This window comes from Epinephelus lanceolatus, chromosome 12 (assembly GCF_041903045.1).
Source record: "Epinephelus lanceolatus isolate andai-2023 chromosome 12, ASM4190304v1, whole genome shotgun sequence".
Lineage (NCBI taxonomy): Eukaryota > Metazoa > Chordata > Actinopteri > Perciformes > Serranidae > Epinephelus > Epinephelus lanceolatus.
The window spans coordinates 14100370-14244548 of record NC_135745.1 but is presented as its reverse complement, the minus strand read 5'-3'; the positions used below and the strand labels follow the sequence as shown (position 1 = coordinate 14244548).

The 144179-nt window shown below is 40.3% G+C and overlaps 4 protein-coding genes across 9 annotated transcripts; 1 reads left to right on the top strand and 3 right to left on the bottom strand.

Moving 5' to 3' along the window:
- Nucleotides 1-6454: 6454 nt before the first annotated feature.
- LOC117272507 (uncharacterized) lies at nt 6455-33581 on the bottom strand. Of its 2 annotated transcripts, none has more exons than XM_033651473.2 (14): nt 33341-33581; nt 31699-31754; nt 28736-28902; nt 28433-28614; nt 24403-24615; nt 20800-20890; nt 16809-16867; nt 16560-16656; nt 12857-13567; nt 12407-12572; nt 10535-10914; nt 10103-10179; nt 9832-9876; nt 6455-7247 (listed from the first exon to the last, which is right to left on the bottom strand). In XM_033651473.2, the coding sequence occupies exons 1-13, from the start codon at nt 33443-33445 to the stop codon at nt 9838-9840; spliced, it is 2343 nt and encodes a 780-aa protein (XP_033507364.2). In that variant the 5' UTR covers nt 33446-33581; the 3' UTR covers nt 6455-7247; nt 9832-9837. The 2 variants fall into 2 exon arrangements, with proteins under 2 accessions (XP_033507364.2, XP_033507363.2); XM_033651472.2 differs by having other exon boundaries at nt 16560-16659; nt 33341-33580.
- A 7109-nt stretch (nt 33582-40690) lies between these two features.
- Nucleotides 40691-59439, top strand: LOC117271660 (arylsulfatase I-like). Of its 2 annotated transcripts, none has more exons than XM_078172986.1 (11): nt 40691-40890; nt 43290-43473; nt 44455-44594; nt 45280-45429; nt 47340-47414; nt 47530-47704; nt 48450-48686; nt 53250-53396; nt 54265-54412; nt 55136-55740; nt 55841-59439. In XM_078172986.1, the coding sequence occupies exons 2-11, from the start codon at nt 43306-43308 to the stop codon at nt 56261-56263; spliced, it is 2268 nt and encodes a 755-aa protein (XP_078029112.1). In that variant the 5' UTR covers nt 40691-40890; nt 43290-43305; the 3' UTR covers nt 56264-59439. The 2 variants fall into 2 exon arrangements, with proteins under 2 accessions (XP_078029112.1, XP_033505873.2); XM_033649982.2 differs by having other exon boundaries at nt 55133-55740.
- Nucleotides 59440-74435: 14996 nt separating this feature from the next.
- Nucleotides 74436-107768, bottom strand: LOC117271942 (enhancer of polycomb homolog 1-like). Of its 4 annotated transcripts, none has more exons than XM_033650507.2 (15): nt 107453-107768; nt 102805-102894; nt 91033-91192; nt 87278-87423; nt 86807-87013; nt 85528-85676; nt 85106-85253; nt 84775-84939; nt 84017-84106; nt 83419-83567; nt 82629-83062; nt 79452-79573; nt 79206-79344; nt 77688-78072; nt 74436-76165 (listed from the first exon to the last, which is right to left on the bottom strand). In XM_033650507.2, exons 3-15 carry the CDS (start codon nt 91130-91132, stop codon nt 76093-76095), a joined length of 2307 nt encoding a protein of 768 aa, XP_033506398.2. In that variant the 5' UTR covers nt 91133-91192; nt 102805-102894; nt 107453-107768; the 3' UTR covers nt 74436-76092. The 4 variants fall into 4 exon arrangements, with proteins under 4 accessions (XP_033506398.2, XP_078029110.1, XP_033506397.2 ...); XM_078172984.1 differs by having other exon boundaries at nt 107679-107696; XM_033650506.2 differs by lacking the exons at nt 102805-102894; nt 107453-107768 and adding an exon at nt 100978-101424.
- A 1099-nt stretch (nt 107769-108867) lies between these two features.
- LOC117271807 (integrin beta-1-like) lies at nt 108868-137706 on the bottom strand. Its single transcript, XM_033650232.2, has 16 exons — nt 137566-137706; nt 125480-125546; nt 124918-125003; nt 120388-120613; nt 119832-120002; nt 119489-119727; nt 119198-119353; nt 118847-118942; nt 118651-118740; nt 118203-118343; nt 117589-117791; nt 117025-117263; nt 116715-116937; nt 116065-116297; nt 113644-113810; nt 108868-110223 (listed from the first exon to the last, which is right to left on the bottom strand). Exons 2-16 carry the CDS (start codon nt 125544-125546, stop codon nt 110158-110160), a joined length of 2403 nt encoding a protein of 800 aa, XP_033506123.1. The 5' UTR covers nt 137566-137706; the 3' UTR covers nt 108868-110157.
- Between the last annotated feature and the right edge of the window lie 6473 nt (nt 137707-144179).

The following is a 144179-nucleotide window of genomic DNA, read 5'->3' as shown; positions in this document are numbered from 1 at the left end:
GTATCAGGAAGCCTCAGGACTTCAGTTCATCAATATCTTTATCGACAGAGAACACACTCAGTCTTAAACAGCTGGGGCGTTTCAGTGTTGTCTGGCCTTGTATTCAGAAAGCATGACTTCAGACCTAGGTACCATGCAAAAAGTGCAATCTGTTTAGCTAAACTGTTGAATTAAACATTTAAATAACTTAATAGAGTGTTAACTAAGGCTGCAAGTTATGATTATTTCCATTTCCTGTTAATCTGCCAAGTGTTTGTGTTGAATTAAGTCTATAAGATGTATAGTGTATATCACTATTTCTAAAGCCAAAGGTGATGTCAACAAATTACTTGTTTTGTCAGACCAACACAACACATTTACTACACTCTTTTAATACATTTTTTAGATTGACTAATCTATTATTTAAGCTCTACAATGTATTGATTCTGGTAGGGCTGCCCCCTGAAACTCAGAGATTCAAATCATTAGTCGGAGACCCCCTCAGTCAAGGTATGTCAATTTTATTTATATAGCACATTTCATACAACAGGTGCAAACTCAATGTGCCTAAGCTACATCATACATGACAAACATAAAATATCATATAAGATAATAAAGTATTTCATATATGAAAACAAGCAGGACATGATTAGAAGAAACAAAATGAGGGTAAGAGGGTGCTATTATTTTGATTATTCTTAAAACAGGGGAGATCATAACAATAATAATACTAATTCCCAAAACAAATAAAAATACACTTAAGAAACCTAACTAAAAGCTTGTAAAAAAAATCTATCTATCTATCTATATATATATATATATATATATATATATATATATATATATATATATATATATATATATATATATATATATAGATTTTTTGTTTGCTTTTAAAGTAGAAAACAGTTGTAGCAGACCATTGTTCATGTGGAAGAGAACCTTTATTTGATTATCTAAGGGATCTCTCTGGTGTGTACTCTCTCAGTCGACTGAGATTCCTTCAAGTTGAGTAGTGGGTTTTTTTGGTTTTCTTTTTTGTGCCAGTCAGTGTGCAGTGTACGTCTGGGGCTGTTTTAGTCCAGAGATTTACCTGCATAGTGAGTGCTCCATGCTTTAAAGCAGCTCTTTGGTAAAGACAGCTGCGGACACAGAAGCAGCTGCCTGGGTGAAGAGAGGCTTTGCCCGGTCAGGCTTAGAGATAACATTATCATCTGCCTACAAGTGTTGAATTTCCAACTCGCAGCAACTTAACACAATACAGTCTCTGGCTTTTGTTTGATAACCCACAGAGTTCAATATAAATATCAAGGGTGCTCAAGCACTTTTAAATGCAATAAGCAGTGAGGACAATGAATATAAGATTGGTATTAAAGAAAAAAAACACCACATGGTAACTCAAGGCTGACATCTTTTTAAGAAACTATACAAACAATACAGTCTTAGGTAGAAGAGGAGAACTCAGTAGGTCTCAAAAAAATAAAATGAAACCAGAGAGGTTGCTGAAATGTGATAAACTTTTGTCGGTCATTTCTCCTCGTATGTCAAATTTTCTCTTTTCTCTAAAAAGCTCATCAGGTCTCTCATCAATTGAATTCTGTTGTTCCCACTTCTGCAGAATGAGACGCCTGGCCAATAATGTTGAAAAGTTTTGGGGTGTTGAAGAGCCTCTAGGCACAATACCAAAAAGTGCTACAAAAGGGAATGGGTCATGTATTTATTTGCAACAAAGGGAAAGGTTTTGATGACAAGATTGCCAAAACTGTGTCAAAGAAGGACAGGACTGGAACATATGAATAAGAGTTGCGTTGGCCTGATGACATCTGTCGCAGAGAGGGCTTATGTCAGGTTGTATTTTAACGAGTCTTGTCTTAGTCCAGTAAACTTTGTGAATAAGCTTTAATTGAACAAGACTTTGGTGAGCAAAAATAGAGGAAGTAAGAATTTAATACATGTTTTTTATCTTGCTGAATATCACTTTGCTGGCACTGCAATAACTTCTCTCCACTTGTCTCAAACTGAAAAGAAAGCACCACCCACTGGTTGGAGAAACTTTTTCATTTTAGAGCTAAACTGCACTGAAATATGTGTCTGAAAATATTTTAGGTGAAAAACAGGCAATGTAGTAACAGATTCTCGATCTATATTTGATCAGCGCTGCCTGGTTTGACAGTTTGACTGCAGTTCACTCACAAGCTGTTATTGACACTGACAGCTGCTTTAGAGACTCCTTGGCTCTGATCAGTTCTCTTTTAGCCGCAGTAAAATTGTACCAAATGTCATTAGAAGCGCTGCGAGGAGGCAGAGGAACATGATTTTTGCACAGATTAGTCTTGCTGTTGCTTTAAAAATTGCACTCTTGATCTGATGAATGTTGCCAGCGATTGGTCTGTAATTTGTTACAAATGCCACCTAGTTTGTGTAACATGTAAGGAAAAGGCAGCTTTAACGGTACCAGCTGACGACCACCTTCATGATACAGATGGCAATGATGATTATTGTCTAGAAACACCATTCATATGCTGGCGGAATACTGAAAACAAACTAGGTCGTACAGTATGTTCAAAAAGCCGGCTGAGACAAAATGATCACTTAAATACGAGGATAATATTGCACATATTTGAGGCAGATTGAGTTGAATCATTTAGAGATAAAGACACTAATCAGAGTTTAGTGTTTCTTAGCAACACTTTGACCAAGTAAATTGGCTGCTGAGAGCACCAAACCTGCAGATATTCAGTACGGAAACAGCTTCTGTAGTCCGAAGTGCTGCCTGGAGCTTCTTTACTTTATTTGTCTATATTCGGGTCTTTTTTATCACAAAACAATGTGTGTATGCAGGTTCAAACTTGAATGCACACGATGCAGTGTTTCTGTGAACAAGGCCATCAGCAAATTGGTGTATTATGAATATTCATAATAACTGTAGAAGATCTTCAATTTGCACAATATCCACCCACACAATACGCCTTTATTGTTCTGTAGTTTGCTTTGGTTAAAGGCGGTAATTAAAAGGTTCATTATGAGCCTACATTTTCATTACCTTGACATAACAGTCGTCGCTAAAAAAATCTACCTATGCTCTCTCCACTCACCCAAGGGAATACTCACACAGATGAAAAAATAACTTACAAGCACAATGGTCCTTTGGCACTGTTGTAAGCTGAAAGTGTAGAGATTGTACAGTGTTTAACAGTAAAGCTCTCCCGCTCTCTGATACAACAGTTTTTTTTTTCCCCCTGGAGCTGTTATCTCTGCTGGCTGCCTCTCACTCTCCCACCTCTCTATCTCATCACCAATTTTTCCTGTAATTACACATAATTGGTTTTTCTGCACCAAAAATCATTCATGCCGATAATCTCTCATTTGTCTCGGCGAGAAAAATGAATGTTAGATTACATAGATTTACGCTTTAATGGAGCTTGGCGTACTCCACAGCACACCCGTGTTGCATTCAGGCTGCTGTGTGCACGTCTGCAAAGTGGTTTAGTGTTTTCAAATGACTCAAAACTAATTACATTTTCGATAAATCACAATATGAAGCAACTAGAATGATAACATCAAGTGAGGAGTATTTTGTAGTTATGTGGTAAATATGAGAGAAATTCCAAACAGTTTGCAGGGATCCAGGTTTACACGTGAAACACTTCATACTGTGAAAAATATTTTCCAAACCACTGTGTAATAATGAATATATAAGTGACCGTAGAATAATTTGACAGTGTAACATCTGTGACCAAACTTAGGCCAATTATCACATGTGGTTAGTGTAGAAAACACACTGTTCCATTGGCAATAAGTGAAAAGAGATGCTTCTGTAAGCTATGTATGTATATTTAAATCAGGCACACTAATATGTATACACAGTATGTGTAGCATTGAACCCACTGGGAGCTGTGTCTTGCTTTGGTTTGACTGGACTGTGATTTGACGGGAGGCCTAATGCAAGCAGAAAGCTTTATCTCTTAGCTGAGTCTTTAAATGTGTTGAGATAGCTCCCTTATGAAAAGCAGAAAGCAAAAGCTGAGTGTTTGTGGAAGGGTTTATAAAAATGATTTAAATGTACATTAACATTCTTTTCTCTTTTTTTGCCATTTTCTGTCCCGTTAATGGAAACTTTGACAGCTCTAACATGATTTTAAAAATGAAATGAAGCCACAGTTTACAGCAGTTATTGAAGCATGGTTAAATGGTGCTGATGAGGCAAATGTACTGTTTCCAAATCCGGACTCTTTCAAATATGCAGGATTAGATGTGCAACTTCTGAAAGACTCAGAGGTCACGTGGTGCTGGTGGGCTACCATTTTCATGTTTTACCCTGAGATCTAAACTGTGGAAAAACTCAAATGCAGTTTTATGATGCCCTTGCAAATGACTTGGAGTTCTGACTGAATTTGATTTTGTGCTTATTTCCTCTAAAACACATTATGTGCATGTACTTTGAGATACATTTGTGAACTTTGATGTGACTGGTGTTGTCAGCGAGGTTTACACATTCACTTTTCAGTTTGTAATGCTGATTCATGTTTTTAACCACGGATCATCACATCTTCCAAAAGCCCAACACAGTATCTTCAAATGTCTTGTTGGGTCTGATCTACAGTCCAAAATCCAAAGTTATTCAGATTACTTTAAGAGAAGGCTACGAAAACCACCAGATTTTTACATAGGAGAGCCTTGAACCAGCGGGGAGTATTGCTACTCTGAAATGTGTTAGCTTGGTGAAGCTTACGTTTGGGAGTATTGCTACTCTGAAATGTGTAGTATAGCACAGCTCTGCTATATTTTGGCAAGACTTGATCCCATTTTGTTCATAGGGTGAGAGGAAAATCTAAAAACTCTTCACAGAAAGAAAGAGAATAAGCATGTTAACCAAAATGTTGAACTCCAAATTTCTACGGTAGCTTATTTAAATTTGTATGGATTATCACATTTGATTTACTTGACAGTGGGTAGATGATTTTGGTGCTCTCTAAACTCAGCTCAAGACATTTGCATAATGTTTTGTCAGATTTTGGACACAAGTTTTACATTAGAATTTGTCAAAACACACATCTCATTGGGGACCCACTCAAATGACCAACTGTGGATCCCAGGGACTCACTTCTTTACACACATTGAAAACCTATCAACATCACTGCTCTTTTCTGGGCTCAGCTTTTGGGTTTGGAGGGCTTTGGGAAATTCTGCATGCAAAGATTCTGTTGGATGTTCGTCCCAGTGGATATGGTTTTGATGTCTGAGTGGACCCCATGCAGCACAATGGGCTGAATGACACTTTAAAATATTTTTAATCAGATTTTAATTTTAATTTGTCCATGATAAAATTTTCTCTTAATTGCATTTAGAACTGAGCTTTTTCTTCTTTTGTATTCACTGTTGAAACTCTCCAATGCTGTTATGGTTATACTTAGGTAGGCAGAGACCGAATCCCCATGACGTCACACTAACAACAACAACAGTTAGTTCTGGGTAGACAACTGGAGGTGCTGACTCTCATCCCGACCGCTTCACACTTGGCTGCAAACCGCTCCAGTGCATGCTGGAGGTCACGGTGTGATGAAGCCAACAGAACTACATTATCTGCGAAAAGCAGAGATGCAATTCTGAGTTCCCCAAACTGGACCCCTTCCTTCCCCCAGCTGCGCCTCGGGATCGGATTACTGGGCTCGCTGCTACGAGCCACCTGGTTTGGTGTGTACACCAAAGTGTACGCATACTCGGTGTAAAGTCAAACACGTTCTCAGTGTTGGCAGTCAGTGTAAATCTCTATTCCAAATTAGCTGTATATACAGGTCATGGAAACCTGGTTGGAGCAAGAGCTTGTGGCCTATAATATCTCTAGTTAGAAGTGTAAAAGTGTAGCCTCGTTTATGCCCACTGTGTTGTTGCTGGCACACTGTACAAGGCATTGTCGCTAGCGCACCTAAACGCTTTTCTATGCTCAGTCCCACATTACAGCAGCTGTTAACCCATTTCCCCCTTTACTCTTCTCTGTCTATTCCCAAACTGAAGTGGATGTTACATCAGCAGCTCAACCAGCAGTGCTACAAAAAGTATTTTTCAGTGACCCATTATCTTTTTTTTCCCCCTAAATGTGCATAGATGGGTTTCCCTGCTTAGTAATAATCCAGGGTGTGTGCACAGCTGGGGGATAGAAAACACATTACCACAATATTTTATGGACAACTGACTGATAAGTCCCCTCCCTCCATCTTATTAACTGTTACTAAATCGGACAAGCTGGACAAAAAGAAAGATGGTGAGATCAGTTCTGTTTAGCCGATGCTGCGGTGTTTTAGTTTTAGTTTCTGAGCATCTGGAACACTTTAGAATAACCATCATGAATGGTTGAATGAATCATGCAACAGTATAGTTTTTAAACAGTGTATTATAATAATAATAATGGTATTACATTTATCTTCAGGGTCATAAACAGCACAAACTCTGAAAATCACTGCTTCTGAAAAATCCGAGCTGTTTCAGAGTTTTATTTCCTCTCACACATGTTGGTCCTCAGGAACAGCAAAGAAATACCCAAACAGTGAATGAGATGCATAGTTAACAGTTCATGGGATTAAAAAGACAAACAGTGTGTAAACAACAGAACTCTGTAAACAAATAAAAACAGAATTTCACAGCTTTATGACTGACAGAAAAAAATCTTATGTAACATGAGTCTCAAACTAAACAGACTAAAACTAGTTTTTCTACCTTGAACACAGAATGTTTCAGATCGTTAACTCTAAACTGACTGAAGCCTCTTAACTTATTTCTGTAATATAACATGTTTTGAAATGTTTCCGTTACACAGCTTGTTCCCTTAAAGATCATCACTAACCAAAGTTTGATATGTGAAGTTCCCAACATCATGTACCAGCAGTACCAAGCTCATTGGTAAACCAACAGAGTGCAAGTTACTGACATGCTGACAAAGGACACCTGCAATGGTACTACAATGTTTAGTACTGCTGAATTATATTTCCAAAAAGACAAATGGGTCTGATTGTTAAAGCTCATGCCTTAAAAATAAAATTCCAATCTGCTGAGGGTTTGTTAGTTATATTGTTTTCACAGTTTTTTAAAGAAAGAAGACGGTAAATCATGACTGAAAACACTGATGTCCCTCAGAGATCTCTGTTTCTGGGAGCAGATATCACTTTATCTCAGACAGAGAAATCTTGAGTAAAGGCACTAACATTATCCAGATTGTCCGGTTACTTTTTTGGACGTTGGTTGTTCTCCACCGTGTCTGATCAGAGAATACACTGGGGAAAAGAAACAGAACATCCTCATTAGTCATCAATAAAGCAAAATATATTTCTATGCTTACACTGAAATGAGAAAGGCATACCATGAGGGGCTTACTCTTTACAGAAACTTTGATTCTTGTTTTTTAAATTGTGTTTAGTGTTTTGTTCCCTGAGGGTACAGTAAGGTTTGAACTGGACTAAAAGTGTCCATCTCAGCAGATGTTTTTTAATCACAGATGAGCTGATCCATGATTATCTGTTTTGCCTTAATAGCTACAAAGCCCATTTACAATAGATTTAAAATGTAACAGGGGTGTAAATCACTTGTTTCATCACAATATGATATTGTTTTGTTTCTTTGGACAACAATACAATACATGCTGATATCACAAAGTTTGCCATGATAAGATTTCAACTCGATGTAATTCAGGGTCCTGCGATTGATACACAATCTATTACAGGAGAAGCGACAGCCACAAAATTTAAATAATTATAGCTATTTAAGTGCAATAAAGTTTACTTTAGATCAATTCCACTAACACATATAAAACGGCACAAGTTAGCCTTCAGGGCTTTCTGTCAGAAAGACCTTTCTGGATGACTTTTTTATGCCTCTGCAGCGATAGCCAAAGCTAAAGGCACATGTTTTCTGATTGTCTATTCATCCAATTATCATGAAAGTGGGAATTTGGTAGTCAAAGGTCAAGTATATTGTAAAAATGTTGAAAATATGTATGTAAAATGTGTATGTAAAATATGTCATAATATAGTATGTCGCAAAAAATGTTGCAAAATATGTCATAGTATAGTATGTCGTAAAAATGTTGCAAAATATGTCACAGTATAGTATGTTGTAAAAATGTTGCAATATATGTCAGTATAGTATGTCGCAAAAATGTTGTAAAATATGCCATAGTATAGTATGTCGTAAAAATGTTGCAAAATATGTCACAAAATGTCATGTCATAAAAATGTTGCAATATATGCCATAGTATAGTATGTCGTAAAAATGTTGCAAAATATGTCACAGTATAGTATGTCATAAAAATGTTGCAATATATGTCATAGTATAGTATGTCGTAAAAATGTTGCTATATATGTCATAGTATAGTATGTTGTAAAAATGTTGAAATATGTCAGTATAGTATGTCGCAAAAATGTTGTAAAATATGCCATAGTATAGTATGTCGTAAAAAGTTGAAATATATGTCAGTATAGTATGTCTTAAAAATGTTGCAAAATATGCCATAATATAGTATGTCATAAAAATGTTGCAATATATGTCATAGTATAGTATGTTGTAAAAATGTTGCTATATATGTCATAGTATAGTATGTTGTAAAAATGTTGAAATGTCAGTATAGCATGTCGCAAAAAATGTTGTAAAATATGCCATAGTATAGTATGTTGTAAAAATGTTGCAAAATATGTCACAGTATAGTATGTCGTAAAAAGGTTGCAACATATGCCATAGTATAGTATGTCGTAAAAATGTTGCAATAGATGCCATAGTATAGTATGTCGTAAAAATGTTGCAAAATATGTCGTAGTATGTCGTAAAAATGTTGCAATATATGCCATAGTATAGTATGTCGTAAAAATGTTGCAATAGATGCCATAGTATAGTATGTCGTAAAAATGTTGCAAAATATGTCATAGTATAGTATGTTGTAAAAATTATGCTGAATATATCAAAGTATAGTATGTCGTAAAAATGTTGTAAAATATGCCATAGTGTAGTATGTCGTAAAAATGTTGCAATATATGTCATAGTATAGTATGTCGTAAAAATGTTGTAATATATGTCATAGTAGTATGTCGTAAAAATGTTGCAATATATGTCAGTATAGTATGTTGTAAAAATGTTGTAAAATATGTCATAGTGTAGTATGTTGTAAAAATGTTGCAATATATGTCATAGTGTAGTATGTCGTAAAAATGTTGCAAAATATGTCATAGTGTAGTATGTCATAAAATATGTCGTAGTATAGTATGTCCTAAATATACAGTAATAACTGTCAGTGTTCAGAAACAAAACTTCTCTACTCTACTCATAGCTTAACAAATTACATGCAGTATCTACACTTTTTCTTTTATACTGTTGGTTTAAGTCACTGTATCTTGTGACAGAAGAGCACGGTTGAATTTCAGCCTGCAGGCACATTTTTTTCAGTCGGTCATTGTTGAAACAGAGCAGCCAATGTTATTGGAGTGAGAAGTTAGCAGAGTGAGATGCCTGGCCCGACAGGTCTGTTCTGTTTTGTTTTTTTTTATTTTATCTCATAACAGTGTTGTTTACACACGGCATGTACTTTGTCTGTTGACCCGTACTTTCTCCGAAATCGAAAAATTTCCATTCTGTTGATTTATTTCCGATAAAGCTATCCTCATAGTCTTTTTTTGGCTGATTTTTTCACTTTGCTTCGATAATATTGGATCGTTAAATTTAAATAAAAATTGATATATCTATCCTGATGGACGGATTGTTACATCCCTAGAACGTCATGGAACTAAAACATAATAACACAGAACCATTTATGAGACCAGCGTTTCTCTCACTTCATACCTCATAAATGTGAAGTTAAAACATTGAACTTACCCAGATTTATCCTGACATGATTGGTCTTTTGAGGGATTTCTTTTTCTGGAAATATGAAGAGAAAAGTTATGTTTAAATAAAACAAAATGCTTTCACCAAATATGCTCTGAAATTACTGTGGCAAAATGTTTTGTGTCTTGTAAATCTGACACTACTTTTTTTCGGAATAATAACCCCTTACAGTCAACATGCATGTGGAAATTAAACTTCTAATTTAAGTATTGTTATTTAAAGTCAGATTTGTTTCTGTTCTGTTTCAGATGTTTCTTACCTTAGAAGAAGCAGGAGGAGTTTGTTCGTCAGCAGCAGGGTCCGTCTCTTCCAGTTTCTCCTTTAATCTGTTTTTCTCTGCAAACATCAGTCAGCACAAAACATGAAAATCAGAATATCATGAAGTTATGTAAATTAATTTAAATAATAAAAAATGTATATATCGAAAAATCACTAATTTGCTGAGGCTTATATTTTGCTACTTATTCATGTTAAATTTTGCAGTTGAAAAACAAACTTGTCAGTGCTTTCTGTCTTAATTGGTACGAAACAAAATTGTGAAGATCACACTTGGCTCTGGGAAACTGTGATAACCTTTTGTCTTTAAATTATTTTACTGGCAAAACATTTTATCTGTAATGAAAACAATAATTAGCTGCAGCTATGTGAAAAATTCATTCAAAAATTTTATATAACCAACAATGTCTCTTACTCTTTTTCTTTGCAGGTACATCTTGGCTCACAGTGATGGGAGTTGAGCTCTCTGTTGTCCCCTCGCCTTCTCCAGCCTTCATCTTCTTCTTTTTCTTCTTCTTGCTTTCCTTTGAAAGTGGAGACGAGTCAACTTCAGGAGGCTCAGCAGTCACTGCGCCGCTTTCATCCTCCTCCCTCAACAATCCCTTCTTTTTCTTCTTCTCTTTCTTCGTCTTTGGCGGCTGGTTTTCCTTTGAGGAGTTCTCTTCTTGCTCCGTGTTCGTTTTCATCTTTTTCTTCTTCTTTGGCGTGTTGTCGTCGTCATCCTGGGCAGGTTGAGGTCTTTTGGCTGGCTTTGGTTGAGGCGTCTCTTCTGCTGCATCTTGGATCTGTTTTTGTCTGGAAAATAGTAAATGTTATATTATTATCCTTGTGAGATGCACATCATACATGTTTACTATTATTCCATAACTGTTAAGGCCCAAACGCTCTGAAAGCGACAACTGCGGTGCCTCAGTCAATTGATGCTCCTGTGGCACACTGCAGGCCTCAGATTTAAACTTAACACCACAGAAACAGCGTTTTTATGTGAAAAAGTAACATAAAGCACAGCTGTACTAATATGTTTATTATAGCTGTTGCATTTGTGTAGCAAATTAAGTTTATGACCAGTAGATGTCAATAAACGATGATGATGATGTGGAGTGGGTCTGTCATGGTAACATCACAATCAAGGTCACTATCTAAGCTTTTATTTTTCTTCTTTTTAGTATCTGATATGTGACAACATAACTAGTGGTAAAGCTGTTGGCAGTGGTAGTTGTTTTTAATTTAGCATTGCAGAATTACAATTGTATTGTTTATTAAGTTTTAAGCTAAGCTAGCGGAGCAAATGTCAGCTTTTGTGGCACGTCTTCTTCTCCGTCTGTCCTCTCTGCGTCATCAGCCCCTTTCACGTTGCGTCTTCACGGTGGGAATTTCACGCCGTTCTGTATAAAGGGTACAATCGCAGTAGTCTCGCCGTTACGGGACAGCTGGCACGACGGGATCATGGGCAGCACAAATGTTGCATCGTGACAACATGTTATGGAATTCTGCAAAGCTGGCATGTTGTCCATAATCACACAATGCGGTGGCATGATGCGGCCATAGTTTATCGCTATGTAAAAATGCAAAAGCGGCATAAAGAAGGGACTTCATAGCGGCCTTATAGCGCTATCTCTGTGTAAAAAGGGCAACTAACTTTGGCCGCTGGGTCCTCTTTGTTGCTCCAAAAGGGAAACAAGGGCAACGAAGGGGTGTCAAAGCAGTTTGACGCCCCTTATAACACCTGTGGTGCATGTTTGGTTATTTAAACACTAGGTCTTCTTAAAAATGTGAGCATCAGATGCTTTGCATATGTTTGGGCCTTTATACATTGTCTAAATATATACTTTTCTTTAAATTTACCCTTGGACACTGTAAACTTTTGCAAAAATACACAGTTATTATTATTTTCATATAGCAAATAAATGATTCAATCTTCCTCTTTTCTTCATATAACCAAAAAGGCATTTGGACATTACTATGGTAAAGATATTACACTGTTTACTGTATGACTAATAATACTTTTGACACTTGAAGCTTCAGCCTACATCTCTGGTTATGCTAGAATATGTTGTTACTTTTGTTGGAAGTTTTTGCCTGTCTAATGTTTTGTCCTTTTTTGTTTATGTAACTGTAAATACTAAATTAAATCTACAATTCCCCCCAAAAATCTGTTATTATTGCTGTTTCATTAACTTTTAATCCTACGTCTGCACACTTACAATTACGACATTGTAATGATAACAGCGTAAATGATGTTAAGTTTTAAACAGTGAGACTCTCATAAAATAAAAACTCCACTGACTTCTTTTTGCCTTTGTGCGTCTTGCTTTCTCCTGAACTGCTGCTGCTGCTCTTCTTCCCCCTCTTCCTTTCCTCCTGCCTGTGGAGCCTCAGTCTCTTCACCAGGCTGAGTTTCCTCCTGGGACGGTGTTTCTTTTTGGCTGAAGAGAGCTGAGAAGAGTTTCCATCTAAAGATGTCAGGAAAGGAAGAAGTATTCAGATCTTTTACTAAAGTAAAAGTAGCAACATCACACTGTAAAAATACAGTTAGAAGGATAATGTCATGTAAAGGTCCAGTGTGTGGGATTTAGGAGGATATATGGGCAGCAATGGAATATAGTAAGTGTGTTTTCTTTAGTGTACAAGCACATGAAAATAACATTTACAAAAAATAATGTATTATTTTATACAATATTCAAGATAACTTCCACGTTAAGAAACGAGAGAAGTGAAGTGTATTTTCTGACTCTACCTGTGGCCTCCAGCTCCTTTTCTATGTCTTCGTCGCCCCCTGCTGGTGGTTTATCAGACTGCACCTCCTCCTTCTCTCGTCTACCCTTTTTCCTCTTTTTCTTCTTCTTCTTTTTCTCCTCTGATGTCTCTGCTGGACTCACAAGATTCTTATCCTCCTCCTCCTCCTCATCCACTCCTGCTGCCTCACTCTCCTCCTTTTCTGCCTCTCTTACTTTACTCTTTTTCTTCTTTATTTTATTTTCTGAGGGAGTTACAGGAGTTGCCTCATCTTTCTCTTCCACTTCATCCACCTCCCTCTTCCTTTTCTTAGCTTTCTTAGTCTTCCCTGATGAAGTGGTCTCAGACATGTCCTCCTCCTCCTCCTGCTTCTCCTCCTCCTCCTCCTCCTCTTTCACCGGATCCTCCTCTTCCTCTGCCACCTCCTCCGCTCTCTTTTTGCCTCTCTTTTTCTTTTTGGCAGTCTTGGTGGAGAGGGCAGTATCACTTGATGTATCTATGGTGGATGAGTCTGTGCCCGGCGTGTCGGCAGCTGACTTCTCTACATCCTTTTTGCTCTTCTTTTTCTTCTTGGGTGTTTTGGCATCTTTGCAGGACTCCGCAGCCTCATCAGGGAGCAGCTGGCTGGGTTCTTGCTCGGTTGCGTCGCTGTCTTCGGCCTGGATGTTGAGGATGATGGAGGCCTCTGGGTCTGCCGGCTCTTCTGCTTTTTCTACAAAAGAACACAACAACACATTTAAGATTTGCTTTCTTTCAGTTTGTGAAAACACACAGCATGTACAAATCTAAACACAGACTTATAGTGTTATCCCTGCTGTCCCAATAATGCACAAACAGGACATAATAAAGTTGCAATAAAATGGTACAGTTTTTGAAGAAATACAAACATGTGCACAACTCTTTACCATCACATCATGCTTCAATCATCAAATGTTTATGGCTGTCCTGACGTCATCAGTGTCACCTTCATCAGTTAGTATCAGCATTGATCAGTAGGTCACATGACAGAGTTTAAAAAACATCCCCATCATTATTTTACTTATAAAATTACTCCTGTTGGACACAGTGAAGGAGGATCAGGGCCACATTGAAAAAAGATCAGAGAAGAAAAGTTGTAATATTACAACAGTGAAGTTGAATTTTACCAGAAAAAGTCATTTTTATAGTTTAATCAAGAAACATTACGATTTTTTTCCTCTTTTTAAATTTGGCACTAATCCTCCTTTGTAAGATACAAACATTAACAGAAATATAAATTATTATAAATGTTATTATAAATTTCAATTATTATACAAATACAAATATACATATACACACACACATATATATATATATATATATATATATATATATAGTCATATATATATATATATATATATATATATATATATATATATATATATATATGTATATATACATATATATATATATATATATATATATATATATATATATATATATATATATATATATATATATATGTATATATACATATATATATATATATATATATATACGTACAGTACAGGCCAAAAGTTTGGACACACCTTCTCATTCAATGCATTTTCTTTATTTTCATGACTATTTACATTGTAGATTCTCACTGAAGGCATCAAAACTATGAATGAACACATGTGGAGTTATGTACTTAACAAAAAAAGGTGAAATAACTGAAAACATGTTTTATATTCTAGTTTCTTCAAAATAGCCACCCTTTGCTCTGATATCTGCTTTGCACACTCTTGGCATTCTCTCCATGAGCTTCAAGAGGTAGTCACCTGAAATGGTTTCCATTTCACAGGTGTGCCTTATCAGGGTTAATTAGTGGAATTTCTTGCTTTATCAATGGGGTTGGGACCATCAGTTGTGTTGTGCAGAAGTCAGGTTAATACACAGCCGACAGCCCTATTGGACAACTGTTAAAATTCATATTATGGCAAGAACCAATCAGCTAACTAAAGAAAAATGAGTGGCCATCATTACTTTAAGAAATGAAGGTCAGTCAGTCCGGAAAATTGCAAAAACTTTAAATGTGTCCCCAAGTGGAGTCGTAAAAACCATCAAGCGCTACAATGAAACTGGCACACATGAGGACCGACCCAGGAAAGGAAGACCAAGAGTCACCTCTGCTTCTGAGGATAAGTTCATCCGAGTCACCAGCCTCAGAAACGGCAAGTTAACAGCAGCTCAGATCAGAGACCAGATGAATGCCACACAGAGTTCTAGCAGCAGACCCATCTCTAGAACAACTGTTAAGAGGAGACTGCGCGAATCAGGCCTTCATGGTCAAATAGCTGCTAGGAAACCACTGCTAAGGAGAGGCAACAAGCAGAAGAGATTTGTTTGGGCCAAGAAACACAAGGAATGGACATTAGACCAGTGGAAATCTGTGCTTTGGTCTGATGAGTCCAAATTTGAGATCTTTGGTTCCAACCGCCGTGTCTTTGTGAGACGCAGAAAAGGTGAACGGATGGATTCCACATGCCTGGTTCCCACTGTGAAGCATGGAGGAGGAGGTGTGATGGTGTGGGGGTGTTTTGCTGGTGACACTGTTGGGGATTTTTTCAAAATTGAAGGCACACTGAACCAGCATGGCTACCACAGCATCCTGCAGCGACATGCCATCCCATCCGGTTTGCGTTTAGTTGGACGATCATTTATTTTTCAACAGGACAATGACCCCAAACACACCTCCAGGCTGTGTAAGGGCTATTTGACCAAGAAGGAGAGTGATGGAGTGCTGCGGCAGATGACCTGGCCTCCACAGTCACCGGACCTGAACCCAATCGAGATGGTTTGGGGTGAGCTGGACCGCAGAGTGAAGGCAAAGGGGCCAACAAGTGCTAAACACCTCTGGGAACTCCTTCAAGACTGTTGGAAAACCATTTCAGGTGACTACCTCTTGAAGCTCATGGAGAGAATGCCAAGAGTGTGCAAAGCAGTAATCAGAGCAAAGGGTGGCTATTTTGAAGAAACTAGAATATAAAACATGTTTTCAGTTATTTCACCTTTTTTTGTTAAGTACATAACTCCACATGTGTTCATTCATAGTTTTGATGCCTTCAGTGAGAATCTACAATGTAAATAGTCATGAAAATAAAGAAAACGCATTGAATGAGAAGGTGTGTCCAAACTTTTGGCCTGTACTGTACATATATGACCGACTTTTCAGAAATGAATATACCATAATAGGTTATTAGGTAGTATTGGTATGTGAATATTTCATTCACATGAATATTTTATTTTATACACACATTCTTTTGAATGGATGTGTGTATATATGTATGGTACTCAAATTGTGCTAATGTATTTTGGCTGGCTGTGTGTGTGTGTGTGTGTGCGCGTGCAAATTTATACATGTATATGATTGTATGTTTAAGTATTATGATTTACTGTATGTTAATTGTTTTTAATCTTGATGTGGACTCTTGTAAGATTAGCCAATGGCTAAAAGAGATCAAAATAAAATAAAACAATAAACCTGCAAGATCAACTACAGATAAAATTTAAATGAGTCATTGAGAGATTTAAAAATACTGTGTTTAAAAATCATAAGTAAGATTTAAAAGTTTAAGATAAAGATTTATTTGGTAAAAAAAAAAAAACTTTTATAAAGTTGGTTGTGATTTTGTATGTTTTGGGTGTGATCAAAGCATGCTGTACTTGAGAGTAGTTGTGTGCTGTGTTTCCATTTTGGACCATACCTGTGTCACCAGTGTCAGTGATGGGGTCCTCTGGGGTTGTTGCCGTCTTTGTCTGGTCTTCAGGCTCCAGCGAGGATGTGAGGTCACTGCCTTCTGTCTTCTGAGTGAACACACAGACAGGAACTAATTATATCTGTATATGTTCTTATGTTTAGACTCATATTCTCTCCCAGTGAGACTGTATGTTTTTGTTACATTAGCCTACAGCTAGCGCACAACAACAGTCCCTCAATAAAATATTTTGGGTACCTCAGATTTCTCCTCCTCGTTTTCCTCCTCTTCCTCTTTTAGATTTTCAGAATCAGGATCTGGAAAAAAAAAAAAGAAAAGAAAAAAGCGTTATGCCATTATACAATCTAAATGTCATGTATTGCATTAGTGCTCCTGGAAGATCAGACGTATTTGCCAAACATGACATTTAGGTAGAGGCTTAGATTTCGGGGGGGGGTGGGTCGCAGGGGCCACGTCTCCCTTTAATATTTAGAAAATGTGCATTTGTACCTCCTCCAAATAAAATCATAAAAAGTAGTTATTATTGTTGTTATTCTGACAATATTAATGATATTTACGCCATAAACTGGTGCATAAAAAAAATCACCAGAATGCAAGAAATGAAGTGTTAGATGCTCAAAAATTTTCTAATGGAGGCACAGCATCCAGCAGTTGTTATGGTGGCAGAACATGGCTGATAAAAAGCAATTTAAACTTCCTCCAAACTGCTTCTCTTTGAGACTACATGTAGCTAGCCTGACTCTGATCGCCTTGGAGCACCACTGTGCTCTCACGTCTTTATTGTTCTCAAATGAATGCAGCTCATACGCCTTTTTCACAGCAGACATTTTGACCTGTCATGGCAACAAAAGCACAGGTGGAACTAATTAATATTTGCTCCGTTCCAGCAATTACTGACATGTAACGCGGCGATTAGCAATGTTAGTTTCACATGAGTCTGACAAGTCAAAGTGTCTGCTATGAAAAACGTCCATTTGACTTAAGTTTCTACACCAAAGTCATGAATTAATTCAAAGCACTTTGGTAAATGAGGTGATTGTGCTCCAGATGACTGTAATTCTCTGACTAGTCATCGCTCCAGTTTGCTTAACAAGCTCTGACAAGCTTAACAAACCCCTTTGAGAAGTTAAACAAGTGACTGACGTTGTGGAAAACTCGTGTGAACAGAGCTGCCAGAGCTGGTTCTCTGGGCCTTGGCAGCAATCCTTCAAACTCTTTACAAGTGTTGGCTTCCAGTCCAAATGCATCAAGGTAAAATCTTCAACTTTGTGTCCAACTTTTCTTTTCTCTTCGCCTTTAACTTCTTCGAAAATAACATATACATATATATAAAGTTATGCATTTGAAACACAAGAGACACTGTGATGCCAATAAAAAGGAAATACAGTGTGTTTATTTTCCTCCTCAATAAAATGGAAAATGGAAAATGAAATACAGCAACGAGTAGTGCCAAGTAGGAAACTACTTAATTTGTGATTCACTTTTGGAAATGCATTTCACAGGTGTTGGATTTATAAAGTTCTGTTCATCCAAATGACAAAAAAAGCTAACAAATATTTTCTCAGTTATTTTAACACAGCCAAAAGTTTTCAGAAAAAAACATCTTTTCCAATATAAAGTAGTTCCAGTACAAACATGTTCACAGTGAGTTCTGAATTATACAGTAACAACAAGGACACTGAGGAAAGATATGCTGCCATTGATTTTTTTAAATGTTTTAAATGTGAGTAGCACAAATGAAATTTCATTCACATTTATTGTACTAAGGGTAAGGGCAGAAATCTCAGAAACAAATGTGTATTGCGGTTTTGGTGAACAGAAACCTTTAGGTTCTTTAAATCTATGGACTCAAAATTGACTTAAACTCATCATAGTCAAAGTTGTAACAAGACCACATTTTTTTCCTTTTCCTTTAAGATAAAATGAAATCCTTAATTTTAAAACAAATCTTAGAGTTTGCATCTGATGACACAGAGCGGAGACATAATGTTGAAAGCAGTTGCTACTGATAGTAAAATACAGGCTATAATGATAACTATAACTGTTTAGGTAAAAATGCCAGATAGTCCCCCATTCCAGCTTCTTAATTATCATGATTTGACCTTTTACACACTGGGGACATGACAAATAAACTTCAGAAAAATGTGAAATATTTGCATTGAATCTCATAAGTGCTATATTGTAGGCAACTGGACTAGCTTGCATTTCTTGAAGACGTTTTGCCTCTCATCCAAGAAGCTTCTTCAGTTCGGATGAGAGGTGAAACATCTTCAAGAAACGCAAGCTAGTCCAGTTGCCTGCGATACATTCTTGGAACCCATCGGCTGTATTCGGCGTCTGACTTCTGGCAGACGGCGATACAGCCTCTGGGGGCAGACCCCCAATTTTTTGGCACTCTGGTTTGATTTGGGCGGAGGAGGCGAATTTCCGTTTCCGACTTCCGTTTATATATAAGTAAATATGCTGAATCATTGCGATGGATTCAGAGTTTGCAGTGACGCCAATTATGTTCCGCCTCGTTAGTTCACCACATGGGACCGTTTAACCTGGCAACAACTGCAGCCGGCTCAAACATGATTGGTCAATATGTGGACTACAAACAGCCTACAACCGGAAACCAGGGCTCTTCCGCTCTTCTTCCAGAGGCAAGATCTCCGGGGTTTGCCTACAGACTCTTCATGCACTGAATGCATTAAAACTATTCATACCTGCAACAACGCAAATTTGCAACAGTTTTAACACTTGTTCAATAAAAGGTTTGAATAGATTTGCAACAGCTCATTCTTTTGAAAAAAAAAAAAAAAAAATGGCTACAGTTTGAGGTCCTGATGGAAGATCATGCTAGCACCACATCTGAAGAGGCAGAGGTCTAACTGAATCCTACTGACCCAGAGCAGCATCTGGGAGTGTGTAAATTAAGTTGTTTTAGATCCAAAGCTACTGTTAGCTATTTTATTGAGTTTCCTTTTAGCCAGAAGCTCGGTGAATAGGAGTTCCCTTTGGTAAACAGTGGAGTATCTGCCCGGGACTTTTATTGTGAAAGGTAAAAACAGGAGTGGACCTGTTATCAGCTGCCTTCATAAAGGTTGAGAGAGTGATCAAGTTTGCCGTCTTGGTTCAGACTACGACGCCACCAAGTTAATGTTATTCCGTGCAACACGATCAGTTTATACCTCTAATTGTGGTACGAAAGCACCCACATGTTAAGGCCGCTGCCGTGCCCTCCTCATGTGTAACCTTTTTTTCGTGTAGTTTGCTTTATGTCAAGTACAGTGTGCCGTCGCTTGTGGTTGGCTCTATCTGAAGGGAGTGTGGACTACCCCGGCAATCTGCTCAAGCGCTATTCGGCCTGCTGACTGGTGTCATCCTTCGTCAGTCCACCAATCGCTGGGATGCAGCTGGGGCCTAAATTTTATAAGCTCGACAAGTGTGTCAGTCGGGGCACTTGCGGAAAAATTGATGTTGCTTTTTTGCTACGTAATATTTATTGTATATTGTATTGCTATTGTAATGTTTGTGTAAAACTACAAATGACAAAAACAACAGTTAAAAAAAATTACTTGATAATGAAAATAGTTGTTGCAGCCCTAAACCAGTCACTTTAAAGGTACACTACGCAGGAGGTGGCGGTTACCATTTGTAAACACACTAGCCAGAAAGTGAAAACCAAAGCCAGATTCACTCTTGTTCTGGAATGAGCTTCATCCACTTGGCGTCTCGCCTCTTTGCTGCCTGCTGCTTAAGCTCTGGCACGCGGTCATTACCTTTTTATAAAGCCCCGACCTCACCTCACAGAGGGATTACTTCTGTTTGATTCTATATATTGTTTTTTTCTTATTTTAGGTAAATCCTCCCTAGAATACCTTTGAAAAAACGTTACCCAACAGGTCTCATTTCTCTTCAATCCACAACTTAGTGACTTTTATGCAACAATGGTAAACACCATTTTAAAATCTATCATATCTTAAACAAACCTGAATGTCTAATACAGTCTGATTGTGAATGCCCTTCTTTTTCTCTTTTCATAATAAATGTAAAACTATAGCGTGATCTTTCGTCAGCAGCTTTATAATCTGCTGCAGACGATGTCAAAAGAAAAAGCCCTCTGAGCAGTTTCTTCACAACAGCTTGTGATTCCTGTCAGTGCAGTGAGAAACAGACAGAAAAGATGCCATACATAACATGTAAAGAACAACCTGCTAAGCGAGCGCTCACTGGTCGCTCATACCTGCAGGAGGCGGGGCTTCGCTCTCTGCCGGCTGGTCGTTGGTCTCCTGAGCTGTCAGGTCTGATGTGGCAGGTTCGGCCGGGCTGGGCTCCTGCAGGAGGAATCAACAGGTCAACAACTGTCTCTGAGACCAGACAGACAGGGATTCTTTCTTTATTGCTTACGTTCTTTTTCTTTCTCTCTTTATTCATGAAACAGACTGGATCCTTTTTGTCACTGTGAGCAACTAAAAGCTGCACTGAGCTGCAGTTTAGCCCATTCTGATTTAAACAATGTGCACAAGTGAGAAAATAAGAACCAGAGATATGTGACCAACATGCCACGAGTACATGAACTCTTTGAAATCAGAATTTGTTGGCACTGCAACGAAGATACATACATCTTCACTTTCACCTAAGGTTTTTGAGAAAGTCAGGACCAAAAAATTCATCGAGAAACCCCCGCAGTTTCAGCGCTTTCTTCCTCATCTTTAAAGCCTCAGTCTGATGTGTACTGGACTTGATGCATCGTGATTGCAAATGCTACTTCTGTTGGTAATCATGATGCATCAAGTCTAGTAGCTGTCCACTTTAATAAAGCCCAAAGTAACACACCCACTCTCAGATACATCAGCATTAAGCTCATTAAAGGTCCTCGCAGAGAACGAGAGATTGACTGACGATGTTGGTCTTTCTGTACTTAATTAAGATCATCATTATAATACTAACTGAGGTGGATGTGGTTTTGTACTTACTGTGATCTATTTTGTGATCCTTGTTTATCCATGAAATCATTACTGATCATTATGATCTGTATACTGGGTTGACCTTACCTGTATATACACTGATCAGCCAAAACATGAAAGAGGTTAAATGAGCAACATTGATTATCTTGTTACAGTGCAGTGTTCTGCTGGGAAACCTTGGGTCCTGGCATATATGTAGATGCTACTTGAGGCACTCCACTCACCCAAACACCGTTGCAGACCAAGCACACCCCCTTATGACGACAAGTCTCCCAAATGGCAGTGGCCCCCCAAAAAAACAGCTGCATGAACTGCTCAGGAATGGCCAAAGGAACGTGACAAAGAGCTCAAGGCGTCAACCTGGCCTTTCAAATTCCCCAGATCCCCATACAACTGAGCATCTGTGGGACGTGCCAATAGCCCAGACGTACTGCCCATCCACAGTGGGGCCTCAACGAATTGGGCATACTGTAGCTCTGATATGTCAAGGTATGGACACAGGAAGTCTGGGGATGCCCCGTGGTGTCTGGCACCAGGGTCTTCACCACAGATCCTTTGAGTCCTGTGGGTTGCGAGATGACATGCCAGCATGTCCCAAGGATGCTCAATTACACATGGATCGGGGGAATTTGGAGGCCAGGTCAAGGCCTTAAGCTCTTTGTCATGTTCCTCGGGCCATTCCTGAGCAGTTTTTGTGATGTGGCATGAGACATTGTCCTGCTGGGAGGGCCACTGCAATTCACCCTTTGTTGGCCTTCTAATTGGTCTGCTGACCCACCAACCAGAGTGCTCCTCCCCATAGCAACAGTTGCTAACATACTGGGGTTCGCCAAACATCGCCCCAGGCTGTGTTCTCCCAGGCTCGTTGTTAATGGCGTCACGGTGAAACGCAGAGCTTTCTAGCTGGCAAACGCGGATGAATCAGTGATTAATTTAATTTTAACATGGTTAAAAGGTGTCTGCAACAGTGACTCGAGATATCCAGAACGTACTCCCGGAGTAGTTTTTATTCCATTCCCAAAACCTAAGGGAAATCATGAGAAATGTCTCCTTTGGATTCGACTCTGTGAACGATCACACTGGCAGCTCAACACATTGACTATCAATAAGCATACTTACATATGCTCGAAGGTAAGAGAAGCAATGTGGTTTTCATATTTTATAATAGGTGATGTGATCCAACAGTGTTACGCTAGCTACAGACTGTTGTTAGCTCGCTATGCTAACCTGTTGGGCAGGCCTCAGACAGGCCCAGCTTGTATTAAATGTTAACTTGCTGGTGACGTTAACGTTTGTAGAGGACAACATTGCTATTTATGTAACATCAGCTAACTATTACTGTGGTGTTAAACTTGTAAACACTCTCAATATAACGTTAACGTTGGGCGAGAGAGCTAGCAACCGTGAGGGGGGACAGCTCATGTTAGTGGCCATGGCTACCATCAGACATCTGGACAAAAAATCTGCCTGTTCACTCAATGGTAGCCATGTTTGTTCTCTATCACTGACCGCGTTTTGGACAGAATGATCAATTCAATTCGAATTACGAGAAAGTTAAATCTCCCAGTATTTTCCATTGTTTCCTATGGGAATGAACCCCCGCAAGGCTAGTTTTGTCAAACCCAGCAACAGTAACCAAAGAGGGTGGGACCATGGGCGGGTCCTGACAAAGGGTGAATTGGGTGATGTTGTCATGAGAGGGTTTACTTGGTCCGCAGTGGTGTTTGGGTGGGTGGTGCATGTCAGGTGGCATCCATATGAATGTTAGGACCCCAATTTTTCCCAGTAGAACATTGCATTGCAACAAGATGATCAATATTATTTACTTCACTGAGTGGTTTTAATGTTTTGGCTGATTGGTGTATATCATGTGTTGTTTCCCTCCTCTATGAATATTGGTGGTGTGGATATTGGTAAATCCTGTTTGCCATATAATTCCTGGGACATCCTATTTAATGTAGAGGTGCCTCTATGTAGATGTAGCCATTATAGAAGGAATGAGGGCCTCTGGTCTGATGTTGTCTCTTTTCTGTGTTTGTGTGTAGCACACTGTGCACACACTCTTCACATGCATTGACATGCATTTGTATAAAATGTATATAATGTAACTTATCTATAGGGTTTTTTATTTCACCAGCATCACCGTATGAAGTCATGTGAGGGGAGCATATGCATTTAAAGATGGCGTTTTTAAACATATGGCTAAGTCTGAAGAGCATTAGCCTAAAATGTCACTTAAGAGAGCTACAGTGTGTTGACCTTTCTTTATGCTTTTGATGCTATCTTTTATTGGTCCAGCACCTGCCTTGAATGGTTTTTGGATGTGTGCGACAACTATGCTTTTTGTGACATTTAATCCCAAACCTCCATGTGCCAGAGTAATCTTAAAAAAACCTGACGACTCAGCAAAGAAGAAGTGCTCACACTGATTCTTGTTGGAAGCTAAACAGCACAAACAATGCAACTCAGCCAGTCACAATCCTCTGCAAAATCAGTTTCAGATGTGCAGAGGGTGAGCTGAGGGGAACAGAAGCTCGATTGTGCCAGGAATCAACAAAAACTCCTGTTTTTATGAGGCTGTGGTTAAAAGTGATTAACATTTCTCCTCATTTCTGAACCCTTTAGAGCAGTGTGCTGGAGCAGGACGAAAATATACAGTACAGGAAAAAGAGAAAGCAGGCACTGAGAGCAGAGAAAAATCGGATCAAAGGGTTTAAATCCTTGGACAGGTAGGTAGACCTCAGTGAAAATTAGATGCTGCCAAAAAGATGGGAAAATCTTGGCAGCACTTTAAAGTGAAATAGCTGAAGTTTTTCATGTTTGTTGGAGGAGTGATTCTACGCAGCAACACACTGTGGATTCTGCCTCGGGTCACCAACCTGCTGCAGCTCATTGTCGTCTTCTTTATTCTCCTTGCTGCTCTCGCTGTCTAAACTGGAGGTCACAGCTGGGTCAGGGTTCTTGAGCTGCTCCTCAGCCTGATCAGAGGAAGCTTGTCTGGGCTCGACCAAGCCGGGCTCACCCTCTTCCTCAGAGTCTGAAGAAGTTTCTGCCTTGTTAGATGCTTCGGCGGACGCTTCAACAGGAGCTGACTGCAAAATATGTATGAGCAGGCAGTTAGAGCTGCTAACGAGGCTTCTCTGCACCACAATTTCTCTTTTCCCAACAGTCAGAGAATTCAGGGTATCTGGTGGTTTGAAAAGGCCCAATTCAAGACATTTCAGCATCTTTTTATTGCTTACTGCGATGGAATTTAAAAAGGAAAAGGCTGACAATATTCTATGTTTTTCTAATCATCAACAAACTCCAAAAGGCCTTCAGTCTCTCAATACTTCTTCATCCTGTCTGGAGTTTCCTAGTGAAGATTCAAACCTTTGAAACTGGTTATGAATGTATACAGTCATTTATAAAAAGGGCTCACAACAGCTAGTTTCTTAAGGTTTTAGAAAACGTTACTTAAACTACAGTAAAAAGTGCATTGGTTGGGGACTATTTTCAGCTGCAGATTTGGTGCCATAGTTACTTATTTATGGCAGCAGAACAGCGCATGTGGGACTGAGTCAAACTTGATGAGTATCTTGGTTTTTAGACAACAGAGCTCTGTAACACAAAGGAATACGATATATTAGGCTTCAATGTATTCCCAAAGGAACATTGTGAAACTACAATCAAAAGTATGAGAGAAATATCAGAAAAAAACAAACAAAAAAACCTTTTAGACACACGATGTCAGATACGTTTGGCAGAATGAATTAATCTTCTTTTCTGCATGCGGGGCCCGATTTAATCTGACCATCTGGAGAACAAAAGAAACGAAAAACAAAACTGTCTGCTTTCAATTCCGTTCAACAGAAACATCTTTGTTTTGTTAAAAATTAAGTACAGTAGTTTGGTGCTGTGCTCATTTTAGCACAGAGAGAGGAAAATCTGTAAAAACCGCAACTCTGCTGCTGATACAAAGCAATCAGGGTTTTGTAGACAGAAACACAAAGAGCCATTAACACACCGACAGAAACACACACACACACACACACACACACACACACAATATGTCTCAGAAGATTATCATTCTGTCACACACACAGTTTCTGTCCAAACAGCATTATCTGCTGCATCACTGGGCCAATACAAAAGAACAGAGACAAGACACGGACACACACACAGACACACAGACACAGATACACACACTTGAAATAACAAACGAACACAAACTAACAGATACAGACGAGACGAGTAGACATGAAAATGAGTCTGTGTGTATTTCAGAGGCGTATAACAACACTGGAGCTACTGTCCATCTATCATCACATTATAACAGTGACTGGACAACAGCTATGTGGTGTGTGCGTGTGTGTGTGTGTGTGTGTGTGTAGGGTTATTATGAGAGTTGTGATGCAGACTATTTACTTTTTGACACTCCTTTTTTATTGTCTCCATCATCATTTATCATTAATTAGATTATATGGTATATTTTTTCACTCTGTAGCCTCCATTGGTATGGCGTAGGCATGGCGTATATGCGTACCCTTACCCTGTTACACACAGGTATACGGGCTATACCTACCCCTTTTCTGGTTGTTTACAGAATACCACCTATCACCCAGAAAGCCACTGGAATATTTATCGGAGAGTATACCCACTTCCTCCTCAGTAACCTACCCATCCATCTAGTAGTATATCCAACTCCTCAACTTCCACTCTACTACCTCCTACGCTGTAGTGTTTTCTTTTGTCAAATGAAAATCATTTGCAAACCAATTGTGAAGATACCAAGACCCCCTCAAAATAGCATTTGAAATCCTATATGTAGTTCATCCTGGCTTCATATAAGTAGAGGAAAAGTCTGCAAGCTGCCAGGCTAATTTATGCAATGTAAGATACGGGCTTGGGTTGTATCACTGAATTACGCTGTACCGAGTATTCAAAAATCCCGTCTGTATGATTTTCACCACCGGCAAAATACAGGCACTCCTCTTTCTGATCAACTCATTGCATGAAGTGCTCAGCTAGTGCCACCAGAGGTCAGTCTCCAGTCTCTGCTGGTGGAGCAGGCAGCTGGTGATGGTGGGGATAACATTACAGGACTGTAAACAGTCAGCCAGCAACAGCAGAGACAGAGACTGCATATTTTCATATCTAAGTCAGCGATTAAGGGTTTACTACGACCAAACCAGAGCTGGTGATTGTTGGTACATATATATATGTTGGTATTTTTGTATGTTTTTATTGTAAGGTGTCCTTGGGTGCTCAGAAAGGCGCCAACAAATAAAATTTATTATTATTATTATTATTATTATTAATATGCTGCATTTTTTGTGCCCTCAAATTCATTCAAACACCAGTGCGACACCAGAGTGACGCCGTCGCGGCGCGCAAGTGTTCCCTAGCTGCGCTCTGAGATAAAGAGAGCTCAACTTTTGGGGCGTAGCAGCGCACACCGCATGTCATGTGACAAGAACCAACGAATTACAACCGAATGATATTTACAGAAGAAGGGAAAGATATCTGTCTGTGGTAAATATGGAAAAGTTGATCATTTTGGTGCAGGGCTACTAGAGCTTTTCATCTGTCCCACGGACAATATGCCCACACACTTATAAACAGCTCCTGGAAGAGGATCAGCTCTGCACTCAGGATTTCAGGTAAATAGGCTTTAATACGGTGCTTGTTGAGCTCTTGAATGCTGGCTCATAAAAAGGCACAAAAGTAGCTCCCAGTGCCTGACTTTGCATTTTCCAGGTGGTTAAAGACGTGGCCTGTGTGCTGCCCCTAATAACTAAATGACTATTAAGACTAATGAAGATGGTTTTGGTGAGTTTTATTTTGTTTCTGTCGAGTTTGACTAAATTGTGTTTTACCGTAAATTAACAAGGCAGTTGAGCTAGTCATAGTTCAGTGAAAGAGAGAAACCTGAATTCAGAGGGTGTTCAGTTGTATTTCTCTGTTTAATGAGAAAAACGGGTGTGAAAATAGAACTTTCTTGACATTTTCCAAGTTTATATTGTGTATTTATTTAACTGTAAAGGCTGAGAGAGATGACACATCATTTTTTCTTATAAAGTTAATAAGCTTAAATTATAGATATAAGAATTTAAGTTGAACTGATAAAATGTGACACGTGAAATCAGCTAGACTGTTTAATTAGAGGACTGCTCATTAAACAAAATGTCTGCATATGATCAGGGTTGTTTCTGCTGATAGTGATCCATTAACTGAGCCTTAGGGTCAGATCAGGACACACACTCAGAGTGCAGTCTGCACTCTCACGGGAAACTAATTCATTCAGGCACATTGAAATAACATAATTTTTGTCTTTCTTTTACTTTACAGCAAGAAAGCGAGAGAATAAAAGACTGATGTGTAAGTCTGATTTGATGTCACATATTTCTAAGGGTCTACATGAAGGGTGCTTTTTTTTTAAACTTCTGCAGACACAACCACATTGTTCTCTATTCTCTGTTTCCAAATGTCAGTGAGGGTGCCCATCTCATCTCCTGGCAACGATGACGAACAGCTGCACTTTGTTGACCAAAGAACAAGCAGCACATGGATCGTAACAATAATAAAAAAGTGTGAAGTCATACCAGATTAGGGGAGAGGGAAACCATCAAACGCTGATCTAACCACAAGTTTGGCTCCTTTTTCATGGCAGCAGCTGAGGATTTTATGCCTTCAATGGTTCAGGGATTTCATCTCCCACCCACTCCTTGATGTGCTGGTCAGGCACAGGAGTCCATTCAGCTCAAGACTCATTCCTCTGAGATGCACCACGGAGCGCAACAGGAAGTCATTCCTGCCTGTGACCATCAAACTTTTCCTCCCTCAGTGTCAGACACTGGCCCTTTGACTTATTTTACCCACCAGGAGCAGTGCCCATAATTTATTTATCATTTACATTTTCATGCTCACCTCTTGCTCTGGTTTTGTTTCCTCCTCCTCTGTCTTTTCTTCTTCTTCTTCTTCCTCCCTGCCTGAGTTTGTTGCTTTGGTTTCACCTGCAGGATGCAGCAGCTGCTCAGAGACCATCTCAGCTTCTCTCTCCTCGCATGGGAGCTCCGCACTGGATGACTCTACACCATCTGTCGTGGACTCTGAAGCAGGGGGCAGAAAACACATGTGATGGTTTAGGGGTTGTGGTTTAAACTTAAAAATGACATAACTAATACAACATACTGTAAATGAAAAACAAAAAAAGGTAAAAAGAAGATTTACCAGGTGGAGGTTTGGCATCCCCATTACTTTCCTCTGTGATGTTGGAGAGTTTGGTGTCTGCGCCCTCTTCTTCTTCACTGGTGGCAGGTTCTGGTTTGATGCTCTTCTTCTTCAAAGTAGAGGAGTCCTCTGTCTCCTCCTTGGCATGCTGAGCTAGAGAGCACAGCCTGCAAAACACACACACACACACACACACACACACACACACACTTTATTTAACTGGAAAAGCGGTATATTCACTGGTAAAGTGACAAAATAACCAAATGCGGTTTAGTTTTGAGTGTGCTTGATGAGTATAAATGGAGGAGTTGCTCACAGCTGGAAAAAACTTTGATAAAGTGCGGATGCTGTCAAACCAGCTCCAAACGTATCTTTGGAAAATAAAAGTATTTAATCAATCTTGAAACAGACATTCTGTTTTTGTTTTTTTTATGGTTAAGTTTAACTTCCAAAATCACATGCTGTGTCTCAATTTGCACTCTTCTTCTCTTACACTTGTCATAAGGGCATTCACACTCCGTGCAGCTTGAAAAAAAACCCAACAAATTATTGGCATAGTCCGACTGAAACCGGATTTTAAAATCAATGTAAACAGCTTAGTCCGACTGAAATTGGACTATCCGTAGCTCAACTAACACACCTAAACAATTCGATTAAAAATTGAACTACTGTTGCATGTATCCACTTAGTCCTACTGGAGTCAGACTCGGCGTTCTGCGCATGCACCACTTTTTCTTTCGTGGACTTTCACCCGGAAGAAGGAGGAGATGAAGTAGCAGCAGTCTAGTAACTCCCGGAAAAACAAACAAACAAACCAAGAAGCAGAAGACACACTTCTGGACGGACAAAGAAACTACATTCATGCTCTAACAGCTAAAGGAGCTAAACATGGATGGTCGGAAAACGCAAAACGCGGATTTATTTAACTAGTTCAATATGCACTGTACTGAAAAGGACATCGCCGCCTATCGAGGCATACTCTGACATACTTGGTCAGAAATTCGATTTTCTCTTCTGCACGAGAGGTCTGACATGACTGATTAGCCGAGCTATGAGCTTAGCTCGACAACTGCGTGCATGTACATGTACCAACTGACAATCATCGGCAAAATGCAGTGCACTTTGACAACCTGGATGGTGCTCTCGTAATGGTAAAAATGTTCAGTGTTAAGCACTGGACACCTCTCGCTCTCAGTGGTCGCCATCTTGGCTACATATCGGACAGGGAGAAACCACCAAACTTATGGAATTACTTATAATTAATAAATAATAATTATAATTAGTGAACAAGCTGGCAGATATGTTGACAGGCATCAGTTGAGTTAACACTGTCCAGGTGCAATTTGCCAATAAATAGAAGAAAGAGCAGTCAAAAGTTGTGATTGTCATATCCCTTAAGTGTCCGACAGCTGTGTTTGATTTGAGACAACACTACTCTGTCAATTTTCACTCACTACACAAGTAAGATGACAGTGTACTACATGGAAGTGTACTAACAAAAGTATCCAAATTCAGACAACAGCTTTTTGTGTACTTACTGATAAACTTGTGTATTATAACAATTAGTGTGTAGTACATAGCTACTCTACAGAATTAGTGCGCAGTATGGATCTTTTAGAGCTTGTTTGTCCTAAAAGTGTTCATGACCTTTGAGCTTCAGGAGTTTCTGACAGCTCATCTTTCCGAGGAAATAAATTCCTGACGAGTAAAAACGAGTCCAAAGAGTGTCTTGACATCTTTACTGCAGAAAGGTGACTGGGGACCAAATCATGTGTTACGCAGCCAAGACAGACAGATGTCTGTGAATGTTGTGAGGAGGGACTCAAAGAGAATCGACAGAATGATAACTACCAGAATAAGTTATTGTGACAGGAGAATGTGTTTGTGTATGATGGATGAGCAGAAGGAAGGATGAACTCAACAAATACGTAGTTTGAGTTGTCTGCTTTGATGGAAGTGTTTCAGAGTTTCTCAGGGAAACAGGACGAGTCTAATAAAGAGTTTTCCTAAAAACAGCTGTTGTTAATGAGGGACTGTCTATAATCAGGATTATCTTTTATTCAGAACAATATGATATATGTTCACTGATTGACTTTTATTTGGATCATTTGAGTGTAAGACTCACAGTGGGAAATTATAGATGTGAGCTGATGTCATTCATTCAATCATTTATCTGCTGCCCCCGGTTAATCCTTTTCAGGGAAGCAGGGATTTGAAGCCAGTCCCAGAATGCACTGGGCAGAAGGCCAGGCAGTCATTCACTGGGAGACCCCCCCACACACACACACACACACACACACACACACACAGTGACATCCTGTTCATAGAGCCAGTTCGGAGTCTCCAGTCCATCTAAGCTGCATGTTCTTTGGATTGTGTCACCTGCTGAGCTATAGCGATTTCCAAAAAGCACGGTCGTAAAATCCAACAATAAAAGAAAACACAGGCGTGAAAGATGATTGGATCATTGTGCAGGAAATCAAAAGCCAGGAAGAGCTAAGAAAAGTTTACAGCAAATACACTATATATTCTGCAGGTCAACTATCAAGCTTCCCATAAACCTGTGGACGCTGACTCTAACACATGACTGTATCGTAAACAATATTATCTACTTGCACTTTTTATGTACATTGAATTATTGTGCACTATCACTGTATAGCATTAATTCAGAGTAGAGAGCTTATTTAACTCTAGTTTATTGTTTATCGCTTTTGATTGTGTTTTGTGTCTCACCTTCCTCCATGTTTTCATTTATTTTCATGACACGTGACTGCACAAAGATTTACCACTGGGATTAATAAAGTATTCTACATTAATCTATCATAAATGTCTTATGACAGTTGACGCACATTTTTTTTTTAACATATATCATTTCTTACTGGAGCAACAGACAACCATTTTCATTACAAGTGACAAAAAAAAATCCACACTTCCTGCAGTGTGTGTCAACATGTTTGACTTACTTCATCCAGCCCGTGTAGATATCATGGAGGTTGGAGCTCTCCTTTGGCATCTCCACCTACACACACACAAAAACACACACACATACACACACACACACACACACACATAATAAATCCAGTACCCTGAAAAGTACTGTGCATTAAAACTCTCCTAACTTTCTCCACATTTGCACACGTCGGACTGATTCCCTGAATGTTACATTTAAACTCGAGTGGCAGGACAATATTGCTGTAACCCAACTGTGATAATGAAAAGATTAAAGAAAAAAAAGTTGAAAAGGAAATAGCAAATTTCCTGTGGTTCAGGAATGCTCTCTCTTTGATGTCGCACGCTCCCGGAAATGAATCCATGCAGCAACATACAGAACCAACAAAATGAGTGTGTGAAGCATTCAGAGCTCAACCAAGGGGATAATGCTCACCATATTGAAGAATATGGCCTCTGAAAGCGATGGTCGGTTTGAAATTTGAGAATGTTTGGTAAAGACTGCTATTGAGACATTTTTTCTCTATTGTGATCTTCCTAAAAACTCTATCAGCAACTTCTGATGATATTTTTAGCCTGAAACCTGAAACCTGTAATGGACCGAAGCTCAAGTTTCCCCATGGCAGATATAAGAAATACATTTGTAGTCTTTGTGAATGTAAGTGCAAGAACAATACAATAAACGTGACACTAGATATGAAGGGAGAATTTTTGATGCAAAAGATGCAAAAAAAGTGACTTAATTTAAAGGTTTGATCATCTAACCAGCCTGGAGAGTTCATAGTTTGAGTCACCTTTTCATTGAAATCGGGTGGATCTTTTCAATATGCTGAAAAATTAAATAAGATATTAATTAAGCAGTGTGTGGCCTTTGTTACAGACTCTCACTGTGTGTGGTTGCATCATGACAATACATATACACTGGACATTTTAGGGCTGCAACTAACAACTGTAATCATCAATAATTTATTGTGAATTTATCAACCTGATTTCAGAAAACAGTGAAAAAATGCCATCATAATGTTACAGTCTGTTGCACAACCTAAATCCAAAGATATTCAGTTTGCGTTGTTATAAAAACAGAGAAAAGCCACAAATATTCACATTGGAGAAGCTGTAAGAAGCAAATTTTAGGCATTTTGGGTTGAAAAATGAGTGATTAATCGATATCAAAATAGTTGCTGATTGACCTCAAGCTGATCCAGCACTTGATTAGTCGACTAATCATGGCAGCTCCAGGACATTTAAATAAAAATTAACAACTTTAATCACTTAACACGACAAAAATGTGATGAGGTTTTGAATGTGGTGTCAGTGTGGAGCAGTAGGCCTGCAGCAGGGCTGTTTTTACAGCCATGCAGCTGCTGTAACATTATGTTCTTTTCCTCCAGGAGGCCTCAACAAGGACCCATGTGCTGTAACTCACACACGCACATACAGGCTGACCCACTGACTGCAGCACTAAGGCAAAAACACACTGTAATCCCATTTATATTTAATTATATAACCAACAAAACGCGCAGGTCCACTGCAGAAACAGCAATAAAATCACCAGTCTGATCAGAAATAACAAAAACCAGAGAGTACAGTCCGGTGAGGTCGCTCCTGCTGTGAAATCTGTCTTTAAATGTTGAAGAATTAGCCCAAACTTCTTACCTGACTAACGTGTTTTTCCAGCACCTTGGCAGCTTTCTGGTAGCCGTGCACCTTTAGGTGCTGGAAGATTAAATACAGCAGAGCGTCGTCCTCCTCCGAGGCCATGCTGTCCCACTGGACCCACTGACACGACTGGAAAACAGGAGGAAAACTGGAATATTATTGGGGAGTTATTAACAGTTCAGTTCATGCTTGCTATTCAGCGTGCGGCCATGAGCCTGTGACGACGCCCCCCTCGAAATGCAGCATGGGAAGTGGAGTTTTGTTTTTAAGCAAAGCATAGAGAACGAACACGTCTTTATAGAAAGTTAACAGGACAAATAACACATCTCAGAATAACATTAGGCTTATGAAAATATAATAATTACATAATATTGTTACAAAGTAGGAAGAATATCATATTATCACTATTTTTTAAAATAAAGATGCGTGGTACCCAGAGGGCAAATTATTACTATTATTATTTATTTATTTATTTATTTATTTATTTATTTATTTTTGCAGCAGGACAAAATAAGTACAGATAAATACAGAAAGTTAAGTAATAATAAAACAATAATCGCAATAATAATAATAACAAGAGGAATGTGTAACCACTAAAATAAGAATTGAAGTAAAACACAAACTATACCAGAGCACTGACAGACAGAATTACAGGTTAACATGACAGCAGTGTGATTAAAACTACAGTAAAATATAAAGTAGTATAGTGTAAAACATCATACATATATACACTGCTCAGAAATATTAAGGGAACACTTAAATCACACATCAGATCTTGATGAACAAATTATTCCAGGTGAAAATCTTTACTGATGTACATTGTATAATTTGTTAAGAACAAAATGAGGTTACTACGGTCAATGCAAACCAAAATCATCAACCCACTGAGGGCTGGATTCAATATCACACTCAGAATCAAAGTAAAACACTGAAAACACAGTCTAATCCAACTTTCATGAATTTTATCACGGCAACTCATTATCTGATTCAGAAGTGTGTGTGGTCCCGACGTGCCTGTATGCACTCCTGACAACATCTGGGCATGCTCCTGATTATTTGGCTGATGGTGTCCTGGGGGATCTCCTCCCAGATCTGTATCAGGGCATCAGTGAGCTCCTAGACAGTCTGTGGCAGTGCTTGGCGGCGTCGGATGCACCCACACATAATGACCCATAGGTGCTGAGTTGGATTTAGGCCAGGGGAACGAGAGGGCCAGTCAATAACATCAGTGCCTTCATCATCCAGGAACTGCCTATATACTCTGGCCACATGATGCCAGGCATTGTTCTGCATCAGGAAGACCCCAGGGCCCACTGAGGACCTCATCCTGGTATTTAACAGCAGTCAGGGTACCGTTGGTTATGACATGGAGGTCTGTGCGACCCTCCAAGCTTTTGCCACCCCAGACCATCACTGACCCACCACCAAACCGGTCCTGCTGGATGATGTTACAGCATAGCGTTCACCACGGCATCTCCAGACTCTTTCACACCTGTCACGTGCTCAGTGTGAACCTGCTCTCATCTGTGAAGAGAACGGGGTGCCAATGGCACGTCTGTCAATTAAGGTGTTCTCTTGCGACTGCCAATGGATCTGCATGGTGCTGGGCTGTGAGCACAGGTCCCACTAGAGGATGTCAGGCCCTCCTACCACCCTGATAAATGACAGTTTGGTCAGAAACATGCACACAGGTAACCTGCTGGAGGTGATTTTGTAGGGCTCTGGCGAGGAGGAGTCCTGTTCCTGTTCCTGCTGATCCTGCTGCTGGGTTGATGTCCTTCTACGGCCCTGTCCTCCATGCTCTGGAGACTGCGATGGGGGACAGGGAGCTGGACTACCTCTGTAACCTGACTGGGCTGCAGGTACCGCCTCATACTACCAGTAGTGACAAGGACACAAGCAGAACTCACAACTGGGTCATCTTGCTTTTGCACCTGTTGTCACTTTCATTTGCACCAAAGCAGCTGAACTGATTTACAATCAGTCGTGCTTCAATTCAATTCAATTCAATTCAATTCAGCTTTATTTAAAGTGTAAAATCACCATAAACATGGTCTCGAAACACTTTACAGTTCACATAGACAAAATACATTAGAAAAATACAATTTACAGATAAAAAAATACAATTTACAAATAAGCACAATTATTTACAAAAAAAAAAAAAATTAAAAAATACAATAAAAAAAAGTGCTATCAAGTTGTGCCATATGCTTGGGAAAATAAATAGGTTTTTAGTCTTGATTTAAAGATGTCAAAAGATTCAGCATCCCTTAGTGGTTGGGGGAGCCGGTTCCAGAGAAGTGGGGCACGGTGGGAAAATGCTCTACCACCTACTGATTTTTTGTTAACTTTGGGGACTGTGAGGTAGTTACCGTTTTGTGAACGGAGAGCACGTGCTGGAACGTATGGAGTGATTAGTTCGGATAAGTATGGGGGTGCTAGGCCATGAAGAGATTTGTAGGTGAGTAAAAGCAGCTTGAAGTCTGATCTGGACTGGATCGGGAGCCAGTGGAGAGTGATTAAAGCTGGGGTTATGTGCTCATATTTCCTGGTTTTGGTAAGTATCCTGGCTGCTGCATTCTGAACAAGTTGTAATTTGTTTGTGCTGTGCTGCGGTAGGCCAGAGAGGAGGATATTGCAATAATCTAGTCTAGATGAAACAAAGGCGTGAACTAGGATTTCTGCATCTGAGGTATTTAGGAGGGGACGGATCTTTGAGATGTTGCGTAGATGGAAAAATGCTGTCTGAGTGATTTCCCTGATGTGAGCATCGAAGGACAGAGATGAATCAAAAGTCACACCAAGGTTTTTAACTGTTGCTTCCTAAATGGCCTGATCAATATCCCTGAAGTTTAACTGACTTGGTGTTATACTGTGATGATTAAGTGCTCCCTTAGCTTTTTGGAGCCTGGTTAGAATTCTTGCAGTGTTCACTGTTCAGGAGGTTTTTACTGGGAGCTGTCTTCTCCAAAACAAACACACTCTGTGATTTAAGTCAGTAAGTAACTCTGGATAAAAGAAAAAAAAAGAAAGAAAAATCTGTGTTTTTACAATGCTCTCTTTGCAGAGGGGCCGCTAACTATGGTGGCTGACGCAAAAATATGAATAGCCCTATCTAGAGCCAATGTCTGAATTGTGCGTTCTGGGTTGCTGTGGTAAAATGTCAGTGCAACATGGCCTCCATGTGCGAGGACCCGCTCCCTATGAAGATATAAACAGCTCATTCTAAGGTAACGAAGGCACAACAATTCTTATTTTCAGGTGATTATAAACTGAAAACAGACTTATTATTTTAGCTTCCATTTCTGTCAATATATCCCCCTAAATCCTACACACTGGACCTTTAAGTCTAAGCATTAAAAAAATAATTAATATTGGGTTAATAGAGAAAACAAGGATATTTAGGGCAAAAATAGTGTGTTTTTAATAAAACAGTCAAGACTGTTCGAATCTGTCGGAGACAAACTGTTTAAATACTGTGAATAACACAAGTCAGAAGACAGGGTGTGAGAAGAAGTCCTTTCACCAGGACAAAAAAAAATTTCCTTCATACTTTCAGTCTTTCTGCCTAATTTACGTTTAGGTGTTTTAAATAAACACTGTCAGTCATCCATCCCCTCAATTCATCCATCCATTCATCATCCTCGAAAGAGTCAATTATGATTTCACAATCAGGATTTCTGTTCGTAACCTTCAAAATAAAAGCACAAATTTGAGGAGCGAGCTGCAACATGTCTTTGAGTTTTTACAAACAAGTTTGTGCAGCTCAAACCAAGCAGAGAAAATAAATGGTTTTTCCCCTCGAGGCTTTCATAAACATTTATAAAGTTAACACAGGCTACTCAGTTGGATTAACTGATGTTTATACACCTGAAAGAGTTTCACTACCAAGAAGGTTTGCACATATAAGGAATTTGTCTTGGTGTTTTGGTGCTTAACTTTTAACACAGTGCAAAAGTCAAGAGACATAGGCTACACATCTGCACACACACTTCCTGTCCTAATACCTGACTTTCTGTGGACTGACTGATGCCAATTTCAAGTTTCTAATTTGTCTTCATATATTTAAAAATGCTGCATTTACCTCTGCATGCCTATATATTTTCAATATTTTGTTTAAGCTCAGTTGACCATATTGACATCTTTATTCGATTGTAGGCTCTTTAACTAAAATGAATGATGCAGACAATATTTAATTTATTTAAACACTCCTAATTACCATGCTCTTAATGTCTGCTGATTATATTTGTATTAACTTGATCTATTCCTTGTTGCTGCAGCACATCCCACTTCCCATACAGGGATAATTGGAGCTTTTATTTCTTGATAAATCGGATCTATGTCCAGGCTCACCCTGGTTTGTCTCCAGTGACTTGATGCAGTTTCGCATCCGCACAGTTCGTTGCGTAAAGAGAGAAATTCCTGGTTTTGTCCGGAGTGCCAGCTGGCCGCTGTGCCTGGGTAACAGCCTGCAGTCACACCGCTCGGCTGATGTTCTGTCCGGGATCACACAGCCACAGACAGGAAGTCTGTACCGGTGACAATAATCATTATATACAGGAAACATATTAGAGTAAGGATAGCGTAAAGGCGTTAAACGTGTGGTGTTAACGGCTGCGGGACTTTATTACCGTTTTTCCTTGTGTCAGGGTACACAAATAAAGTCTAGACTAGCGGAAGTTAAGCATGTTAGCCTTCAAAATAAAAGTACCATGATAAAAAAAGAAGGCGAAGTGTAGTTATGAACACAGAAAATATATTCTAACATTAACAATTTCATAACTGATTTTAAAATACTACCATTAATGAGGACCATTGCTTATTGCATAGCTATTTTACAAATCTTACAAATATTTTTCTTCTCCTCTCAGACTAAGTTGCTCTGGAGGCAGAAACCGTTTTAAGGGACTGTTCTTTACTTATCAGAGGAGGGGGGTGGCTGAGGTGTACCCAAGCTGCAACCTTTAAGGCTACGAAATTAAGCTGACACAGAAGTGCCAAAAACTGCAGTTCATCAAATGGCCATTTGAGGCTGGCTCCAAAACAGAGTAAATCCCCTTAGACCCCCATGTTAAAATGCCCAACTTTCCAGCAGAAATAAACGTGTTTACAGCCTTGGGAAAAAAAAAAGTGTTTTGGTCTCTATAGCTAATGTAAACATTCCTGACAATTGTGGGGTGGATTTTTTTTCTAACTCACCTGTTTACATTTTATTAAGGCCCAAAGTTATGCATATTTAAGGGTGGGGCCACTTTGAGTAACAGGCTGTCTGTGAGGTGTAGCTACCAGTCACTGCAGTCTGTCAGTCAGATCCGCTCCTTGCTCCTCCCCAGCTCCAGCCTCACGCTCATATTTGGTCACTTCTGGCTCCAAAACACCAGATGGAGATGCCCAAAATGCCATAACTGAGGCTTCAGAACGGCACTCCACTAACCAATGGGTGATGTCACCGTAGCTATGTCCATGCTTTTATTTCTTCACGCCTTGAATATTGTAATAGCTTATATACCTGTCTCAGCCAGAAATTACTTCACCATCTACAGTTAGTACAAAATGCTGCAGCTCAGCTTTTAACTAGGTCTAAAAAATGTGACCACATCACCCCTGTTTTAGCATCCCTGCACTGGCTGCCTGTTCATTTTAGGATTGATTTTAAAATTCTTTTATTTGTTTTTAAGGCCAGACTTGGGCTAGCTCCTGCCTATATTTCAGACCTTTTATCCTCACACAAACCAGCTCGCAGTCTGAGATCCGCTGATAAGGCTCTGCTAGCTGTTCCAAGGTCTAGGCTGAAAACAAAAGGTGACAGGGCCTTTGCAATCAGGGCCCCTAGACTCTGGAACGATTTGCCTGAGGAAATCAGGTTTTCAGAGTCTGTTCCTCGTTTTACATTGCTCCTCAAGACACACTTTTACAGGAAGGCTTTTATGAAGTAATGTTTAAGTTGATGTAATGTTTAATTTGTATGTATTTTATGTTGATATTGAGTGTGCTGATATTTTATGCTGTAAAGCACTTTGTTATTTATATTGAAAAGTGCTATACAAATAAAGTTATTATTATTATTATTATTATTATTATTATTATTGTTATCATTTTTTTTTCTGTTCTGTTTTTTTGACTCTCCCCGAAGCTACAAGTATTCTTCCTTGAGCCTCCCTGGGTGACTTGGGGGAAACGCATGATCTTCCCTCCACCATAAGTTAGTTGTTAGATTATAAAAAACTTAGTCAATGATGTTTGAAAGTTGAATGTTGAAGATGAAATCCTGGAGTTGAATAAAGCCTTGGTTTTTCAATGTTGCTATGGATGCTGGTTAGTTACTGCAAATGGTTTATTTTTGGTAAAAGCTTACATAAGACTTGAAGAATAAAGTGATTTTGATAAATATCACTACATTAAGCTTAGATTTAGTTATGTTTTTTTTCCTGACAGATGCATTTGTCCAACATAATGTGTTCAAGGACTGTTGGAAATCCAGTTATAATTTCTGTTTTCATGGTTTCTGGCTATGATAAATGGTGAAATTTTGGCAAATTTTAGGAAAATATGCCTTCCAAGCCAGCTGGTTTGGAGGGCATGTTTTTTTTTTTTTTTAAATGGTTGTAAAATAAATACAAAACACAGTCATTTAAAATTGTATTCTCCTCCTCTATGGCAAAAAAAAAAAAAGTCCGCTGCCAAAAATTTATTTGACACCCTCTCCCCTCTCATAGATAATGAACAGTCCCTAGTCAGTTTCTCTGTTGACTGATATTGCTGCCAACCTACAGCCAAATGATATGTTAATATCAATTGGGGGGGATAAAAAAATGTCCAGGTTTCTAGCTGACACTAGCTGAGTTTTACGTCAGCCTTTTGGTCGACCGTTAGCCTCCTAGCTAACAAGGTTACTAGCTAACTATAGCCGACCCAGCCACAAATATATCCATATGTCTATTCATTCATATGTTTTTATTATTCATTTATTACTTAACCACAGAAATGGCCATCCACGATAAAGTTTGAAATGTGAAAAATGTTAATTATGATGTTACAGACAGAAACAGGGGCTAGCCAGTGCAGAAGTAGCTAGGTAAGCTAGTTCATTAGCTTGCAAACTAGCTCAGTGATATGTAATAACACCAAAAATAAGATTATGTTACTTTAGGAAAGGATAGGGGCATTCAGCTTTTTTCCATCTGTTACAGGAGAACATTAATGCTTGGCATTTGTATTTCAAAGATTTTTAGCTGTCATTTACAGCCCAATTATTCACATTCAGAGAACAGTTTTATTTTGCGAGGTCAGACCGGAAGTGTGAGCGCGGTGCTGTGGCGGTCTTGACTTTGGTCGTCTTTCATTGGGAGTGTGGACGCTCAGACTGAAGGAAGGGAGGCTTAGTGGAAACTTGAGGACATGCGGCGTCTCCTGCAAACTTTACTCAAACCAAACTTTCTGCGAGCTGAAGACAGACCCGAGGACTGAAGAATGAACTGAAGAGTGGCGGAGAGGAAGAGGAGAGGAGGGGGAGAAGAGCCGTTCACTCCCATTGATCCACTATCGAGGTATTGATTCAGGCCTGGCTTTGAAATAACACGGCTGTTGTGAGGAAGAGATTTACATTCAATTAGAAATGTCCTGACTTTAAACATCACATGGAGCTGTTTGGAGTATTTGCACCTGGGTGAAAGTGTGATGTCAGAGTTAAAATCAAAATTAAAACTGATATTGATAAATGCTGTGATTCTAATGGGGCTCAGCTAATTTGTAACTTGATACAGGCTGCAGACTTCAAAGCAAGTTTAATGCAGGACCAGTCTGTGCTTGCATAGTCTGAACTAACACACTCAGAGCTGTCACAGGAAAGGGGTTCATGTCCAACACACACACACACACACACACACACACACACGCACACACACACACACACTTACACAGAAGTAGAGGGGAAAGGTGTGTGTGTGCTGTTTCCATGAACACCAGTAGCTCACCTAATGGGAACCCAGTTCAGACATCAGTACAGAACTAATGGCCACCAGCTTTATGACCAAGACAGCTGCTTTTACTCCTACACATAAAATCAACATTGCCTGCAGCTCTGGGCTTTGAAGTTTGTAAACATGTCCTAGATGATACAGACACATACAATCTGCTTTCCCCCCTTTCCTTTACAGAATACTAAGCTGCATGTCAAACCTGCACAAAATTAAAGGGTTAAAGACTATGGAAATACCTGTAAAATCTAATGTGAAGCAGTTTAACAGCCCTGAAACACTGACTGAGAGAACTTAAGCTGTGTTTTAGGTATTGATGAACAACCGTTCTTTTCCGACGAGGCTACAACCACGTCTGGCAGCATTCCTTCATGTATTGCTCACGACCAGTGAATCAGGCCTTGATAAATCACACACCACCTCTGCACCCCTTTGTTTGTGAAAAACTTGGAGCAGGATGCACCGTCTGCCAGGGAGGCTCTCTAAAATGGGCTGTTGTCTTTGAGAAGCTTGATTTTCTGTTCATGGTTTCTGTCACAGAGAAGTCTTGTGTGGACTCTGGGGTAACTTTTAGACCGGAGTATGTTGTCCTGAGTTACGTTGTAATGTAAGGTTTATGGTGCAATACAAACAACAGCTGCGAACATTATGCAGTCCACCTGTGCTGAAACGATGTTGATCAATTGGCAGAAAATGTGTGCTTGTTTCATGTAATTTAAAACTGAATATCTTCAGGTCTTGGTCTGTTGCTCAGGCAAAACAAGCTCTTTGAGGGCATCACCTTGGACTCTCACAACTTGTGAAAGTTAATTTTCACATTTATTGACAGATTAATCAATTGATTTATTGAATAAATAATTGACAGATCAATCAAGAGTGACAGTAACCTTTAGGTTAAGCTCTAAAATCTATTGCAGCACTATCACAAACTCCAACATCAGCAGACATGTCGGATTGCTCCATCCGGCTCAAGCTTTAACAGGTAAACAGTGCACTAAAATGTGTTCCTGAAAACGTTCTAGGCAAGAAAAAGGCAATAACAGAATCATGATTCATATAGTTTGACAGTTTTGACAGTTCACATGATGGACGGCTGCGTTAGGTTGATTGGTTGTTTTCATTCAGCCGCAGTGGATTTTTGCAAATGCCATTAGAAGCAGTAAGAGGAGACAGAGGACTATGACACTGACTGTCTCATGTACTACTGCGTTAAAATAGTGAGAGTTTCAGCTGATAGACTACGACAAAGAGTTGTTTTTTAAAATATACCAATTACAGCTTTAACGTGCGGAAAGCTGGGTTTGTTTTTAAAAATTGGATCAGGACAATATTTACTGTGAGAGCGTATAAAATCGGCAACAGACAGATGTTTTGTCATACCATTTATACCGTGTTAGCTCTCCCTTTAATTTCACAAATCAGTGTGCAGGACTTCGTCATGCTAGTGTTGGATTTTACATAATTTAAGTACCTTAATCTGTCTCTTCATTTGCTGGATTAGACAAAAGCAGATGTCCCTGTCTGGTTAATATATTCATGAATTGTTGCTCAGTTGTTTTTCCAGAAAAGTGACTTTATCACGGTATATATTTGTTATTACCATATAAGACTATGGGAACGTGAGAAAAGTCACATTCAAGCTGGTGTGTCTCTGCTCTCCCAGGCACGACTAATATTTTCATCACTTTTTATTATGATTATTCGCTTCCAAAAGATTGCAAATGGTTAAAAAGACCTCCTCAGAGTTTTAGCTCTCCCTCCACCAGATGGATGTGTTCCAGATCACAGTTACAGCCAAGTTGGCAAGGGCCACCTCAAATGTGGTTTTATGATCTACAGTTAGTCCGCCACTGATGGCATGCGTGTGTGAGTTTGTGCCGACTCAAACATTTTTAAGCTACTTCCCTGGTGTTTTCTTCGTATGAGTTCTCACTCTATTGTTTCTTTGTTGCTGTCATTGTTCTCCGTAGGGTTCCTGCATTAAAGATGCAGGCTGCTGCTGCTGCTCTGACTGTGCTGAGTGTTTTCTTCAGCCTGGACTGCCTGTGTGCTCAGCGGACCAAACCAATTCAGAATGAGAAAAACGCTCAGAATGATGAGACAGAACCGAAGAAGAACCAGCCGCACATCATCTTCATCCTCACGGACGACCAGGTGTGTGTGAAAGAGTAGCTGTGAATGTCTCCTGTTAAATAATGCGCTAGCAGTAGTTACCTCTTATGTATGACAAGATATTAATCTATTACAACACCAGTATTTAAAGTACAGTATGTTATTACAACCAAGACTTCAAATATGATATGACATACGAGAATGGATGATTTCTGACATTGTGGACCACAGCTGCCGGCGATAATATCATTCAAATTATGGGGTTCCAAATATTTTAATAGTTTCATTGTGGCATGAAATTGGAAAAATATGCTGAGTCAAAATGTTTTTTCAGCAGTAAGACAGAAAAAAGTCCAGAAAACTTTTAGTATTTTCACCTTTATGAGAGAATAAACAATTAAAACCCAGATTCAATTCTGTACAAACTGATTGGAAGATCACAGATATTAATATCCGTATCAGTCGGGCTATGGTTCTGATTATTTGCTGGCGTTAAACAGCCATCACACGGCTGCTACTGTTAGGTTTTGTAATGATGCGTGCTTCCAATGACATGATTTATTGCTGCTGTTGCAACTTTTTCTTTGCTCCTCACATGAAAAAAACAAAATGTTTCACAAGGAGGTACAAGTGACAAAACAAAGGCAGGTGTCACGGTGCTGCATGAGCATGACCAAAAACTGCATGTCTCTCTCATGTAGCAACCTGAGTAAAGCACATCTCTATCAGTTATCTCAAAAAACACATGGTCAGAGATGTAAACACAAATAAATACAGTATAAAAATGACTCCTACATACAGGGAGATATAAAGAGTTGAGTAGGTATATCAGGGGTCTGTAACCTTTCTAATGACAACCATCTGGGAGACAAGTATCACATAAGAGAGAAAAGGACTCGCCAAAGTTGTATTTAAACCGTCAAGTTCATTTTGTTGCTCCAGATGGATGGGCCAAATGTTCTGTGTAAATCATCTCCGTCTGAATCCTCCCAACACAAAACCATTTCATGACTTCTAAAACAGGGCTTCAACGACATCGGCTACCACAACCCGACCATCAAGACTCCCACTCTGGACAAACTGGCGGCGGAGGGCGTGACGCTGGAGAACTACTACGTTCAGCCCATCTGCACGCCGTCACGCAGCCAGCTCATCACGGGCAGGTACAGCTGATCTTTACTGGCTTCCTGCATGAAATGTTGGCAGTTTGTCCATCTGTCTGCCATATGAGATACTGGACTGGATTTTGACACCACTTCGGGGAGTGTCTGTCTTTGAGACATTGTACGGAACAACTTGTACTTTAAACTGTTACAAACACATTCATCTGTTTTTCTCACTTGAAGTCGCATTTATTTATCTTCATTATTCATCTTCATTATTGTTTAACAGTTTGAAATCCGAAGATATTTAATTACAGTTACAAAACAAAGAAAAATAGCTATCCCCACATTGTAGAAGCTGAAACAAGGAAGTGTTTATCTTATTTTTCTCTTATGTTATTGTCAGATTGCTGTAAATAATTGTTCAATATCTTTTTACTGCGTGTTACAATAAATAGTTCCATATGACATGAGACTTGATTGATCTTCAGAAACATGCTAAATAAGAACGAGAGGCACATTTAAAATGAAGAGAGATAAAGAAATCGAACTCAAAATCAAAAGACAACCGCTCTGCTTCAGACGAGGCAGCTGCAGTGAATAATCTGATTATTGATTAGGCAGCCTAGCAGCAGCGAGGATAAACGAGTCCCCGGTTCTTCTGTGAGGCCTATTAGCAGATCCTGTGTGAGCAGTTAGTCTGGTGGAAAGCCAATAACAAGTCTTTTACTTGTTCTTCCTCCAGATATCAGATCCACACGGGACTGCAGCACTCCATTATCAGACCCAGCCAGCCGAGCTGTCTGCCTTCACACATGGACACTCTGCCTGAGAGGCTCCGTGACGCCGGCTACACCACGCATATGGTCGGGAAGTGGCACCTGGGCTTCTACAGGTGAGGTGGAGATTTCGCAGGTGGATGAGCACGACCATGTATTTCTATCCTACGCTCACTACTAACAAATACATCAATACTATGGAGTTATTAACCCAAACACTTTTTATATTCCAAACAAATCAGATGCACCCAAATCAAAAATACATATTTCCTCTTACTTGCAGTGCAGTTTATCAGTCTAGATTGTTTTGGTCTGAGTTGCCAAGTGTTGGAGATGTCTGCCTTCTCTGGAATATGATAAGACCAGATGGAACTTGACTCTGGTGCTCAAAGCACAAACTCACTGTGACTTCACAAAACATGTTTTCAGCCATAACTCAAGAATTTAAATGCGAATTATGATGAAGTTTCACCCAAATGTGTACAAAGATAAGAGGATGAAGTGATGACATTTAACTTCAATGTTCCACTAAAACACTTTTCTGGCCGTCACTTAATGTTATAGCGCAGGACAGGTTTTTTAAACACAGGTAAAGCCATTAAAAATGGGCTTTAGACTCCTTTACCATTGCTGGTAGACCAGAGCTGTGCACATGACTCTGCCTTTCTGGGTGTGTGTGTGTGTGTGTATATTTGGTGTGTCATGCTCAATGCCACAGACAGGCTGGAGAACAGGTCAGTTAACAGTAAAGAGGATCACAGAGGCCAGTGAAAATGTTATAGTGGTAACTTCTATTTATATATTGCCTACTTATTCCGTCTTTCTTTCAAACACAGTGCAGACTAATTTGGATTGATCTTTGAGCGCTGCTTGGGTGGAGACGGACGGTATTTTGGGATGGTGCATCATTGCATCTGGCCTGTAAAACAGCTAAAATTAGTGAGTTTACCCGGGTGTTGTTTTTCCATCAATGCCGATTGGAGTTGGAGCCGATAAATACCTGTGACTACTGCAGAGTCATGCAGAGTGAAAACCTTTAACATTGGATCAAAAAGCCAGATGTTAGCAGGCTTTTTGTGCAGTGGGAAAGGATCTTAATGTTGGGTGCCCACCTTGAAATTGTGCTGATTGTAAAGATCTTCTCTGCTGTCCGGGGAAGATGTGTGTGAAGCATCTATGTTTTCACAGACTTGATGTAAAATGTCAATCAATCAATCAATCAATTTTATTTATAAAGCCCAATATCACAAATCACAATTTGCCTCACAGGGCTTTACAGCATACAACATCCCTCTGTCCTTAGGACCCTCACAGCGGATAAGGAAAAACTCCCCAAAAAAACCCTTTAACGGGGAAAAAAAAACGGTAGAAACCTCAGGAAGAGCAACTGAGGAGGGATCCCTCTTCCAGGACGGACAGACGTGCAATAGATGTCGTACAGAACAGATCAGCATAATAAATTAACAGTAATCCACATGACACAATGAGAGAGAGAGAGAGAGAGAGAGAGAGAGAGAGATGCAGGTAATGACAGTATAGCTTACAACAACATTATTGAAAGTAATAATATTATAGTTATAGTTCTGGCTACTGTGGTACAATATGTTGAAAGTATGTATTAATATCTGGCAGTATACATGTGTGACAATAGTCATGTGTATAATAATGTAAGTGCAAATTAACGGTAATGTTAGTTTTTTGTAGTTTGTACTGCATATTAAAGGCACCCTGTGATGTTTTTGACCATTAGTAGCACCATGAAGCAGCGTTTTAATCCCCTTTACATTCCTGTCAGTGATTTACACTAGCAAACATGGACGTAAACAATGTAGGTTAAAAACTGTTCGCCTTTGCAGATCTTTTTGAAGAAGGAAATTAATGTTTCTTCGGTGTCGAAGATGCATTCTATGTGTTTGCGTAAAAAAAAACAGAACAAAAAAAGAACGTAAATCTAACTAGGAAAACTCCTCAGCTTAATAGCTTTGAAAACTGCTTGTGTACAGTATCTCTTTCTTCTTCCCTCCAGGAAGGCGTGCCTGCCCACCAGAAAGGGGTTTGACACTTTCTTTGGTTCCTTAACAGGAAGTGTGGATTACTACAGGTAAAACTGGATGATGATTACTATTATTATAAGAAATAACCCGGACAGATAAGAGTAATTGGTGTTTATGTTTTCATTGTCTAGTTCTTTAACTCACGTCTCCATCTGTCCCCAGTTATGGGTCCTGTGATGGCCCTGGGTTGTGTGGGTACGATCTCCATGACGACGAGGGTGTGGCGTGGGGCCAGGAAGGAAAGTACTCCACCACGCTCTTCACACAAAGAGCCCGCAAGATCCTCGAGAGTCACGACCCCACGGGCAGGCCGCTCTTCCTGCTGCTCTCCCTCCAGGTATCACGCTGAGATTTGATATCAGAAAAATGTCAATAAAAGCATCCATGTAAAGTATCTCTGGAACATGACTTAAGTTTAAGCCCCTAAAAATCATAAAGAATGTTTTATTCATGAATAATTGCAGAAAATAGGTCAAATACAACAGAGCATGACATGATTTTCAATGCTGCGTTAGTTTATGCCTCGATGTGGGAAGTCAGAAATGTTGGAATAATGTTGAGGCCACATTAAAGTGTTTGTTTTCCTATGAGCATCAGAAACATATTACAGACTGTGTGGCCCACATTGACCTTAAACCATTTAATTAAAAGCATTCAGAAAAGAGGGTAAAAGAGTTTAAACACAGAAGAGTGATATTTGTTTATTGTTGATTTTTGTGGGCAGCCATGTTTATTTCATGTGAAGTTATAGGCTGAGGGGTTTGAGGCAATCTAGCTGATGCCCTGACAAGGAACAGCAAAACAAAGGGTTGTTTCATTTTAAATGTTCCCGAGTAGGAAGCAGAGAACACTGAGTTCCAACTGACTCATTGTAAGGGTTGTGGGGCATTCTGGGAAATTTAGGAAATGACTAACTGAAGTAGAAGTGGATGAAAAGGATGAGTAAAGTGAGTTAGCTAAACAAAATAACATTAACAATATTGGTTTGACAGTATTGGCATATCTAAAAAAAATGTATTTCACTTTATTAAATAAACTATGGTCATACCATGATACGATATATACATAATGTTTTCCTCCAGGCAGTTCACACTCCTCTACAGACTCCCAAGTCCTACATCTACCCCTACCGTGACATGGCGAACGTTGCCAGGAGGAAGTTTGCTGCCATGGTGTCCACAGTGGACGAAGCGGTCCGAAATGTAACCTATGCTCTGAGAAAGTATGGATACTACAGGAACAGCGTCATCATCTTCTCTACTGACAATGGTGCCCAGCCTTTCACAGGAGGGAGCAACTGGCCACTGCGAGGCCGAAAGGTACTCATAACCTCTCACATTTTGTACATAAATTTTACTGCTTACAGTCAGACTCGCTGGCACATTAATATATGAACATACCATATGTGGAGAACATGCTAACCTTAAAGGGATAGTTCAACATTTTGGCAAATTCGCCTATTGCCGTAATCCCTATAGTCATATGAGTAGGTACATTACCTTTAATTGTCAGTGTGTGCTGTTCTGAGATCGGTGGGACAGAGCTGCCCGCTGAAATGGAGGTGAACGGTACAGGTCCCTCTCTCCCTCAAAACTAATCAAATACACCATCAAATGACTCCAAAACGCTCTAGTGGACAACACATGGCTTGCGCATTCCCCACGCTATGAAATAATAATGTATAATTAAGTAACATTACGACACACAAAGCAAATACTTGGAACTACTTTCTTGAGTAAACCACTGGGCGGAGTGACACAATGCGCAGCTGAGACAGTGCCGTTGTTATTGCTTGTAGCCATTTGCGGTATCGTCAGCTGGACACACCAGAAGGTTTGAGGAAAGTTTACAAGTGCTTTTGTAAATCATGGTTTACACATGTATTGTAAAAGGTTGCGGTAACAAGCTGAAGACATGGAGCAGAGTGAAGTTTCACGTAGTTCCAACCAGTAATACGGACAGGATGAAACAATGGCTATTTGTGCTGGACATCGACCCCAACACGCCTGTGGAAATGGTCTGGAAAATGTTTGTTTGCTCCAACCATTTTTTACCAGAGGACTACACTGAAAGGATGGAGCGCAGAAGCTCAGGAATGGTTCAAACGCTTTTCTTGAAAGATACTGTCATACCATCTGTCGGCATCACAAAATGAGCAGAAGTGGTAAGTGATCGCTGTGTATTTCGCTCACCAATCCCTCTGCTGTAACGTTACCTCCATGTTGAGTAACATAAGCCTACAACCCAAGCATGGTAAATAAGGCTAAAATGCAAATGTTGTTGTGGTTATGTTATGGATAAGTGCTTGCCCAGAGCATATAGTGAAGTGACTGGCATTACTTCTCGTTGTTGGGAATAAACAGACTGCTAGGAAACATTTTATGTTGTTGTTCCCTCAGGAGTTGTGGTGATTTATGAGTGTGGAGTTAGCATGTTCTCCCCGTGTTCCGGTGATTATTTTGAGGCGTACTCTATATTTATATTGCACAGGTGTACCTAATAAAGTGGCCAGTAAGCCCCACATTTACACCACCGTCTCTGGGTCTCCCCTCAGCCCCTGGTTGCTCAGCAGCCTCAACCTCTCTTCTTGCTCTCTCTTCTTCCAAAACCTGTAACTCTTCCTCTGTATATTCTGGCTTCTTCTCAACAAACTTGTTGTTTTGATGACGGGAGTAACTGCACTAAACATAAGCTGTTTGAAATCACTCCGCCCAGCAAGTACTGTATGTCTGGAATGTAGTTCCGGCTCTGCATTTGGCTTCAAAACAACTCTGTCTCGTAATATTACATTATTATTTCATAGCGTGGTGAATGTGTAAGCTACAAATTGTCCACAAGAGCGTTTTGGAGTCATTTGATGGTGTATTTGATTAGTTTTGAGGGAGAGAGGGACCTGTACTGTTCACCTCCATTTCAGCGGGCAGCTCTGCCCCACCGATCTCAGAACAGCACGCACTGACAATTAAAAGTAATGTACCTACTCATATGACTATAGGGATTACGGCAATAGGCGAATTTGCCAAAATGTCGAACTATCCCTTTAAAATACTTACGTGTCTGACAGTGTAGAGCTGAGCTTGACAAGCTGAGTTTAAGTGAACACTATACAGATAAACCCTTTGATTTTTGTAACAACATGGCCTTTCCTTTTAGCCCCATAAGTGATAAAGATCTTAGGACAAAGGAGATATTAATTCAGCAATTGTTGAAGGTGGTTACAAACTTTTAGTCTTTTACCTGTGAAACATTTTAAGTTACATTTTGGTCTCTTGTCCACACAAGTAGACACGTTTTAGGTTACTAAAACCAAGATATTTTAAAGCTATAGTGCGTAACTTCTGTCGCCTCCCAGCGGATAATGCATTATTACAACTAATAAGCCGGCGGCACTTCTATGTACACAGAGTAACACTCGCCACACAGCGTGTACACAGAGTAACACTCACTACACACCGTGTACACAATGCTACACACCGTGCACACAATGCTACACAACGTGGCGAACACCAGGCTGCTAACATTACATTACGTTCATAGCACCATTTCCAAGAAAATAATAAAGTACTAGGTCCAGTACATGTAACAGCAACACATACTACTCATAATATAATTATAAACCAAGTCACTTACTTACCCAACAGCAGCAAGGCAACATCGGTGTCTGCCCTCAGCCCAATTTCTTCCTTCAGGGCTCTCCACCGAGGAAAAGTGACGCCAATACAAATCCTTGTTTGCCTTCTCCGTTGGTCACTTTCCTTCTTTGCTAATAGACCTTCAGCCAAACGTCCAGGCCTTTTCTTTGTGGTAAGATCCACTTCTGAACCGTGTCTCGGCCGCTTCTCCGCCACGTTGCTTTCTCTTTCTACCTGCGCTCTACCTCTTGCTGTGACACTCTCCGCTCGTCCTCCCCCTCCCTTCTTGTTGTGAGGAAGCATTTCCTGTGCGCCAGCGCGGGAATGTCGCCGGTCTACACGCATACTAAAAATGATATATATTGAAAAATACAGCGAGATGTTAGAGGAGCTGATCGGCTTAATCAGCATTGTGTAATCTCCTCTAGTAGTGGCTTGGGTGAAACGGACATTTACAGACCTGTAGAAGTTATGCACTATAGCTTTAAAATGACATCTAAGAGGTAGATTTGTCAAAACTCCGGCTACATTGTATCTGTTTGGCACAAGAGGCAACCTCGGGGACTAAAAAATGAAGCCAACACCAAGTGCCAAAACTGCAGTTCTTCTAATGGCCACATGGGGCTGGCTCCAGAAGCCAGTCAATCCCGATAGACCTCCATGTTAAAATGCCTGACTTTACAGCAGAAATAAACATGTTAACAGCCTGGTACATAAAACGGTTTTGGTCTCCATAGTTAACTTCCCCATTCATGACAGCTGTATGGGAGGTGAATTTTTACATAACCCACTTGTTTGCATTGTAAATATGGTCACTACTGGCTCCAAACAACCAAGGTGGCAACAGCCAAAAGGCCGAACTTGAGGCTTCAAAACAGAAGTCCACTGACCAATTGGTGACGTCACAATAGCTGTGCCCATTATGTTTTATGTAAACATGTAAAACAGAGCGTTTTGGAAAACGATGTCATCTTCTCAACTCGCGCATGCCCATTGTTGCTTTGTGTAATGAGCTTGAAACAATAACAACGATGGGCTGCCCGCTTGTTTACGTTTTTTTGGACCGCTCATTCTAAAGCAGGGATGTCCAACATACAGCCAGCAGGCTAGAACGGGCCTGCCATAGGGTCTAGTCTGACCCACTGGGTGACTTTACTCACCTAATGATGTACTTTTGAAGGCTAAGAGGTGCCAGGTTTCAGGAGCAGTTTAAACAGTGAGTAGATACTTTATGTAAAATGTTGCTTCGAAGGCTTCCACCCTGACCAGAATACAGTTCTCTCCAAGAACATTGAATACTTTTTGTGGTCATATTTAAAGATATTAAACACTGTGCAAAATATTGTCAAACAGCAGCTTCAGAATAAAAGAATCTGTATCAGACTTCCAACTTGAAACGATACTGGTGGAACCCGACTGCTAAGGCACTGCCAAAACTTTTGATTTGTAAATGGTTTGTAAGACAGGTGATAAATCAACCTGCTTCCTCAATAGCTTCAACTTTAGTTTTGTGTTTTGATGCCAGCATTACACGTAATGACAGTGAGTGGTAGACAGACTGAATTTGAATGTTTGTATGTCTTTACACTAAAAAAAAGGGAACCTTTTGAAGTGTGGTTATTATCCAACGGTTTTACTGGTCCGGCCCAATGGAAATCAAATCGGGCTGGATGTGGCCCATGAACTAAAAGAATTTTGACACCCCTGGTCTAAAGACTACTTTACACTAAAAGTTAGGACTGCTGCACCACCTCACAGACAAAGGGAGGCATCTGCTGCACCTTGTGTTATTTGCTTTGCCTCGGCCTCTGTGGTTTAAAGTCTGACAGAAAGGACAGTTTTGGGTCATCAGGACTGGTTGAACAATCAAATAGCAGGACAGTTTTGAGAGTGAGATTGTTGTTGACGAGCGCGCGTGTCCAGAGCATTACTTTTATCTAGGAGTGAGCTCCTTCATACTTGTATCAAAGGAAAAACAATGGTAATGAGATCTCCAATAGGTGTTTTTAAAAAGTAACAATAGTCTGTGCACTTTACGACCTTTGCAACAAGTGAAGACTGCGGGAGACAGCTTACGTGGGCAAGAGTTTGGAGTCATCCTTGTGTTCTGGTGTGTAATTTGTTAAACGAAGGTTGTGTGGATAGAATAATTTTCAAAAACAGAAGGGGGACATATCCGTAACATTATCCTACCCCCATACTAATGAGAATGGCATTACAAACTGTTAAACTTCCTGACTGTGTTTCCAGGGTACGTATTGGGAAGGTGGAATCCGTGGAGTGGCGTTCGTGCACAGCCCCCTGTTAAAACGCAGGAGACGGGTCTCCAAGGCTCTAATGCACATCACTGACTGGTTCCCCACACTGGTGGGCCTGGCCGGGGGAAACACCAGCCAGGTCAGTGAAACAATATTTTTGCAATTTCTCCTTTTTCCTACTTGATGCTTTCTGATCCCTGTCAGTATAAGAGAGTAGGTACCACAGAAGAGGCACTCTCACTGAGTGCATTACTAACCATTTTATTGTGCTGTAAAACAGACGAGTTTTAGGGATGCAGCCACCCAAGCTCCTGATACAAGCAATCACTTTACTGTAAGACAGTCCAGAGTACACTGGATTTATATTCTGTATGTTTTCCTAGTTGTCTCAGCAAATTTTACTCTGCTAGAGTCCTGTGGTAACTTGACTCGCTCAGTGTCTCCCACGGATTTCATGTTCATGCACGAGTTTATTTGTTGTCATGGTTGGAGCTGAATGAGGAGCTCCATCTACATTAATCTTCAGTTTGGCCTCCGAAGTTCAGGTTACAGTGCTCCTGTAAAACTGTCTGTATTTGCTATCATGTAGATAAGTGTGCTCTTGACCTATCACGATAAGTGCAGTGTTTCTAGACAACTGGCTACATAGACGCTTTGTGTTTTAGTTCAGACGTAAATATTACTTTTATTGGCACGTCAATGCAGTGTGTGTACAGCTCCCAAATAGCTTTGTTGGCATCGTATGTGAGTAGGTTTCCATTGCCAAAGCAGATAAACAAGGCTATCTTGGCTACAATCAAGACAGTATCTGACTAATCCAGGAACTCGGTAGCGTCTGTTACCAAAGGAAATTTATTATCATTTATTCCTGTGTGGTAAAATGAAGTAAGACTGTTGTCAGAGTTCCACAGTACTTAATTGCACACATAAAAGGGCTCTCTCATTAGTCTGCATATGACTTGATGTGTCTATTCTCTGTGATATGAGTGCACTTATTTCCCTCTTAGAGTCATGGGCTGGATGGTTTTGATGTTTGGCCCGCCATCAGTGAAGGGAAGGAGTCACCTCGTCAGGAGATCCTTCACAACATTGACCCTCTGCACAAACCTCACGCTCAAACCATGAGCTGGGATGTCAGCGCAGAGGAACCCTTAGGTAACTACCAGAAGTTGGTGTACTCAGAGAGCTACTTCTGTACTCAGGTTACGAGGTGTCAGTGCATCTTATTTATGAGTATAATCTGTTTTTCCACTCTCACAGAAATATTTGTATGAATTATTTCCTTTAACTTCTTACCAAGGACCATCATCAGGTCAACATATTTTGCTTTATGACCAGATACCTGCAGAACGTATAGTATTAAGCCTCAGCTGTACTTTGTGTTTAGTGCAAATTAGCTAATGTTAGCATGCTCATACATAAAACTAAGATGGTGAATGTGGTAAACATGGAACGTCACAGAGCCACTAGCATGTCTACAGGCTCTTCTTGTTAACACATGCAAACACCATGGAGGGAGATACTCTTGAAACATGCTTGCAGAGTGAGAATTTAAGAAAACAATGCAAAGAACTAGGAAAAGAATTAAATATACGTAAGGAGGACAGGAAAATTGAAGTAATATAAAAGTCAAAGCAAATAAAGAGACATTTGGTGCTAAGAGAAGATGGTATGGTAAGATAAGTTAATGGGGTGGTAAAAAGGGATGTATAGAATAAAGACATGTAAGCAGTAGCACCTCTTACAGATACCTAAGTGACATAAAAATTGAATAATGTAAAAACAATATCTGCCAGGGATCTTGTACAACATCAATGAAGGTTAAAGAAGCGTGTATTCCTCATTCATCAAACCTGTTTCTCTTTGATTTATCAGTAGTCAAAGGCCCAAAGAATCCAAAGAATAAGAGGATCCTGATGCAGAAACCAAAGCAGAAGTCAGCATTCAAGTTGAAGAAACCTCCAACATTTCCCCATCCTGCTGCTAAGCCTCATCCCAAACCTAAATCCAAGAAACTTCCCAAACTGAAGCTTAAACCCCTCCCAAAGTCAAAACTCAAACCCAAACCTAAACCCAAACCCAAACCCACCACCAAAGTTTACCCTCAGAAGCAGAGACAGTCACATTACAAACCTCCTCTGGAGTCCCACTACAGCGGTGCTCCATCAGCAAAAGGAACATCTCACCCTAAAACTCAGCCTCATATCAAATCACGTTTAAAGTCGAAATCCAGGCGCAACATATCCCAGAAACAGAACCTGTCCAGGGAAAGACCACCTCAACCAAAATCCAAGACAAAGCTCAAAGTACATTTAAAGTCAAAGTCCAGGCGGACATTATTCCAACACCAGAACATGTCCCATCCGGTGCCCCAGTTAAGTTTCCAGCCAGTGTGGGATGCATCGGTCCAGGCTGCCATCAGAGTTGGAGACTGGAAGCTGCTAACAGGAGACCCAGGCCATGGAGACTGGGTCCCCCCACAGGTACTGCAACGCATTTAGACCCATTTTAGTAGGATTATTTTAACTCTACTGTTTGAACTGATCATGAAGAACATAACTAACTGCACATTTTGATCCTCAGGTACTTCCCACTCTCCCTGGTCGCTGGTGGAACCTTGAACGTGCTGTCTCATCGAGACCCAAATCCTCCACGCTCAAGAACATCTGGTTGTTCAACATCACGGCCGACCCGTGTGAGCGGCAGGACCTGGCAGACCAGAGACCAGATGTGGTCCAGCAGCTGATGGCCCGACTCGCCTACTACAACCGAACAGCCGTGCCGGTTTATTTTCCTCCTGACGACCCTCGGGCCGATCCCAGCCAGCACAGTGGAGCCTGGGAACCTTGGGTGGAAGAAGAGGAGGACGAGGAGGGAAAATATAATGGAGTGTACAAGAAGGGTAAGAGCGGTAAAAAGAAGAGGAAGAAGCCAAAGTGCCCGTTGTGCGAGCTGCGGTCGTTCTTTTTGAAACTCAACACCAGGATGATGTCTAATCGGATCTGAGGTGTCAGCCTCAACCTGGAGCCATAAAATGATTGTGTCAAAGACTTTAATGTTTTTAAATATTTATACATTAAAACATCTTCGCTTCCTACGTGAAAAAAAAGTGGTAACCGATAATTCCACTGCGTTCAGTTGAAGCGAACTTCTTTCTGAAGCATGTCCTTTCACTGGCTTCACTTTTCCACGTTCCTCTAAAAATCAAGTGAAAAGAGTCAAATATCTCGTCTTAGATCTGAGGTGACATCGACAGTCCAGCTGGATCAGTAAGAACCTCACACATAAAGGCCCAGACACACCAAACCGACTTCAAAGAATTAGCAGCAACAAAGACCTTCTGCTGCATTGCCTCATGTTGACTGTGTCTTGGCCTTAAGGTTGCGCATGAACACACTGCAAGGACTTCATCCAACAACCAAGCAGCATGAACCTTCTGCGCATGCGTGACAGCAAATAACTCTCCACACTAGCAGACGGCGGTAGTCTGTATTCATCATTCAAAAAGGGAAACCGGAAGACCGTCTGGATGCTAGTTAGCCAGTTAGCACATTAGCAACACAAACCAGTGTTGACAGAACAGAGCATATTTACCGTGCACCAATGAACAATAACACAAACCATCACAAACTGTTTTAGCTAAAGAGCTCAATGCCTAAAGAAAAATAATCTTAAGTAACAAGTTTGTTTTGGTCTCACTGCCTCTTGACTTTAGTTCTTTGTTTACTTTCCTCACTTCTGTTTCTCTGCTCATGTGCTGAGCAGAACTGCCAATCAGAGTTACTTCATTCACCGACGGGCTCCGCATTCGCCAACATCGATTCAGTTTGCTGAATGGTAGGAAAGAAAGCTGCCGCAAATTAGGGCCACAGACGTTCACCAATGGCCCCAACATTGACCAACGCCTGACTGTTGGCTTGGTGTTTCAGGGCCTTAAGACTCAATTCAGGCTTTTCATTGACTTTTAAAGGGTCGGTTCACTCAAATCATCACAAATTTTCTGACTTATCCCTCATAATATGTGATCATCCAGATACTGTAGATTCACTTTTATTTGCCAAGCTTTTAAGAGCAGTTGTTGCCAAGATTTCTGTTGTTAACCGTTGTTTCCAATGTAAACTGCTGACTGGTGCATTGTTTTTGGAAAGAGGCTTTGTTGTTGAGATGGGAGCAGAGATAATCAGACGCCAGTCATACTTGGCAAGATATTGCTAACTGCAGGTAAATGTATTTGTGACTTGGATGAACTGACCCTTTAAATTCTGGTGGTAAGGTGGTTTTACTGTTGTGACGGCTGTTACAGTTTTCTGCACCGTCACCTGATTTATGTGATTTTATAAATTGTGTGTCCACTGTTTCCTCATTATTGTCTGTTATCCTTTTTTATTTGGTCTCACTCACAAACTGACAGAGTTCTTGATACAAGGACCGACACTGTGTGACAGTAAGATGTATTTTTACACTGTAAATAATTTATGTTTTCTAACTTTGAGCAGAATGGACCAGAATCTGTTTTAACAGAGGTTTCATACTTAAACATCCCAGATGTGGGTTTTGAGACAAATGTTTACTTTTTACAGTCAAAGTGCATGATTGTGATAATTATTTCTATAATAATGTAACTATTTTTATTTGTTTTTCCTGGTCACATGCGACAAAAAAGGACAAGGTTTTAATATTTTCACATTTTTTGTAGCACAACCCAGTGAATACAGATGTTTCTAATATTTGTTGTCAGATACATGTTGTATACATGTGTTGGTTTTCTTGATATGTTACTGTGGCTGAAACAGGCCTTTGGATACTGTGGCTGTTTGAATGTATTGCTAATAGCAAGGATATTTCGACTATGAATTTACAGTATTGTGTTTTTAATTCACTACATGCTACTGTGAACAGCAGAAACTGTCTCATGAACAGGTTATTTAACAACTTATTTAGCCCTATATGAGACTAACACAATATTAATATTTCAATATTTGTAAGCATTTTCATGACAATAAGTGACAAAATCCTACAAGAGAGCCTTTTTTAAAAATACAGCATTTTACTTCTAACAAGTTTCGTTTTTAAGGATAGTTCACCCTAAAATCAAAATATTATTTTCCCTCTTGCCTGTAGTGCTATAAATCAATCTAAAGTGTCTTGGGAGGAACTATTTTCTTTCTACCTGCCAACCACATCATCCCACAGAAGGAAGCGTGCATCTACTGCTAGCTCATCTAGCATCACAGCTCAGCTAAGGAGGACACTAGTAATCTGTACATCTCGCACGAGCATGAGCCTCTCGTTTATGAGATGCACGCTTCCTTTTGTGCTGTGCTTCAGTTGGCTGGTGTTGTTTGGTAGACAGAAAATAGTTCCTACCTGAAACTGCTCTCCACAAGGTCCGTGGATTATCTTCATTTACCGGGTCATGATTTCTGGAAAGAGATATTGCTGTTGAGTTTTTCAAACTTAGGTCTTTTGGCACTTAGAGCACCACAAGCCAAGTGCCATCCAGTTCTATTATGACGGAGAGAAGGCAGACATCTGAACGGCCGATATCTCCAACACTTAGCAGCTCACAATAAAACAATCTAGATTGATAATTTGCTCTACAGGTAAGAGGAAATATATGTATTTTTTATTTGGGGGTGAACTGTAACTGTCCCTTTAAGTTATTTAAACCATGTTTGCATTTGTTTTAAGGAGAAATCAAATAAATCATAAAAGAATGCGCTGAAATAAGTCAGCAGGTAAATATTTTAGGGGAAATAACCATACTGCTCTGGTTTTACCGTTCCTTCTGACACATATGTAGAGATCTCTTGACTCCAGTGAAAACAAAGTGAGCCTGTGCAACTTTCTTCTATCAACTTCACAGATGTAAAAGTCCTAATAATTTTATATTGTCAATTAAAGCTCACGTTTTCAGAAAACAGCGGGGGAAATGGACTGTTTAAGCAGAAATTTTTACCAGCATGGGAAACCTCTTTGAAGTAAGATGTTGGTTTTCTCCCCTCGAGCAAGACACCTAACCTCTAAATATTTCAGTGTATTTGCACAATATCTAACAAACCACGACTGTGGCCGCTCTGCAACAGCACCCTGTGTGAGCGTGCAGCAGAGAACTCCTGAGAACGGTTTAAATGGACGCTTGATGTCTCCACCTTGAGTAAATAAAGGATAAATAAATTTAACTGTGACCTTGTCCTTTTATGTTTACAGCATACCAATCATCAAGGTTGTTTTAGTTAAATGTTTGAATATGTTTTTGGGAATAGTCCAGGTCAAGTCACAAGTCTTCAATGGTAAATTGCAAGTCCTTGATGTCTGAATGCTGACCATTCAAATTATGCATTTGGACACTTCATTTTCAAACCTGTAGCTAACATTAAATCTTTTAACTCCACAGATCTAAAACATTTATATGTACAAAGCCTGCCTGTTACTGTGTTATCAATTTTTATTTAGTGCATTGGGATTATACCAGGACCAAACTTGGGATAAGTCAAACCTCAAATCAGTCTCAAGTCCTCTCTTTGTGACTGAAGTCAGACTCAAAGTCTACAGCCTCCAGCTCTGATACAAACCCTGAGGATTGTGTTAATCTAAATTGTTCATAATTAATGTATGACAAAAGATGAGATAAAAAATATAATCAGTTACATTCAGTGTTTCATGTTAGAAACTTAATGCACAACCCAGGTTTAACCACTAGGTGGTACCAGACATCAACAATCCCTGCAGATTGGCAGTCCTGAGTCTACCGAGCCTGTCTACATTTGAAAACCTGAACACATACACACAAACTTGGGTTAAAAAAGGATTTTCCACGCTTGCCACTGCCTCCCTTCTTCACACTGTTTCCACGGGGGAATAATTGAATTGGGAACGTTTTTTATCCTCGAATACAAGTGGGATAATGTAATCCTCCGGGATTAAAATATCCTGATTCGGGAAGCAGTTTGGCTGCTGATGCTGCTGAGAAGTGACTGGTTTGATGCCCGTTACCAAAAGCAAAGCATAATGAAATGCATGTAGCTGACTTTAAGAACAGTTATCAGCCAAATCCTGAGATAAAACGTCCTAATCAGTTGGATGGCAAATAATGTACAATGTACTATTTAATATACAGTGCACATCATAAACTCCATTTGATTGAGACATTTACACCTTTGTGTGTGTATGTGTATGTGTGTGTAATTTCTACTACCAAGAAAAAATACATTTATTTTAGGTTTTTCTACAAAAAACTTGCCCTGAAACAAATACAAACAACTTGACCTGTAAGGGACCTTGTCATTTTCAAGTGCCTTCATCATTTCAAGTGTTAATTGTAAAGAAAAATGTTAGGCTCTGGGGGGCCTCGGGCAAAGCAGCCCATCCAGGCCCTGGCGATTTAACCGAATGTTGTTTATATGACAGATGAAGTAGCTAACGGACTGTCCGAATGGTGTCCAAGTGTCCAACAGTAGCTAGAAGCGGCCACACTTAAGGCTCATTTATGCTCAACGCTGGACAGATATGGACGGAGTCTCCTGTCTGTGTTCATTTAGTCCAGTGGTTCCTAGACTCACAAGTCAGTCTTTAGACGCTTTGCTTAACTAAAGACTGATGACTTTCTCCCTGGTTTTGTGTTTAGATGGGCGGATACAATTTCAGAGTTTAAAAAACTCCCTACATCACAGAACCAATAGTAAATCTGCAGGGCAGTCATTCGGTGGCTCGTTGAACTCTTGTGCTTGTAAACATAGTCCGACTAGAAACACGTGTAGCGGTACAAAATGGCTCAGCCGTGCTCGCAGAAAACGCCGTCAAAGTTAGTGGATGTTTGTCGCGTTTGCGGTGACACATTCTCGCCAACTAAAAGAAACAAACATAATCTTTTACAAGGCCATGACTCATCCGTCCGGCCGGACTATAACGTTAGAGGGAATCGCCTTGTTGTTTACAAATACTTAGAAAACCAGCAGAGCTTTTAGCTATATATATAGCCTATATATCACATTTTTCACATCACTGTATCACCGTTTAGACTAATCCGATGTTTGTTAAGTCTATAAACACAATGATTGAACAAACATTACTATTTCTGTGTGCACGTTTAGCTGGGCTAACCGTTAGCTGTTAGCCCTGTTAGCCGTTAGCGGGGTCTGTAATAGGTACTAACTCATTAAACGGTCCGTGAAAAAATATCTTTTCCAGCAGATATCTTAGTTACAACATGATTGAGCTAGCAAAGCAGTTTTGTGTTGCTATCTGTGGTATTTATTCAGTTTTGGGAAATCACGATGTCTAGAAAGCATCAGTGGCTGCAGCTGACAGGGACAGCTAACAGCAGCAGCAAAGCTAACATCAGGACGTCATCTGTTAAAAGCCTCCCGTTGTCGGATACGACATGACACTACTCCAGTTAGCTCAATAATGTTGTAACTTAGACATCCGCTGGAAAAAATATTTTCTTCATGGATGAACACACGTTTGATAAAACGGAGTTAAATCTCTCAGCATCCATTTTCAAGCTCTCTGTGTGTTTGTTTCCTTGCGGACGAGAAAAGGGGGAGCGCACATTTCCGAGAAGACGTGTCCTTTTCAAAAATGAAAGAGGCGTTGCTTTGTTGCCGGCCGTTTTCGCCGGTGTGTTAAACACACTTTAGAAAGGAGTGTCCCCAGACTATCAGAAGGCGGAGATCTCTGATTGTCTGGTGGCGAGACTAAGTGGTTCCCAACTGGTACAGCCACAGGGTCCAGATTTCTCCTTAGTCAATAGCTCAGGGTCCACACAGTTTAATATATTCAACATTATACTTGTGTTCGGCCATGTTGTCAAGCTCGTTTGCTGTCTCTATCAAGAAGTTGTCCGTTAGTCATTCCCCCTTCAGCAGTAAATGACACTTCAAATTAAAGGTAGTGCCAGAATTTCACTGTACTTGAAAAAAAAAAAAAAAAAGGACTTGCAATCCATTCGGAATGGACCCGCGACCCACTTTTGGAACGCGACCAACCAGTTCAGACCCACTGATTTAGTCCATCTATGTGCACGTTTTCTGAAAGCTCATGATTGTGAACAAAATTCAGCAGTGTCATTGGAAAACATGGGGCCAGTGTGGCGTAGTTCAATCGGCACACAACTGTAGGACATGTAGAAGACATTCTAAAAAATGGCGGACTAGAAAAATCAGTGATATAATGAAAAGAATTCTTTGTCCACTCCGTCTACAACAGTGCCTTCGTTAAAAGGTTCGTTATTACAACCTGCTCCACCTGCCTCTGTCTCTTCCTCCTAGTGCCATCCAGCAGATGTATCTATGCCAACGTAAAGGACCCATGGAAGTATGTCTGCTGTGGCTGTTACATTTGAAATGAAGGTGTTTTTTTTATCTGCAAAGAGGAGCCCGGTCTCACTCCGAAGTCGTCGAAATTCAGCTTGGGCGGTGACTTGCGGCATCAGAAACCAATGAAAAAAGGTGTCCTTCTTGGCATGATACGCGGCCGGTTGCCTTTATACTTAACGTCGCCTGGCGGCGTCAGGGGGATACGCAGCGGGACAAGGACGAAAGTTAAGGCAGCAAAAGTCCAAGTGGGGTGGTGGATGGGTCCAACAAACCACAACTTTCACCAGAGAGAGTGGTGTTTGTGTCCTGTAAGATTCTAAAGCCAAACCCTGTTCTTTTTTCCCTGAACCCAACCCAATGTTTGTTGAAGAAAAAAAAACTTAATTTTGCAGTGTTGTACCAACGTAGTGTGTTTATTTTGAAAGAGACTGTATGTAAACCATAAATTTCCTGTGAAAACAGAAGTGTATTTTGTAAGAAGACAATGGATGTAACAGGCAGAACTTGATACGGTGTCCAAGAACGTCAACAACTAACGCACCCAAGATACCTTGTACATCGTAGGTTTAAGGCGGTTTATAGTTGTCATTGCAAAATGTACCAACATGACCGGCCGTCAGGGAGCCCTTTCCCTACGTTTTTTTGGATGGGGGGCCCAAACATCTGCCTGGTTTGCCTCTCCTGATAGTGCGGCCCTGCAAACACGCACACAGTCACGCTTTTCTCTGTTAGACCTTGAATTAACAAGTTTACATAGTAATATCTCTCATCTCCCTCTCCATCACACCCTCACTCACTCACTCACTCACTCACACACACACACACACACGCACACACACACACACACACACACACACACACACACACACACACATACACACACACACAATGCAATCGTGTAACCAATAATCCTGCCTTCATCCTGCACCCCTCCAGGGAAACGAGGAGAATATGAGATCTACAGAACCGGAGCACGTGGGCGGCTGTGAAATTAGGATTCCCTCACCACACAGCTGCTTTCTGGACACTTCCTGCTGACGCAATCAAAAACTTATAATTGAGTTCTGTTCTGTGGTCACACTGATACAAGCCTTGGTTTGTAGCCTACTCTTAAACTAGATTAAACACAAAAAGAAACTTGTATGATTGTATCATTGTCCACTTATGATTAAAACAGAAGAAAACAAATATGTGGACAAGCCATGGATAACAAAGGGGATACAAAATGCTTGTAAAAAGAAACAATTATTATATAAGGAATTCATAAAACATAGAACAAAGGAAACTGAAAACAGATACAAGACATATAAAAATAAACTAACTAGTATTATGAGAAATAGCAAAAAAACGCATTATGGTAAACTACTTGAAAAAAAAACAGGTCCAATATTAAAAACACTTGGAAAGTTCTGAATGAAATCATTAAAAAAGAAAAAAATAAACGAAATTACCCACAGTATTTTTATTTGGACAATGATTTGATTGAGGAAAATAAACAGATAGCAGATAGTTGTAATGAATATTTTGTCAATGTAGGAAGAAATTTAGCAAATTCGATTATCCCTCCAAGCAGTACCGATGGTGTAAATAGTGATATAATAAACAAAATTACTCATTCAATGTTCATCAGAGAAACTGATGAAAAAAGAAATATTTGATATTGTACATAATTGTAAAAATAAAAAATCGACAGATTATAATGGTTATGATATGTCTCTGATTAAGAAAATTATTGATTGTATTATAAAACCTTTACATTATATCTGTAATCAATCCCTGATGGCTGGAAAATTTCCCAAACAAATGAAAGTAGCCAAAGTCATTCCACTTTACAAATCTGGTGATAAACATCTGCTCTCTAATTATAGACCTATCTCATTGTTACCACAGTTCTCAAAAATTCTAGAAGAAATATTTGTTAGGAGGTTAAATAATTTTATTTCAAAACATGACATACTTAATGAACAGCAATATGGATTCAGAAAAAAACCGAACCACCTCACTAGCACTGGTAGATTTTGTTGAACAAATTACAGAAGCCACTGAGAGAAAAGAATACACAATAGGGATATTTCTTGATTTGCAAAAAGCTTTTGATACTGTCAATCACAAAATATTACTATCAAAACTACAGAGGTATGGAATCAGAGGATTGGCCCATGACTGGCTAACTAATTATTTGGAAAACAGGTATCAGTATGTTCACGTCAATAATACAAATTCAAGCCACTTAAAGGTTAGGTGTGGGGTGCCGCAGGGTTCGGTACTTGGACCATTGCTATTCATTCTGTATATTAATGACATATGTTTGGTTTCAAAGTCACTGAAGTGCATATTATTTGCTGATGATACAACTATTTTTTGCAGTGGAGCACATTTAAAACAACTTCTGGATACAGTGGAAGAAGAACTGCAGATTATAAAAAAATGGTTTGATGTTAATAAACTCTCTTCACCTTGGTAAAACAAAATATATGATATTTGGAAATCGTGCTCCATTCATAGAAAAATTAGAATAAATGAAATTGGAATTGATATAGTAACCGAAATAAATTTTTTAGGAGTAATAATTGACAGTAAACTCAGTTGGAAACCACACATAGATCATTTCAAATCCAAAATGTCAAAATCTATTGCAATCCTGCACAAAGCTCAAGATTTCCTAAACCAGAGCTCTTTGTATACACTTTACCATTCATTCATAGTTCCTTACATGATGTATAGAGTAGAGATATGGGGAAACACTTATTTTACTGCAAAAAAAGCTATACGTATTGTAAGCAAAAAACCTATCATGAGCCAACCAATTCATTATTTATTCAACATAACATACTCAAATTCCAAAACTTAGTAGATTACAAAATAATACAAATTATGTATAAAGCTAAAAATGGAGAATTACCACAAAGTATCCAGAGGTTGTTTAAAATGAGGGACAGCTATTACAATCTGAGGGGAACAATCATTTTTGAAAAACCAAAGATCCGTACAAATGTCACAAGTCATTGTCCATCAGTTAAGGGGGTGAACTTGTGGAATAGTTGTTCTGAAAATATAAAAACTTCGAGTACATTGGCCAGACTAAAAAAAACTTTACGAAAATACCTTAATTATGCAATACACTGTCAAAAAATAGTAAGTATATCTTATATTTGAGCTCATGAATCCATGTCATGTTGTCTTTGGTGTCTTGTCTGCTTGGTGTCTTATGTTTTGGTTGACTAAAAAATTACCAATTAGTATTTAATTGGTAATTTGACTGGTTGACTGAAAGTTGTTTCTTTGGTTGACTGAAAATGCACTAAGTAAGTTAGGTAGTAGTTATGTTTGGATTAGCTCACATTGAGTGTAAATGGTTTATTTGTGACAAGGGTAGGCGTTATAAGCCTTTGCTTCAGCCTACACCTTTTCGGTCAGTCCTTGTTTTGTTTACTTGTGCTTTGTTGCTGATATTTTTTTTCTGTTGCTTTTTAATGACCGAAATCAATTAATCAATCAATCAAAAAAAAGGCATAATGCTCCCTCTGTGCGGTCGCACGCTGAATCACAATGCTTCAGAAAGGCACAGTGACTTTTATTTTGGGACCAAAGACGTGTTCACAACATGACACATGTTGCAGGAGTTCAGTTATGTTCCAGTCAGACCAGTCTGACATAAAACTGCTACCGGTTGAATGAAAATGAACACTGACGCCTCACCACCCGCCCCCCTAGGCTAATCTTTTTTACCTGTCACATCTTCTTGTAAAAAAAAAAACAAAAAAAACCTCTTTTCATCTTTCGCCTGTTCGCTCTCAGTCTCATCCCTGTCTTGGCTCCCTGTCTTAACAGAGTTACAGCTGTTTTCATCACTCGTTCAGACGCAGAAATATATGTCTTAATTTTTTTTTTTTTAGTTTTTGTAGGGGCTTTTGGCCGTTGCTCCTGATGCTCCTTACATTCTATTTTTAAGATTTGTAAATGCACAAATGGTGTGACATTTACACCCACAATCATTTATATTATATGTATTTTTAAATTAAGATTAAGTTTCATCTAGTTTAGTCGAGTTGGCCCATGGGATTAATTTAACTTTTCTTTCTCATTATCTGAAAAGTTTCAGTCTCTCCTTCAGATACTTCAACATAAAGTGTCACTAATGAACATTATTGCTGTTTAAAGGACTGAACCATTCTCACGCAAAGGTGCAGGTATACTCAAACAGCAACTAAAGCTCCAAACACCTTTCCAATGTTGAAATTTGGGGGCTGCATTTGACACTATTTGTAGCTGTCTGAAACCCACAATCCAACACTTGGCTGTAAAATTTTGCTCTTTTTGACTCTTTAATTAATCAGGAAAATCCTAAAATGGTCTAAAATGGTCTCCAGAAGAAATGTTGACATTGTACATCTCTGCAAACCATTATTATTTGATATTCATACCTTTCATATTGACAGTTTTAAAATGGCGTAATTCAGATTACATGTACATAAACTGACTTTGTCATCATGAGGTGGAGGTGGTGGTGGATGGCATAAATCGCACATCACTGTTCAAGACCAATAAACAGCAAAACTGTTTTTTTAGCAAGACACAAGCGGCATTTCCAATACTGAAATATCTAACTTTGATGCAATACCTTGAAAATATTAATATTCAATCATTTTCGATACCACATGGGGGAAAATGGACATGTGGAAATTTATTATTTCTATTAAAGTGTAATATAAAAAAGGTATGACATGATGACAACTTTTCTTTTCTTGGTCAGTAGCAAAGAGGAGCAGAATGACTGCAGTAAACATTAATAAGAGAGAACAAGAGAGCACAGCTGGTAGTGGTGTATTGATACAGTGTCATATATTCAGGATTGATATATATGTCAATAGATATCTTTGACTGCATTAACTTCCACCAAAACCAGGTGTTTTAAGCCAAAACGTGATCTTTTTCTTGTGCCTGAATATAAATGGTACATGGACCTTTCTAATCATCCGACCACTCAAATCGCTTTTTATACTACGAGTCACATTCACCAAGTCACACACATTCATACACTGGTGGCTGAGGCTACCGTACAAGGTGCCATCTGCTACTCCGTTTTAACACCAATGGAACATCCATCAGGAGCAATTTGGGGTTCAGTATCTTGCTCAAGGTTACTTCAACATGCAGACCGGAGGAGCCAGGGATCGAACTTTTGATCTTCCAATTGGTGGACGACCCACTCTATCTCCTGAGCCACAGCCGCCCAACTACTATTACCCACAGCTTTGTTGAAAACATAAAACATAGCATACATAATAATGTGCAAATGTTACATCTGTGGTTTGTAGAAACGTAAAATACCAATGTTTGCTCTGGGGGTTGGGTCGATATGGTATCTTTTGCAGGCCTGTGAAGGTAAAGAATGGTGTCTAACATGTTAAAAATGTTAATGGAGAGACACAAGGCAGTACAAACTGTAGCTCAAGGCTTCTTATTTATGACTTGTCTGGGATGCATTTGTTTCTGCAAACTTCTGTATTCAAGGACACGATGGTGCAAACACACAGCGATCAGTCAGGCGCAGTTATTGACTGTGGTGCTACAATTTAATGTAAATGCTCCTTTGATTTACTAAAACCTCAGAGAACTTGGAAAAAAGAGGGTAACAAACAATTAATTTAATCCACAATCCAAAGCCTGCTTCTCAGTGTAATGCAGCATTACTGGAGTGACAGACAGATGGAGATGGATGGTTCACTTTCAAATCAGAGAACAAAGACTGAGACACTTTGACCGGGCTCAGACACCAGACAGTTGTTTGGTCACCGTGAGCGGGCCTTTGCAGACAACCTTGATCGTCCCTATTTGCCCTCTGACTCATCAGCCTTAATGAGCCTGCCAGTCCACAACGTCTCTGCCGAGTTAGTCAGCTGTTCATTAAGGGCTCTCCTCGGTAATTGAAAGCAGCGACTGTAGATGAAGATATGAAGGTGGCTGGGAGAGATAAAGTCAGTATACATGCAAAAGCAAAGAGCACAGATAATGAGGCCGCTGTGTGAAAGCGTCTTTGTGCTTTGCTCTCTTTGGCTTTGATTGCGCTCCATAGAGAATAACCTCGCTTAAAGGAACCTACCAACGTCCCCCAAACTCTTCATTTACTACAGCAGACAAGTTTATGTGGCAGGGAGTGTTCCTGATGTCAAAACACACGTTTTTCAGAACATAAAAACATTTTATGATGGTGTTCATATGAATTTTTAAACACGTTAAGCATGAAAATTTGTTTACCACAATCCATATTAGTTTAGCCTGTTAGCATGCTAACATTTGCTCATAGTTCCTGACACCTTTTTAAGTGGAGGCCAGAGGCAGAAAAAGTACTTGAGTAAAAGTAGTAATACCAAAGTGTAGAAATACTCTTTCAGTCTGGATCAAAGTCAGTTTATCTAACCTGCTGTGACAAGTTCAGTAAACTCAGTAAAATTCAGTGCTAGATCAACTTTAGGCAGCCCTGTCTGTTTTATATTTGAACTGAAATAAACTTTGTTATGGTGTGCACACCTTCAGGGACCTGACAGAGATACTGATGGATTCATACAAACATCTCAGCCGTGGGTGGATTACGAGAGAATGGGCCCCAGGGCATAGATATGCAAAAGGCCCCATCACCTCTACTCCACAGGAGCAGAACTCACAGACTGTGTGGGGATTGCGTTCTCTTTTCATTTTGTTGTGTTTTTGTGGTCATTTTGTGTCTCTTTCAAGTCATTGTGTGTCTTTTTGTAGTTGTTTTGTGTCTCTCTGAGGTATTTTGGTTTCTCTTTTAAGTCCTATTTTGTCTCTTTGAGACAATTTTGTCTTTTTTGGTTGTTTTGTGTGGCTTTGTAGTCATTTTGTGTCTCCTTGTGGTTGTTTTTTTGTCTTTTTGGAGTCATTTTGTGTCTTTGTAATCATGTTTCTCTTTCAAGTCATTTTGTGTCTCTGAGGTCATTCTGTTTGTCTGAGGTATTTTTGTGTCTTTTTTGGTCTCTTTGTAGTGATTATGTGTCTCCTTGTGGGTTTTTTGTGGTTTTTTTGCAGTAGCTTTTCATCTTTTTCAAGTCATTTTGTCTCTTTTTGTGGTGGTTTTGTGTTTCATTTGGTGTCTGAGGTCATTCTGTTTGTCTTTGAGGTATTTTTGTCCAGTTTTTGTGGCTTTGTAGTCATTTTGTGTCTCCTTGTGGTTGTTTTGTGTCCTTCTATAGTCATTTTGTCTCTTTTAGATAATTTGGTGTCTCCTTGAGGTATTTTTGTGTCTTTTTTTGGTCATTTTGTGTGGCTTTGTAGTAATTTTGTGTCTCCTTGTGGTTGTGTTGTGTCTTTCTGTAGTTATTTTGTGTCTCTTCCAAGTCATTCTGTGTCTTTGAAGTAATTTTGTTTGTCTTTGAGGTATTTTTGTGTTTCTTTTGGCCGCTTTGTTGTGAGTTTGTGTTTCCTTGTGGTTTTTTTTCTATTTGCAGTCAGTTCTTATCGTTTTCAAGTCATTTTGTCTCTTTTTATAGCTGTTTTCTGTCTCTCTGAGGTATTTTTGCGTCTTTTTTTGGTCATTTTGTAGTCGCTTTGTCTTTTCAAGTGATTTTGTGTCTTTTTGTAGTGATCTTGTGTTTCCTTCAAGTCATTTAGTTTCTCTCTGAGGTAATTTTGTTTGTGTTTGGGGTATTTTTGTGTAGTTTTTGGTCATTTTGTGTGGCTTTGTTGTCACTTTGTGTCTCCTTGTGGTTGTTTTGTGTCACTTTGGAGTCATTTTGTGTCTTTTAGTAGTCATTTTGTGTCTCTGAGGTATTTTTGTGTCTTTTTTTGGTCATTTTGTGTGGCTTCGTTGTGATTTTATGTCTCCTGTGGTTATTCTGTGTCTCTTTTAAGACATTTGTGTCTCTTTTAAGTCATTATACCCTAGTCATTTTGTGTCTCAGAGATAATTCTGTTTGTCTTTGAGGTATTTTTGTCTCTTTTTTGGGAGCTTTGTGTGGCTTAGTAGTGATTTTGTATCTGATTGTTGTTTTTTTAGTCTTTCTGCAGTCGCTTTGTACCTTTTTCAAGTCATATTGTCTCTTTTTGTGGTGGTTTGGTGTTTCTTTCAAGTCATTTAGTTTCTCATTGAGGTAATTATGTTTGTCTTTGATGTATTTTTGTGGCTTTGTAGTCATTTTGTGTCTTTTTATAGTCTTTTTGTGTCTCTTTGAAGTATTTTTGTATCATCTTTGGTCATTTTGCATCTTTTTGTGTCTCTTCCAAGTCATTTTGTGTCTCTTTGAGATATTTGTGTGTCACATTTGGTCATTTTGTGTCTCCTTGTGGTTGTTTTATGTCTTTTTGTAGGCATTTTGTGTCTCTTTCAAGTCATTTTGTGTCTTTCTATAGTTGTTTGTGCCTCCTTGTGGTTATTTTATGTCTCTTTCTCCTTTTGACCCTGTGGAGCCCTGGACCTGCGCCCAGTTGGCCCATTCAGTAATCCGTTCATGATCCTAACTACGTTCCTTCCTCCCTTTCAGTCAGCATTTTATTATTTCTCTGCAAAAACAAAAAGTACATTTATCTCTTGCTGTGTATCACTGCTCTAAAACTTGTAAAACACCACAGCCATATTTACTGCTTTCAGACTATTAAACACAGGTCTTGCAGCACCTTCCTGCCTTCAGATGCACACGGTTCCTACATCCCGAAAAACTTTGCACTGACACTTTTCCCTTCTATCTTTTGGAGCAAGCAATTACAGGCAAAGATCCAAATACGATCAAGTCAGACGCATGGTAAACGCAATCTCTCTCGTGGAGTTAGACCGCCGCTCGCCTCATTTATTTTCCAGCTCTTATCGACTTCCCCCCCCCCCCACCTCTAAGAAGCAGAATTTACATTTAAATGTCACCCCTTATCCTACCCAATTTGTGTTTACTTCAATGAATAAGAGCCACAGGTAAACAGCTACAGCGCTCCTGACTGGCCTCTCTATGAACAAATTCATGTTTTTCTAAACCATAATACTATAATACTGCATTGCAGCAGCATCGTGCTATAAAGGCTGAAGATTCTTTAGCTTCTCTACAGCAGCACCCTCAAATAGCCCTGAGCCACCTTGTTGTTGTTGGCAAAATATGCGTTACTGAATTGTTTCATTGATCTCATTGGCCTACATTCACTGCCTGATTTATACATGTAAAGTGCATCTACAAGGCTTTAAACACAGAAACAAGATTGTTGTCTTCTTTTTCTCAACAGTCAAACAAAGTGGGTCAAGTAAGTGAATAAAAGAGACAGATGTGGGCACTCCTGCTGAGTGTTTCACTCCCAGTCAGACGATGCTGTGGACTCTAACCTTCGTTAACTGCTCGTCATCCTTTTGGCATTCAGTGCCTGATTTTATAGCCACATCAGTCGGCCCTTGTTTTCCTGTATAAACCACAGACAACAGGCAGTCTGAACACTGATTTGTCGGGGGAACAGAAACAGCCTTTGTGTTTCAATACCCTCACACACTTTTTGGTTTGAATGAGTGATTTCAATTATGTTCTTTATAAAAATCAATAGTGGGAGTCAAAATTCATAGTGTATATTATTCATTCCCTTGTCTATCTATTGGGACGACTTTCAAAATTCATGATCCTATTTTTATTGAGCCAAACACATCTTGTTAATTTAGCAATCCAAGGTCTTGTATGCTGAGTCACCAGCAGGCTGGCTGAAGTACCTGTTTATTGAATCGGTTTTTTCTATACAAGTCACTGTAGAAACTTTCCAGTTGCTTTATGTGCTCATTTTAAAGCCACAACACCCAAACGCTTTTGTTTAATAAGTGTAGAGTGCATTTCGTCACATATATTTTCATAAACAATCAGCAAAATGTGTTTGCACCTGGTAGCTGCCATCCTACTTATCACAGCAGGACAAACAGCATTTCCCCCCTGAACAGGTGATACAGCAGACGTGTTCAATATCTACATTGCAGGAAAAACAATAGAGTAGAAACTATTGATACAAAACAAAAAAATTTGGGAGAACAGAAAAAGGCACCATTATTTTTTCAAAGGCACTGGCTAGAAAGAACGTCACCACTTATCAGTTTCATTCACAGACACGACCAACTATGCTTCAACTCCAGGTGGTCATAATCTAAAAACGATGAGTCATGCCTAGGGAAGAGCGAGAGGAGCAGTGATAGACTGCAGGTATTTATCATCTTTAGGAATGGAAAATAACCCAACTTGGTAAAGTATGATTAGAAGAACAGCTAATTTTAGAGACTGAATAATTACATTTAGTGTTTTTTTGTTGTTGTTTTGAGAACAGGATGTTCAATCTTTTTAAGGGAAACAGGGAACTACACCCATATTTAAAGATTTATACTTTATTCTTATGGTCTAAGATAGTTCCAGAATGTAAGTTAACACACATCTCTCTCCCAAATCCAAAAAAAATGGAGTGCTAAAACTCAAATCGATGATGTCATGGGGTGCAAAGTCCGGAGCTGCTCCACAGACAATGAACTGGGAAAGATGTTCTAAATCAGTGGTTCCCAACTGGTGGGTCGCCGATCCATTCTGAACGGACTCCAAGTGACATATAATTACTGTCACATATGTATACCATCAGACATTAATACATACTTTCAACATATTGTACCACAATAGCCAGAATTATAACTATATTATTACTTTCATTAATGTTGCTGTAAGCTACTGTCATTACCGTCTGTCCTGCATCTGTCTCTGTCTCTGTCTCATTGTGTCATACGGATTACTGTTCATTTATTATGCTGATCTGTTCTGTACGACATGTATTGCACGTCTGTCCGTCCTGGAAGATTGATCCCTCCTCAGTTGCTCTTCCTGAGGTTTCTACCATTTTTTTTCCCTGTTAAAGTGTTTTTTGGGGAGTTTTTCCTTATCCGCTGTGAGGGTCCTAAGGACAGAGGGATGTCGTATGCTGTAAAGCCCCGTGAGGCAAATTGTGATTTGTGATAAGGGGCTTTATAAATAAAATTGATTGAATGGACTCTCAAACATGCCAAGTTTGTAAAACACAAATTTCATTTTTAAGTACAGTGAATTTCTGGCACAGAGCTTTTATTTTGAAGTGCCATTTCCTGCTGTAAAGTGAGTGACTAATGGACAGCTAATTGACAGAGACTGTGAACTAACTTGAAAGCGCAAGTATGACACTGAAGAAATTTAACAGTGTGGACCTTGGACTAATGACATAGGAGAAATATGGACCCTGTGGGCGGACCAGTTGGGAACTCCTGCTCTAAATGGTAGGACATTTTCTGTTTAAGAACTGAAAACACTACCGCAGAATCATGTGGGTATTAAAGGGAAAAAAAACTGTGGGTTCCCAAAATCAGACTCCCATTTGGTGTCTATGGAGCAGCTCCAGACATTACAAGTTTGAGACTAACCTCTGGTTTCTGACTTTGAGAGAGAATAGTTAATGCTCACTGTTGATTGAACATTCCTAAGTCATGGAAATAACATACTGAAATTCTAAATTTATGGGGCATCTCCCTTTGAATACACACATCTACACAGTGTCAAACCTTCAGTTTTGAGTATTGCAACCTCTTAGATGACAGGTCACAGGAATTAATTAGCCAGGAACTTCCATTATTTTGAGTAAGACTTCTAAATGAAATGCTGGTTTGCTGCTGACACTCATTCATGACCTCACCTGAATATAGACATACATGAAACAACAGATACACCACTGTACTGTAGGTAGACAAACATCAACAGCCAGAGTTTTCAGCAGCATTTGGCTGGCAGCGGTTATCCCCCACAGAGACACAGCACTTCACTAAATTCAAGCTTGCTCACTTCAGGACACATTAAAGACAAAGACGACAAAAAAACGAGACATGCTGGTCAAAACACATAATGCCCTGGATTTTTATTTCATTTTGTGACAATTCAAGAGGATTCTTAGTCTTTCCCATGTATGTGTGTATGCGTGTGTGTGTTTGTGTGTGTGGTGGAAGGGTCTACAAAAACAAAACAAACTCATGAATCAATTGGGCCATTGGAATGGGCATTGGGATTGTGGTACAGACAAAGAAAAACTACAAGTAGCCTTGTTCAGTACCAAACTCTTCACAGAAGAGAGCAATTTTTTTAAGGGTTTTTTTTTTCTTCTTTTTTTTCCCAAATGAAGGCACCCGATAACTTGTGGTTCATGGCCTTTCAGCCTTCTGGAGAGTTTTTAAAAGTAAAGAAAACTTTTCTTCTTTTTTTTAATTTTCAAATACATGGTTTCCTCCTTTTTATGTCAAAGCTGGAATGATAATAAATGTCAGTTACTGCATTTTTTTAACTCCCTTATAGTATTTTGTTTAGATCAACAAGTAACAAAAGAATGAAGTTTTTTGTGAGGAAAATAAAAAAAGTGGGGAGGTATAAAAATATTTATTTAAAAAAATGATAGGGGGAGGTTGGGGATGATCTTTTAGAGAAAACAAAAAGTAAATAAAGCCATCCGGTGTAAACCAGAGGCGGAAATCATACAAAAGCAGCATCAATTGATAAACAAATTATATAGTGCTTAGATAAGTCAGAAGCAGCAAAGTCTTCTGGGAAAATGTCATCATCCCCATTGTTTTGTTACTTGTCTCAGGAATATTATATGTATGGAAGAGCTCTGTGGAAACTGATTAACCCACTGACAAACTGATGCCGACAACAAACAAATTCACACCTGTCGTCTTCTTCTACCGCCCTGCGCCTGAATCTGTATGAACGCATGTTTCCATGGATTTAACATGACACATGGGAACATCGTGGAAGAACGCCCAACAAAAACGGACGAGCTCCCGGCCATGTTCACAACATCCAAAAAGAATACAGAGAGTTTTTTTAATCTAGCTAAACACTGACTACAGCAAGGGGGGGGGGGGGGGACCGGTGAGGGTACAGTGTATAAAAAAAAAAAAGAACGAAAAAGGGTTTAAAAAATAAAAATAAGAAAATGAACGGAGGAAAAAAAAAAAAAAAAACCTTTGTAAACACGGCACAATAAATAGATCAAACAGCAGGTTCCGCACCATGCATGTGATGACATACATTTTTCTGTGGTACAACTTTCACACCTCATACTCGCACCAGTTGCAGTTTGTCGTTTTCTTTTTAATTTTGATTTTCTTTTTTTTTTTTATATCTCGAGTGCAAAACATCACAAATGAACAATTCTGTATTCAAGTAATGTTATATACAAGAACGGGGGGGTGGAGGGGGAGGGTGGTATTACAAATATGCAGTACTGTACATATAATTGCCATATTAAGAATTTACAGACGATCTCTTATTAACAGTAACAAATAGGGAAATGGGGGGAGAGAGAGGAAAAAAAAAAACAATTTGTACGAGACGAGCATTGCAATTAAGTCCCAAAACAGTTGCCATGGAAACCCAGCCTTGCCGTGCTCATTCCGCCACCGCTTTGCTTTCACCACTGACGAACGATGCATAGCACCTAAAAAACAACAACAAAGGAGTTACGCTTCCCCGTGCTGCGGACGGGAGGCTACGTAACCTCCATGGCCACTGTGTTCTCTGATAGACTGTTCAGTGCTGGCTTGTCTTGTTCGTGATTCTCCCTGCGGACAGAAGAAAACAAACGACAGTGAGACACACAGTTAGCACAAAGTAGTTAGCATGTAAAACTGTTTCATTAGTGTACCAGAAGCCGTTTCCCACTGCAGGAACTTCAACCTGTAAACTAGGGCGTCCCATAACCTGGACTTTTCAGAACCCTGGAAGGCTTTGGTACAAAATCTGTGCTGTATTTTACAAACTGGTGGGTATTTTTTGGACATACATTAAAAAGTTGGGTCAAACTCTTGACTTAATAACAAATAATTAAATTCAAACACAGAAGGAATTAAAGCTGGATGTCATCAAAAACTGAAATTTGTGTATCTGTATTAACCACTACCACTCGACGGGGATGCCGCGTCCTCAGCTGACATTACTGTCCTTCAGAGGCTGTAGCAAGCTGAGTTTTAGAGTTAGAGCGACGATGCCCATATAACATTGAAGTAGACGACCTAAGGAATCCATTTGTGCCAATGTTCTGTGGGAAGGGGGTTTAATTACCCCCCAAAAATTACATTCTGGTGAGGGAAAAACTTGCCTAGCCATTTTTAAAAGGGATTTCTTGACCTCTGACTCTGAGATATCTAAATGAAAATGGGTCCAATGGGAACCAGTGAGTCTTCCTTTTACAAACATGTTCACTTTAGGCTAGTACCATGCCATTTTTGCAGGCAGTTCAAGTATTTTCACCTTTTGTGATTAAATATTTTTGCAAACTCAAAGTCTGAATAGGCACCTAACTGCAATGCTTCTAGGACATGTTCATGACTAGAAAACCTTGACACAGTGCTGAGCTGCATCTCAAATTAATCTCCAGGTTCCCAGCTTTCAGATGGTGTATACCACTTTTATGTGGCAAATACTGTCGACTTGCCGTCACCCCCTAAAGATCCTCTGACCGCTATTTCTCCCGGGAATGTTTGGTTGCATGCATTATAGTTTCTGGACTTGGTTGTTACATGACAACACATCTATTTCACTTAATTGTGATCAACAGGAATGCCAGCAGGTGCTTATAGCAAAGCAGGAAATTCAGTTCCAAGAACATGTCCCCAGAGCAGGTGCAGAACAACTGAAACAAAAGCAGAGCTCATGACTAACGTTACATTTCCTTAAGTTCCTGCAGTGGGAAAAGGCCAACTGTCACTTGTTTCACATTCTTCAACAGACACTGCCAAGCCCTAACTGCATTTAACTGAAGACCTGTCCTCCACTAAATATTAGATCAATAAAGAATAGACTGGCCTACTTTGAATATAATGTCATCCCGTTAAACAAGTTAAAGCTTTCATAGAGTGATGAATACTATAGAGAATCTTATCTTTTATTGTGTTTACCTGTGATTACAGGGTTAAAGTGTTTTTTATCTATCAATGTCCCATGTGACTGCAGCTCTTGTCAAACTCCAGACATTCATTTCCAGAAAATCTGGATAGGTTTTCACAGACATGTCACCTGTCACCATAATGAGTGGACTATCACTGTCTCTTTAACGTCCTCACACTGGCTGCATGTCTTTCTCACCTGGGCACTATGTCCAGCGGCGAGGCTGAGGCCGTAGTGACCTTGGGTTTCTGACAGTTGGCGGTTGCAGCGGCTGCGTGGGCGAGCTTTAAGGCGGATGTCGACATGGTGGCGCTCAGCGTCCGCGGCGCGTGGACGCGCTTGCCGGTGGGAACACCCAGACGGAGGCTGTTGTTGTTGTTTCCCAGCAGGACCTGAGTGGCGGCGGTGTTAGTGGTAGTGGTGTTGGCAGGGTGGGCGGTGCCGTTGTTGTTACTGGTGGCGGAGGTGGAGCTGGTGGTGGTGCAGGGGTGGAGCAAGGCGGGTGTCGGGGTAGAGGTGGGAGGAGCCGGGGTGGCGGGGGAAGGGGACACTGTGCTCGAGAGGTGCAAGCCCTTGTAGACACCTGAGGGGTCAGAAGAGGCCGGGTGGTGGTGGTGGTGGTGGTGGTGGGGGGGAGATGGAAGGTTTCAATTATCAACTGTTCTTAGTGGGAAAAATCTGTTCTTTATACTGAAGACTTGTAGCACTGAATGAATACATGATAACTATTCAAGTACATAAAAAAAAAATAATGAATTTTTCAAAGTGTGAATCCTTCATAATCAAACAAAGGCAGCTATTGAGACTGTGTGCACTACTTTTAAAAGAGTTCAAACAAGCTAATTACATACCTTAACTTTAAGAATGTGCACAGTATTAAACATCTACTGCGAGGAAGAAGGTCATTTATGAGCTGGATTTATTCCTTTTTACCAGAATCACAAAGAAACGAAGCATTCAAACACAAAAATCTTTCACAATGATTATCTAAGTTTCCAGTAGTTTTATCTGTAAAGGACAGATCCTTGGCGCACCGTTTTCATCTGCAGAATAATCTCAAATGGAAAATTACATTTTGTCACTTTTCCTCACTTATCTCTTAAATCCTGCTGCCTGAAAATGGCATCGGTTGTTGGGGGGTTAGTGCTGCAGGTTTTGTTCTGCCTGCTTTGTGCCGTTATCTGCTCTGTCAGTGCACTCCATTATGGGTTTTAGGACTGTAATTACTTCACCCTCATTGTTTGCTTTGTCTGTTCAGTGTCACTGTACTGCAACACTTGGGTGAAGTGCACTTTAAATTTTAATTGCTTTTAGTTTTATTACTTTTCGGTTGCATTGTTTTTTTCCTAAACAAAGTATATTTTGTGGGGTAGGAAAGTGTTGGCATGTCAGTAATGAAAAATTCCCAGTGGTGCTTCAGAAAAATCATAATGGCCATCGGACACAAGAAATGCAGTTAATAGCACCAAAGACCATCTTATTAAATAAAATAATGAGGATAATTACTCAAGCCATTACTGTGATGGCCTATCGTGCTCAGAATAATTGGTGTGTCACCTTTACTGTGTTCAGTAATGGTGCACAAGAAGTCACTTTAGTTACAGAAGACAAAATATTCTTGGCCGTCGTCTTATCACTGAGTGAGACGCTCCAAAATTTAAGCCCACTGGTCGAGCCTACCAGCTGTGCAAGTGGCTGTTTGGAGGGTCGTCATACCTGAGGGGGAGAGGACGCCATTGACTCCGCCTCCCAGGGCTAGCTCCTCCTTGGTTTTGAGAGCCAGCAGTTGGTCGGCGGTGACTACGGCCGAGGCGGCGAACTGAGCGCTGGCCTGGTCCAAAGTGTTTGGCAGGCCCTGCAGGGGAGAAGACGACTGTTTCAGTCACGTACAAAAACTTGAGGAAATCGGAAAGGAAACCAGTTCAGTTTGCATCTGAGGACCAGAAGTGCCTGGATACTGACCTTTGTGCTGTTTGTAGTGGCGGTGCTGTTGGCTTGCTGTTGCAGCTGGACCTGCTCCAGCTGCTGTTTCTGCATCAGGGCCAGCTCTTCCTGATGCTGCTGGTACTGTTCGGCTGTGAAAGCTGAGAGAGACGAGAGTTTGTTACAAGTCTTTTAGACCACAGTTCACACCATAATCAGAGTTGGAAATGTACTTTTTGTCCACCTGGCACTGTGACTGGTGGATTTAAAAATCTACCATCCACCCAAAAGATTTACATTGTTTTTTTTTTTGGCTGGTGAGTGAAGCAAATGTACCATCATTCGGCTGGTGCTGATTTCAAACCCAGCATGCCATATATATGCTTAGAATACAGCTTAAACACATGGTTAGTAAGTAGAGAATCCGTGCAGACAAATTCACCTTTACAAAATCACGCAGGAAAAAAGCGTGGGTAGTGTGTGGAGAGGTGAAGGCTTGGATGGGCTTAGTTTGAATAAACCAAAAACATTTCTCTAACATAAATGTATTTGCTGGCAGCAGATTCTGAGGTACCCGACTACTTTGGGAAACAACTCTCTGCTCAAAGACACGACAATCTAGTAGTGATAGAACCATTCAGATAAACCAATTACACTGTGTGTGTGTGTGGCATGCCAAGGCTGTTTGTGTGATAGGACACAGCTCTGAAATGCAGTACAGTCTTATTTTTTTAGGCTCTTGTGGGTAAGAGTGCTTGACCACGCCTGCTGTAGCCTCGGCAACCCTGTGTCATCAGCTCCGCGTGAAACTCATCACTGATGCATGAGGTTGTTTGAAGCCACTGTTTTACTCTAACTTTCTGCTTTGTGGATAAGAAAGCAATAGAAATATCACCATAAATATTTTCTTTCAATTTCTCTTTGGTGAATGAACGCACATTTATTATGCAACCATGTTTCTCATACTTCCCCGCTCCCTTTCCGAGTACTGCCAAATCTTCCAAGACTGTTGGTGGTTCTATGGCTGTGTGCCTGTTTGTAATTCACACAGTGATGCACAGGCACAACTGCACTTTAATAAACCCACACACACACACACACACACACACACACACACACACACACACACACACACACCCAATACTGCATTCATTGATAAGGCAGCCACCAAAAACAGACTTTCTAAAAAGGAAAACTACAGCCAGGTTCTCAAACATCAATGGTGAGGCATCTTCGGCTCAAGCTGTCCTGTAATTGAGGCGTTACTGATCGATACTGTGTGAAAAATCAATGCCTACCATATAGTGAACAGTCTGAGCTCCACACTCTCATAATCAGCTTGCTCATCTATTAGAAGTAATACAACACCAGTATCATCAAGCCTGTAGTCTGCCAATCAGAATGAGTACATGCCATGGATCTGGTCCTGCCATACATGTACTTTAGTAACCAGGTTACTTTCAATTGGCTTTTGCAGTAGGCTACAATATGCCAGCTTCGGTTCATAGATATCAAGGGTAGGGAAGAAATCTGAAAAATGAGCTGCATGTAAACACATTTGTTTGATGCTATCCAGTCCACTCCAGAAAACAAATTCTCATATTTCCTACCATAACCTGGTTACACACAGACACCTGGTTTCTTGTATGCATATCTAAGTTGGTCTTATAAGCATCCCAGTTATTTATCCTGCAAATAATATCTTCCTTTATTGGCTTTCTATTGATTATAAAGTCCTATTTGCACATTTGGAGGTATTAACGTGGCCTTGAGCCTCGGTGCAATATTGATTTTCGTATTCCCTGCGAGCCATTCAGTTCTCCACTTAACAGGATTCAGGACTCATCTGAAAGTCACAGCTCGTCTTCAGGCACCACCTCCATCTGGAACACCCTTCATGCTTATTTCATGTAATCTAACAGCGTCTAGTTTAATCAAAAATACTGCTCTTATTAATTCAGCACTGCTTGCAACCCGCCTTCACGGCTGCTCTCTGCAGACTTAACCAATACTGTAGTCACTTGAGTATCCTGCAAAATCTCTTGTTCGTTACATCTGTGTCCTTCAGTTTCTTCATGGCACTTTAAAGGCAGAGCAGTTTTTCAAAAATAAATCAATAGGCAGTTGTTTTCATGTACATCAAAACAGACCCAACTCCTGTAAACTGCTTGTAGTGACATCGACACGCCAACTGCCTGACTGCCCTCAGTAATGCCACCAGGGACCTGTGGCATTTAGTTTGTATTCAACGCTCCGTGCCTCTTTGTCAAACACCCTAACAAATCCTTTGCATCTCATGAATTTATTTATCAAACTCCAGTTTTAATTGACACCTTGTGGACTGGGTGGGGTGGGAGGGGGTGCCCTGTGAATGCCAAGCAACAGCTGCACCTGATGAACAACAATAGGAAAACTCTCACAATGCAGCTGGAGGGCAGGACCAACAGTTGTCCTGCGATTACAACGTTCCCACCAAGGAAAAAATGATCACTGCATTCCAGGTAAAAATATACGAGAGAAAAATGTCATGGTAAAAAGGAAGCAATCTGACATGAGTGTGCATCCTGAATATTTTCATTTGTAATTGTTAATAACCTCTGTGCACTAGCATGCCTCTTAAAGGGTCAGTTCAACCAAAACACACAATCCTCTATTGACAGTAGTATCTTGCAATAGTGATAGTTTCAGTTTTCTGTTAATATCTCTTCTCAAACATACTGAGGAGGAAATTTAATCTAAATTTTATTCAATTTAAACAGTTCAGTTAATACTCAAGAAACCTGCATTTAAAAAATCCCCTCAAAAGCAAGTAGTCTTTCCATAACCCAGCTTTAAGGTTTTTCAGCACAAAAAACATAATTTACTCTCCTCCATTTTAGAAGGGTGACAGCAGAAATATCAATAGCTCATATCTCAACACCTGAGTGATTAAAACCTTGAGCATTTTCGTGGTTAATACTGCTACGGCTAAGGGATTAAATGTTAATGTTTAAAACAAGCTCAAAGGCAGGAGACAAGTTGTGTGTGGTGGGGTGTGTGGGTGTATGCCTGTCCTGTTTTCAATGAATATTTGACAATTAAATAAGTCACTCATAAATCATAGCAGAGATGGTGGTCTGCAACTCCAACCCATCATAAATGCTAAGTCATTTCAACAACAGAGCCTGGCATTGAAAGCATCTACAATGTGTGTTTGAAGACAGCTGTTTCACTCACCAGCAATGGGTGCGGGTGTAGGGACAACCCTCCCCGGGCGTTGAGAGCCATAGGGCTGTCCCCCGGGTGCGGAGGCAGAGATTGGGCGCTTCAGGCCTCGACTCAACTTCCTGAATAGCGGGTGGGCATTGTCCAGCTCATGTAGTGGTAGTGTCCGCGGTCTAAAGTGCCTCCATCGGCACGACTTTATATTCAACAGTATCTGACTGAGGTCCGTGGGAGAGGGGGAGGAAAGAGAGGAGTTGAAGGAGGAGGAACTTCTGTCTGAGGTATTTGTTTCTGAGGTACTGGCAAACTTGTCGGTGGTCGGCGAGCGTGAAGTAGTTGTAGGAGGAGGAGGAGGAGGAGAAGGAGGAAGAGGCAGGTTGAGCGTCTCTGGATCCAGTCTGTGGAAAATGTTGTCATAGTCCGTGTGCGCCCTGTCCAGCAACACCCTGCATGATAGAGGGAGATGATCAGGTCTTGTGCTTGGACGGTGGGACGTGACAATAAAGAAAACTAGCCTTTATTTGTCTGGCATTCTTTCTGAGGGACTAATCAAGTAATTAGATATGAATACTTCCAGGTATATCTGAAAGGAGTGAGATTAAATTTGCCCTCCCTTCCTTGTCAGCAAAGAAAAGTCTGCATCTTAACTATTCGCCACATTGTCTGTGATATTTAAAAATCATACAATAGCATGCAACATGTCCAGAAAAACATATATTACTAGTGAATAGAATGATAAAGCATATAACCCCTCCCCCAAAAGAAGAAAAATGCAAATCCGAGGAGCACAAATGCAACTGACCTGCCGCCTCGTCCCACGCGTCGTCGAGCCATGCCAAGGCAGCGCCGTGGCACGGTGAGCGTGGTGAGACTGTAGCGAAAGCGAGCTTCTGCCAAACCGCCATCCCAGGGTCCACACCATGGCCAGCTACCCACGCGGTCCTGACGAGCCTGGAAACAAAGACAGGAAGCTGAACTTGACTCATTTCATTCTTACTGTCTGGGTACGACACCTCTGATCCTTAAATCTCAGTATTACCTGGAGTGTGAACTACAAGCCTTGGATATTGACATTAACTTACAATCTGTCAACTGAACACTCTCCAAAAACACAGAATATTGCTCTCCTGCTCAACGCAACCTTTCTAGTCACTAACTCTACATGAGCTCAGCTGTGCTACATTACATTTAAATACTATGAAAAAACTTTTCACAGCATGTTATAATACAATGACTCAATGGAAAGAACTGTTCCTGTTCTAACCAGTGCTTACACAGAGCATTTAAAAAACACCTTCAACCTCAGGGCACAACAACTGGGACATTATGGCCCCTTAAACCCACCATCATGTAAGAGTAAAAGCTCTAATGTGCGTTTTATGGATGCCCGTGGTACTTACAGCGTAGTACTGGCAGCCTGCCTTCCTGCGAAAGGCGTAGGCACCATCTGGGTCGTTCTCCTCCTCTGCTTCTGATGAGCCTGAGTGCAGCTGTGGACACAGAGGTTAGGGGTCAGTCTAAGGTCAGCGCAAGAGCAGAATTTAAAACACTGAAGCCCACCCACTTGTCTCGTGTGGTTTTGTAATTTTGAGTGGATTTATCAGGACAAAAGGGCAGAGTGCAGCTGAGTGGAGGTATGGAAAGAGCCTGGGTAGGCTGCAGTGCAGCAGGACCGCAGAGTGGTTACAGAGACACCCAAGTTTGTTGTTTTAAGACCCTGCAATGAATTGTGTTTCCAGCATGTGTTGTGCGCTTTGTTGCTGTGTTTTTAACTTGACAACACACTAGATCCCTTCTGGTAAGGGTCAGACAATATGCAGCCATGGAAATATATTCTGCAAATATAACAGTTTTATTTTTTCATTTATATCACTATCGTGTTACCGATGTCATCTCATCTGCTGTAGGCACAATTGGAGATTAGTTGAGTTTCATAGTGCTGTGTAATAATTGTTCCTAGATCCACTTAGGATTTAAAACACTTGTATCTGTGTGTAATGCAAAAAGTACTGACTAACACAAATACATAACGTCACGCAGAGAATTCTACTGAACACACATGATAAATTCTGAGACAAGAGGTCACGCTTGGTCTGTCTCATAGTGTGCTTGGCTTTGCATGAGCGAGTGCCTGTGTTTGTTTGAGCTGCACACGTACCTGGGAGAAGGGCTCGTCGTCCGAGCTGGGGAAGTCATATTGGTTGAGGTCCTTGGCATTGAAGATGACAGGACCCGCGTGGTGTGGGGCGCCCGACGAGAGAGGCAACACCTTCTGCTTCTTCTCATACCTCCTCTTCTGTCGGGGAACTTCCGTCTTCTCGGGCTGAAGGGTGAAAGAAGACACAACTTGTGAGACTTTGAACATATTAAAAGCCCACATTTAGAGTCCACAAGCGATCTTTAAAATTCATTCCACAGATATATAACTCTTCACACTGGGTGTATTAAATGCATAGTTTCAGAAGCCTTGTCTTTTTAGTGAGCCTCACCTTAGACTTATAGTCCTTGAGGTCCATGTGGTCCTGGTGTCGGTACTGGTTGGTGACAGGGACCAGGGGAATGATCTGCGGCCTCACCAGTGCTCGTTCAGCCAACACCTCTGCCATCACCTCACCACCGTAGTCTGACATGACGTTTCTGGAAAAATGGAAAGAGATTAGCCAAACCATTTTTCCCCCTCAAACTACATAAACGCAATAGGAAACATGGCTCAATACAACAGTACCCAAATGGGAAAAAGCTGCTTTAACTTTTCTTTTACACTGAGTTTTACACTCAGAGCATTCAACCGACTTTTTCCCTCTTTTTAAAGTAACCCTGCCGTCTCCACTCTGCCACCCGGCAGTCTAACTGCTTTTGTTTTATTTCGGTACTAATGCATTATGTTTGACACCCCTGGAGATAGGCTCACCTCTTCTCAAAGATCTCCAGTGTGAGATGCAGTAGCTCCCTCTTGCTCTTCTCCCTCCTTTTGATCATTTCCAGGATGGTGACGGCTCGGCTGAGATCCCTGCGTAGCTTCAGCATCTTCTCGTAGGACGCCTCGTCATTCTTACGGTTCTGGGTGTTGACGGAAGAAATATGTGTCAGCAGCACAAGCAACATATAAACAAGGATGTAAACGTCATGAACAGCACTTCATTATTGCTTAGAGCCTCACACCAAGACAAATAAAAGGTACATTTCGAAGACAAAACTGGCAAGTAATTAAATTAAAAGTAATTAATTTATCAGTGATTATAAAACAAATATTTGCAGTTATATGAACCGTGTTGATTTATGTGCATCAAATTAAAAATCAGTATCAGGAAGGTTTTTGATGCATTACTAGTTGACATTTTAAAAAGCTGCTTAAATGAAAGCAACAGGTTGCTGAGATCACAAAGTTAACATCAAGGCTAAATTCTTCAAATGACCACTTGGTGGCAGATACATCCTTTACAAGACAGGAGAGGAAACAACAATTTCATGGAGTCACAGAGTTCAGCAGTGTAGTATTAATAAATGGACAACAACATTTTAAGTTGTCTTTGTATTCAAACATCTCAAATCAAGGACTTCAGTCTCATTCCAAACGAACCATAAGCTTATTAATCACTGTGCCTTTATCAGTCATCATTTCACAGAGAAACTCAGATTGTAAAGCAGACAAACACAGAATAATTTTCTAAGCAGACCAAATGTCACACTTCTGCCTTTAATTTATTCTGTCAAAACAGACTGCATTAGTCAAAGCTGTACTGACTGTCTCACACAAAGCTGTGTGCCGAGACAAAACCCTCTCTGGGTGAAGTAAGACGCTGCTCGCTGAATGCAGCTGGGGTGCCTGACAGCATTCTGCTTTTGTCGGCCTGTCAGGTATTAAGAATATTTTCTGTCTACATCACAGGTGAGGTATGTATAGTGTGTAAATACTGCAAACAGGATCACGCTAATCTGGCAAAGCTTCACAAAAGACAATGACAAAGTGAAACATAATCACTGTGTGAAAAAAATGTCAGTACAGGCTTCGGAAATGGCGAAACATTTCCTGCAACAAGGTATGAGAGTGCATAGTTTCCTTGTCCCCAGTTGTCGGCCTATTGCCACTGACGGCATGTCCAACTACACAATACAGCGGCTAACAAGACAGAGGATGTTTTTGCCATGACCACAGCCACGGCCACAAACTGCGGGTAAAGACAACCGACCTTCCTGGTTTGCATCTTCTCGGTGCGCCGTCGGAAGGCCACATAGGGGTCACTGGTGCTGGAGCCGTCCCGTTTCTCCTGCTTGACGTTGTGGAGGAGACAGTTGGCCCTGCTGTTTTTCCTCTTGCGGCTCCAGTAGTCAAAGACCTCCTTGATGAGCTCATCGTCCTCCTTCAACAGCAGTTTGGCCTCCGGAAGGCTCACAAGCTAAAAGATACAAAACAGGAGTTACATTTTGATGAGTTAAGGATTTACGCGTCGGGGAGGGTGACAGATCTGTTATGGAGGGCTTTTATGCTGAGGGCATCTTACCATTAATGGTTTCAAATCTGTGTTACCAACTATTTAACGGTATCATCATCTTTTTATTCCCCCAAAGCTCATTTCTCATTGGTCTATAAGGTATTTCATGGTCCCTTCTTTACAGCTGGCTGTGTTTTGGGGGCAGAAGGAGACACAAACGGTGCCGACCTGCTGTCCACTGCCTTTCTCCAACCGGTCAATCATCTCTTCAAACTGCAGGAAGCTGATCTCCATCTTCTTTTTCAGCTTGTTGACAAACGCGTCGTCTTCCGAGTCCAGGTCGTAGTCGGGCTGCTCTGTGTCCAAGCTGAAAGCTGCAGGGAGGTTGAGGAAAGGAAACAGAATTATGGCTAGATAACTTAAGGGCTAATAAAACATTGCGGATTTGTGATCCATGTAAAAACAAAATCAAGGTTGTAGAGAAAGTGTTGCGAATGATGGGGAGGAGAATTTTCTTAGACAAGATCAATACAACAAATGTGTTGCTTTTCTGCAACCCTCATATTCAGATAAGCATTTGGTGCAACCACCCTCATATTCTGAACTTTAAGTTGACCATTTAAGTGTTAAGCTTCTCCTTTTATCCATGGTATCAATCCACCTGGTACATTGAGAGCAAGTCTACCGGAGTCAAATTCCTTGTATGTACATACGTACTTGGCGAATAAAGCCGATTCTGATGGTAATGCAGAATAAGTAACTTATGAAAGAATCAGTGATACTAGTGATTATGGGGAATTACGTATTTGACCACGTGGATCCTTTCAAGTGTTAGTTATCAGGAATGAAGAGAAAGACATTCACAAAATCTGGCATTTATTTGAAGCAAAACTTAAGTGATCTAGTCAACATGACCTCTCTACTCTGACTCCACAGCAAACCAACCGTCAAATATATGAATTCAGCTTAATTGGTCTGGTAATGACCGAAGGCACTGCATGCAGCATTACTGAACACTATCAACCCCATTTCCAGCCAAGACCACTTAGTGTCCATGCTAAATGATCCCTTTGAAATACCAAATGCAGAGTTTCTATGGACCCAAACTTTGAGGTATTGTTGGCACCAAAACTCCCTTTTATGCATCATATTATAAAAGAACAGCATAATTTCTGTGTGCAGCCTACAGTGACCAATGAATGCCTTAAACTCATAATTCCCTTTCATAATTTAGCAGATAGATCAGAGCACACACCAACAGTTACTGACAGGAATAGACAGATGGTTGCTTGGCAATACGACTGTCAAGGCCAGTTAATGCCACACATGCATCTTAAAAGAAATCAGAGTAATTCAGTTCACATCCAGTGTTTTCAGTGTCAGCTGTATGCTGGGAAGTCACGTAACCAAGGTGCAAAGAGATGTTTACAGTACATCCTCTACTCTACCATTGTGCCCACCACAGAAGCAAGGTTACCACCCACACAGCAGTCCATACTTAGAATTCATCATCATTTAACGAGCATTTAAGTATTGTAATTTTAAGGTTTTCAGCAATGCCGAATCAAAACGCAGCCTGATGTATGAAAAGAAAATTGTCCTACGCTATGAAATAAAAGAAATCTAAGCGTGAAATTAAAACAATCACTGCTAGATTGCCTACAGATACAGATCTGTCCAAACATTACACAATGAAACACAGAGACAATACGCACATTTTTAAGATATTTAGCTTTCTGTGCTGCCTGAATTGTAAACAATGGTGCTCTGGTGATTTAAACATTATGGCCATGTTACAAAACAGTACAACTGCTTCAAGTAAACTAAAAACCAGAGTTGAGCTTGACCAAAGAAAAACGACTGGAACCAAAACAAAACAGCAGCTGCAGCTAAAAGAAATTGAAGATTCAGAAACAGTTTGACTACACTGCTGAAAAGATGTTAACTAATACTATAACACAGCAAAGGAAAGAGGCTTTTTCAGAACGATCTACCCCATCACATTACCATGACCCTGTAAAAACAGCACACAGTGGAGACTGATGTCTGCAACAAAGAATTCGACCAATTCACCCAGCAAACTGTCAAACTGTGAAGCATCCCAAGCCAATAAAGAGAGTAGTTTTAACCTCAAATATCTCACTCATATAAGCCTGATACAGTTCTTTTCTACTGCAGATATTATATTTATTCAACTACACAGGACTAATGGCCCACACTTGACTGGAATAAGTAAGTGCTTTGAGAGTACAGCCCACCCAGCATCCGCTGGATCATAAGGTCAGGGACACACTAGATGATTATCAGGCGTAATTACACCAGATATGCCCTTCCAGATGACTGAAAGCATGAGGACTGACTGGAACTAACCAACAGTACAGAATATCCGTTTTGTTGTGTGGAGCTGGGTGCATTCAGTCACGTCCAACCCAGTAACTCACGGACTGACCCCACACTTTATCAGACAATTTAATGGAGTCTGTATTAATGTGTAGAGCCTAATAATGCACACTGAATATTTCTGCAGGTCAAAGATACAGCAGTATAATTTTAGTTGAACCAGAGAATGTGACTCTCTGCCCTTTCCTAATGGTCTAGAGTGTGAGCATATTTCTGACTCAAAAGACAGAAAAATGTAAAAGCTTTACACTCACTGTCCTTTCGCTTTTTAAGTCCATCTAAAGCCTCAATGGCTGGCGAGACAGTCATGTCAGGCTAATTCAAATAAACTCATTTCCTTACTGGCTCCCACAAATGCCTAAAAACCCACAGCAGGAACATCGCCACATCTGCCAAAATTAAATTAATCTAGCTTCTAACAGACATTTGCAGCAACTGTACTTACAATTAGAGACTAGAGAGCAAACGTTATACAGACCAGAGTATTTGCTGCTTCATCTTTAGAATAATAACCTCAATTCTGATTTAATTAAGGCAAATCGCTGCCATCAAGGCAACTGAGTACGACAGAAGGGATACTGACGAGACAGTATGTTCATGAAGATTTTTCCACATTTAAAATCTCTATTTATTTGTGCAGACCTGTATCCTTGCTAGATTTATCAACTGTCTTCTTGTAACATGACAATAAATGTGCAGCTGCATAAAGTGCATACACAACCAGACAGACAATTATTTGCTAATGTGGTTTAGATATTTTAGAACAAACACTACACTTCCAAGACGTGGAAATGATCAGCACTGAATTTTCCACACGTTTCAAACTGTCTAGCCCTCTGAGGAAACCTTGAAATTATTCCGACAGTAATTTGACAGGACAAAACATTTGTCATTTCAGCTTTCAACTGATAACGGTGTCTGTGTGTAGGGTACAGCAAATTGCTTTCCTTTGAGAAACAATCATGGCAACCACTTGTGACACCGACATGGTTACTGAACTGAGCAATCTAGCAAACTCTTTTTCTTTGATATCATTACTGAACTGGGCAATCTCACAAACTCATTTACTTTGACAAACGTGACAACTCAGTAAAAGCTCATAAAACACATGCCTGATGCCATTAAACAGATGAATAGCTGTCTGAAACAACTACCTGTGGGCTCATGAGTAACTGAATAGACTCGCCTTTATGAAAGCCTAACGCAGCCAACTTGGCAAAGTTCATGAAGCCAGCCCAGAAAACATCTTGATGAACTGTTTTACCCTAATGCCATCTTTTCCTTTCAGTCATAAGTGCTCTTTATACTCTGCTTTATGGTCCAAAAGTTAATCTAATGAAATGATCTAGAGTGATCTACAGCCATGTTTACAAATAAAAAAACTACACTCATGTGGAATTATTCCACTCATTGCCACTTATAATTTTGATCAACAGTCCCCAAGTGTCATTTAAAGCATTCAAAATAATTGAAGGAAACACTGTTACAACCTAATGAAACAACCGAGGTCCCTAATCTGCCACATCAAACTCATTTTCTCTGCTTTCAGCATCACAAATTTGCCATTAGAGAGGCCCACTTACGCTGTATGTGAATTAGCTGCTTTGGCATCTTATAGTCCCCAGGGTAGAGGGATTCGTAGTAGGTGATGTTGCTCTCTGCCTCAGGGACCGGGATGACCATGTTGTCCCGCTTCTCGCCATATACCTGCTGCGCAGAGATGGCCCGCTGGAGATGGTGTTCCTGTAGAGACACAGATGGAGGTGAGACACCTGGACTACTGAGGACTGATGTGTACGTACTACAGATAATATACAAACTGCGAAGTTAAATACCATAAAAACAAATTTTTTTAAGTAACTAGCATACTGGGTTAAAAAAAGATGGTGTCACATAGCTTTAAAGACCTTGAAACTATTGTAAAAAAAAAATGTAATGTGGAATTGACATGAAAGTAATGTTAGGCATTTATAGACATTTTTGGGGTTTAATAAAAAAAATTTAAAAAAATCACTATTGCTCGATTTATCATTCAAACTCCTTGACTTTCAAAATATCAATTTCAGCCTCAAAAATCCAGTGTTGATCAGGGTATGCTGTAGACCTGCAGCTATGATTGGATGTCACGAGTCAGCTAAATATCACAACTGTGAATGAGCTTGTGATTTTTAAGCATGAATGAAACAACTGATCCATACATTCTACATAAGTCCAACTATTGCAGGAGTTTTTTTCTGATTTATTCCTAATCTAATCCAAAATGACTCATCCAACACACCTGGCTGTATACTAATTTTGCATCTAATGAAATGCTGTCTCCAATTTGCCTGAATTTCTCCTTCACCAGCAGCACCGCTGGCTTCAGATCTCTGCTCGAACATGTGGTCTTACTCCAAACAAAAACCAAAACACACACACACACTAAAAAAGACTTCTCCATTTCATTTCTGTTCTATTCATTTTTAATATCAGCACGCATGTGAGATGATGGTGGCAAGAAGTCCAAAACAACAGAGGGCAGACTGTCCATGTAGCTTTTCTCTCCATTTTGAGCAAATAGCTACTTTCAATCTGAAATTTAGTGGGGAGCACAAACACCAATCAACCAATGAAACGCCAATAAGTATCTGCTAGCTCCGTGACCAGCTTCCCAGCTTTTGGGCACCTTGATGCAGAGACAACTGAGCTGCGCCGAATAACTGGGTGCACAAAAGGTGGCGGAAGTGCCATGAAAAGTCTTGAAGCCCGGAGGCCGGCCACAGAGCTTTGTCAGCATCTCAACAAGCCTGAATTAGTCGCTGCAGCACCTAAAGTTTCAGTCTACTTGGTCTGTTTTCTTTGTTGTTTTCTAGAAATAGCCTAGTATCACTGCTGTTTGTGACTAGGTTTCTAAAACCAAGCACTTATTCCACATATTTGTCAGTTGTGTCTGAACAGAAAGCGAGAGATGAGCAGACATATGTACACACACACACACACACACACACACACACACACACACGCAAGCAGACAGACAGAGACCCTCTAAGTGGGATTAGAAAAGAGTAGAGGTACAGAATTGTTTATTGACTGCAGCTTGTTCAAAGACTAAATTTTTATAAGCCTACAGAAAGAGTGAAGCACCAAAAACAGGGACCGTTAGGTACTCATACTGAGTAGTATCGTTTCAAATGCAACAGTACGTAATCTTAATATCTGCGGAAAATCCCTTTCTAGCTTCCTAGCTGTGCAATCAACCGGCGGCCTACTAGCAGTTTCATGGGAACTTTAAGTAAAGCCATTGCAACAAAACATAGGCCAAATAAACCACAATATTGAGCCTTGTAAATGTCATCATGCTGGGGTGGGGGTTAAGATGCTGACTCACAGAGATACAGGCCAAACGTTATCACCTGCAAACTGAGTTGTGGAAGGAAACTGACAGTTATCCAATTACACACTGGGTAACCCTTGTCATCCAGACTATGACAATCTTACAAAAAACACCTTGTAAAGAACAAACAGCAGTGTCAGGTCAACAGAAAAACACTTCATGCTAAATCCACACTGCCACATCATTTTGAATGTTGAATCTTTTACGTTTGTGTTTAAATCTGTTTGCATTTGCAAAACTCTTCATTTATATATGTGAATCCAGGTGTCATTTTCATGGTAATAAGAGTTTACCAGTTGAGCCTTGCATGATACAGCCTAGGTACAGAAACTGGACTGAGACAAATCTGAGCCTGCCATTTAATCATTATCATCTTCAGAGCATGAAGAGAGAAAAACCTGACACTGTTTTTGTCAGTTGGCCTTATCTACCCGCCACAAGTGTGACGAGAGCCTGCCGCTGCCAAGCCCGTTGAGGGGTAATGTGCCGGAAGGAAGGCAGACAGGCTGGATAGCTGACTAACTGGTTTGCTGGCGGGCTGCTCATCTGAACAGCCCCAGTCAGTCGTAGTAGTAGAGCCTTTGGCCCAGAGCTGGGCGCTGAGCCACTGGCAGGCAGTCTGTCAACAAGGCAGCATGCTGCCGGCCTCGTACAGCAGCTCTCTGGGGAGAAGGTGTGTATTTATTGTTTTCCCTGCGGCTGTCAGAGACACAAGGGTAGTGGGGGGGGGGGGTATCTGTGCCCTAGGAAGATAGACGGAGTGAGTGAATGAGTCACAGAGAAAGTATGTGTGTGAGGTAAAACAATTGAGTGTGACACTGTTGTGAATTGGTATTTTTTCATGGAAAGCAACAGACTTTGCCTACTGCAAAAACAACCACTATAAGCCAACCATGGAATAGTCACTGCCATGTAAAGCATGTATAAAAGGAGGACAGACTAGATTCACAAGTATCGTAGAGCTTCATTCAGATTCAACATGTGCAGTTTACACTCTTAGACACCAGTCTGAACTGGATTCCAAACGTCAGGAGGTTTGCTAGTTCCCGAGGCTGTACCGCCGTAAACTCAATTATGCAACCAACACTTCATAAGTCACTGCTTCTCTTTCACATGTAACCATTTATTCTGGCTATACCACAAGCTGCTACTAATATAGCTATGTCCATAACTCATCTTATATTCAAGCATCAACATGCCTGCATGGTCCGACTCAGTGTGCAACTATCCAGCTTTTCAGCGGCTTACTGCTGCTAGCAGTCAGTATAAAGGTATACTGACTGCTAGCAGCAGTAAGCTGCTCTCAGCAAAGTTTTTTGCCATCATTCTATGTCCTCTGGATTTGCTGAGACTGAACTGCAGGGTGTTGAGTTGACCAGTTAATTACTTTGTGGTCAGATTGATGAAAGCCGATTAGATCAGAGGAGCAGCTGCTGCAGAGGTAAGTGAACACAAACTTTAAGACCCAGTGCTGGACTGCAGGCTGGGTGCGTGGTTTTCGATGGGAATGCAGACAGTTTTTTGAAAGCAGTTTGGAAAAACGAGTGGCAAGTGACAGCACCACTGTTGTAAGAAAAAGAACCTTCAACTTTATATGAATCAATGAACAGTTTTAGTTTTACTTTGCCTGGAGCTCTGCTGCTTAGACAGTGTGCAGAGCACGCTGCTCAGAGAGTGTGGTACTCTGAATAACTGAATGAGGTGTGTGTGTGTGTGTGTGTGTGTGTATATATATGCAAAACACACAAATATATCAAAAGTGCTCAAAATGAACGGTGGGAAACCGGTGACATAGAACATTCTGAGGAACCTCCATTGACAAATCATATAGAGATAAAATCCCTACATTTGAAATGTAGTTACTGCATCTACTCATTGTGGACGAGAGGCTAGTGCTCACGACAGCACGAGATGTAAACATTAATAGCTTTCTGCTTGCCTGAGCTATGACCTTAGCTAGCTAAGTGGTGCTACATGGGCTAGCCGTAGATGCACGCTTCCTTCTGTGTGGTGATATGGTTGGTGGGTGTGTTTCAGTAGAAACAAAATAGTTCCTACATGGAAGTGCTCACAGCAAGGTCTGTGGAGTATCCTGAGTAACTGGGTCATCATTTCTGGAAAGAGACATTGCTATTGAGTTTTTAATATGTATATTTTGGTGCTTTCAGTACCGCAAGTTGAGTGACATCTAGTTCCAATATACTGAGAGAAGGCCGACATCTTTACAGCAGACATCTTTCAACACACTGAGCAACTCACACCAAAACTAGACTGATAAATAGTACTGCAGGTGAGAGGGAAAATTATGTTTTGTTTGGGGGGGGGGGGGGGGGGGGGGGGGGGGGTCAAACTCGCCCTTCAACAGAACAGCACTATAGTAATAAAGTATCCTGAGATGAGTCATTACATCATCATTTAACTGCATCTGAACAATAAACAGTTGTTTTGTGGTTGCCTGAGCCGCTTCATGACATCAATATGGACTTTTCTACTATAACATTTATGTAAGCTGGTTTTATAGGACATTTCTTCAGCTTAGTGCTTAATGTTAGATGGATTTTGTTTTAATATAAGCTTCCCTTGGTACCACATCACAGCCAGAAGGAAGAACAGGAACATAACGACGGCAAACAGTTTTCACTGGGTTACATCAGGTCAGTGTGCAGCTTCTCAGTAAGACATCAAGCAAAACCGAACTTGATCACTGCAGCGCACAGATGAATTTGTGCCTGGTGACCTCACAAAACAGGGAAGCTTTTTAATCACTATGTTTACATGCACTAAGTATTTCGGTTGACATGCCCTACCATGTCATTTATAACATCAACATATGAAAAAGAGGAACGGCCGGTGCGGTTTGTGTCATTTTACTTCCACGCATCAAAATAGGATGTTTTACACTGTTGGCAGACTTGGTGGACTGCTGGACCTTCAACATCCTTCTTCAAACAGTCCATGTTGCAATATCTGCGCATATTCAGGGGAATAAAAAACCCCTGCTGATATCAGTCTTTCATGATGTTTAAAAGGAGGTGTTCCTCATCTGACCAGAAATGTGGAAATGCTTTTCTTTTGGGTGTGCATCTCTACCCTGCCCTTGCAAACTGTTGGCGAGTTGGTTTGTGTACAATGCATCCATGACAATGCACAAAGCTGATAATAAATAGGCAAGAGGCCGTGTGCTGCAAAATGCAGTAAAAACGACGAGTGAGACACATATTCCGAATGTACCGTTTACATGTGCAAAGAATGCTCCTAAAACCCAAATAACAGCATAGCCCACATCTTAATCAGGAAATGCTACATTTGAAATAAGGCCCAATTAAAAATATCCAAACAGAATATGCTGTTTACGTGATCTGCATCAAATACAGAATACTGTGTATTCATATTCTGAATAGTAGTGGAGTATTAGTGCACATACATGTAATCAGTGCTACAATGGTTTTATCCAGAGGGTTCTTAACACTTTAACTGAGACCTTGCTAACACAAAGCAGAAATCTGCTGAATTCAGTTCAGACTATTCTATTTGGTCTATAGTTATGTATTATTTCTTACGAAGTGCTGTACTCTAACTAGAAAAAAAAAAACCTTTTCTATCTACAAGCAAAGACTGAAAAATGTGGACAATACACTCATTTTGAGCAATTTTAGTTGGCAACAAAACAGATCTTACAAACTTAAATAAAGCAGCGTTGATATACATGGACACGATATTTTGCTTTCTTATGTTTAAAAAAAGGGTTTAACTCAGTTTTTACAGGTTGATTTCGACAAAAATATCAAACGATAATTACTTCTCCACTATATAAAAACTATAATTGATTATTACTTATTTTGTTACCATTTTACTTAACTGGTCACTCATCATATCACCATCAACAAGAAAACAGAGGATGTCAAAGACGCTGAAAAGTAAACTTTATACTGTGCGACCTTCAGTATACCATCATGTTGTCTGCAATCATCTGAAACACTTTCAGTCGACTGTATCAAATCTATTTTATTGTGTCTCAGAGCATCGTGTTCATCAACACTATTTGGACCTTTGGGGCTAATAATATTCCACACAGTCTGTTAGACCCGAGGCAAGTGACTGTATTTTACATTCGTAGCGCCATGTGCTCTGGCGATCTGTTCTGAGGGAGTAGCTGGAGAAGCTGCTGTGGACAAACCTTTCAGTTTTATTAAAAGTGCCTCCCTAAGGCATCTCAAAACTTGTACACATTCAACCTATCTGTAGCATTTACTGTGACCTCCTCTGTACATGCACACTTGTGTAACCTTCATGTTCCTATCCGATTCCCACTGAAATATTCCCCCCGGCGAACGCCTAAACCTCTGCATCAATGTCCTCGGGCCTCTCCACAATGAGGGAAAAACGCATAAAATCAAACGGCCTCAGCAAAAACACATAGGCTGCCAAACATAATCAAGCAATGTGTTTGTTTACTTTCCCGGCCACTGCTATTTGCTTGAGAATAAATAGACTTAGATTGAGGTGAACAGTCAGAATACAGAGCACTGGCTGGTGCCCTCACACACAAACTTATCCCTCCTGCTCTCGCTTTCTCACACATACACACAGAGTCCAGAAATAGCCTTCTAAAATGACCACATCGATCACTGTCAAGTCTGCTGAGGCAGCCAGAGCCTCCTCCACCTTCCCCAGTCTCGCCTCTGACAGCTACTGTCCCAGACACTGTAAATGCCACTTAACATGATGGACAGCCGCAGGGGCTGGTCGGGTAGGGCTGTCGAGGGACGCATAGCTACAGTACAAAGCAGTTTTTATGCACCGCGTGGGAGAGGATGATTTTTAACACCCAGTGTAAGTGGGGTGGGAAATCAACGGCTGCCATCAGACTGTGCTTTTGGCTGCTGCTGCTGCTGCTGCTGGATTCTAGCTCTGCCTGGCAGTTTGTAAAGTTACTGATCATGAATTGAGAAACTTTCCATTCCGCAAATTAACATGGCTGTTCAAATAAGATAGAAATAAAATGAGTTTTTTTGAGCGTAGGTCCACTATTGCATAATAATGAAGTGAAACCAATGACTCACAGACATGGAACGTGAAATGTCTTGTATCCGTGGGCCAATGCCTGGAAAAATCCTAAAACCACCAGTCACTCTCAGAAGTTGTTTGAGTCAAGGCTTGCCTCACTGGAAAACTAGCTGTGGGGTTAGATTCAAGAACCTGCCTGGAGGCTGGTGTTAAATTCCCACGCTGCCCACATACACATCAATACAAAACTGTCAACAGCGAAAGAAAAAGGGGGAAAACCGCTGACAAAAGCAACTTTCAGCTTCACAGCATGTAGGCTGCAGACTTTGGACAGGTGACATGCCCCACATTCCCACCCAGCAAGGCTACGCACTGAGAAACTGGTGGCCTGCCAGAATGTGTGCCTGTTAGTGTCTCTGTGTGTGCGCGTGTGCGTGAGTACAAGAACTGTGTCTGGCAAAGAGGCAAACACAACAGATGCCTGTGGGTTCCCACCAGGGCCGCAGACACTGACCTCACTTTCACCCAAACGTAAACACAAGACAAAGTGTCTGGCCCAAAACAAACAAGCCGCACGTGCTGAGGGAGTTTCGGCGATGATGGCTCTTCAGTCAAGCACCGCATACACACACCGCCTGCGAATTACAAAACCGCATGCTGGACTGAACGATGATTACTGAAAGGCAGGTCCAGCAGCAACAGAGAAAACAAGCATGGAGTCTTGTACTTGGTAAACGGTACAAACAAGCAGTGTTAAATCTCGCATACAGAAGGGTCTAAATCTTCAAGTGGCTCTGAGTTCACCAGCTCTTAAATGGCAGGGTCAGGGAGTACAGGGACACCACACAGTCTACAGACCACACAACACTGAGTGGATTGTCAATGTGGTTGACGCTGTTGCAAGATCAGTGGGTCAAAAATCTCCAGAGAAGCCAGGCACTATCCTTGTGTAGATGAATGAGTGAAGAATCAGGGATGCATAATAAATGCCATGAGCGACACCATCAACCATGCACGATTCAAAGCATACTTGCATCTGACGTAGAAACTCAGAACAGACAACTCCAGTTAGGATGTAGCAGGCCTTGGCCTACCTCTTATGATAATATGACTGTTACATAACTGAGCACTCCAGCTGAGCAGAACACAGACTTTGAAGTGACAGCAGCCCCCCCCCCTCCTCCTCCTCCTCCTCCTCCTGCCCTGATCTCCTCCTGAGCGCCACGTGCCGCTGGTCTGCCAGCCTGCTGTGCCATCTGACACACTGAACCCCTGACACTGAGCTACCACAGGAGCAGAGAGGCAGACTGGCTGCAACATACTTCCAGTGAATAAAACCAGTATCCACGAGGGATGTCTGTAGTGATATTCCCCATTCAAATGCCTTTATATTTAAACATCACTCAAGATACTGCTGGGTCAGCTAGAAAACAATACTCCAGGAGAAGCAGTTATCTTGCTTCAAGGAGCCAGAATAAGGACAGATGTCTCATAAATTACATGTCAAGAGTGAAGAACAAATTTCCCACGGGGTGCTTCTGGTATACAAACAAACCCCTACATCCTAAAGATAACCACACATCACCCAGAATAATCAAGAGCGGGAAGCAGACTTTGTTTATTTATCTTCCTCAGTGGCTGATGCCCCAGATACTCACCTAGAAATATCAGCATTTCTCTTGCCAACTAAATTGTCATAATATGATAAGGGTTCCACAAAAGGATGGTGAATTATCTGCCAAGATAGCTTGTAGAGGTTTTCAGTGTGTTGGTTTTAAAATTTAAACTGCTGTTCTAAAGTGTGGACTGACAAATCACAGCTTATACTCAATCAATCCAAGCACTACCTGCACAACTGTAGCATGCCCAAAAACAAACAGCTTCCCTTAATCTTTAGCGGCCAGTTGCACTGTTGTGGTTCAATAGTGATGAAGGGTAACTTTTCTGGAGTGGAACACAAATCTAAAATTGAAGGGTATTTAGGGGGCAAAGTGGGCAACAGCATTCTCCCCTGCGGTGCAACAGTGTGGGCTAAATGGGTAAAATGAAAGTTTGAATCATTTAATTTTCCTTCTTTCAGGGCTACATATATGTCCAATGTAAAATGTAAATAACACAGTGTGTGTCTGAATTACACTGTTTTATCTCTGGTAGTAAAACTGAAAAACATCAATATAACCTCCAAACTTTTGAACAGCAGTGTGCGTGCACTGGAGAATTTGGTTTGTGGATGTGATTTAGTGCTCTTATCTGGAAAATTAAATGTCAACACTGCAAAACCAGAGAGACAGTTATTACAGTGACAGCTTGCTCTGGAAAGTCAACATAGGTTAATATGTTAAGGGAACCCTCTCCAGGTTAGTGGTGTAATGCTGACAGATTAAACAATATATCTCACCAACCGCAGCACAAGCAGTATGATTAACCCAGTGCATTTACTGTTTAAACAATGGTTCTAGTTGTGGCAATAACTTAATGACAAAAACTGCAGTATATACATATAGAGAAGGATCATAACCCAAAGCCTCCATACAGGTAAACATGAAGGGGTGCATCATATTGACAAAATGCTAATAGCCAACCAACTGTGACACTGCACAAGGAAATATCTCAATAATGTCAACACACACAATGATGTAAGCAAAGACACATAAAAACACAGACTACATCCTGTTCAATACAACCAGAACTGAGGTTTTCCTCAATGCATGGCAGCAGTGTTGACATTTCTGTCTGGTAGTAGCAGATGCCACATATAATCTGAAATCACTAGAGCTCCCCCTTGCCCTGGTCCTTTGCAATTACGCCAACACAAGGCCCCGTCCTGACAGACAAGACAAAATGTCGGAATTGCTGAAGTCACATGACTCCTTTGTACTCAGAAAATCACCTCACGCACAAATAAGCCGGCCAAACTGGGTTATTTTACCCCATATTGACACAATGCACCCCTGCGCTACCCAAACAGTCGTCCCAGTACCACAAATGGGCCATTTGCAACAGAATTCCGTCGTGTTTCTCCTGAGAAAATTGGCGGCCATTTTGTGAAAGCTTGCGCAGGAAAAAAAGGAGGGACGCCTCTGATCATATAAAAATTAAAAATAAAACAAAGCATATATTTTCACATTTCGGACGGTTAAAAGCATACCGATTCCTCTTCTTTCTCCATCCCCGTAGGCATCTGTGGCACGGCCCGGTTAATGGATGCATATTCGTGTAGATCGGGTAAATCCTCACAACGGAAGACGGGTAGTGGCTTGGAAGCGTCCAGCGCCCGTGCCCGAAACGACAATTTACTCATTTTTCACAATTCGAGATGCAATATAAATCTATCGGATCTCCTAATATTCAAAACGGTACCGAGTGGAGCTTTCATGGATGTTTCTGTGCGGTTATCTCTATTCTAACGTTCGAATGGTTGTAGCTTGTATTTAGGGCGTCGCCAACGGAGCCGGGGGAAGGCCCGGATCTTGGTCGCTCGCTCTCGGACTGTTTTTTTCCGACGCTCCGCTCCCTATCGTTGGTTCAGTGCGCCATGGACAACATGGCGGACATTTAAAACTCTTTTGCTCTGTTTCGCTCGGAGCGGTCCAACCCCCAGTTCGCGGACCGACCATTCCCACACGATCCCGAGCGCTTGCGCGTTGCGGGGGTGGGGGGAAGGGGGCATTTTCTTGCAAACTAACTCCTCTCCACACATACACATAAATTATTGAAATTAACATTAGGCATGGCCGAAGTATGTACTGCGAAAAAAAAAAATTCAAAAATAAATAAAATAGATGAATGTATTATATATTAATGAAACACCTAAATATAATATAGAATAAATACATAAAAAAATAAATAACTTAAGATTCAATTAATAGATAAAAACAACAATTAGCCTATATATATATATATATATATATATATATATATATATATATATATATATATATATATATATATAAATAAAGACAATTATTTCTCGTGTGTATAACATAAAAAGTGTTTAAATTAATGACATTTTTTGGGGGGGTAAAAATTTGCAGCACTGATTAAAGGCATTAGTTCAAAATCTGGTGTTGCTAATTTATACTTATTGATTGTGCAGTCAATATTTGAATGTTAAATACCAATACCATTATATCCACGTTTGTTTTGATCAGACCTCTCAAATTATCAGAAATCAAAGCTCATCTGTCACAGTTTATTCTGATGAATATGTTTTCTTCCTTTTAAATCATGTATTGATTGATTAAAATTATATTAAAATGGGTGTTGCCGGGTTTATTATAAATACAGAATAACTACCCTAAAATTCTAGTATTAACAAAAGCCTAAATTAACTAAAAATTTCCACATTGTAATTATTTTCATTCCGCTTTTCCCAGTTTTAATGAAATCCTACTTTACATATTGCTTTTATGGTTTAATGCGTTGGTGCAAAACTGGAGGAACAAAATCCTTCTCTGTGCTCAGAATTACAAATTCCACATCATCCACTGCAAACCAATGCCTTACATACAACAGAATATAACATGGTTCCTGTGAACTGACCTGAAAGAACAACTCGGGTCCACTGACTCTTAACTATCACTGGTGATCCTACAGCAGCCCATTTTATATAGATGTTTATTCCAGGTGAAACGCTTCATGGCAACATGTTCACCACATGAACAATGACGCCCTCTTCTGGCGTGACAGGCAAAGTATCTGACTCTCAGGACAGCAACATGTCTCTTTGAATGCAGTACAAAGACACACTGACTGCACACACCATTTGCTGAATATCTGTATCCAAAACATTACGCAACTCATGAGTCTGTGTACGATTCAGTCTGGGTGACTTCAGCAGACCTCATGGACTGGGGTAACTGAGAACTGATGCACTTGGTATGCTACGCAACGACAGCCAAAGACATCTAGAGTGTTATTTAATTATGTTTATCAAAGGTCAGAAAAATATTTTACAATCGTAAAAACACCTTACCTGTTGATGACACTAGGTTTAGCCAGGGTCCACCCAGAAAAGCTGAAGTCCTCTTCTCATCATTAAATCCACTGACTGCATCATGAGGACCTGAGGGTCAGTTGACAAAAGCAACAAGAGCATTTAGCCAAAACTGCACTCTGGGGCAGTTTAAGGAAACACAAAGGCGTAAAAAGAAAGATATTGTGGAAACTCACAAGACACTCAACTTAGATTTTTCACTTGCTAATTAAAAAGAGATTTAGGAAAGGGTCGTCTGGGCGGAGCAAAGTTAAAACATTGGTGCACCACCTGATTATAATTGTCAGCAGTTCTGCCTGGTTTAACCCTCCAATGACCACACCTGGATGTGCTTTAGGGCATCACTAAATGGATCTTTGGTGCATGGTGAATTCTTATTAAGAATATTTATTGTGTTTGCAACCACTAGCAAGTGACTTCATGGTCACTTACCATTTCTCCTTTGTCTTTGTATCACGCAAGAAACACTGTTAACAGTTGCAAAAGGCCTTTTCTCTGCAATGTCCCAAAACATGAGGGGAGAAGGCACACACAATCTGGTTCCAATTAAGAAACAAATTGTGAGCAACACTGAAATAGATACTACAGGCAGACAGTAAATTAGGAAGATCAAATAGAGCAAAGGTTCCCAGCTGTATTAAACTGGGTCATTGTGGATAAGTCCACATTTTAACCCCAGGGCAATGCAGCACACATTTTTGGTTTTGAATATCTATCTTTAGAGATATTGAATGGATAACCATACAAATCGGCAGGATGAGTTGTTGTAACTTTGGTGATGCCTTAAAAGGTGCAGATTATGACATTCAGACCATTAATACAGAAGCAAACCACGCTTTGTTATGTAAAGATATACTAATGAGATCCTGAGCAGAGAATTAAGCCACGCCCCCTCTGTGTGCTTTAAAATCCCCTTTCTCTGTACATTGTTTTGGTAACCGGTCCCATCTTGCTTGCATGTTACTGGATTTGAGTCCTTTCCTTCTCGTCCCATTGGCTAGCTAATAGCCGCTGCTCTGCACTGCGCTCATACAGCAGTTATTAGGGATGTCCCGATCACATTTTTTTTTTTTTTGCATTCGATCCATTACAGAGTCCTTTATTTTGAAACCGAGTCCGATACCGAGACCGATTTGATACTTTGCAAAGCATTAAGAAAGAAAAAAAAAAAAGAATGCATCCAAGCTGTCCCACAAGGTTTGTTTTTTATTTAAATAGTATCCAAAAATCTTATCGGTGATTCAGCAGCACAAAATGTAAACAAATTCAATCTCTTCTTCTTGTCTTTAACAAACAAAATAGGCCTATATCTTTATACATTGGAAAGCGAGGCAACAATGAACAACATAGATGAAAAACCTGGCCATTTTTGTTGTTTTGATTCCTCAGATCTTTTATTACCGATTCTGATTTTGTAAAAAATAACGTGATCGGAGCCGATACCGGATCGGGACATCCCTAGCAGTTACCGCTGATAACACCGACCATAGACTTTAGAATAGAGATGGACAACATGAAAGCGTCCCCAAAGTGAAGCCAAAAAATCTCCATCACCCCCTGGTGGCCGGCTGCAGTACAGGTCATAAACGACGCTCCATTTAATTTAGCGGACATGACATGAGCCAAACAAAACAAACAAAGCACATGTTTCGGTTTCTGTCATTTTAGTTTTTATCTGATGTATTTTGGAGTGTTCCTTTTTCTTTTAAGTTTGGTTTTATCAGTCATTTGATGCTGTAATAAGGGGGCTGGCATCATGATTGACAGCTGCGTGTGCTAATCAGTGTGCTTGTGTTCCATGGCGGTGCTCACGATAGGTTGGAGGGGTCTATGGACAGGAACTTGAAAATGCTGATATCGCTACTGTGTAGACTCTGGCTCCAAATGATGTCACCGATGAAAGATCTCAGCGGCCGTATCAGGGATATTTTGGCTTCATTTTTGTACAGTGGGAGCAAATGGAGTTGCGTCATCCATCTTAATACACAGTCCATGGCCCCAACCCACAGTGGGCGTCACAGAAGCTTAATACCCACCCTCTGGTTCCCCCTACAGGATAACACTGTTTTCTGCCAGCACTGTTGCAGTTGTTAGCACTGTTAAGGCCCAAACATACTCGGGCGGAACGTACACGGAGCAGACTCCACGAAGGTCCGCCTGGACTAAAAGCGGACGTCCGCAAGCCCTGTGAGCGCAAAGCTCAGATTTTACGACCGCGCGGACTCCGCTCCGTGCACTAGTGTCACACAAAAGACTGCTCGGCATGTATTTTTCACATCGCGGGGATTTTTCACAGACATTTTTACAGGAAACTACAATGCGGAAGTGTGCTCGACTATGGAAGCCCGAATGACTCGGACATTCCTCGCAGAGTCCGCTCTGCTTATAGTATGCCCGAGTCTGTGAGCACCTTTAGCATGCTTCAACTCAGCCGAGGTGAGAGCTGTGTGAAGGCAATCCCAGTTCAGACTCTGAATCTTGTATACTGGACCTCTAGCTTTTCATTTAACGCCATGTGCAGGTCTAAATTGTCCAATATGTTGCTTGATTACTTACAATACTTGCTGAACTAATGACATTCCCATCAGCCCCAGCTGTACTTCTGTTTAATGCTAATTAGTGAATGTTAGCATGCTAACACAATGAACTAACATATGTGCTACACTTCAGCATGTTAGCGTTGACGTTGTAAACATATTGGCAGGCTGAGTTTAGCATTTGGCTAAAATAGCTGCTGTGGCAGCCTCACAGACTCACTGGTGTGGCTGTGGACTCTCATGTCCTTGTGTGTTTCCACTGGATCAAAAACATGTAATGTTAAAGGGGTCACTCAGAGTGACAAAACCCAACGCTGCACCTGAATGCCACTAGAAGTCTCTGTACCAACTGTAACCTGACCCTGAAGGTACCTGTCCTGTTGTATAGTAAGCACCAGGATTGGGAATTAAATGTTCTGTCCAGCTGCCACTGTGGGTGTTAGATTCCAAAATCTACCAGCTACTCAATAGATTACCATTGTTTTTGGCAGGTGAGTAAAACAAATATGCAAAATATGCAGCCACTTGCATATTTTTACCAGCATTTTGGCTGGTGGCCGGTGCTAATTTCCAACCCTGAGAGAATCAACCAAATTCCTCTACATTTATAATCAGGGAAGAAGTTCTGTTATGCAAAGCAGCACTGAGATCATTACTGAGGCAAATAAAACTGCAGGAGAAGAATTTGAATATTGATCAGTTGGATACATAGATAACTTGCTGTTTTCATTTAGGACACTACTGACTTGTAGCGATACTTTTGTCTGTATTCATTGATTCCTCAAAAATGTCTTATCCTCATCCCGCTTGTGTCATCAGTACAGTGCCAGCAATGTTGTGATGAATATTTATGTCTTCATTTTGAAACGAAAATCCCATCTGAGGTTAGTATTCTCCTTTAGTTACACTGATATTAAGCTGTGTTTTGTAGATGAATGCCTTGAGATATTCTTTCACTTGAAGATAATTACCAGCCTGGCTATTCATGATCAAAACAAGGCAGGCATTTGAGTTTGAAGGAAGGGCCTCAGTGTCCTATGATTATGCAAAAAAAGACAAGAGCAAGGTTGAAATATTTAGTGTTCCACATTTATATTTGTGACCTTGACATTGAAGCTTCTTACAGTTTTGCAAAAGATGTAAACATACTGATATTAACATCTCACCTCGCAAACAGGGCTTTCATACCGAACATGTTTTGTGCAAGACTAACCAACAAATGTCCCATGTGGGTGGGGTTTGTCCCACAATGCCCAGATAGTTTACACAATCACAGGAACCCCTTTTTATTATACTTTTCTGGTTTAGGCAGAAAATGCTCACCTGGTTGACCTGATGCAGTGAACTCTACTCATGTGGTATTCTAAGCAGACTTATATCGATAATTATAAACTAACACCCACTGCTAGTCACCATGAGGTAGCTCTATCCCTGGATGGATGCAGGTCATCCAATTCTCATCTTAAAATGGAGGTTTCTCAAGTCTTGCCACCTTTATGAGTCCATGTAGGATAGGTGGGGGGTTGAGGTGGGGATAATACAGTGGATAATGCAGGGGATATGAGGGATCCAGACCCATGCAGGCCAGGGCCAAGCAGTTCCCTGGCAGACCACAGGAACTGCCTGGCACTGTTCAGCCACACACCCTAAGCCTCTGAGCCAACAATGTTACATTTCCAACCAAGATGATGAAAAACCCATATGTGAAATCATGTCAAAATTACCTCCAAAGCCCTCATCTACTCCTCACCTCCGCCTTCTGCTGATTTATTACCTCCCTGTCAGCCGGATCAGGTTTCCGACATTCTAGTTTTGCCAATAATGTAACAACTAATGAACTAGATTTATGTTTTATACATTAAAAACACATTATTCGCCCCAAATGATCGATATCACAACCTCATGGCTTCGGGAGGTGACAAAGTGATGAGGAACTTGAGGTTTTAGTGCTGAATTGCATCCAGCTGACCAGCCAGGAATTTGATTGCGTGTATGAAATCATCTGATGCCAGAAAACACTATTCACGGATGGGCCTTTCTGCCGACAATCGATTCAAGTTACAAAAAATACATTACAAGAAAATACTCACCAAGTCGACCGTTCGGCACACGTCGGAGATTTCAAAGACAGATGGGCAACATTTCTGCAAGTCAGAAGTTAAAAAAAAAAACGCCAGGCAACACGACGCAGCTAGCAAGAACTAACATTAACGTTAGCCACCGCTAGTTCTTCTAGTTGGTTTTTATAATGAAATAAACCAAGCAAACGGTGAGCCGGTTTCCTGGTGTGTGAGCCAATGTCCGCTTTATATTCACCTTGTCAAACAGCGTTTATCGGTCGATGAAAAGTCTGTGTTTTCCTGTCGATGCAAAGCAGGCTGAAACTAGAGAGGTGGACACCAAAGTGCTACTGTTGGGGGTTAACAACTTTGCTGTAAAACACGGCCCGTGATTGGTCAGACGAAGCCACCAATCACCTGTGGAAAGCCCTGGACTTGTGGCGTCACGTTCCATAGGGGATGGGACGCAACGTGATTGGCTCACGGTGTCACGATGAAGTCTGGGCTTTAGCTCTTTAGCTGGTTTTGATTTCTGTCCATTAAAGGTATACTTTACATCTATTTAGCGATTTATTGTAGCCCAGGCTTCAGTTTAGACTTAGTTATGCTTTTCTTTAATTTATTTAACTATCTAGTGTCTTTACATTAAATTACATATCGCATTCAGTGTATTTCTTTGCACTATTATTTCCAACTTCCTGTGACCATGTCAACATTAATTGGTCAATATTATGACATTCCAACCTCTTCATAAAGACAAAAAAAAACACATATATTTGATATGTAATTGTACATTTCTTTTATTTGATTCTTAACTTTGTAGTACTTTTTTTATTTCCTCTTACTGTTTTTTGTGACCTTGTGCAACAAAATACCAAATTCCTTGTATGTAAGAAACTACTAAGATATAAACCTGTTTCTAATTCTCAAGGTAAGACTCAAAATGTGCATGGCAATTTTTTTCCCAACAAACCTGGGAATAATTCAAAGCACATTTTCATGTTTTTCATTGGTCACCTCACTGAGCAGAGATAAAACCACTGCCATACATTACTCCTTGAAGCTCCATATCATGTTCATGTTGAGTCATTGGGGCTACAATATAATCCCACAACAATTTCAGTCTACATCATGATCATGTTTTCTCCAAATTTGTTATTAAAAAAAAAAAAAGGTGGCTGAACACTACTACACATGAAACGCTTCCCCATGTGTTCCTGCTTTTGGGGCAAACTACTCTACTTAAAAAGAGGCCATATTCTCTTTAAAGCATCATTAGTATCATAATTGTAACTCTTCAAAGAATGAATCAGTAACCAGTTTGTCATCAGGTTCATGCACATTAATGCCCACCTTTTAGTAAGAAGTGTAAAACTTGATGCTGGCGACAGACACACTGAACACAACAGTGAGTAAAATAAGAAATCCACACAGTAATTGCACAATGATATTTTAACAATGGAAGGGTACATTGTTTTCAATGTTTATTCAATAAATAATTTCAGAAATACAGAATTGCAAATGTGAATGTGTGGAATTTAAAAAAAGGCACTTAAAAACAATGGTGACAGGTGTAACCTTTTTTTTTTATCTTTACAAAAACTCTAGAGCTCTAGAAATCATTCCCTTACCGCTGATCTTTAAAACTGAACGACGTTATCATCATTCCTATTTCTTTTCAATAAAAATGTTTGATCGAGGCACCACAAAGGACTTGGGTGGAATTACTGACAATAAAAAAAGTGTGACCCCTTCGCCCAATTCACATCCTACAAATAAAAACATTTCAATAAAAGCAAATTTAGTTAGCAAATAAGGCAGGTTTGCGTGTATTTGGCATTGCTGTGAAGAATTAAGGACCTGAGTTGGCTTTAAATTAAGCAAGTAAGACCTGGAGCCAAACAGTAACACTACTGTACACTGCCGTCCTTTAATCTAGAAAGGCAGCCTTAGAAAATATCTTTTCTCGACTAAAGATTTCAGTTGATTGTTCAGATGGAGTAAGTCACTCAGAAAAGACACACTAACGCCTTCAATCCTGTTCTGTGAATACATATATGGCTTAACACAGAAACCACAACATACTGTACATTTCATTGCTACCACGCAGCAAACTGGCGCTACCTTTGAAGGGTTTCAATCCAAAGAGACATAAAAAGAGTGACGGATACCTACTCAGTCAAAATGATTACAGACACAAGAAGATCTTTGCTCTGACAGCAAATCAATCTCATGACCTTTGCTCACCTGTGTTTTGGAAACATTGACTGACAGACTGCCACCCACTCCACACTGTATACACAATGATTTGGAAAGGAACCCTTCATTTGTCGCCCATGATCAACATCCAATTTAACCCTCAATAAAACACTGATGGCTTAATGGTTCTATAAAAAAAGGCACAGCTAGGCTTTCCTTGCCAGTCCTGTGGCGGAAAAACTACAAATCAGCTCAACACATTCTCTCAAGTTCCGCAGAATCAAAAAAACAAAAACAAAACAAAAAATGGAACCCCACATTTATACAGACTGTACACATTTCAGATGATGCATAGAAAATAAAAACAAGTTAGTAAAACAAACTGAAATAGTGGCAAAATGCATTGCTATCATTTGGTGACTACAACAAATAAACAAACAAACGGACAGTGAGAGCATTATAAAACCCGCCCCTCCCTTCACCGCAGCCCATATTCTTTTTCCATACAGTGTTGTCACAAGGAAGGCAAAGCTCCATCATTTGCCCTCGTACTTTGGATTGACGACAGTTGTTACGGCACTTTTGTAGATCGGATTCTCACCCTGAGAGACACAGAAGAACAAGAGTAAGTACAGTTGTGAACTTAAACCAAGTAATGAGGTCACAATAAACAAATTTCAATACCACAAAGATCAACAGATTAAGATTTGCAGCATACTAGCAAACAAGAAAAGCCAGGAACGAGCATGTGGCCACACTGTTTGCCTTTCTCACCATCTGGTCAAACGTGTTACATGAACTTGGGCTCAGCTGTTGCCATGGTTGTAGCAGTTTGTGTCAGACTGTCACTCTGTCTACTCTGATCCTTAACCATTGCAGTCTGCACATAGTATTCAAATGATCAGCCCTCTGCAAGTGCACTGTCCTCTAGTAGTGACATTGAAGTGGAATTTGTTGTTGCACAACACATTTGGTGAAACCAGGCAGACAGCGTATGGATTCGTCCTCATTTTAGCTCTGAACTGGTCCCCCTTGACTAAATTTCGGTCAGAGCGCTTGTAGTTTGATGTTCAGTTTTAGGAGGGTCACAATGCCACATAGTTGCTTAAACAGTTGTGTTTCTGTTTAGAAATTTGATCTACTGTCTTCAAGTTTGAGCAGTTCTACAGTACAATTTCCTACATGATTGCTGTTTAAATATCCATTATAAATGATAGTGAGCTTGTTTTTATGTTACTAGAGTCGTATTTTACACATTGTGGCTAAAACCGTAGTCCTAACTGAGACTCCTGTGATATAAAACTGAACATTTTCCAGATATCTGTGGCTTCATATTTCTCTTTTTTTCCCCTTCCTGCTTTCTGTTCATAGTAGAATTACACAATGATTACACAGTTTCTCTCTTTCTGTCACATTGATAACAAGGCTGTCGTGTTTGAATAAACGTGCCTGCAAATGTCACTGGAAAAAAACAACCAGGGGTTCCATGTCTACGTTCAGTGTGAGCTCCATGTTGTGGCTGGTCAACTGATTCAAAAGTGTAGTGTGAGTAAACACAACGTACAAGATCAATTCAACGCATAGTTTCTGCTCAGCTTTGGTGTAGTCTTGCATAGCCAGACATAACTCATCAGCGCTGGAGAGGGGTCTTGCTAAACACAACATAATTCCACACTAGGAGAAAAAAATGATCTGGATTGTTTGTATTTCTTAAAACCAATCACAGTTGTCTGGGCGGCACCAAGTCCAGGATGCAGCGATGCAGCCCTATGCAGCCTTTGAAAAATAGTGTTGTGAGGGAACTTAATCTGATTGGAATCTGGAATATTAATCTGTGCCTGTCTCCTAACTCACTGTCAGCCAGGCAGCATCTCTCATGTGAGGTAGTTTGTATTTTTCATGGGCAATATTATTTAATATCAGCTAGTTAGTGTCTCAAAATGGAACTCCTCGCAATGCAAAGATGCGAATTTGCTTTGCCAACGGAAATTAATGTTTTATTAATCCATTTTCCTGCACTGAATGGAAGTAAACAGGAGGCGAATATTCATCAGTGTTACTTTTCCTCTTGTGTGACTGTGCTGTGACACACAGGCAGCATGTTTCCATCTGAAATGGGCGGCCAATGACATGCTTATTCACCACAGTCTACATCCTGTGAGCCAGACTAGGTTTAGTGTCACTAGATAACATCAATATTGCTATTGCTTGACCATTTTGATTGGCTAGCCAAAATCTTGTTGCAAAATGGGGGGTTTAACTTTACCCTGGTTTAGAGATTTACCTCTCAAAACTTAAGTAACAGTGATGGTTTTATTGAATGTATATTAATTGCTGTTGCTGCCCTGCGAAAAGCATGCATCTCTTAACTTACAACTTTGAATCTCAGAAAAAACAGCAGTTGTTTAGCTCTCTGCATTCTCAGATAATCGAAATGATTGATTTTTTTGTCAGATAAAGGAACAGTCAATCCTTCATGTTATGTAAAAAATTCAGATATCCCCAAATTTGGCAATGAATTGTTTTCACTGGACAGCAATGTATACTGCATAAACATAGGGAGTAGGATCTAAATGAAAGGAAAAACAGCTCAAATAAAAACAATAATTTCTAAATAATGTGTTTGTTATTTACAGTTCCTCTTCTGCAAATCTGATCATTAACACCGAGAAAAAGCCCAACATCACACCAACTTAAATACATGTCACCTGTGGTTAAGCATGTCAGTTTCACAACATGCAGTCACCAAACGTTTCAAATCACTGCAGCCCTATGTAAAATCAGTCAAGGTGTAAAACAGCACGGCACAGAGAAAGCACATGCAAGGACACAAAGCCAACAGGCAATACGAACTTTGACCTAAAGAGAAGCGCCTTTATTCCCATAGCTGGGATTCTGGAACTCGTTAATAGGACTCTTGTAAATGGGGTTCCCTTGCTAACGTGGAGAAGGAAAAGATGAAAGGGAAACAGAACAGAAGAAAAAGAAATGAAGAGAAGCAGGGAAAAAGCAACGTAAAAGGACAGACAACAGTATGAAGGGAAATGTTCAGCACAGAGCAGAAAAGGTCAGAAAGTAATTTCTTACAGTGACTAATTATTGCTGTGTCCTTATACTATACAGCTTTTCCCTTTCCCATATCTAATGTGCTAATAATGACATGTTCTTCTGCGATGGAAAGTATCAGTGGCAGGAAAAATGTTACTCTTCTATTTTACGTCTGTTGTAGTAGTACATTAAGAAACCCTGAACACATCACAAGCTATCTTGCTACAGCATGTTTATTGAAAGAGAAAACAAAAAGAGCAAGCAAGCTGTTTTTTTTTTAAAACATAAATTAACTTCCTTTCCTAACCTCCCTTCCCATGTTTGTTCTCTCCCATCGGGCCATAAACACTGCTGCTGTGACTACCACACAGTAGTGGAGCTTTCCATCATAGGTCACCCAGCAGTCCTCCTCTTTCTCTGCTTTATTACCTTTTATGGTCATGCAGTTGTGCCATGTGGACAGTGAGTGGCAGCACCGACAGCCGAGGGGAAGGCCGCTCCCTCAGCCATTACAGACTTAACAGGTCTGTACAGGGCTGAGGCTGATCAAGGACAGAGTGCGGACCACAAAGCTGGAGATTCAGTCTGAATCCTCTACCTCACTCTGGTTTAAATCTTCCACACCTTATGGACATTTTGCAGCTTATTACTTTACATGCTTGACTACAGAACTACAGAATTTCCTCACATCCACACTTGCTCTGGAAACACCTCAAATGTATTTGTTTGATGCTTTTCCATTCAGTTTAACAGCTGGAAATCTGACATTTATTCTAACTCAGTCCTTCTAAGAGTTAAGGATAACCACATTATTATTTCCCCAAGTAAACATTCTAATCTTACTGCAGACATCAATTATATAACAGCTACAATAATGCTTGCTCAAAGGCTTCAGGTACCCATTATTTGCAGCCTGCGCTGAGGCAAAGTTACCACAACTTATTGGTCCAGGTGCTCTGGTATGACTGACTCACCGTGTCCCACTTGGCGTTCATCTTCTCCTTCTCAAACTTGGCAAACTCTCGGCGGTCGTGGATGATCATGAGCAGCTTCCAGATGAGCAGCAGGGCAAGGCCGATCAGCACAATGCCTGCTACCACACCTGCCACGATGGGGATGATGTCAGGTCCTGATGGGCACTCTGAAACACAGAAAATGCACAGCAACCAAATGAAATTAATTCCAGAAGTTCATAAAAATATCTCAAATGTCCACTGATTCAAAATACAAACATTTTGTCTTTGACTGTGACAGGTTATACAGTTTATTGTTGGTTGTCTCATACATTAGAAGATCTACTCTTTCCATAAGATAGAATGACCATGTGGAAGCTCTGCTGCTCTACTGGCTTTACCTGTCCAAACTAAATTTGTACTGAAAGGGAACAGACCAATGAATGCGTGTAACCTTTAACATTGACTGTAACCTTGAAGTAACATAGGTATTGACTGTGCAAGTGAGAGTACAACTAAATACCAGGAAGATATAAGGGTGTCCTTTTAAAAATTTTATTCCCTTTTCTTTCTCTATCATTTGAAAACAGAAATGTATCCAAAAAGGGCCACAAATACATTTTAATTAGCAAAATATTGCGTTCGCCCACAAGCTATGACTCAGTTTCCCTGGTAACACCTGAAGGTTTGACTAATACCTGGAACAATCGATACCATCCCATAAGACTCTTAAGCAATGGGAATGTTATTCACTACCCCAGTAAACGGGATGAACCTTAGATACGACTTGGCAAAGGAAGATATTTCTCATCTGCTCAGCTCATATAATGCTTTGGCTGAGCTATGAGCCAGAAAGCTAACATTATGCTAGCAAGATTCAAAGTTACTAACACTGCGTACGGTTGACATACAGTAAATATAATTTAAGAGTATGTTTAACAACAAAACTAGGTAGCGTTCCAACCATGTTATTGTGCCCAAATCAATATCAAGATTTTTATGAAAAATGTACGTAATGTCGGCTGCAGCCTGAGGAAGCAAGTTGAATAGCAAATGGGGTGTGACATCATTGCTGATGTGATACATAGTATCAGTGAGTTAAGAGGGCCAGTGTACTTCTTGCAGCTTGTGTGTTAAGGCCCTGACACACAAAGCTAACAGTCGGCTGTAGGTCAATGTTGGGCCGTGTGCATCTGTTGCCCTCGCTGATGTGGTGTGCCCCGCTAGCCTGGCGTTGCCACACCCAATTCGCAAAACACAAATGGATCTGACACGAACCGTACATTTCCTCTATTCCCGAGGGGCGGTATCAACAGCTGTCACTCAAAGTGCCCCTTCACGCAATTGGAAAGACAGAAAACCAATCAGAGTAAACAAAACGTGTGACGTAGGCTAGCACAACGCCACTGTAAACAGACCAGCAAGCAAGTGCAGTGTGCAGCGGAGATGGGCTGTGATGATGTGTGGGAAAGAGTGTTGCCGTCTTTGCCAAAAAAATACGCCAGTAAAAGGTGTTCTCACAAACAGTGTTCTAGTATTTGCGGATTTCCTCCTCACTGTGGACTCCGAGTTGCATGGCTGTGATTCCCAGCTTGGTCGCTCCCATGACTTGCTCCTCCATGAGAGCAACTAGCGGAGAAACAACAATAGCCACTGGGTTTTCACTGAGTCCCATCTTTTTCCCGATCGACAGAGCCAGTTGGTAAATTAAACTTTTACCAAACCCCGTAGGAAGGACAGCAAACATCCTTTTTTTCAAAAAAAGCTTTCAGTGCAGTTCTGCTTTTAAAGAAAATATACATTCCAGTTCATTCAACACATTACCATTGCAGTTTCAAAATCAGTAGCCATGTTGGTTGTTTACGAAATGCATTCACTCCGCTCCTTGTCCCTCCTGTTCTGATGACATGATTTCAAATAACCCGCCCTAAAAGTAAAACAGTTGTGATTGGCCCGGTAAGCCAAAACCAATGCCAGAATTCGCACAAATATGGCCAGACTGATCTGCAGAGCGAAATAGATGAGCTCGCAAGATCAGGATGGTTTCACCAGGCTAGTGTCCCGCACCGTTGCCCCTTGTCTGCTTTTTTTTACCCGATTCAGCATGTTAAATCAGCATCAGCGGGGCCAGTTAGGAATGAAATCACTCTGATTAACAGTTCAGCTCAGCACGAGAGATGATAAATTTGGAAAATAAACTTGTTAAACAAGGAAAGATTAACTTTTTTTAGCCATTGAGACCCTCTAATTAAAACACTTCTCTCGTGTCGCGACAAAAACTCCATATGGTACCTCTAAGTTAGGATCTTTCAGAGACAACTACTGCAGCGAAGAGGACTTGTAAGATAACTGCAATAAACTTAACAGCATCATATTCAACATATCAGAGAATAAGAATGCTGTCTGATTTTCGATATTCCGAACGTAGCAGTCCAATCATACCCAGCGTCTCCACCACGTAGACCTCCTTGGTGCCGTTCCTGATGGCATAGGTGTAGTAGAACCAGCAGTCGTTGGCATCTCGCTCTTTGCAGTGAGTCAGTGGGAAGCTCTGGTCTGTAGGCTGGGGCAGCTTGTCGCGGTCCTTCACCTTGATTAGCTGGAAGTAGTTGCAGCGTTGCTCACAGGTATCCTTCTTCTCGCCGGCCTCGAATGCTCGGCAGTGCACACAATCTCTGCGGAAAGACAGACAGAGGGTTGGTTCACTCTCCCTGCTGTGTTCTATTCTTTAGAGTCCCAGCATACGTTGGGAGAAGGCAGAGGAACCTCACATTGTAACCAGTGAGCAGTGAATGGTTACTTATCTAAGCAAACTACATGTCTCTGGATGATGAAGAAAACTGAGGTGATCAGAGGCAGAGGTGTAGTTAAGATTTGCATAAACATTTTATTACTGCAGTCATCCATCTGTAAATTTCTCCCTTATTCTCTGACCTTTAAGTACAATTTTAATCAGCATTCACGAGTCTCACTCTGGAATTCAACCTCTAAACTTACATGCTATTTCCTAATTATCTGGGACCAGCAGAAACTCTAAATTTAAAGTGTCAGAATTTCAAGTTTCTAGCCTAGCCAGCCAGTTTCAGACTCACTTGTGCTCAGTGCAGACACCTGGGCAGGTGGGACAAATCTCACAAGTTGGACCCTGGAATTTGGGGTCCTCGCATTTGCAGATGCCACATTCGCATTTACCGCGGCCATTACATTCCTGCCCGTTCTTGGCAAGGCAGGTGGAAGTGTCAAGGGAGCAGTCGCAGGCACTGCCTGTGTAGTTGGCGTCACAGATGCACTTCCTGCACTCGCAGCGCCCATGTCCTGGTAAACCACAGGAAAGGGTTACCACAAAATTTACAGTAAAACAGGCGGAAGTCTTTCAAATCATTTTATCTCTACAATCCTCACCTCCACAGAGCTTGTTGTTGGAGCGGTCACAGTTGAAGTTGTCGCACTCGCAGTACTTGCCACTGTAGACCTCTGCAGCGTTCTCCCTCTTCTTGCATTCACAGGTGCCGCAGACACAGTCACCATTGTTGCTGCAGATATCTGTACCATTGTCTTTTCGGCAGTTGGCATCAAGGTCCTCTGTCCGCACCTCGTCTTTGCTGCACTCGCAAACACGCCCAATACGTCCTTCATTACACCTGACACAGGAAACAGGAGGTTAGCCAAAGTCAAACATTATGAGCATGATGAGTATAATTCAACAATACAAAAAAGCAAAGTAAGTGTTTGAGGGCAAATACTTAAAGTGCACAACACTGGTCTGAAAACATTTTTTCCTCCTCATAGAAGCTCAAAATCAAAGGTTTTTTGTTTAATTTATTACAGCACCTTTAATAAGCATTTTTAATAAGTAGTTCATTTTTCTGGTAAAAGATGTCCAGGTGTGGTTGGAAATAGAAAACACAAAGACCTTTAAAGCTCTGTGGTACAAGGTATAGCAGCACCGATGTACTGAATACTTACTTGCAGGCTCCACACTCGAAGGTCCCATTGCCCTCATAACACTGGTCACTGTTAGGCTCTCCTTCTGCGGCACACTGACAGTCGCAGATGAAGTTCAGAACGACCTCAACCTCCTCATTGAAGCCCAGTGGTTTAATTTTAATGACCTCAGACTTGCCATGTGACGGACACTTCTGGGATTCGATGGAAATCTTGAAAGACACCTGGAAGCCAGAGGACAGTTTATGGGCTCATTAAAACTATAAAGGAGGATGCCTTGAAGCTTATTGTTCCAGTTCTTGGAAATGACCTAGATTATTTTGATGTGTTTCTAATTTCTAGTTTGTTTTGAAGTGACTTTTTCTCAATGCATGTGTTTTGTTTTTTTTTTAACTTTTGTCCCTCAGTGTGGAGCAGCCAATAACAGGAAGGACATAGTTGTTTACCAGCTTTACAGCCTAGAAACAGGACATCCAGCCAAACCCTGCTGCCAGGAATTGAGCACTAGCACTACTTGTGTTGTAGAGGCATTCCTTTCCCACTGTGCTATCTTGGTTCCCTGTGAGTTGAGATGTTTTCCAGGTGCATCATTGTCACGTGAGCAAACAAATTGTAACAAAAAGCACCATATTTACCTCGTCTCCGATGGAGATGTTGGAGCACTTCCTGCCGTTCTCCCCTGTTCCCTCCACGCTGTTCTTACAGATGGACTTATAGTTGATGGTAACTCCCTCTGGCAGCCGGCTGTTTTCCAGAATGACCTCAGAGGACAAAGACTAACCACACAAGAACAATCAAACAATAGGCTCTATTGATATGAGACAACCACAACTTGTACATACAAGCGTTTTACATGCAGAAACTGTGATCATTTGTCTTCACAAAGAACATGCAAGTACATGAAATCTTGTCATGATTCACTGTAATCTTTATTTAGCCCAGAAATCTCTATCTAGTGATGAATAAAAGGATGCAGGATGTTTTCCCCGCAGGATCAATGCATAATTGTGTGTAATAATATGTAACATTAAAAAATAATCAAGTGTAATCAAATTAAAATCACAAGTTATCTATCTGACTCACATTGTAAGCATCAATAATCAGTTTGATCACGTTGCTGGAGTTGGAGGACAGCGTGCCAACAGCTGATTTTGGGATGAGATTTTTCAGCTCCTGAAAGAGACATAAGGGTTGTAGGTAAGACCAGAGTGAACAAGTGTTAAATGTGCATCTTACGGCTGAATATGACAATACGACGTACAGAAAACACAAAGTTTACCTTGTAAACAGGCTGGAATTCCTCAGTGACCGCAAAGATGGTCTGGATGTTGTGGTCACTCAGTTTCTGAACCAAATGGGCGATGGAGGGGTAGTCCTATCAAAGAATTCATCGACATGGATAGAAACAAACACATGTATGAAGAAAAGCAGCATTCAGCAACCATTTCAAATCTCAGATTATGTGAACAAATATGGGTTAACATCAGTAAGAAATTTTGACATTAAGTAAAATCTAAAAACAGCACACATGCTCAAGTAGGTCAGAGGGAGTATCTAGACCCTTCTCTGCATGCTCTATCAGCTCCCCCTGAATACATTATGCATATTAAGAAAATGACAAACAACTTACATAATAGTGGCTCATGGTGTACTTGTTGTCCTCCAGGTGACACCTGCCATCGTTTGGCAGCACGATGCCACCCAGTTTGCCATCTCCAGCGAAGTGGAAACCAGCATCAGTGGAAAACACCAGCAGTCGAGTCACATTCCTCCAGCCGATTTGCTCCTGGGGTGACGAACACAAAGAGAGCCTTTTCATTAATATTTTACACATTTATGAGACACTCTTACCCAGATACAGTTAATAGCAAAGCAAGTCTTCATTTCCCAACTGCAAACACTACATGAAGTCCCTACTTACCTCACAGACCGCCACCTGCATGATGGCATCGAAGCCCCCCTCTGGAGAGTCCAGGTTTCCTGAGATCTGCTGCTGACTGACCAACCGATTGAACTCGTCTCCCTTGTTGGTCAGCTTCAATACATTCTTATAGCTGAAGGGGCTGGTGCAGTTCTGGTTTCCTGTGCAGGGGTTGTTGAGCCTGGCTGGCGTGGTGCTGATGTAAGGCATGACTGTCTTCTCCACAAATGACCCGAAACCTAAAAAGGAGAACATATTTTACTCAAGACTGGATAAATGTAACACTACAGCTTTTCTAATGATAAGAAACTGCTGATACTGATTTTTTTATTGTTTTTTTTACCAATCCTGAAATCTGAGGTAATCTTCTGCATTTCCTGCATGAGGTCAGTGCCGAGGTTCTTGACATTTTCCAAATCATCTTTCATGGAGAACGAAAGGTCCATAAGGTAATACAGGTCGATGGGGTAGTCCTCAGCACGCTTGAATTTCAGGTCAAAAGTCTGGGGCTCACCTTAAGGTAAATAAATTACATTTTTTTACTGGAAAATATGAGATTATGACATCAGCAAAAACGTGACATTAAAAACATAATTCTTATATCTCTTCATTTGAATATTTTTACTGTTAATGTTGAAGGACATTAAGGGGATTTTACAGGTAGATTTTTCAGTAAAAGTTGCCTGCTACAACAAGATACACTGCTTTTGGTCTATACTATAGTGTACTTTATTTCACATAAATATAATGACTTCTGATTTTACTCCAGAGCTGGATGACTTAGAAAAATATTACCCTTAATAAAACAAAGTTTTCCCCCCTTGACAACTGTTCTAACCAGACATTTCTCCTGCTCTGGCAACATATTAAAAATTTGGCTACAGAAGATGATTATTTACCAGATCTGAGAGTTAGGGTGAGTTTCTGTGGCTGGATCTGGGTGATCTGCTCTGGTGACAGTTTCTTAGGCACTTTGTCATCCTTGCGGTTGGTGACATCCTTGTTCGTGTTGATGTCGATCCTTCCGCGTGGGTTCTCAATTTTGGACAAATTGCATTTTCTATTCTTCAGGGACTCCAGATCATCACAGCGAGCCGACTTGGACTCACCCTCGGTGAGGAATTTCTGCAGAATAGAACAAGAGGTTTTTGTGATGAAATTGGTACCTAACTCACTTCCTAACTACCTGTTCCACGGGTTTTAAGACACGCTGAGGAGATCTAATCTGTAACATAAGAGTAAAATGTTCTTCTAATTATCAGGCCACACCTAAAGAGTTTAACAAATGTTTTAAAATCAACCATACAAAGATGTTGGTCAAAGCATGCAGGTAACAGCTAGGGGTGTAATGATCCATCAATCTTAATGAAAATAGTGATTCACACCCCTTGTAACTGCACTGTTGTAATGCAATTCTAAAAAGCATTTCCACATTGAATATAAATTTCCAAAGCACAAAAAGTATACGGCTATTTTCACAGGTGGTGTATGTGCAGAAACATCTGGAAAGGTCCTGTAAATGTACAGGAATTTGTCTTGTAGGGACTGCCATGAAGACATATGCTAATAACTAGCACAATCACATAATAAATGCTGACAAACGTGTTATATTAGCAACAGGACTTCACATGAAATGTTATAAATATTCACAGCTGTGTACACTTCTTCAATGAAGATTTTATAGGAAAAAAAGATCCTGATGCCAGAGGTGACAGTTTGTTTTGTATTTGTGTTATTTCAACAAATAAAATCACAAATATCTGGGGTATGAATGCTGCAGATACAATTATCAGGATCTCTGACATAAAATCAAAGAGAATTTTCAACCAATGAGGCCTCTGGAATCAACCTTCTTCGCTCTGACAGTTTTTTAAGACCATTGTACTTTGGCAGCAAAAGACAAGAAGAAACAGATGACTGGGAACCCGGGCTGAGAATATAGATTGGATGCACATGATATCCCACAAGGCATAGCAAAGGAGAACCTGAGACAATGAACTCAGTCAAAACAAAAATAGTGCTTTGGCCTAATTCTTTCAAAACCACATGACCCACAGAGGCTTTTTTCCCCACTCCCCTGCATCTTGCTGTACACATCACATAGAATTTATTTGAAAGATTAAAAACACAGAAACACAAGACCCCTATTGTTCTGTGGAACATTGAGTTTGCAGGGTAAATACCGTAAATGATGTGCAAAGGAGTGGGTGATATAGCCTACAGAGGGAAATTATCAGTTCAGTCAATCTCAGTCACAAAGGAATTTACATACGCATTATTCTCAGCAGTGGGCGGGACAGCATATTCGCCATCCATTGTTTTTAGTTCATGCAGTGAAATCAGATTGTAAAAGCACTAAGTACTTTGATTATGGAGCTCTTGTAGCACTTGGATGGTTCTTGCAATCCCTTAATACTTTGGGGTTGATTTTGATTTAAGATTAAGAAGATTTAACAGGAATGCAGCTCTGCCTTGACACAAAAATACCCAACCCAGAGAGTCTGTTATTCACCCGGAGACGCACCTGGGTCAAAAGTTCTTAAAGTACTAGCTATTGCTGATATGGGTTGAACCATTCACTGCACATTTTACTTCTAAACAACAGTCAAGGAACCTCAGCCTGTTACCAATCTGTACAACAGCTTGTTGGACCAGAAAAATGTATTCTGGCACCATTTGAGCTCTTCATGCCCCACTATGTGTTGCAGCTACAGAACTGCAGTATACCACTGGATTAGAAAGCCTTGTTTCTGGGTGACTTTGTGGTTTCTCACACTAATGAATCTGTGTTTGATGTAATAATAACAGAGCAGGGGTATCATACTTTTATATCACAGAATAAATATGACACAAAAGGTACTGTCCAGTTCTACTGATTAGGGTTGGGTACCGTTCATAATTGAACCGATACGGTACCGGTACCGGTACCGGTACCAAACGGTACCTTATTTCGGTGCTTTTTAACCGTATGGGCCCTAGGCCTTTCTGGGGTATTTTTATTGCCTTTACTTTTAAGCTCATATCACAGTCATTATAAAGGCTACATACACATGCTATATTTTGTTTTGTTTTTTTTCAGGTCAATCAGGGCTAACCAGATTTGCCATCATTTCATGTCCTTCTATGTGCCTGTATTTTATATTAATTTTTATATCAATGAAAAAAACAAATCTGTGTGCCTAAATTCTTACATTTTTACATGTATCTCACCATAGCAAGTTGGAAGTTGACATATTCAGCCATATATGAAGAGGGGAGACTCTCTGGAATCTGGCAATATAAGAACCATGATGGTGGGACATTCTGTCACTTCACAGTTGTCCAAAACATGTGGTTTGTGCCAGGCGGACATGTTTGCCAGTATTTTTTCATTATTGCAAGAAATTCCATTGACTCATTCACAAGTCAAAAATGTGTTTTATCTGAAAGGAACATGCAATATTTACATCTAAGATCATAGAAAAATAGTCAACCAAGTGCAATGATGTCCTCCAAGATAATATTTGTTTCTCAGTTTCAGTTATATATTGAGGAGACATTTTGGGCATTGGTGGGGGGGCACGTGTCCCCCTCAATGTATATGGTGACTATGGCCCTGTCAGCATGCATTAGGCTGCAGTTGTCTGGGTGCGCAAAGGTGAAGTGGCTGGTCTTGTCATACAAAGTTTGATGGAGTGTCAACTGGACAATATGGAGATATTTGCATCTTGCAAGCCGGACTACAAATGTGGATAGACAGGGAGAAACACACGCAAGCCTAAGACGTGGTAAGATATGATATTCCTCACTATATGAAGTGACTGATAACAAGATCTGTATAATGGATTGTAAATAAATTCATCAGGTTTTTATTTTGTAGACAATTGATCTATATTTATAGCATGAAGGGATGACAGCACAATGATGTGTGTGGTCCTGCGCTTTCATGTGATATGCATGGCATTTCTGTGCGAGCCTGCGTTCGCGAGTAATCCATCCAAGAGTAATGTGTGTGCAAAGCTGTATGAAGCTCTGTTATACATCATTTTATTGTAATTTTTCGCTGTGAAAACATTGGATTACCGACAAGTGCTCGGCCTTGTCGGAAAGCTACAATTCTGCTGTTTCCGCTGATATGCGTGGCTTCTTACTATGATGCACAGTCGCAGAGAAAATCCACAGAGAAGAACGGGTGTGAATTTGGACGCACTCTGCGTCGTTTGGGCCCATAGTCTAAACTTCTCAGTTTCAACATTTTATTGAGAACATTTAGGAATAGTGCTGCACGTTAACTTTTGTCTGCACATTGTTTTTGTCGCCATTGTTGCTGAGTCTGAGGTGCGAGTCATGCGCTCTGGCTCCACCTCCACCTCAGGTACCAAAATTTGGCACCGTTTCATTTTAAGTGAATCGGTACTCGGTAGTACCGACGTGAATCGGTACCAAGTACAAAAAGTACCGAATTTCGGTACCCAACCCTACTACTGATTCATGTTAACCTCAATTTCCAGCGTTCAAACCCTGCAGAGAGAAACTGAATAACCTGCATATCATGTTGTTCACCATTTTTTCCCCCAAAACATTTGTTGCACAGCATAACATATAGGCTAATTCTGTAACAGTTGCCATTTGTTTATCCTGTATTTTGTAGCCACCACACTAAACAATTTACTGTAGAGAAGTGAACATATATTCCACATTAACCTCACGCTCCTGTAAGTCAGTATTTTCCTGCACTGTGGTCAGCTCACTTTGTACTATCCTTGCCTAGGAGTTCAGAAAACATGTAATTAAAGAGGTTTATTCAGACTAAGTTTCCACTGTGAGACAAGAAGCAGCAACACTGATGTTTACAATTAATGGAGGAGTTGTGGTTTACTTGCCTTTGGTTGAAAGGCAAAAGTCTCTTGAATCTCTTAAGTCTCTAGTACTACTCTGCATTTGTTTGTGGATGTACTTATAGGGTAAGTACAGTTTATTTGCATGTATATTTATAGATGTATCTTATGCATCTTTTGTATAAACAGAGCAGGAAACAAGGAAAAAACTTTTCTTACTATTTGAACCCTGCTTCCTTTTAAAATTATTAATACAGATCTTTAAAAAAATATATTGTAGTGGTATTTAATCAAAGTGTCTTTGGATTGCATTTGTTTGTTTAAAATAAATCTATGACTTTGGACTGTTGTGCGCAGACTTTTGAAATGTTGAAATTGTTGAAGGTGACAGTCAGAATTTATTCAATTTTTTCATGGGAAATTGTATTACCCAATGCAGACAATCATAACTGCCAGCTGTGTGTGTTTGCTGTTTTTGTGCAGTCCAACCCTTAAGCAACGCTGCCACAAACCACAACCTCTGAACATGCCACACCCACAGCTTAAAGATCTTGTAGATAACTTTTCATTCATATGATAAAACATTTTGGTGGCAACAATGATTCAACTCACTTCATCTGAGCACCATCCACACGACTCAGAGACCTGGATGCATTCCCCACACGACTGTGCGTTGGCTTTGATGCATATGCTTCCCTCTGAAAGAGACAACACAAGTTCCTTTTAGCCAAGATGACAAAACAGATTTTCCATTAGTTCACTAACTCAAACCAGCTTTGGTTTTTGGCTGCAAGACACAACCCCATCCCAGTCCAGAAAACTGAGTCATGCTGAGAGAAGCTCTAGGCAGCCCACCAACTGATGACTTCACCTTGTTAAAAAAAAAAAAAAAAAATCCTCCCACCAGCCAACTGGACCCACAGAGTCATTAAACCATGAATGAAGAAATGCAAGATGTCGAGAGTGAAATGGATGAGAGCAGTGCCATATTGCACTGCGCTTAGAAACGAACAAAAGGGCAATATTTGGCTCAATGTACAGAACATGACCATCAAGTCAAATTATAATAATCAACACACACTGCACTGGGGTGTCTTTTAAACATTTTGTGCTATGTGTTAGCTAATTTTTAACTGTTAAAATAAACAAATTCACAACATTTCCTGTTTCTTACCTTGCTGTGCCCAGCTGCCACCAAGGATCGCTGATAACGTTGCTATTAAAAGTAACCGCAGATCCATCTGTAACAAGAAAAACAAAATAACTCAGCATTGGTAGTAGAAACAAACAAATCCTTAAGTTTCAGTGACAGCTGACAAACGGGGTGTTTTGTGTGTGTACTTAGTTGTAGCAATGCAATGGTTAAATGTGACACAGAGCTATCTTTATAACAGATTCAAAGACAAAAATATCTGAGACAATTTGTGCACACGGAAGAAGTTTTTTTTGCCAACTGATGAAGCAGTCCCCTTCCCTATGTGGTAGAGCTGCACTTTGAGTTTGCATTCATAAAAGTTAGTAAACACTAAAGAAACTATCCTACTACCAAATGTGGGAATAAAGCAAATCCCCACAGAAACTGTTTTCATGGTCTGGTGGCTCTTATGTTATAGACATACTCTATGACCCTCTCATCATCTGTGTATTATAAAGGCTGTGTCCTGACATGCAGATGAAATACCTCAGTTACCGTCAGGCAGCAGACGGGAGGAGTAACTCTCATTTTGCCTATTCCAAATATGGAGGAACAATATGCCCACACTCAGTTGGCATCAGATGCCAGCTCATAAGCACTGCCACAAAACCACCAAACTACATACTTGTTTTCTAGCAACAGTTTGGAAACTTTCATGCTGTTACTATAGGTCTACGTAAAGGTAGTTGTTTATCTCCCCAGGGCATTTCAGATAAGACTCGACGAGAGAGACAGAGGTATATAGGGAGTAGCTTGAGGTGGATAAAAGAATGTTGCATAAGGGAGAGAATAGTTACATTTACATTTGAGGTGTTTAGACTCAGCCAGAGCGATTCAAAATGAGTCTAGCAATGAGTCTTGTAATGATTGCAACAGAGCAGAGGCTTTCATACTTACATGACCAGTATCTCAAACTGCCAGAGTACGCAACTGGAGAAAAATAACTGTGGTTTACTGAGAAGTCCTATGATGCCTCTCTACCACAGCGAGCTGAGCAGCTGAGCATTAACTGACCAGCCTCAACACCATAAAACACAACTCAACAATGGTTCAAGTTTGACAGCAACTTGAAAAATAGCCTTAGTTCTGGGTCAACATTTTTACTGATCAAGTTCTGTGCAAAAAGAAAGTGAAGCTGACATCACAACCTGACAGAAAACTGGGAAAAAAAAGTAGGTGTGTTCACGTGTGTGTGTATTCCCATATTTGGTCAGGCTATTTCATGCCTCTTCCTGAATCTCTGCCATTCCCCTCAACCCCAGTGACACACTTCCTTGACTGTCTGCCCAATCCTCAAACTTGGAGACTGAGACCAACTTTGTGTGTACTTGCCCCAGCAAGATATAGCCTATGTAGGAAATAAGGAAGTGTTGATAAAGGCTAAGTCAACAGCTGTGTGGCCCAAAATAGTCTATCCCTGCTGGATATTATCAAGCTATTTTACACATTGTCAGTGTCAGGGGGTGCCATTTATTTCACACGACACAAGAAAAAGGACATTTTTACAGTTATGAATGATGTAAAGGTAAAACTAGTGACTGTAAATTCATAGGAAGATGCTCAGTGATATGTTTGTTACAGTGCTGTGGGTCACAGAGTACAGGCATCTGCAAAAACAACCACATCCTGTGAAACAGGGTCTAATGGACAACTTAGATGTGAGTTCCCCCTAAGTGCTTTACTGATAGCTATCATACTGCTGTGGGTAACAGCAAAGGAAAAACATGTCAGATAAGTATAATTGCACACTAAACGATTTGGAGAGTAGATGGTTTATTGTCTATCTAGACTGTTTATTGTACCTTTTATTCTTAATGTCATTGTATTTTTCACCTTTTATTGCTATTGTGTCTCTGTTTTATTGACTGTACATTAACATCAACCTGCCCAGGGACAAAGGATGGAAATTAGCCAATGGCTACAATCCTACATATTTACATGCAAGTGTCTATTAATATGTACTGTCCCTGTTATTTTAAAAAAATAAATAAATAAATAAACTAAAATGCAAAAAGTCTGACATCAGAAGGAAATAGTTGGCCCAAATATGATTTGTATTTGATTTTTAGGGTGCCTTTTAACATCTAGCCAGCGGCAACAGATGGAAATTATTTTCTGTTGATCAACAGGCACTTCCTCTTTAAAATACTCACAACACAAAGGAGAACTTGTGGCAAGACGGACATTTCAAAACACACAACATCCCCAGCAAGATGCTTAATAAAATTCAAACCAACTCCAACTGCAGACTTTCTACATTATTAGGGCTCCTCCCCAACATTCCTGAAGTACAGCCTTGTTTACCACTCTGGGGCTCATCCTGCACAGGGCTGCAAATTACAGAGAGCTGACAGACTGGGAGGCATTCTGGGTCTCTAATGCCTGTGTGCCACATAATGGCATTAGGGAGGCACTGGCATTTCTGGTAATGACCTTGGGACATGATAACTTTGGAAACAGCCTTGCTTGAACGTCTACTCTAACTGAAATATTACGGACACCTCCCAGAAAAATCTTCTTTGACCTATTTGCCTTTCCTTATTTAAATCTGCTCTTTTATTACTGCCATAGCTTTTATCAAAGAAATAAATAAGAGATAATTCAACTGATATGACCAACGGATTTCATAAGGAGTGTCACTACTTTTTAAGTGAGTGACAGCTAAATTATTATATGACCATTGGAGGAGGAGACTTCACTGGTTCACAAGACATGGGCGGGCATAAAAGTCAGCGCTACTTCCACAAAGCCAACGTCACAGCTGATAAGAGCTGATAGCAATGTCGGGCAGACAGACTGATGAGAGGCCCAATTTAAAATAATCTAACCCATAACAGACTGTTGTAAAACTGCTCCTTATAACTGTGAAACATAGTCAAGGAAGGTTGGCTGGTATACAATGAATTCAGCATAGAGTAAGAGGTAAATGTCAATGTGTATGTTTTTACCACAGAGTGTAGCATCTCTGACCAACAATCGTTTTCAAGAATATGAGAAAGGAATTCCCAGACGAGCTTTTCTGGCACAAGTCTGTCTCCTTTGGACCTACATCCACCACATTTCCTCAAATGCAACAAAATTTCACTATCGCCTTTTGCAATGGGCTTAAGTGGAAAGTTATCCTAATGTTTCAACACCTGAACAGAAAAGTACGGCACCATTTACCGACTGTATCTCCTAATTGTTTTGTTTTTTTAATCCAGACCAAGGCACACAGTTGAAGCTACTGGACTTTATCTTTCCAACATATCCATTGAGAAAATCAGTTGAGAAAATCAGTTATGAGGTCATGCTACTTGCTTGCTCGCAGTCAGGGTGAATAATGATAGAGGGCAGATACTTTTACAAAGTCAACTCGTCCTTCTTTTTGAACCCCCCTCTCTTTCTATCGTCAAGCAGAAACTATGATCTGTGAGTAGTCGTGATGACAGACCTGAGAGCCTAATATTTAGAGTAACAGGAGCACACCGTGTCGAATCATGACTTTGTATGGTCAGGCTGGAGAATACAGAGGCGGCACATGCTTTGTGTTTGTGATGCTGAACATCAGCGCCACAATTTTTCATTTACAATTCAACCTCTGTTAATAATAGCCAGAGCTGCTCAACTCTGCTCTTTCCAATACAACTAGAGTAACTAAGACAATAGTTTTGACTGGACATTCTCAAATATGGACGTGTGGGACTGTAATGGAAGAGAGCCGGATCTTACAGAGCTGACATCTTCCTATAACTTGCTATAGATATAATAGTTTTAAGGCTGCAGCAGGCCAAATTTTACTTGTTTATACCATACTTTTGACTGGAAGAAATCAAACTCGACAACCAATCACACACATTCATCCTAAACAACCAATTATTGGAATTATTAGAAAAAAACAAATCGAAGATTTATTCAGATCATAAATTCCAGATTAATTGATTCTAGTTAGATGCAGCACAGTCATCTTTGTTCGGATTCTTGTCATCGACCAGCTCAAGCTATAAGATCACTTCCCAGTTAGTCCAGATTCCAGACATAAAAAATATTGACAGGAATTGCAGTAAAATGTTTGATATAACTGAGATAGCTCTTGCTGGTCAGAGAAGGTAAAGACCTTTCAAATCAATACTAGACTAGACCAGTGGTCCCCAACTGGTGGATCACAGTCCAAAAGTAAGTCACCGGTCCATTCCGAATAGACCCCAAGTGACTCGCAAGCATGTCAAGTTTGTAAAAAAATACACTTTATTTTGATGTACAGTAAATTTCCAACACTGACCTTTTATTTTGAAATGCTGTTTTCTGCTGTAGATTGGGTGACTAATGGACAGCTACTTGACTGAGAGAGCAAACTAGATTGAGGACATAGCCAAACACAAATATGATGCTGAATGTATTAAACTGTGTGGACCTTGAACTAATGGATAAGGAGAATTTTGGACCCCATGACCAGACCAGTTGGGGACCACTGCCCTAGAAAACATCTGCTGGGTGTCACGTTGACCTTTTGTTGAAAAAATTTTCAGCACCTCAAATAGGTCTGGCGTTGTTCTCATTGACAGCTGTTTCCCCAGTTGGAAAAAATAACCAAGTGCTACGCCAATCAAAGCTTTGCAGTCTGGATTGGTAATGGAGCATTATTTTCCTGTCCCACAGTGAGAAAATGGTGACAGAAAATTGCCACAAAAATTAGAAAAAGCATGAATGAAATTGACATAGTTGTACAAGTTGTTCTAAGTAATAGACTTGAAAAACTGCTCCTAGCAAACGGACTATCACTAATGCTTGAAAATGACATTAGCAGGACAAATATGGCACTTCGGACTGAATGGTTAAGGGCAAAAAAAAGACAACCCATCCCAAACGGAAAACAACATAGCACTAATGTGACAAATACTGAAAATGAAACTCTACAGACATGAAAGTCTGGTACAGACAGGTTGATAAAGTCTGGCTTTATACAATGTAGTGTGGTCTGGTGACTCAGAACCTGTAGATTAATGTATTTTCCTAAAATTCTGGTGACGTATGATCACTGGCAGGACATCATGTTCTCGCAGAGGAGTAAATCAAAAGATGTCAAAATCAAACCTGCCACAGCAACAGGGAGAGAATCACTGGTCTCTTTTTTTACCGTTATTATGCTTTTCTATAGAGCAGTTTTAACGTGTAAACACTACCTGCTTGCCAAAAACCAACACAATAGCCCCGCTTTCAACACCAGCAGTAGGGGTCATTCACCTACAGACGAAATGTTTTATCAAGAATTTCCTCCAACAGCTGCCGAGGAGAGCCGACTGAAACGCAATCCTCTGCTGTGACTTCTTGTTTTGGTCCACCGCCTGCCATCAGTCTCAGACAGGTCAGAGGTGTTTTGATTCAATCTGCAGTATGAAAGTACGCCTCGGGGACCAGAGCCACATTCTCTCTCTCTCTCTGATGTAAATTCACAGACAGCATTCTTCTGCTCACAAATGTAGTTGTGTTGCAAAATAATCGACTCCCTGTGCGACATCTCTGCCTACGTGACAGTGGCATTCCGGTTTCTCTGGTGAATGAGAGGCCGCACTGAGATGATTTCTGATGGACAGTTTGAGAATGGATGCTGAGAGTGTAAAATTTCAAGAAAGTATGCAGGCTGTAATTATCTTGACAAACTGCAATTTGAATAGCGATCAGTGCAAAACTGAGTATCTGTATAAATGCTGATTCTGAATAAGAGTTAAGAGATATGACAGATCGTTAGGTGAGGAATATTCGCCAACCAGCAGAGATTTTTAAACACTGTTTATACTGCGGTAGCTCCCTCTTTAATACCTCTGGTTTTATCAGGACATTGTAGATAATACTGCATGTTAATAATATAGACTGGCAATGCTTTAAACGTTTTTACACCACTGTAATAAAGTACTTAGATTTTCTGGATTTTTTAAACATTTGATTCATGGGATTATTCACCATCTTGTTTATTCAATTTAGAGACAGTTTTAAACTGAATTTCCAGAAAATGTACTTAATCACAGTATTAACTGATATAAATACCAAAGACACCTAGTTGCCAGTTTATTAGGTACACATAGATACAATTATTGCAATCTCATGTAACAACTTTGCAATAAATCGTACCTTCATTAAGGTTGTAATGTTTAGATTTTGCTTCATATGCTGTATTTGCACTATGGTGAGTAATGGGAACAGTATGTTGCAATTTCAAAAAAAGTTAGTGTGGGGAAGTCACAACAATCAGTCAGACACAAGGCTGAATTTAGTGTGATAATCACCAGCTGGACATTCATTTGCTATTTTCCCAAGTCAGGGTCAGCTTCAGTCATACTTGAAAGCAGTAACTGAACATACAGGCTTTGAATCAGACTGTGCAGACATGTGTCACCACTACCTCTTTGTTTACCCTTTCCTCTGACGGTGAGCGCAGTGCGGTTATTGACATTTATCAACTAAGGAAACTCACTATGCAAAGTCTGGGGAAGCAGACTTCCTCTTAAAAGAGGCACTCAATGATATTCTGAAATACTGCACTAATAGCTTTATGTGTAGGTATTTATGTCAGTTAAAGTTAATACAACCAGTGCATTGTTCTAAGCTGGTAGCAGCCAGGTAAAAAAGTCTGATTAACTGGTGAATGTTGTTCAATTAAAAAAAGACTTGCGTTATCTGATCAAAAGAAAGATTATTTAAGAATCTGCAGATTATCAGACTTCCTGACCCCTCTATGACTTCTTGCTGCAACTCATATGGCTTTAAACAGACAAGCCCTGTGTTGTCTGAAGGTGGGGCAAGGCACATCTGTGAATGTTTAGTAATCTACCAAAGTCCATGTTTAGACTGTGGATGACCACAGTTCAACAAATAGGGCTAATAATGTCTCTCCATATGGTTGAGTATATGTAAGGTTGTCACAAACATTTTGACTTTGGTATGAATACCAGGACAGTTTTTTGGGACTGAATTTTATGACAAACATGAAACATGCATAGAAACATGAATTAGAAAATACTTGAAATACTAACATCTTTAAAATATGGTATTTCTGCACTTCCCCCCACATCCACCTCTGGGAAACTTCTTCATAAGAAGAGAAACTAAAGAAACAATTTCCTGCTGAACATACTTTGCTTCCCCTGCTGAAAATTCACATTCAGTAAACAAGCCAGTTTCACAATGCACTCCATTCTCGAGTGCAAAGTTTATGCAAGATGGCATTGGTACAAACAACAAGAAATTAGCGAAATTAATGAATTCTTAAAACAATTAAGCAAGAAGTAGCAGTGCAAAAAATGCAAACAGCCAGTTCCCACGGTTTATCTCTGTGCACGACTCAGACAAATTAAACTGGAAGTAATTGCAAAAGCTACCACAACTCTGGCTGGTTTCTCAGTGGTTCCTCGTTTCATGCGATTAGAGGTTAACCACACTGTGCATCACAACCCTTGATGGTTAGCTCATGGAAAGAGAAGTGAACAATGACCCCACACCTACATACTTAATACCTTGTTGCTGTTGCTCAAATACTGTGCATCACTTCAAAACTATCCCACACAAGCTCCTACCTCAACTGCAAATTGCATTCAATACTAATACAGTACACTAACCTTCATTGCAAGCATCTGTCTATGTAAAGCAACACAAAAGAGAAAGAACAACATCCTGTTATTACAGCGCATTTAATTCTAATGGACTGCTGAAAACTGTAATATGAAGAGACCGGCACCATTACTGCAACTAATGAGTACTATTAATCATCAATTAATCTGTTGATTATTTACTCAATTCATTGTTTGGTCTATAAAATGTCAGTATATTGTGGTACTAATTTCCTAAAGCCCAACAAACTTTATATTTACCTCTGGAAATGATCACATTAGGATTTCAAGCTATTCAATGATCCGTACAACTAGAAATCAATCTGATTCAGGGCTGATCTGGGCTCCTGTTTCAACTTCTACTTTGACATCATCTATGAGAAGTGATTCTAGAAATAGCATTTTGTGAAATGAGGTCAGCTCCACATTTGGCTTTGCTTATACACACTTCCTATGGCTGTGGTTTTTATCTCCAACTTTTCACACTGTTTATATTCACTTTGTTACTTGACAGTGTTTTAACTTTGTAATGCATATCTCAACTCACAATATGAACCTGAGCGCTGCCATTATGCAACAGCTATGAACATAATTTTGTCTGCCACATAATGCATGCTATCATAAGAAAATAATAAATGCTACCCTAAAGTACCAAGAACTTCTGTGGCAAACAGGCAAAGTGAAAGGTGGCCTTCAACACAAGTCAGCATTGTTCCCGCTGGGTGGGTCATCTGGTAGTCCACAAACTGAGTTGGGTGCCCATCCCCCCGGCTCTATTTGCCACCCGGTCAGCCAGCCGGCCCCCACCTGGTGCTGAAAGTCACAGTCCACTCCCAGTCCATTAGGTACCCAAACAACTCAGCATGACTCTGTACCCATCCCCGTAATTAAAACCACACCCAGGCAGCACCTTCCTCCTTAACAGGCTGTTGAAGGATCAGGAAGAACACCTCGCTTCTGACTGCAAACACAGCATTTTTTTTTAGGAAACCCAACCTACACACAGGAATACCTCCTTTATCCAGCTGACATGTGCCATGAACTAAAAAACTGCTGTCAAACTAGATGGGTGTTACCAGGTGAAGCCTGTTTCTTTATCTATGTTTTTGAGACAAAGCATAAGAACACATACTGACCAGCTGACATCGGGCCAACTATAAAGACTGATTGACAGGATGATATTAAATGTTTTTCGTCCTTTTCCTACAACAATGCATGTGTTCAGCTGGTGTCTGAATTATTTCTGCTATCAATAAACATACCAAGGATGTAAAAAATTAAAATTTAAAGTTTCTTTTTTTACTTGAACCCAATGGAGTAGTTTAAGGTAGGTAAGGGGATGCAAAATGCTTGCATTGCATGTGTTGGTTAATATTATCTTGGTTAAATTCTTTAAAGTTAATAAATCAATTGTGGACCATAACATCTCAGACACATATATTACCAGCATCTCAAAAAAGAAAATAAAGTATAGAAACTAATGAGCATTACATTTCAGTGGCAAAAAGTAGAGTGATAAATCAGAGCCATGTGAAAATCCAACAAATCAGATTCTCTGCATGTTACGCACTCATAAGTTAAGTCAGTCGGCTATATATTTTCCTTAGTTGCAGAACAAATTGCAAGACCTGTTTGGGTTTGTCTGTCATGTGGAGGAGATCCCGATCTCCCAACGCTCCTCAGAGAGATGAGATAACACATTCCATCTTAACTGGCCCCATACTATGTCTTGGAAAAAAACTATGTCACTTTAAACTATGGGGTGCTTTTTCCACTTCTTTCCAACCTAAACCCAGAGTTTACTCAGTCAGTTTGATGTAGAGTGAGTATGATGACAATTTTGGCCCTGAAAAACTTGATGAAACCCGTGTGGTCAAGTTTTAAAATGCTGTTTCCTCACAAGCTTTCTTTTACATACTAAGGCTGGATTCCATTTCCAACACCTAATAAATGAAGTGATTTGTAAAGGCCTTTTAAATGAGACATCTTGTTCCCCTTGGGTGTTATAAAACAGTTATTTTTAACACCTTCTTTTGTCAATATAAGTGATGAAAATAATATAGCATTTTGAGGATTAATTTGTGGCATATTCTGATCTATTAGTCTCATTAACTCTGTCTCTCTTTGTTACTTGTAGAGCTGAAAGTAACTATTATTTTCATCATCGATTAATATAGAAAAACGTCTACGATTAAGTTTTTAGTCTTGAATAATGTCAGGAAACATTAAGTTATTCAGGTCACTTAAAGGATTAATTGATTGTCAACTACATCGACAATTTTCTGTCACTCTACTGATCAATTATCTGACTAACTGTTCCAGCGCTTGGTCCTTGTCTCTCCTTTTTATGACAGTTTTCTTTTACTGTGGTCTCAAGTGGTCACATTTCGATCAATCTTCATCATACATTCCCAATATTGTGCTTTTTTGTTGTTCTCTTCAGGTAAGTTTTTCATGAGCAGGAATATCCTATACTTCAATTAAAGACCTAAAATATATCTGTCCATCTTCTAATGTTTCTTGCCACATCTTCTCAAACAGTTTGACACGTTTATGTCCCTGCTGTGAACCATGTGGGGATAATGATCATAAATCTACAAACATAGGCTACCATTCTCATATGATTTGTCTGGCCTTCACTGGAAGACCAGCTCATCCATGACTCATATCTGACACGTCGGGGTAAGGGCCTGGAGTTGAGTAATGCTGAATGACCCTTCAAACTGCCCCGGACACTCCTAGCCGAGCACTGCTCACTCTGTTTAAACATCACAACAATGTAACTAAGGGAAGTGAGTCAGTGATCTACAGGGAGCCGAGTCTAGTCTACAGACATGCTCCCCCCATGTCTACAATTACCAGGCCTGGTGTGTATTATCTGCATCCATGTGATCCATACAAAGTCCACAAGATCAAAGACATGTGTTTTCTCACCTTAATACAATGCTGTTGCTATGTCATTATGATGCTGTATATAAGCACAGACAGGCTAGTAATTAACCCAAAGCATTTTATTCCCATGTCACTAAATTAGGCCTTGGTGAACACAGATTACTAGTTCAACACATCGAGCTGCTCCCTGAGATTAGAGAGGGAGAGAGGAAAAAAAAAATCACCCCCCCCAGGCTGCAATTCCTTTACAGGAAGTGAGAGAGGCAGGCAAGACCAATCTTGTCCTGCTTACATACTGCACAGTCAACAGTCCTGAATCAGAGCTGTGGGCAGGGCTGAACAAGAGACTCTTAATTCTGGTTAACCAATCTGGTTTTACTGTCTCTTCAACTACAGTTTATGCAGCCCACAATGCAGCTTGACCACATTGGGGTCCAGCTGTGGTTTGTGTCAGGATATTAATTCAAAGTCAAACTTTGCACAAATGTTTGCGACTTTGTCTTACAAAGTGATGTTGTTCGGTATTCTTTATTGTGTACGTTTAGCCATAAAGGTATGAAATGTCTTGGGTGAAGTAAATCAAATGCTCCTTCCATACATTTACAACATACATGTTAATTTAATTTTTTTTTTTTTTTTTGACAAATTGAGAAAAGCCTTGTCAGACAAATGGACCCGAATACTTTATGAGCATTCCTAAAGAAAACCAGGTGGCTTTGAAATACAATCTTCACTTTCCAGGAAATGGAATAAATAAATCCTGATTTATGATTCTGATGGTATTTTTCATTTTTTCAGACAACTATGAGACTTCACAAGACAACATCTTAGTGCTAATTTCCTTGTAGTAGCTCTCTTTTCAGTTTTTAAGTTATTGCTATAAGAGAAAGGCAAACAGGACTCTTCTGAGGAGATGACAAACATTTCCTTTCACAACTCTTTTAATATAACAGTCAGGGGAGCACTAGATGTAAAAGATTAACCACAAAAGTGTCAATGTATCCTTTATAAAATCATCAAATAGGTTATAAGACACTGTAACAATAAGGCAACAATGGCTAAGTAACCAAAAGGATCATAAATGAGAGCAACAGAGAGATTTTCAGTTTTCCGACACACACATCCGTAAGTTTAAACACAAAGAAGGCTAAGATGTGTTAAAGTCTCTTTGATAGTTAAGTCTAAAGGATGTATAATAACGGTGTTAACAGTTATCCAGGACTGATAAACACCATCTTCTCACACTTTTAAACCACCCATACTGCCGTCTTCGGCCATACAAAGCGGCTCAATGGCCTACTTCCAGTACAAAGCCCAAATTAAGATTTATTGAGGGACAGACTTGAGATGTAGGTTGAAATATGCCAACATTTCATATGTCGTGTTGTTGAAAAACCGCACTGTATGAGAAAACGAACACAACTTTCGATTGCTTGCTAGCTTAGTTATCGTTAATCCACACCCAAAGTTTGCCCCTGAAGACAGGCATTCCTCGCTTCTCCCCCTTTGTCGTTTACAGTGTTTTCAGGGGCCCTAAACATGGCAGACTGGTTAAATGTAACTAATATAGGTTAAAATAACAACACTTACCTTGTGTTGATACTACACTGGCGTCTTCGTTGATTCAGAGTAACATTAGCCCCAAAAATGTCCTGTTTTTGACGAGTAAAACGGCTACAGTGGCGAAGACTAGCTAAAACTGTTATAAGGGTCCTCTTTGTTTTAGCTAATGGACCGCACCGCTACGCCGAGTATGTAACGTTTCCGACCGCAACACGTTAACGGCTACTTTAATAAAACAACCATGTATTAATATTATAATATTAAAAATTAGATAAAGAGCGAGTAGTCCCCGGCTCGTCCGAACACGCTACAGCCGCAGCTCCGGTGCTGCTGCTGGGTCGTTTTTTTGGTAATGCCCCAGTTCAACAAACCTCTTCTTCTTATTTAGACCCCGCCTACACAGGAAGAGCAGCGGTACGTAGAGGGCGAAGGAACAAACAACCCGTTCTCACCTCGGATGTGATGAACGGTCATACAAACACGCATGCACATGGGAGGCCAGTATAGGTAAAATTTATTTTAAAAATCACTTTAAGAAATTCATACATTAAAAGAAGAATAAAGTCTGATACATTAGCATTTGAACAGCGTGGAACTCAAGTACTGTAGGCTGTTTAAGTACAGTTTGAGCAGTAGTGGAAGAAGTATTCAGTATAGGGGAGACTGGGGTTGGTCACATGGGTTGGTTGTCATGGTGCTTATTACAGCCACACTAGAGGGTGCTGTGACAAGCCCCGTTTCCACCAAACACTTTCGGTAGCCTATGGTACCTTTGGAACCAAAAGTAACCCTTCAGACATGGTACCTAAACCCTAGCATTTCCACTACAAACAGTACTCTCACACTGACGCTATTTGGTCCACTTTAAACGAACCCTGGCCCACTTCCACGAATAGTCGTTTCGTTTGGAGTGTCATTCGAGCTCTGGTGCGGACCAAAGAGCGAATTCTGGTCCGCTTGAAAACTAGGGGTCTCAGTTCACTTGCAAGTGAACCCTGGTGCAGTTCGCTTACAGTGAGAAATGCAAACAGACTATGCAGCAAACCAAAGAGAAGAGGTGAACCAAAGAATGAACGTGACGTAGACGCAGTGCATTTTGACTCATGACTCATGGGTGAATGTGTAGTGAAAAAACAATTAGGTTTGAACACCAGAGTAAAAACAGAAACCCCAATACTGCATAAATTTGGTGTTGCTCCATTGTTTTAGTGGTGAGCAAGCCAGCTGAAGGGGATGAATTTCAGTTTTTGGTCCTGGCAAATCGAATTTTCTTCTTCCTCATGCTTTTTTTCTACCTGGTCAATGATTGTTTCGGGCAGTACCGCCCCCAAACGAGCAGCTGTTGTAACTGCGTGACGTTGTCCAGGCGGTTTGGTCCGCTTTAAAAAGTGCAGTGTGAAAGTGAACCGAACCAAATGAAGGTGTGCAATTTTTGGGCATTCCCCGCTCAGTCAAACTGAGTCCCCTGGACTATCCTGGTGTGAATGCGCCCTTAAATGTGGGTGGGGTTGTTGTCACTCACTGCTCTGTCCAGCACTTAAAAATAGTGTGCATTGTGCGTTGTGCATTAAGTCCTTCTAAGACAGGCTCAGGGGTTTAGTGTTGCTGTAGCCCAATGCTATGCAACCCTTTTTTTTCTCCAAGTGAGGATTAGAATATATGCAGTTCACATGACCCGGCTGAAATTAATATAAATTCTTGAAGATCTACACATTACTTTGTATGTCAAATAAAATCTTAAAGCTATAGTGCATAACTTCTACAGGTCCGTAAATGTCTGTTTCACCCAAGCCACTATTAGAGGAGATGACACAATGCTGATTAAGCCGATCGGCTCCTTTAACATCACGCTGTATTTTTCAATATATATCATTTTTAGTATGCGTGTAGACCGGCGACATTCCCGCGCTGGCGCACAGGAAATGCTTCCTCACAACAAGAAGGGAGGGGGAGGACGAGCGGAGAGTGTCACAGCAAGAGGTAGAGCGCAGGTAGAAAGAGAAAGCAACGTGGCGGAGAAGCGGCCGAGACACGGTTCAGAAGTGGATCTTACCACAAAGAAAAGGCCTGGACGTTTGGCTGAAGGTCTATTAGCAAAGAAGGAAAGTGACCAACGGAGAAGGCAAACAAGGATTTGTATTGGCGTCACTTTTCCTCGGTGGAGAGCCCTGAAGGAAGAAATTGGGCTGAGGGCAGACACCGATGTTGCCTTGCTGCTGTTGGGTAAGTAAGTGACTTGGTTTATAATTATATTATGAGTAGTATGTGTTGCTGTTACATGTACTGGACCTAGTACTTTATTATTTTCTTGGAAATGGTGCTATGAACGTAATGTAATGTTAGCAGCCTGGTGTTCGCCACGTTGTGTAGCATTGTGTACAAGGTGTGAAGCGAGTGTTACTCTGTGTACATAGAAGTGCCGCCGGCTTAGTAGTTGTAATAACACATTATCCGCTGGGAGGCGACAGAAGTTACGCACTATAGCTTGAAGTAATGCTCAAAGTTGTCATGAAATATTTAAGGTGTGCAGATGGATTCACGTCGTGATCTCATGCATTGAGTAACATAGTAAATTAACATTCTGCCTTAAAAGTTGCCAACAGCCGGCCCAGTGAATTAAGTTATTTTTTTTTATCTCCGACAACAGCTGCTGCAAGAGGCAGCAAAATATTCTTTCATTTCATAGTTACAGTTTACTAATAAAACTCTCCATGGTATGAACAATGGTTACAGAAGCCTCAAAACCAGCCACAACTCCACCCTGAGCAGAGTGACTGTCTCTATTGACCAATCAACGGACTGCAGTGTTCACAGCTCCACATTTTAGTACCAGATCTGTGTGCTAGGTACCCCAACAGAGGGGGGACCAAAAATGGGGACAGTATGGAACGGTCCCATGGGTACCTTCCACAACTTTTCACAGTGGAAACGGGAAAAAAGCGTACTGAACTGAACTGAACCGTGCCATACTGCTCGTTGGAAATGGAGCTTATGTCGATATCAAATAGCTGTCCTGGCATCCTGTTCATTTTTCACTGGTCATTTTGTGGAAATATTTTGTAATTTTATGGGTCAAAGTAATTTTTCATGTTGATGTTGTTTGTATTAAAAGCTTGTAGGTTATTAGTCGTTTAAAAATCGAACACTTATGAAAAAGTTGAACATAGTAGCTTTGATTTGAGTCAAATTTTAGTTAGCGAGCTAAAGTCATGTGATAGCTAGCTTCAAATGTTTGTCAAGAGATGAGCTGGGGACGGTTGTCTCACATGTGACAGTTCAGAAAGACAGTTAGCATGGCAAACATGTTATAGTCCATATGTTCTCAGGTGTTTTTGATTAGACACACACACACACACACACACACACACACATACACACAATGTGGCTTTGGTTCCTCATTAGAATCACAACACTTACACACTTCAACCTGGACTGGTCATATTGTGATGAAGTGAATCTATTCCAGTCTCACAGTTTAATCCTAATTTTATATTTGTGATGAATTGTTATAAAACAATGGCTTTAATAAAGGCTAGATTTTTTTTCAGCACCGTAAATTCCTTCATTTTCCTCTTTCATTACAGAGGATAATTCAAACAATCACCTGGTTCAAGTTCATGGTTTGAACACAAGGGGCATCGATGAGCACTATCATATGTTATGCTGCTGTAGATGTTTAAGATTGTGCTAATTATACACTGTTGGGTGGTTTATTTTACAGGAATGTGTCATATTCTATGAGATCATCATATGTTGGTAATGGAAATTTTTTAAATTGTTTATTAATCTTAAGAAGTAAGAGAACTTTGTCAGCCCATAGAGGAACATTCTAGTCTTTAGTTTACCACTAACATTCAAAATTACCAAATTTGGGGGTTCGTCTACATGTAATCTGAAAAGTACTGAAGCTGAGAGCAAAGACATGCTTTAATTAAATGTTAACTGAATGCAACTTGGTGGAAAGCCCAAAAAGAGAAGCACTAAGCTACATGGGAAATAATCAACAAAGAACCTTGATATAGTAACATTAACTAAAACCACTTTATTGTGAACCTCTGTTGCTCCAAACTAGTCACAGATGTCTAAAAAAGACCTTGGTCAATGACCAACTTCCCACACAGCCTCAATAATCACTGTAAAATGTGTGATGAGTCTGTAACAGCTGATGCTGCCAGCTGGCCTAATGACACATGAAGAGTCACCATCTCCATTTCTTTACATCACCACACAATCATCCTGCCACATACCTCTGATAATCTGCTCAGGGAGAAGTTTGCTGAGTGCTGTTTTTCAGGATCAGTCTCGCACACACTCATAGCTTTAATTTTGTCCATTACAAATGTTTCTAGGAATAGGTACCATGTACAGTATGTTGTAGCACAAAGCCCCAGGAACCACTCCAAGGCCTTTAGTCATCTGATAATCCAGCCTCGATGCCAGAAGAATTCTAAGTCAGAGTGTTTCTTAAAATTCAAAACCGATGATGCAACTTGAGAAAAACCCCTGATATATTCATGCTATATTCACATGCCTGCTTTTTCATGACTTTCACACAGACAGGCTGTAGCATAACCTAGTAAGTCAGGGTCACTGCACTGAAACTTTCTGCAACACAGAAATGAAACAGCAAATAAGCCCCACTGCAGACACTGCACCCAGCAGCACGTGGAAAAGTGGTTCAGTGGCACCAGTTTGGGCAGGAAACCTCACCTAAACCGAAGCCACATGATTAAAGTTCACACGAGATCAGACTGAGCCGAGGTGAGCTGAATGCTTCACTTTAATGTAGCTCAAAAGAATATTCACAGAGTCGATGTAGACAGTTTTATGACAAATGTAATGCATTTAGTTTGCGTCTCTGAGACATGCTGCTGTTCTACATACTTATTTCAAGAGGCAACTCTGCCACTGTGTGGTCAGAAGCTGATACAGCATGCAGGCAGTGAGACCTGCCCTTATCAGGAACATAAAGTTACTACTATACGCATTATATAATCCAGCTTCAAGACTGTTTCAGAGGTTTTGGCCTGTCATATGTTTGGAGATTTCTACCGTTTTTCTTTATCCTTAGTTCAGTGAAACACAGTTCAAAACAGGCTGAGTATGTGGTGAGTGCATGTCATATCTCAGTGCTTTGGATGTACTCTAAAGACCTACAATGCAGTGCACCAAGGCCTGAGCCATGGAGTCATATTAAAGCGGGGTGGGGTGGGATGAAGACTTATTTCCTCTCAAATTATTTATCATAAACTATACAGCATATTGTCTGCTTAAATTACACATGCAACTCATCGTAAATGATTGACGCTCAGACTTCACTTGAGCCATCTGACAAATATACTGTAATTAACATATTAATGTTAGTTGAATGCCAGTGAGCCGTGTTCTGCTGGGGTACGGCAACACCACTTGGACAAACCACACGCAGAGTTGCAGTACACCGTACAACTGAAACCAGTACTAATAATAATGGCAATTTATTAATTTCATTTGCTAATAATTATTTCCAAAAGCAGTATGGTAACAACTTTTATATTTATTTTGTATTGTTTTTATTTATCAAGATATTGTGTGTGTGTGTGTGTGTGTGTGTGTGTGTGGGTGGGGGTGAGGAGCAGCCTTGCAGTGCACAAAGGTAACAGAGAGGCTAACAGTAACATTGTCAGTAGTGGCAAAAGCAGATCTATAAATATTTTGGAAAGCAAAAAAAGTTTAGATTTAAAGTCAGCAGTGCGATGTCACTGTCAGGTCCATTTGTTGCTGTTCTGGAGCTTTCGACTGGATCACACAGTCTTCCTCAGCAGATGAAGTCCTGTCTTGGTGGTACCCAGCCAATGAGGATAGTTTCTGGTTGTATTTGTCCGGGTTTTGAGATACCTGTGTCCTCATATCAACGGAGATATAGAATTCCATTTGTGATTCACAGCATTGACATCTAAGATATTTAACAGCAACAGCTATTCATAGACAAGATGTCTCCATTTTTTTAGGGTAATCCAAAAGACACGTTGTTTCAAATGGGGCTGTTTCTTCAATAAAATGTCATTTCAATAAAAACTCTGGACAAATTAAACCACAATTCTTTTTGGCCTACTAGATACCAATAGAGAATTTTGTGATTTATGCAAACTGACCCTTTAAAACAACCCATTCTCTCTGATGTAGGACAGAAACAGCAGAGCAGCTTTTACTTAAAACATTTATTTGATCCAATTCTTTGGAATGTAATAGTCAATGATCAGAGTCTGAGACAACAGAGACAAATGAGTCTGGGTGCTGACCAGAAAGTCAAAGTACAAACAATACTTGTAGTCACTTAAGGCCTCACTGCTTTTCCATTTTTTTTACTTCCTTATTTCCTTTCTTGTGTTTTTTTATCTTCTTCTGGATCTGAGACAGCAAAAAATTACAGAAGCAGTATTTTAAAAAACAAAAAAACATTTCTTCTTGTCATACAAAAAAAACAAAAAACAAAAAAACAATGGCACGTACATCAGTGACAGTACAAAAACAAGGTGATATTATACCAAGTAAATAAAACTGTTACGTTTCAAAGAGACGCATATAAGCTTTTTCGAGAATGAAAAACATCTCTGTAAATTGTACTTTTCAGAATTATAACATCGTCATCTGAAACCGTG

What these genes read in the sequence shown, in the direction of transcription:
- LOC117271660 (XM_033649982.2), top strand. Translation starts at nt 43,306, where the DNA reads ATGCAGGCTGCTGCTGCTGCTCTGACTGTGCTGAGTGTTTTCTTCAGC. An exon ending in GGAAGTGTGGATTACTACAG is followed by an intron (nt 47,415 to 47,529) that starts GTAAAACTGGAT and finishes ATCTGTCCCCAG; the next exon opens with TTATGGGTCCTGTGATGGCC. An exon ending in CCGGGGGAAACACCAGCCAG is followed by an intron (nt 53,397 to 54,264) that starts GTCAGTGAAACA and finishes TTTCCCTCTTAG; the next exon opens with AGTCATGGGCTGGATGGTTT.
- LOC117271942 (XM_033650506.2), bottom strand. Translation starts at nt 101,130, where the DNA reads ATGAGTAAATTGTCGTTTCGGGCACGGGCGCTGGACGCTTCCAAGCCA. An exon ending in CTGGAGATCTTTGAGAAGAG is followed by an intron (nt 85,254 to 85,527) that starts GTGAGCCTATCT and finishes CCATTTTTCCAG; the next exon opens with AAACGTCATGTCAGACTACG. An exon ending in TACACCCGCACCCATTGCTG is followed by an intron (nt 79,574 to 82,628) that starts GTGAGTGAAACA and finishes CGTCTCTCTCAG; the next exon opens with CTTTCACAGCCGAACAGTAC.
- LOC117272507 (XM_033651472.2), bottom strand. Translation starts at nt 33,445, where the DNA reads ATGGCCTCGGAGGAGGACGACGCTCTGCTGTATTTAATCTTCCAGCAC. An exon ending in AAACAAAACCAGAGCAAGAG is followed by an intron (nt 24,616 to 28,432) that starts GTGAGCATGAAA and finishes CATATTTTGCAG; the next exon opens with TCAGCTCCTGTTGAAGCGTC. An exon ending in ACGAGGAGGAGAAATCTGAG is followed by an intron (nt 16,660 to 16,808) that starts GTACCCAAAATA and finishes GTGTTCACTCAG; the next exon opens with AAGACAGAAGGCAGTGACCT.
- LOC117271807 (XM_033650232.2), bottom strand. Translation starts at nt 125,546, where the DNA reads ATGGATCTGCGGTTACTTTTAATAGCAACGTTATCAGCGATCCTTGGT. An exon ending in AATTCCAGCCTGTTTACAAG is followed by an intron (nt 118,741 to 118,846) that starts GTAAACTTTGTG and finishes TGTCTCTTTCAG; the next exon opens with GAGCTGAAAAATCTCATCCC. An exon ending in ACATCTCCATCGGAGACGAG is followed by an intron (nt 117,792 to 118,202) that starts GTAAATATGGTG and finishes TCTGGCTTCCAG; the next exon opens with GTGTCTTTCAAGATTTCCAT.